This window comes from Pseudoliparis swirei, chromosome 17 (genome assembly GCF_029220125.1).
Source record: "Pseudoliparis swirei isolate HS2019 ecotype Mariana Trench chromosome 17, NWPU_hadal_v1, whole genome shotgun sequence".
NCBI classification, from domain to species: Eukaryota; Metazoa; Chordata; class Actinopteri; order Perciformes; family Liparidae; genus Pseudoliparis; species Pseudoliparis swirei.
The window spans coordinates 9,675,259-9,819,024 of record NC_079404.1 but is presented as its reverse complement, the minus strand read 5'-3'; the positions used below and the strand labels follow the sequence as shown (position 1 = coordinate 9,819,024).

At 43.3% G+C, this 143,766-nt stretch overlaps 6 protein-coding genes across 13 annotated transcripts; 2 read left to right on the top strand and 4 right to left on the bottom strand.

The window, feature by feature from the left end:
• The first annotated feature begins 36,561 nt into the window (after positions 1-36,561).
• On the top strand, positions 36,562-48,061 carry lhcgr (luteinizing hormone/choriogonadotropin receptor). Its single transcript, XM_056435314.1, has 11 exons — positions 36,562-36,728; positions 36,920-36,991; positions 39,156-39,230; positions 39,615-39,689; positions 40,850-40,924; positions 41,217-41,294; positions 41,433-41,501; positions 41,826-41,900; positions 45,827-46,015; positions 46,104-46,157; positions 46,878-48,061. The coding sequence occupies exons 1-11, from the start codon at positions 36,562-36,564 to the stop codon at positions 47,974-47,976; spliced, it is 2,028 nt and encodes a 675-aa protein (XP_056291289.1). The 3' UTR covers positions 47,977-48,061.
• Positions 48,062-49,787: 1,726 nt separating this feature from the next.
• LOC130207566 (stonin-1) lies at positions 49,788-66,173 on the bottom strand. The gene is made up of 12 exons (XM_056436213.1): positions 66,012-66,173; positions 62,768-62,911; positions 61,412-61,480; positions 59,376-61,297; positions 59,021-59,223; positions 54,800-54,949; positions 52,650-52,751; positions 52,428-52,551; positions 50,837-51,402; positions 50,205-50,450; positions 49,996-50,085; positions 49,788-49,895 (listed from the first exon to the last, which is right to left on the bottom strand). The coding sequence occupies exons 4-12, from the start codon at positions 61,216-61,218 to the stop codon at positions 49,788-49,790; spliced, it is 3,432 nt and encodes a 1,143-aa protein (XP_056292188.1). The 5' UTR covers positions 61,219-61,297; positions 61,412-61,480; positions 62,768-62,911; positions 66,012-66,173.
• Positions 66,174-68,765: 2,592 nt separating this feature from the next.
• ppp1r21 (protein phosphatase 1, regulatory subunit 21) lies at positions 68,766-81,090 on the bottom strand. Its single transcript, XM_056435779.1, has 22 exons — positions 80,424-81,090; positions 79,193-79,261; positions 78,670-78,816; positions 78,366-78,467; positions 78,090-78,254; positions 77,939-77,997; positions 77,563-77,657; positions 77,289-77,341; positions 75,766-75,915; positions 75,513-75,614; positions 75,327-75,415; positions 75,120-75,256; positions 74,876-74,968; positions 74,239-74,366; positions 73,486-73,635; positions 72,728-72,820; positions 72,032-72,286; positions 71,651-71,686; positions 71,413-71,529; positions 70,669-70,767; positions 70,433-70,561; positions 68,766-69,819 (listed from the first exon to the last, which is right to left on the bottom strand). The coding sequence occupies exons 1-22, from the start codon at positions 80,481-80,483 to the stop codon at positions 69,790-69,792; spliced, it is 2,358 nt and encodes a 785-aa protein (XP_056291754.1). The 5' UTR covers positions 80,484-81,090; the 3' UTR covers positions 68,766-69,789.
• Positions 81,091-82,613: 1,523 nt separating this feature from the next.
• foxn2a (forkhead box N2a) lies at positions 82,614-100,532 on the bottom strand. 3 transcript variants are annotated; one of them, XM_056435527.1, is made up of 7 exons: positions 100,373-100,532; positions 99,683-99,746; positions 89,987-90,585; positions 88,059-88,183; positions 87,743-87,792; positions 87,062-87,130; positions 82,614-86,099 (listed from the first exon to the last, which is right to left on the bottom strand). In XM_056435527.1, exons 3-7 carry the CDS (start codon positions 90,569-90,571, stop codon positions 85,675-85,677), a joined length of 1,254 nt encoding a protein of 417 aa, XP_056291502.1. In that variant the 5' UTR covers positions 90,572-90,585; positions 99,683-99,746; positions 100,373-100,532; the 3' UTR covers positions 82,614-85,674. The 3 variants fall into 3 exon arrangements, with proteins under 3 accessions (XP_056291502.1, XP_056291501.1, XP_056291503.1); XM_056435526.1 differs by lacking the exon at positions 99,683-99,746; XM_056435528.1 differs by lacking the exons at positions 99,683-99,746; positions 100,373-100,532 and adding an exon at positions 95,492-96,696.
• Positions 100,533-111,587: 11,055 nt separating this feature from the next.
• Positions 111,588-125,513, top strand: fbxo11a (F-box protein 11a). 5 transcript variants are annotated; one of them, XR_008834206.1, is made up of 22 exons: positions 111,588-111,858; positions 113,798-113,922; positions 114,023-114,104; positions 115,554-115,698; positions 116,963-117,092; positions 117,829-117,912; positions 117,991-118,123; positions 118,200-118,306; positions 119,224-119,335; positions 119,587-119,693; positions 119,916-120,053; positions 121,195-121,412; positions 121,493-121,673; positions 121,782-121,904; positions 122,116-122,201; positions 122,299-122,375; positions 122,467-122,610; positions 122,979-123,089; positions 123,234-123,341; positions 123,444-123,494; positions 123,647-123,745; positions 123,920-124,009. XR_008834206.1 is itself a non-coding variant. In XM_056435106.1 (22 exons), the coding sequence occupies exons 1-22, from the start codon at positions 111,765-111,767 to the stop codon at positions 124,047-124,049; spliced, it is 2,640 nt and encodes an 879-aa protein (XP_056291081.1). In that variant the 5' UTR covers positions 111,589-111,764; the 3' UTR covers positions 124,050-125,513. The 5 variants fall into 5 exon arrangements, 4 of the variants coding, with proteins under 4 accessions (XP_056291081.1, XP_056291083.1, XP_056291082.1 ...); XM_056435106.1 differs by having other exon boundaries at positions 111,589-111,858; positions 115,557-115,698; positions 123,444-123,552; positions 123,920-125,513; XM_056435107.1 differs by having other exon boundaries at positions 111,590-111,805; positions 123,444-123,552; positions 123,920-125,513.
• msh6 (mutS homolog 6 (E. coli)) lies at positions 125,444-133,059 on the bottom strand. Of its 2 annotated transcripts, none has more exons than XM_056435103.1 (10): positions 132,677-133,059; positions 131,649-131,854; positions 131,241-131,419; positions 128,567-131,126; positions 127,483-127,766; positions 126,789-126,906; positions 126,607-126,696; positions 126,346-126,500; positions 125,801-126,000; positions 125,444-125,660 (listed from the first exon to the last, which is right to left on the bottom strand). In XM_056435103.1, exons 1-10 carry the CDS (start codon positions 132,940-132,942, stop codon positions 125,579-125,581), a joined length of 4,140 nt encoding a protein of 1,379 aa, XP_056291078.1. In that variant the 5' UTR covers positions 132,943-133,059; the 3' UTR covers positions 125,444-125,578. The 2 variants fall into 2 exon arrangements, with proteins under 2 accessions (XP_056291078.1, XP_056291079.1); XM_056435104.1 differs by having other exon boundaries at positions 131,649-131,851.
• Positions 133,060-143,766: the final 10,707 nt, after the last annotated feature.

Sequence of the window (143,766 nt, the reverse complement as noted above, 5' to 3'; positions counted from 1 at the left end):
GTTACCAACAGCTTATATTTAAATGTAAAATGCCAAACCTCCAAAGTAGAATGACAGAAAAAATATGTAAATAGCTGTGGCACACTATCTTGAAATGCCGTAAACTAATGTTGGTGTGATGTTCATGTTGGTGGGGAATAAAGTGCTCAATGCACAAGTAGATGTTTTCATTTTCTTCAATAAAATACATCTTCAGGTACCAAGTAAAATAAAAAGTATGCAACAATAATAATAATAATAATGAAGAAGCTATTCATACTAGAACAATGCACTAACCTCTAAATAAAATGATGCTATCAAACTCCACTTGGACTGTGAAAATCTCAACCTGATGTTATCTCAGAGAGCTTCATTTTCTTAAGTATCTTTGGGGAAAGGGAAAAGATAGCAAACATGCATTTGTCTTCTAAACCTCCATCAGAAGATGAATTATAACCTTTACGTTTAGCTTTCAAACACAAACATGGCTTTTACTCATGTGCTGCTGCCGTGCCTGCTGTGACACAACGTTGTGGGATTTGAACTGACCTGTTAACATTGTTTGCAGTGCATTAACACGACTTGAAAGAAAGCTTCCTTCAGCAAAACAACAAGTAGGCTGGATTTAACAGAGACTGTCATTTAACCCTCCTGTTACCTTAGGGTCAATTTGACCCCATTCAATGTTTAACCCTCCTGTTACCTTTATATTTACTGACATATTTTACCCTTGGGGTCAATTTGACCCCAGCAATTAAAACCTCCAGAAAATTATTAGAATTAATATTGTTTTCCAAGTTTAAGTGTGAGGTACTTTATGTTTGTTTGTTGACTACCTAAATAGCCCTTTAAATATATAAAAAAGTTGATATTTCTCATATGTTTGACACAGTGAAAAACAGCCTGGGGTCAAATTGACCCGAAAGAACACCGACGTTAAACATTGAATGGGGTCAAATTGACCCTAAGGTAACAGGAGGGTTAAAAAACATGAATACCTTTTTATAAGAGTCGACACAGAAAGACCAGACAGACTGCCAGGGAAATCTAGTGATGTGCTGGTGCACAACATGTTGGACAAAGCTTGTCTGGCTTCAACACGCTTCTGATTACGGAGAGAAATAAAGTCTTTACAGGATGGACATAAGAAATTAATTAGATTTTATTTGACTGCCAGAAACAAGGTCAGGTAATTTCAACATATTATATAATAAATGACAAATAGTAAAATTGGAAAATAGAAGCTAAAAAAGGATATCTGCTATCACTGAAAAAATAGAAGCAATTCGCGGAGGAGCCAGCAAAATTATCATTAGTTAATTATAACTAGTCTCTTTATCATTCTGATCAACAAATTGGCGAAAGACAGTCTACATAAGAGGCAGGCTAACAATCCTTATAACATCATTTGTGTACATAATTTAATTCTGTTACATATCACATAGCCTCAGACACATGTCTGGATCTGAATAGCAGAAAATATGGAGGTAAATTGGACATGGTAACTTCCTACAGCTCCATTGGCGTGGGTCGTCACTTGACTGAAATACAGGCAGACACAGATGAGACATAAGCAGTTTATCTCTTCAACATTACAGCCATGTTGGAGGTTGTAATGATCCAGAAATAGACCAATTCAGCGGAGTTGTAGCTATTACAAATAATAATGCCTGTCAGGATTCTTTTCATGGTAACGTGTAAGTGACCCTCACATAGCTGTCGCCCAAAACAATTTGGTTACTCGTCTGGTGAGCTGTAATAGAAGCTTGTATACATATTTCCAATGAAATGTAAGCAATTCTGCATAGCCACTTAAAATTAGGGCTGTGAAACGATAAAAAATTTTAATCAGGTTAATCACAGGTTTCTGTGGATTAATCATGATTAATCACATATTACCGATATTCTCGGTATATTTTTGTGAGAACATAAAGATTTATGACAAAAGACGGATATATACATTTATACACAGGGATGCACATAACTTGCTCACCAGTGTGCGCGCACACGCCGGATCGGAGCTCTGCGGCGCGCGAGACGGAGATCGGAGTCGTGTTAACGCGACACAGAGACAAAATGACACGCTGCTGGTTAGAGACGACCAACAACAGACGTATTGGAAGCTCATTCTGCGCATGCGTTAAATGCGTTAAAAAAATTAACTAATTAATCCTGTAATTTAATCATAACGCGTTAACGCGTTATTTTTCACAGCACTACTTAAAATGTATTGTTGCCTGTTGTTATTGTGTTTTACTGGACACATTCCAGCTCTATTTGGTGTCTTCCTTCAGCACCGTATTTAGATCAGCTTTAAGATAGCTGCCAATTCTTTCTGAAAGGATACTCTATATACTGTAGATCTGTGCTTCTCCAGAAACCGCGTGTACTTTTGCTTTTCACTGTTATATTTAGTCAAAGAGCATTGTGAGTCATGGCCATTGTTTAGTTTCCCTGTGCTGCTAATCTGGCCACTTGCTAAATCTCTGCGATTGTCCTGCTGCAGTGAGTCAGTCAGTTTCCAGGTATAGATTTCTAATGTTTTGTTCTGCTCATGGTAATCTTATCTACCCTCCTTCTTTGTCCTTTTTCCTGCTCGTCTCCTTCACTCTGCACCAACCTCACAAAATGTAGGAGCATTAATCAAAAGGACAGTCTCGCCATTACCTCCTAATAAGTAGAGAGTGAATGCATGGCTGCCTCCATCACAAATAGCAATGAGACCTTAGACTCCATTACCACGGGTTTGTTAATTCATGAAGAGGGTTTATTCTTGCCCCCTCCTCTCAGAGGTCTCAGGCTTTCACATGCACTTTTTCTTATTCTCCTTGATATGTTTTGTACACTCCCACTGCTCTCATTTCATTGTCATATTTGAGGCGGAAGTACATTGTTTAGATTGAGAGTGCTGCCAGTCCAAACCAAGTCCCACTTTATAATTCATCAGCGTACAAGTCACAAGTTATTTCTGGACATGCAGGCAGAACCGAGAAGTAATCACGACATACACATTAGCAGCCTTATACCTAATGGATTTATCTAAATGGCATGAGGAGGAAGACTAACAATATTTAACAACATTTAGTTTTTGAACTCTTCTCAAGAAACTACACTTTACTAAAAGTACACTCAGTGCTCTCTTTTAAAGCTCCTGCATTTCTTTTAAATTAATTTAACCGGTTTTCTCCATTGTCAAATAAGAAAATACTTTTCAGAGTAATTATACAGAGGAGAATAAATTTTTTTAAACTTAAAAAGCAGAGCTTTAAGATGTATACAAAGAAAGAGCCCCTGTCGTCGTTTTAGGCTTGCTTATATATGTTATACTGTGTGTGTGCTCTAACATTAGAGCATCATCTCCTTTTGTGAATCTAAACAAGAAATTGCTTGACATTTTTGGAAATATGCGGTTGTGCCGCAGATATAAAACTACTGCCAGCAGCTGATTAGCTTCGCTGAGCATGACGATCGCAAACAAATGGAAAGCTAGCCGGGCTCTATTCAAAGGTAATAAAATATGCCTACAGGCACTGCTAATGCTCATCAGTTAACAAATAATCTCTCGTTTGTTTGATTTGTGCAAAAAATGTAAGTATAAAATCAACACATTGCTGTATTGTGAGGAGATGTGTGCTGCACTATTTCTTGGCCAGGCGCAGGGACTTCCTGGCGTTAGCTTGGCTGGTAGGCGGCGTTAATTAGCTTTGGGTGGGCTATTTGTTTTTTCCCGTTTCCAGACTTTGACACAAGATAAGCTATGCTAGGCGGCAACTTCATATTTAGTGTACAAATATGACAATGCGTTCTCTCCCAAGATGTCAAATAATGCCGCTTGTTGAGTGCTCCATGGTGTGTGACGCGTATGCAACACACTCTGATGCAGCATCCTGGGCAGAGTAGCCTGCGTTGTATAAAGAGCAAGATATTCCACATAGGGCATGTGGATTGGTCAAACAAACAAAGGACTTTTATCCAGTAGACGGCTTTTTTTGTATCCCGAGCAAAACTCGATAGTCCCGTGAGTGCCTAGTCAGTCAAGTTGACATTTCCCTTAAAAGCATATTTCAAGATTGGTAGCCCGGTGGTATCTAATAACGGTTAAATAACTTCTAAATGTAAGATGATTCATTCTTCTGATCACAGGCAAATTATCGGCACTGCAATTGCAAGAGAAGGAGAGAGGTTCATTCAACTCGCAGGTTGAAGTGGGAGTCACAGAAAAAAACAGTCTTTTTTACACAAGCTAGCCTATCATACATTTAACTTTCATAATGTCATCTGACTCCATTCAGATTACGCAATCTAATTGGACCTAGCTGGCATGAGGGAGGGCAACCGCATCCTCACATGCCTTGACAAACAGAAACGTGCAACGTTCTGTCTGATCTCAAAGAAGATCACATTCAAACAATGGTGTGTGTGTTGTATTTCTGGGCATGCATCTAGCTGAAATGCAGGTGCCTCTTGTTGTTACAAAACTTATCTCTGTCTACCCTAGATAAGTCAGCCGTCTGACCGTCAGTTATTATGGGAAACTGAACTCAGTTCCTTTTTTATAATCATGAGTCTACTGCATGCCAAATTTATGAGAGCTTTAGCAAATGGAAGTTGACAAATAAAGAATATAAGAACACGTACAAAAATATAATATATAACACCCTAAACCTAACAAAGTGGTTTTGTTGCCTAAATGTAAGTTCCTGTGAAGAGAGAAGTTTATTTTTAAATTCAAATATCACAAAGTTGTCCAAACTGACACTCGAGGGACCTGCTGAGCGTCATAGGTTGAAGCATAGTGCCACAGAGCAAGCTGCGTTTTTGAGTGAGTGAGAATGCATTTGATATGAAAGTGTTTTTCTTATCTATATGTCAAACTATGCCTTTAAAAGGCAGAGTTAAAGGTTTTAACTCACCCTTTACCTTGGACCCTGAAACAATGTATTCTTTTTTACGATTAAACATATAAACTAGAACGGGCACTCGGTAGAGCGCATACTTTCGCATATCACAAGATTGGGCATTGAATTATGAACATTTTGGCATTAGTTGCATGCCAATTGGATATAAATTGACCGCGCTATGGTAAAAAGAAGATGTTGACCTTTTCATGACCTTTACCTTTGACCCGATCGATCCCAAAATCTAATCAAATGGTCCCCGGATAATAACTAATCATCCCACCAAATTTCATGCGATTCAAGAAGATTTTGACCTTTTTCATGACCTTGACCTTTGACCCGATCGATCCCACAATCTAATCAAATGGTCTCCGGATAATAACCAATCATCCCACCAAATTCATGCGATTCGGTTTAATACTTTTTTACTTATGCGAATAACACGCACGCACACAAATACACGGCGATCAAAACATAACCTTCCGCATTTTCAATGCAAAGGTAAATATATATTTGGTTTTGCAATGATAGAGAGTGCAGATTAAGGTTGTTAAATTGTCTCTACCTGCAGCCTGTGGCCATCGTGCCTGAGCCTTCCTGCTGCCACTGACATAGATTGAGGGCCCAGGTAATATTTGCAGAGCTCATTTGCACTGTGTGGCACATGAAATTGCCATTGACTGCAATCTTGCAAGCTCTCAATGGCCTCACATCGACAGTGCTTGTTAAAACCATACCACGAATAAGTCCTGGGATAGGGACACACGCCTCAGGGGAGTCCGAAATGGCTAACAAGCATATTAGGTATGGCAAATTTAGTGCACATTGTTTTCACCCACACTCGAGGCACACATGCACATGGACACACACTCACACAATCACATAGGCCTGAAAACTGAAATGTTCAATGGAAGTAAAGAGGGAGTGCCGATGGGAGTGAGTAAAATTAGCTTAGTGGGCTAAATACTTAATGCAGGTTGCAAGTTAAGGATCACACAGCGCAAGTGCTTACAAAAGATCAGGTAGTCAGGATAATGACTGTAAAGTGGTTTTGAAGTGGCAATTAGCTGTCAGTCGTCGAAATAAGTGCCGTTTGTCTTGTCAGAGACTTTTTAGCAATCTTGTTCATACCGTTTCCTTTCTCCACTTCTATTCCTCCTCTGCACTCTGGTGCATTGCCAGAAAATCTGATTTCTCACATGAGCAACTTTTCTCCTTCTGAGAGATTATTTCAATAAAAAATAAACAGTCTTCCCCCGCAAGGCATAATCACAGGCCAAATGATCCACTCTAAGAACGTAGCTTTTAGAATGAATAATGCATATGTTCACAGTTTAATTGTATCTAGCTCAAAAGAAAAGGGAAATAAATATCTGTCCTGCTCTGCCAATCTAAAAAGTGTTAAACCGCCATGAAATGTAATATTGCACATTATTTCAATTGTGCTGTAAAAAGCTAAATATAAAGTTAAACCAAAATTACACAACAGTTTAAAAAAGTATTTTTCAAGGTAACTGCAGATTGTGTGAACTGCATGGTGCTCGCTTCTGTTCAAGCTCTTTGGTTAAAAAAATCAATACATTTAATCAAAAAGTCTATAAAGAGAGACATATTTATGTTTAATATAGTTTTAGGGGGTAAGTGTGTGTTGATAATTTCTATATGTAACATCAGTCCAGCCTTCATGAAGAATAATAGGTGCATTAGATAAGAAACATAATCTTAAATGTGATCAAAGTGTACCCTCTGAGAAGCTATTAATGGACACGAGAGCAACAAAGCAGCCAAAAATATTAGAAGATTATTTGTTATCATCGACTCCCAGATCTTGATGTTTCTTTAATGACTGCCTGCGCTCAAAGATAATGTACTTTCAACTCCAGTCCTCCCTGTAGGAAATGCATTCATCAACGTCTGCCCTGACTCCAGCATTAATTAAATACACTCTTAAATTATCAACAAGCCAGTGGTGGTATCTCGCAATCAAACCCCAGGAGATGGTGTCGTTTTTTACTCGAAACACTTCTACAATTTCCTTACAGTATTCAAATTATTATTTTATAATGCAGCTTTTTCTCCTAAACCTACAGAGTTAGTGCAGGTCGAACTATAAAGATGAGTTTGTTTATCAACCAAGTTACCATGCTTCCATAACATATGCAGGATGCATTTAAAATATTGCCTATAGGGTAATCGGACTCAAACATCTTGGGTACCAGCCCAGCGAGTCTATTTGGCTGGCACCCTGCTCTATTTTCATTAATCCCCATTGAAATGTTGGCAGGTGAGGATAATGTGGCAGTCACAGTCTGACTGGTTACAAGAAGGAGAAAGCAGGGGAGGAAATGATTGTCACATGGACTCGGGACTGGGATCAGAACATTTGAGTGGCATGTATAAAAGAACCTGATATGGCTAATATGATGCTGCGAGTTCAGTCCAGTTATTATTCACCAGTGTAATTCCGTCATCTGAAGTGTAATTCCTTCATCTGAATACTCCGAATGCAAATAGGCTAACAGAGTTGGACCACAACATGTTGTCGTAATATGATTTTCCAATAACAAGCACGAGGAATTACAATTTGGATTTCAGAAATATACGAATATTTGAGCTAAAACGAGTCCAATCAAGTAATCGTAGAGTAAGCTGAGAGACAGAAAATAAATCAAATATTGTGATGATTGAGAAATCTTTAAAAGTAATCTTCGAGCAACAATGAGATTTGCTGGGTTTATTTTCATATTATTGAAACTGAATATATATTATGTTTTAGACTGCTGGCCGGATAAAACATGTTAAGTAGTTTTAGTTTCAGTCTGAGACTTTACATTAAAACCTTCTATAACACATTCCCATTTGACTGAACTGCATTCTGAGTTACGTTTCAAGGGAAAAAAAACTTCCTCCCGTTTTACCATAAGAGTATTAAACACATGATTCATTTGGTAAATTAAAAAATATTTAAGTTGTGGACATTAATCAAAGTAAGATATCGTTGAGTTTTAGTTTAAACAGCGGCCCGCTGACTGATTAGAAACATAGTTAACAAAACAAATATATTCCCTATCTTTCAAAATGCAATTGACAATGCTGTTTTGATGTATGGGAACGTAATTTTTAGGTTACAAAGCTTATAATTGTTTTAGACATTTCATAGACCGATAAGATTAGTCCAGAAAAATAATCAGCGGATTATGTGATAGTAAAAGTTTGTAGCAGCCCAACATTTCAGGGGTGAGCTTGTTTATTATTATCACCAAATTTGGTTTGCATGCATTGACACAACTCACAGGCAGACACTGATGGGGCCGACTGTGGCTCAGTGGTGAGCAGGGTCGTCCTTCAATCGGTGGTTCGAGCCCAGGCTACGCTAGCCCAGGTTACGCTAGCCCAGGCTACGCTAGCCCAGGCTACGCTAGCCTATGTCGATTTGTCCTTGGGCAAGACACTTAACCCCAAAATTGCTTCCATAGCTGTGTGTGAATGTTAGTTAGTCCTGATGGGCAGGTGGCTCCTCCTATCAGTGTATGAATGGGTGAATGATTTCATGTCGTGAGAGGGACATTATGTCTAGATACCTGCTGCCAGTTTTAAAGGGCAGGGGGGATCCGCCAAACCGCCTGCCAAAGCAGCCCATTAGCAACTCATGCACCAATCAAACCCACATCATCATGTTCTCAACCAGCCTCTTCATGTCTCATGCACAGCCATGCGAATCGTCATTCACATCTCCCATCTTTCACTCATCTTTATTCAGCTGATCTGATTATAAGTTTGCCTTTTCAATTAATGCTACAACTCAGAGCGAGGGGGTGGGGGGAGCGGAGGAGCAGCTGATTTTCAGATTGAGCTTGAGATGTGGACTGATTGTAAATGAAGTGAACAAAAGTTGGATGCATGGAAAAATGCCAGAGATGCTGCGCTCCACAGCTCTGGAGGAGCACATCTGGAGCCCCTCCAAGTGCCCAGGGGCATCGCGAAGACAGAGAGAGAGAGAGAGAGAGAGATGGCAGGCCCTGATTTGTACTGTTGAGCAGCTGTTTCTTGCAGAGCTTCCTGTTTTATCAACCATCAACGAGATACTTTGTCTTACACAACACGGCTCACAGACATTCTGTATCCTTATACAGTGTTTCTTTCACCCTTCTCCAAAATACTAAATCTATGTTGTTGAATTGATGAATCTGAAATGATAAGGATGCGGTGAATGGCAACATCCCCAATGTGGACCTCCTATGCTCATGTGTTGAAGAGGAGACACTGGGAGGACAGTGGGTCTGAGGTTCATGGCTGGGAGCAGGCAGAAATAGCATCGGGCTCCGGGCACGCAGGACGTTGTTATGTGCAAGAGGTGATGCGGTAAAGAGGTCTTTTCGGATGCACAGAAGACAATGTCTTATTTGGATGCAGTGAATTAGAAAGGTTGATTGATTTAAGGGCACTTGCGGGGCGGCACAGTGAAGTGCAGCGGTCTGTGAAGGAGTCCACGCTCACGGTCGATATTTAGGCCTTCTGGGGAAGCTTTAATAACACAGAATTAAAGGCTCTATGAAGGAGCGCTCTTTCCTTTCAGTGTTTGTCTTCCAGGACACACGTGACGACACAAATCCTTCACTGAAAATAAATGCTGTTTGCTCTCCACCGTGACTGTGCTCCACATATCTGGGGAAACACTGTTTAGTTTATAGTGTGCTGTTGTAGCATTGATTTTTTTTATTTGAGAGCCATTGTTATGAAATGCTGTTCATGACACACAGTTGTTCAAGAGGATATAAAGCTCTTCTGATGATGATACACCTTACGCCACATCTGTTTATCACTGTGGGACTAGCTTGTGTATTAAAGCCAGACTCCTGTTGAGGCTATACATTACTTTCTTTACTCTGCATCAATTTATGCTTCTTTTCGGGTCTGAAACCATCTCTGAATCTGCCTCTTTCTGATCACGAATCTTTTCAAATCTGTGACGTGTATATTTAAATAAATAGACAAAGAAATACAGTAAATATTCCCCACATCACTGCTTTAGATTAGTTTGTTTCTTGAAGTTCAGCTAAAGTTGGATTTTAAAAATAAATTTGATGTTAAGAGAAGTTTAAATGTTGCGTTTAAAAATTATTTATCCCAATACAAGGGCTAGTCTACTCATCCAAATCCAATATAGCTGCAGGCAACACTATAAGAGCGGTACAACGTCATGCATGTATTTTGAAATGATGTCACTGTAACAACTTTCTCTGTTGGCCCGTGAGTATCAGACTGAAAATGGAGGCAGCAACACGGATTGTTACGTTCCAACAACATCTTGTATTACACATATCACACTGGCCATCGGATGAGACCTCTCGCCCAAGCTTTTTCTCCTACTGCTCTTCATATGGAAGAGATACACACACACACACACACACACAGATTAATTACAGCTGGGGCTGATTGATCATCAGCCCCAGCTGATGCTGATTAGACCTCCTCCCGGCACCGTTCCCTGAACCACACCCCCGCTCCATCCACTCTGCAGCTGCGCTCAACCACACCCCACTGCCACAGTCACAAAGACCAAATACTGGACACAAAGATATCGGACATATGAAGATACGGGGACTGAATGCACCGGAAAATGAAGAAGTAAAATCAATCTCCACAAAAAAGGGAATTGGAGAAAGTGTAAGTGTGGTTCACGCACTCTTATTGACTTTTCAGAAAAAGAGTAGTGAGGAGGAAACACACTTAGGTATACTTTCTTTTCTGTATTTCAAACGGCTCTGTGATTTTTGTTTTTTGCTCAGTTTTTGTTTATTGTTTTTTGATTATTTTCCTCAACACTTTTCAGGCGTTTTACAGGAATGTTTATTCATACGCACTCTTACTGAGAAAGGAAGGGAAATAAAGAACATATAATAAAGAAGAAGAAGAAGAACATTATGTGTGAGAACACAACATTAATTGTCATCAACCTAAAATAATGTATTTTTAACAATTTTGATTCGTCAACATTTCAGAGGTGAATTATTTGTATTATACACAGGCAAAATGAAATATTATTCATGACACTAAAGAAAGACGGATCGGCAAAAACTGGTAGAGATATTTTCAAGCTCATGCACACACACACACACATATGCATAGTGTATATACACACACAAGCAATAAAAGTCAATCATTTTCTTCTGACATCTAAATTAAAACTAAGCGACCCCCAGAGGATTATATTACCCGAGTGGTGCGGGCTTATGACAGCTTCATCACTGTGGTATGAAATGCAGACCAGGCCAGAGGGACACTGTTGTTTACCCCCAAACCATTACCAACTATTCTCTCTAAATCATTCCTTGCATTCTCTCAGCCTGCTTTTTTCTTTTTTTAAAATCTGTGTCTGGTGGTTTATTAATTCTTGCACCCTTCATGCTCGGCTGAACAAGAAGAGACCCACACTTCTGGCATCCTCCATGCACCTTGTCATGTGGAATTGATCTTGCTTTGTTGCTTTTGGGCATCTACTGTCTGATGATGTCCTAAAACTATTGTCAATATGTACACACAGTATACTGTGTTGCTTATGTAACAGAGCCCGGTCTGTCTTTGATGGTGCTGCCTTCATGCTCCACATAGTCAATAAAACACATCTGTGAAACTGTCTGTCACTGGTTTTATGAACAAATCTTTACATATATATATATATATAATTATTATTATTATTGTTTTACAAGGTTTTATGTATTTATTTATTTATTTTTATTTCTGCAACTTTTAAATGTGCTAAATTGCATAATGAATTTATTCTCCTGCACACAATTCTGTTTTAGTCCCAATTTGTTTCGGTATTCGAATTTTTGGTTACCTGAATCTGATGAATAACTATTCATCATGTATTCATTTGTATTGCAACATGCAATTTTTTATTTATTTTTATGGCACAAGCAGCAAATAAATCTTAGCATTCTGATGAACTGCAGGACAGAGCTTCAGTTTTCTGCCATGTGGGATCAGAGAAGGATTCTGAGATCGATAAAAGAGACTTTGCAATAACGAGCTGCTCTTTGATCAAGAGATGGAAGTTTCTTCGGATCTCTAAACCACTGAATCATGACCTTATGAATCAATATCAGCGATCAATACTGACTTCAGTGTCACATCCTGGTTCCACTTCAAGGATTCTGAACTGCACAATACAGAATTCAAATTTTTATGTGAGATTATTCTCTGAGAGAACAGAGAGCCGAGGGCTGGAGTAGTTTCTGCTGCTGCTGAAAGCACCGACTCATACTTCTCATGATTTATTCATTCATTCATATATAATGCGTTGGAAAACACATTCTCAGACTCAATGGCAGTATCTCACATGTCACGTCCCTCCCTTGAGACAACAATTGTGGATTGGCTCCGTGGTGACTTTGAAAACCAATAATTTAGTCGTGTGGTTGCAGTTCGTTATATTGCTCAACAAACTATAGCTGCGGCTCTAAAGCCTTCCCATTTTAGTTGATTGGTTCGTTTTCTTTCTAAAAAAGCTTTGTTTTGCTCGAGTTAGTCAAGGAAGCGAGAGCTAATATCAGCATGATGACCGTCTCAAAGAACTGATGAGATATTGGCATTCATGTTGAGCGGCTTCTTATTCTCAATGCCGCCTGTGACCTTTGGAGTCAATCGGCGAAGAATATGGGGGAGGCCCTACATGATGCTTTGGGATGTATTGACTGTTTTCAGCAGATGGTAAGAGCCATTTCAAATCCCAATGGAGGCTGGAAGGCCCTGCACCACCCTTTGTTCCCACACACACTCGCACAAACGCACTTCAGGGTTGACGCGATCAAATCAATCTTGCCGTGACAGTGCTTCCCCCCGCAGCTAAGGGCCTACATGTATCGGTCTAAATTAGGATCTGACCCAACACCTTTCTCTCAGAGGAGAAGGGAAAAAGTAGAATTTGGAAAGCAAATGAAAGCCACAAACATCGGACACGATAATGTCGGTTTCCCAATGGATTCGAACCATATACTGTATGTTGCCAACTAATGTAGGAACGTTGCTCTTGAAGCCTTCAATACAACATTAGCAGTTCAATTAAATTCAATTCGATTTATTTTGTATAGCCTATTCTCACAAATTACAAATTTACCTCAGAGGGCTTTACAATCTGTATATATAGACATCCCTGTCCCAGAACCTCACATCGGATCAGGAACAACTCCCAAACAACCCTTTCACAGGGAAAAAATGGAAAAAACCTTCAGGAGAGCAACAGAGGAGGATCCCTCTCCAGGATGGACAGGTGCAATAGATGCCATGCGTACAGAAGGAATCATTACAGAGTTACAACACATTCAATGAATATGACAGTGTATGAATAATGGTTTATGTCCTGCAGTTACCCTGAACTTCATATTGGTTTGGTTTAAACTGGCAGATATTAATACACTTTGTCTTGTGTTTAATGTAAATGACATGGTGCAACATACTGTATTATTGAACATTAATGGCGGCCAACAGCAGAAGGAAAAGTTAAATCTCTAACCAGTGTCATAATACAGTAATCCCCAAACAGGGAAACTTCAGAAATAGTGAGCTAAAAGTATAGTATATAAATGGTTGACATCAACTATTGCATAACATAGTTAGCTAAAGGATGAATAGGTAAAATAGTTAGTTAAAAAAATATAACAATGGATAAACAGTTGAAATATCTTTAGTTTACTAAAGTTTGGATAAATGGTTGAAACATAACATAACATAATAGCTTGTGTACAAATCTAAATTTGACTAAAGCAACCGGAGCATACACTTTTAATTGTATTAAAACAGTATTACAACAATTTCAGCTTTGTTATATGTTAAAATTATACCCAGCAATGTGATACGACAGATGTTTCTATTGGAAGATGATTGAATGGGTTCTAAATATCTACTTCAGTCTTAAAAGGTTGGGAATAGTCTGTCCACTATGATACGACCATGTGACAAATGATACAGATTTAGTGTGTTTTGCTTTATTTTTTCCACAATTATACGGCCCTAGTTTCCTGAATGCAATCAAGCCATAACAGAAAACTTTTAATGGAAGAACTTAGCAGGTTGCGTTTCTGTGCCTCCTTAAATTCTACCAGTTGTTTGCTGTTATCAATGTGCTTAATGAGCTGGAAAATAACCTGCATTCAAGAGGCAAGAGTTGGTGTTCAGCTTTTCCACAGTGGTAGTGAAAAGTTATTCACAATTGTTCAACTCCAAAGGAGGGTTGCAATCAAGAGTAAATCTGCGGTCCTCATTGCAGACAACAAGCTGTCATATCCATCAGAAGAAGCTTCAGAGACGATACGCCGTCTTTCAGGGAGCATCTGGTTCCAGCACAGCCTGTGTGACAGCATATCCTGGACAACAGATTTACAGAGGCCCAAATCAAATATTTAGTTGCTTTTCAAGGTCAAAAATACTTTCCCTGCATCATCCACGCTATTGTTGTGGATCATTCTGCTGCTCCCGTGGGAGAAGATACATATTACTTTGCCCTTTAGAAGTGAAATTAAAGATATTCGTGATAGACTTTATCAGAGAACTACAGAATATGATTCATCTTTGAAGCACTGGCCTGGTCTGCCTCTTGGTCAGTGTCCCAGTTGCAGTTATTTAGCTCTTCTTTAAATGGTCCCAGAATCTTCTTGTGTTTGGGATATTAAAAACGTTAATACCTATATGTGTTGCAGGATGTTAATTTGTGTTTACAATTTAATTTTAAGTTCAAAGTAAAGAGACAGAGGTATTGAAACTGTGATAACAAATAGCTTTAAATATATTTTACTCTAGAGTGATTGTTTCACATCATTAGTCAACATTACAATGGTACTATTACAAAGGTGCACGCAGTCTGTTGATCATTCCTTCACCCACATAATATGCCTTTCATCACGCTGACCTCCTTTATACAGGAGTTAATGTGTCCACAACACACTGATATACCTGCATGTCTCATTGCATTCATGTGATACCTTATTGATACCTGTGGGGAAGCTTGTCTGTTTCCTTCTTTTTATCATAAAGTCAGGGTCAACTTTAATGTCCTGTGTAAACTTTATAAATTTGTAAAAATCTGTATTTAATGGGTTGAAAATGGCTCATCAAGCCATCTGTTTTAAATCAGCCCTGAACCTTGCAAGGCCAACGCTGACAATGAGCCGGCCGGTTGGGACTCATCTACGACTTTAAATGATAGTTACCATCCAGAGACCGCCAACGCTCTCTGACACTTGCCCTTTTTTTATTATGCGATGGGAAGGGGGGGGGGGGGGAGGGGTTTAGGTTTAGACCTGGGGGTGAAATTAAACTTTAAATTCAGAATAAAGTCTCTTGCAGCTTGAGATGTCCTCATCTGAAGGCTCATCACCTCTTCTAACATTTAAGTCTCACATACGTTATGATCTGAATGGTATCAGTTAAATAATTTAGTTCTAAAGTGTAAATTATAGCAGGGTAGATATTGCATTACATCTGTTTATCCCTAGTTTAATGTAAGCTGTAGTATGATTATCTATTTAACAAACTGTGGGGCCAAAAAACTTGCATTTTACAGTTTACATGAAAAGTATTTTTTGCATTCAATTATTTGTACTAAATATTATGATATATTTTGAAATGTTTGTTCGCTTACATTTATTTCCACATGATCTTTATTGAAAATGTTGATTAAGAGTGCAACAATTTTATTTTATATATTTTATATTATTTGTCAAAAATGAAGGCTCGATAAACTCCTCTCTCCATTAAAAAAAAAGAATAAATAATATTCATAATAATGATGATAGTGATGTTAAATACATTTAACAATAAGGGGTAGATGCATTCTTTTTTTTGTATGTATATACATTGGCAAAATGTCACTGAAGATACATTGACATACTGCATGTACAATCTTAAGTAAAGAAAAAAAAGAATCCTTCTCTCTCCTTCTCGACCCCCTCTCTTCCCGTGGTTGCTCCTCCATATTGCTGTTAGCTTCAGGCCCAAGGCCAACACGGGTAGGCATCCAAATACTCCTTTTCTTTTCCCATTGAAAACCTGATGCTCCATTAATTTTACAAAAAGAATAACAATATTCCCTCGTGCCTTTCTTACAAGGAAGGCTGGAGCTCTGTGAACCCGAGCAGCAGATGTCCTTATAACACTCTGCTTTTCAGCTGCATATATGCGTGACTGGCCTCCTCCTACCTGAGCATTAGTATCATCACTCTGGCAAATCATGCAATCTGGACTCCCTGTAGAGCTAATTAAGCCAATAATTCCAAAGCTCCTCCGTTGTTGTTCTTCTTCATTCAGCTGTAGGCTGCAGTCAGGCTTTTTTTTTAATATATAGCTTTGCAGCAGCTCCAGTTTGAGAGGTGGAGTAAAATAGAGAAAAGAGGAAGGTAAAACCCTCCGGGCCAGATATAGACGGGCTCAGACACTCATTAGGATACATGTCAGTGATCTCAAATACCCAGTCCCGCCCGGTGCAGACTCGGCAGGGTGCTAAAGGAGGTGAACCCTGCCTGTTGGATACTCCTCCTCTGTCTCACAGGTGTCCAGTGCAGCGTAAGCTGAAGCCCAACAGGAGCGCTGACATTAAGAGTGGCGTTAGACACTTCCCTCCACCGTACAGCGTGACTGTCACTGCCCTTGACTTCTGAAACATTGCATTGGATAACAAATATGTATCAGCACTTATTGGTAAGACGACCACTCTGCCTCTCCCTGTTTCGATTTCTTAGTTTTCCTTTGCAGGAAATCTCATATCACGTCACATTGACATTTCAAGGGAGGAAGTGTGATAGCATGAATGGTATCCACTGTCAACAGCATCTCTGGTTGGATCCCAATCCATCAGGCCATGAAATATTCATCCATAACCCCAAAATGTTTGTCATGAATAGGCTAATGTACAACACGGGCCCCTCCTGCATCCTGCAGCACAATTAAAATGGAGCCTGGATTTGTAGATGCGTTTTACGCTGTTTAGGATGCAGTTCAGTAATAGCACAGCAGATTGTAAGAATAGAGCCAGTGAGTCTCAGTATCTTGTTTCCCGTTAAGGAACAAGCTGCCACCGCCACATACTGTGTGCAGCAACATGTTTCTGTTGCGCTCTGGAGTCGAGCCGAATCCCTCGACTGCCTGCCATCGGCCATGGTCCAGTTACCACAGGCCGTAGATATCCGCTTCCTTAGCACCCATTAGCAAGCAGTCAAGGATTTATCACTAATGTCAGGAAGGCATGAGCAGACCTAATGAAATTTCACGTTGTTCTTCAAGCAATATTATCCCTGTGACCCTGCTCTTTTCACTCAAGCAAGGTTTAACTGCTGAATGTCAAACAGCTGGCTAAGCCTGTGGCATTAAGCTTAGTTAGGTTTTCTTTTCTTTCCTTTTTCTTTTATCTGTACTCATTTGGATTTCTGTTCCTCACAGAATAATGGAAAATAATGGCAACCCCCGAGCCCCTTTCAGTCAGAGGTGGGCTGCAAGGTAATAACAGTGAGCCATGTTGTGCTTGGCTGCATCCCCAGACATAATTATGGTCTGATTGTGACAGAAATCATCCACACTTCCCTCTGTAGCTGCTGCTGTCGTGTGCTAGGGATCCAACCATAACTGGCCTGAAATGAGTAATTAAGACTTCATCGAAAAGGTGCCGCCTGGAAATGTATTGCCAGACCAAACATTCTCATTCTGCATGGGATCCAGTGAGAGAAGATGTACAGTAGAGCTGTGATAGTGTGCTCATTGTATTTGCATAATACCAATGTGTGTGGCAGCATGAAGGAGGAGAGAACCCTGTTAACAGGGGCATTAATTATATAGACTATAACTATTATTTGCTTTGTTATACCTTCCAATAAAACACAATGATTCATTATTTTCATGTCATTAGTTGACGTTGTCTGGGAGGTTTTCAAAGAAACATTTTCAATGCCGGACGCAGCGGAGTCCAGATTCGACTGGACAGAGATGGATAAAGTTAATTCCGTCGGCTCTTCCAAAACAAAAAGCATTTTGAGAATAGACTTCCTCTGAGGCCATCAGCACAAGCAGCAAACAAACCCAATTGAAAAGGTTTTGCTGGCTCTGTACAGCTTCTGATAGATGCTGCTCTCCTGGTACAACGATCACTGTGCTTCTTTTACAATTTCTGAAAAAACAGGAGTTACCAAATCCCTGGAATAGAGAAATGATGCCATACAATTTATATATGGATGTATACATTTAAAAATATATCAATATCAAAATATATGTTTATTCAGAATATTCAATAATGAATTTACCAGTTCATCTTTTCCATTTTCTCAGTTGTTTCGCCTCTTACATTGAGCGTGGAGCTGCCATTGCATAACACTGGTAACTTGTGTGCAGTGAGAAGATACATGGAGGACTTGGAAAACTGTAAAACCAGGACACGCAGGCCTCTCCTCCTCCCTTCTGCCAGACCTCTCATGGGACTTACCTCCAAGTTCAGGTGGTTGGTTGTCATGGTAACTGCTGAGAGTGAGGGCTATTTGAATTGTTTCTGCTTTCATCTCTAAAGCCATATCACTTTCCATACAGTGCAGGTACTCTTGTTTATTTACATGCTTCAGCCCACCTGATTGTCGGTCTATTTGTCCATCCGTCTGCTCTTCTATCTCCTGTGTCAAAGTCTGCCTTCTTTCCTTCCATCCTTCCTTTACAACTTTTCTCTGCCATTTGTGTCAATCTGTGCACTGTTCCTCCAACAACGATTACTTTAACACATCGGACTCTTTATCTGCGTCACAGCTAGAGTATTATCTATATATGGACCTACTTTATTCTGCACCCATTCTCTATTAATTGCGAAAGTAACACCACACACGCACACACACAAAGAAAGAGAGAATTAAAACCTCCCATTTAAATGTGTTATTTACACACTTGACAATAGCCAACCGATGTGCTGTATCTGTATTTTGTGCCTGAACATTCATATCACATGTGAAATGTGAAAAGAAACCAGCTTGATAACAATAACGTTATCTCGGTGCTTAGAGGAAAGACCCAGGTTCTGAGGAACACTTCTGACACCTGCTGGTCATAATGTGAACATCACAGAATATTAGAGAAGGTAAGAGAAAAGGAACAAAGCGTGATACTGACAGGTAGAAACAGAAACAGCTAATGTGGTGGACTTACTCACTAATTAAACATGTGCAGAAAAGAGTCAACGACAATATATCTTCATAAAATATACACATATTATAACACAGGTACTATATGTCATATAATGTGTTATTTAAACATCAATTCCAACTGTGCAATTATGCTTTGAGGCAACTTACATCTGCCCCAAAAAAGAGCAATAACTCAAATGCGTGAATATAAAGAAGGAGACTGTGTATGCACAATATGCAATCCTTTGATAACTTCTGCTTGAGCAAAGCACATGGTGATGATGCTGCACATCTGAATACTGTTTGCCGTGAGATATCCTTCTTGTAAAAACATAATCCTCCACAAACTCGCAGCTGCACTAATTGGGTGATTTATAAGCTTTTAAAATAATACAAAAAATTTTTTATTTTTTATTACTGTGTTACTTCCACATGTAAAGGAAACTTTTGGTTTGACTGGTTTCCACATTACAGTTCAGTTATTAGACGTGCACACACCTGTCAGGAGGACTCAACCCGGAGCAAACATCTCTGACTTAATGTGTTATCACACACATATTATTAGAAATTAAGGCCGGAGAGACTCGTGTTTCAATACCGTTTTATTTGAGCAAGATACAAATGAGAATACACAGAGGACTGTGACAAGGCTCTGGAGTCTACAGTATTCTATTGCGAGTCTGGATTCATGCCAGTATTTCATCAAAGCGAGAGCAGCTGTTTGCGGAATTCATATATCCATATCCAACTGCTCTGTGTTGTCTCCACCAATTCCCACCTCTCCGCAGCATGGTTTATTTCAGAATATTGGTGCTTTGTAATGTCAGCGCAAGTGGAAAAAGCCAATTAAACCTGTAAATGTTTCATTTTAAAGTGTTACAAAAATCGGGCCTAAACAATAGTCAGCGAGACAGGCTCTAAAATAGAAATGACAAGCTACTGTGTTTGAGGGAGATGTTGTGTAGTGGCACTCAACAACAGAGGAGTGAATTTAAGAAGTTATAAAGCAGCAAAAGCAGATTTTTCTAAAGAAGAAATATTTGGCAGTGCAAAGCATTATTTTAACTTCGACTCAGCACATTTTTACAAACCAATATATGGCTTCACTAAACTCTCAAATAAAATAAACACAACTCATTTCTCAAATAGGCTGATTTGATGGCCAATTGGGGGCATCCAAGAACGCTGTTAACACAACTCTGACATTATGTTAGGATTTCTGTGGCTAACATGTGCAACAGGTACGAATCAACCGACAATATTCACCCTCCCGTTAGCTTTGTTTTGACTCCACCAACTCTCGAGGGAGTCTTCAGCTGCTAAATGCTTCACTGAGCTACCGAGTCGCTAACTCTGCCTGATGTTTGGTGCTGGGCAGGTAGCAGGTGGGTTTGTCAGAGCTTTTATTACCAGACATAGCTGCCTGCTGCAAGAACGTGACAGCCGAGCAGCGAGTCTGTGTTTTTAGCTTGCAGCAGATATTAGCTAGCTGTGGGCCGTAAAAAAACGTGAAGCTAAAACATGATGTGGAGCTGAGGCCATCATTTGTAACAACCTCACTCCCATTAGGCTTGTACAATATGGATTAGTGCAGCTTTAAATATTATTTTGTGACGTAACGAGAAAAGGACGATTCTACAGTGGAAACTAGAACGGACACTCGGTAGAGCGCATACCTTCGCATATCACACGATTGGGCATTGAATTATGAACATTTTGGCATTAGTTGCATGCCAATTGGATACAAATTGACCGTGCTATGGTAAAAAGAAGATGTTGACCTTTTCATGACCTTGACCGTTGACCCGATCGAAACATAACCTTCCGCATTGTCAATGCGAAGGTAATTATGATTATTTAGGAAAATCTAATTACTGTACAAGGACAATAAAGTTTACATGGGCTAAATGAACAAGCTACACAAAGGGAGTTGCTGCTTGGTTATTTTATATCTATCCTCCCACTGAAATGTCTCAGATTCCCCTTATAGACTTCCTTCCATGAGCAGTTCATGCCACAGGGGCAGTGGACCCGCAAAGAAAACTCCTAGAGCGAACGCTGCAGACAGGATGTGATGATGGGAAGTGGAGAAACTTGTGCTGGCACTGAGAGCTTCATCCGTCTTATCCATGACAGGTCTGTGTCTCCGTGGGACGCCTGCGATCGATGACACTTGACCCCCTTAAATATCAGAAGTGCCGACATCCATCTCGTCTCCAAGTCTGGCCCAATCAGGATTGATTGCACCACTTCCACACTCTTGCATGGACAAGTGACTGCCGTTAGTGCCCCATCTTCGATAATGATGATGCTCAACGTGTTGCTATGCTGCATATTGATTCAAGAACAGCTTTCTGTTGTGCCGATAAGTATCGTGAAAAAGACCTCGAGTTAAGTCAATCTTGTTTACACACAGGCTCTGTCACTTAAGAGTTTAATTGTCCGCGTTTCTTCACATCTGTCAAAGGCTGAGAGCATTCTGACCATTCAGAACCACCGTACATGCAAACGTCTTCATCCAAAATGGAAAAATTGAAAATCAGATTGTGCAGCTGATCGCAAAACATCTTGGAATCGGAGATGATGGGTACTATATCGCAAAAGGCAAAGGATGATTAGACAGTAGCAATTGTGCTCTTAGCAGCTCAACAATTCAATTCAATTATACAGCCCAATATCACAAATTTGCCTCAGAGGGCTTTACAGTCTGTACACATTCGACATCCCTGTCCCAGAACCTCACATCGGATCAGGAAAAACTCCCAAGAAATAGAAAGAACCCGTACAATAGCTTCTTGCTAACGTCACTCATTGACTAGCCCTGTTTGAGACTAGCGCTACCCATTGTACCGACATAATTCATTCTGTTTCGTCTCATATTTACAGTTTTTGCAACAAATAGAACCATGAAATGCATCCGATTCAACGTGCAACTTTTCTGAGCATAACCGTTTTTTTCAGATGATGGATTAAGAAAGCACGCGCGAATAGTACATACTTGATGTGCAAAAGCCTTCAATATTGTATCTCATTACACTGTGATCTCTCATTTCACACCAAGTGTCTCGCTGCATATGGATGCAAGCCAGTTTATAGGAATTCAAAATAAAAGAATTTGAATAACAGAAACACATAGGAAAGTAGAGTTAGACTTTACTTACTCAAATATTCTATAATGCCATCTACAAATGACTGTAAAGTTCATCATCTTTGACCTGATTCGCTGCAAGGTGTCACCCGTTCAGTGTCCTCACAGGGCCTCCTAACAATGCCATTGACCTTTTCTGTGACACCGACGGTATTTCTGTTCGCAGAACGCTCAAACAGCCAAAGCGTGAGCTCTGGATTTGCTGCTCGCGACCCGTGATTAACGCTCCTCTCTCCCAATCTCTGACAAGCACAAGGGCCACTCTGCCCGTGTGATACACTTCTTCCCAAATTGAATCCTCTCCTCTTTTTCTCTTCTTGTTTGCGATGTAATCACACTTGGTACCGCCACTTCTCACAGGACACCTATCCTCTTTTAATTTCCAGCAATAAAGTATAATGTGTGTGCTGACTTCAGCTGCAGCTCCCAAAACGCATTTGGTGCTTTTGAGGTCAACACGGGGATTCATCAGCGCTGTTCCCCCGCTGAGGATGTAATGATCAAAGTTTGTGTGCCACAGGCAGAGCAGAATTTACAGCACCCACAAGCGCCCTTGCCCATCACTCTGCGTGGCGCTCGGCTTATCATTGTTCAGACCAATTATATGACCCGTTGAGAAGAATACGATTGCCGTTCTGTACCAGTGGCTTGCCAAATAAATAAGTGTTTAATGACCCTCTCACTCCCCCTTTTCAACTTAATTAGGGGAGGAACAGATTTGCTGGATGGATGACTCTACAGCAACAGACTGTGAATTTGAAGCAGGGGACTGCCAGCCCTTCATTTGTTGTGTGTGTTGGTTTGTTCTGCAGCTGCTTGATTGCTGCCCAGGCCACTTAACTGTAGCTGACCACCAGCAGGCCCAGCTGTGTGGCTGCAGCCACTGGAGCACCCTGCTGCAGCACGTCTGAGAGACCTGGGCAAGGCGATAATGTAACCATATCTGTGTGTCTTTGGGTCTGTGTGGGTGGGTGTGTGTGTGTGTGTGTGTGTGTGTGTTTCATTGATGGATTACAATCAAGCATTTTGTTGATGACGTTTATGAGAATAACAAGGAGACCGAAAGAGATGAGTCACTGCAGGCCAGTAATCCTGCATGTGGCTTATGACACATCAGTGTGGCGCCCTTCAATACAAACAACAAAGCAAAAACACAATTCATGGTTGATCAAAGTTGTTTGTTAATGTTTGTTTTTCACATTGCTATCATGAAACATGAGACATGGAACAAATATGGAATATTCAATAACTCACATGCCTAGACTTTCATGAAATAAATGATTACAAAAACTACCAAACACATGAAATGAATATGGTGAGATTCAAAGCAGGCAGTAAATAGTTGGTATTAATCATCAGCTAGCTTTAATCTCCTGCTGTGCATTATAATTATTAAAGCCACTCACTTTGCCTTTCATCACTTAAGATCTTTGAAAATGAATCTGCAAAATAACCTCTACTTCTCAAACATCTGCACAATCCATGTAAGTATAATGCTCAACTCAGGAGAAGCCACATTTCAATAGCATCAGAGAATAAATAGAACACGAATATGGTGCTTAAAGTGAAGGTGCCTTCCTCTCTTTCTTTGTGCCAGCCAATTACACTTTTATTCAGTAACAGCTGGTTGGGTGGATCTCTTTGTGTTAAAGCTGCTTTATGAATGAGAGCGGTGTGCGGCTTGTATTCAAGCAAATGCTGTGTATCTTGACACTTGTACCTTTATTCATCGTTGTTCTTTGAGTCAAGGTCGGACTTTGCAGTCATTGTTTGGAAAATATGTTTTACTGTATCATCTTTACAATCAGGTACAATATGGTTCAATAAGGCATATACATTGCCGATATCTCATATTACTTGACTGCCATGGTGTGTTAGTGACGGAGTGATTGGTAATCTGCATACCTACCATAATGTTGGTTTGCCTATTCAGCCAGGCTTCGGATGAGAAGATCAAGATCATATCAATATTCTCTGTGCAGTCAGTAGGTAGAGAGGTCGGGGAAGTGATGGTGCAAATACTGGAAGTGAACATTGAGAGCATGGGCCTCTGTCACAGCCGACATTTTGTGACTTAAAAAGCCCAGGTGTGCTAGTAACATTAACGATGTCTCAGGACTCTTCAAGCGTCCCATTAAAACACAGTTGTGTCTCTGGTATGATGCAATTTGTCACATATCAACAGCTTTATGCGTTCCCCTTCAGTGAATATGTGTGACAATAAATCATATCTTTGAAGGAACTGCGATTTCGTTGAACTAGATAACCAAGTGATTTCTAATGAACATATTCATACATGCCTGTAAGATGGTTCATGTTAGAGACCTGACTATTGGCACAATAATAAAACAAAAGTACCCTTATTACTCAAGACTTATGACCTAATCAGCCCCACTGTGGTGCTTTGAGTAATTAAAGGGTTTTCTATAGAGGCCATGCACTCTGTTTTGGAAACTGACCAATCTCACCACAGTTTCACTTGTGTATTAATTGTGCTACAATTAGTTTTATGACATTCCTCAAGAGTTGAATATAACTAAACTTAGGCCTGCACAAGCCATGTGGAGCATTAAAAGGATGAGCTCTCACAAACAATATTAATGAGCCTGAGCATCTACACAGGGCTTATTCAGGCTGATTAGACCTGCAGGTTCACATCGGGCAGAAATATCCGGGGTTCAATACATACAATTTCATAATTAGAATAATGAAGATCGGACCATGAAGGGCCTTTGTTGTCGTCACTCCCAATCTCTCGATCTCTCTCATCAGTCACACATAAATGCATCAATAAAAATATGAAAATGAATAGGAGAGAGGTCGCTATCAGATACAACAAAACAGCTCGAAGAGTGAAAGTGAGTCAATCATGGTCGATCCATCACCAAACAGTTCTGAGAAGGGGCTAATCGGATGAGCAGGTAGACCATGAAAATCTAGTTTGTCTGGAAAAAAGAAAGGCATGAGTCAAGAATAAATTATCTGCCAATGAAAAGTAGTTTGTAGCCACATTTAGGGTTATTAAGCAGACCGCTAGATACCAGAGTCTATTAGCTTCTGACGTACCATACTGATTGTCATGTCTCGTCGGTTATGTTAAGTTTTAGGTTTTAGTCCTGTTTTCCATGTCCGCTTTTATTTTGTAGTAACTGTCCTCTCTCGTTTCAGAAACTTTATTTCCTGCCCCGGTGTTTCCTCGTTAGTGTGATTGCCTGCTCCAGCCCTGATTGTGTCCACCTGTTCCCCATTTCCTCATGTATTTTAAGCCTGTGTCTACCTGTGTGTTGTGTCAGATCGTCTCGTCTCAAGTCTCGTCCTGATCCGTCTAGTCTAAGTAATTGTTGTTCATGTTAGTGTAGTCTTTTGTCCTGGTTTGCAGTTTCCAGTGTAGTTGTGATTTTCTGTTTTTTCTAAACCCGATCTTAGTTTCCTGCTCAGCAGCAACTTTAAGTTGCACTTTGTTTTTTTGGGGACTTCCTATGTTTAAATAAACCCTTTTGATTGCCCTGAACTTTGGAGTCGTGCTCTTGGGTCCTGTTTTTGAGTCGTGACACTGATCCTTTTTTGTTGATTCATACTTTCTCGTTATTGACCTATAACGAGTGTTCTCGCTGATTACTCAGTTGCATCGATGAGGCTGATGATGTCCTTCACTGTTTTGAGATCCACATCGAAACATATCCAGCCTTTTTGACTGGTCCTTCTGACACGTTGCAGGAGGGGGAAGCACAGGCGCAAATCAAACAACTCGTGATGGCTGCATTCCACTGAGCTGCTTCTGTTTCAGGGTGCTGGTGTTGAGCATGCTGGGTAATGAAGCGCCACAAAGAAATCCTTCTGAACACAACCAAAGGGCTTCAGCCAACAAATTATAATGCACTGTTGATTCTCAACCAGCTTGAAACTGATCACTTGTGCTCTGTCCAAATTGTGATTTGGTGAATCAATGTTTTCCCTGGGATTAATAAATGTCTTATAATGATTCACATCTCATTGAAATTGTAGCATTTCATATTTTCTCATTGTAATTAGCATATTTGGTTGCCACCAGGAGTCCCCGCTGTATCTTGATGGGCGACACAAGCTGTCCACTGAAAACTGCACATGATGCTGTTTTACACACAGACTGAAGGTGCAGCAGAGTCCTGCTGTCGGGGGTTTCAGCTTTAAATAGCACTCAAATGGTTTATGTAGCGGACAAAGAAAGCATCATATCCAAGACAATCAATGGAACAGATGCAGCTGTTATCTCCATTCAACCATTTGTCTGTCTCATCACCTTTCTATCAGAAATAATTGCTTATTCTATGTTTGGTATGTAGAAATATGGAGTAGACTGCAATGCATGAATGTTAGTTAAAAGCAGAGCATTGCTTTCAGCCAATAAACCCAAGGTGCTAAACGTCCAGGCCAGACGCGCCCACAGAGCTCAGATCGGGCCCCGCGGGTACAGAGAGTGCCGTCCTCAGACATCCTATAGAACAATTAGTGGTGGGGAGCTTTTCAGAGACTCAATGGGATCGGCCTGCAGAGCTTCCCAGCAGCAGACATGTCTTTCCCTCTGTGAGCACTGTCCTCAGAAGACAACTACACCTCTTCATCTGCATGAAAGTCACAGCATACAGAACACAATATGTATGAAGATGTTTCTAGCAACACAAATATGCCAATGGCAGGGCCTTAGTCCAAGTCTCCCACTCTCTAACACACACACACACGCACACACACACAGCCAATCCCTACCAACATCAAAGCATCGCTTTCAGTGCCAGCTGAACTGCAACAGCAGTGGAATTGCATAAAGGGTTGTAAGTTGTGAGTGGTTGTGCCTGAAGTAAACATAGTTTAGCTACTGTGATGGGGATAATGTTGAGACATTTAAGAACAAGAACATTTATGTTTCTTACGATCTTTTGTGTGTGTGTATATGTGTGTGTGTCCACTTGACTAGGCACATGGTGTATTACTGACTGTTACCTATTTAAATGGTAGCCAACATGTATTCAACAATTAAGTGTACTGTAATGTTCAGTTATTGCTAATTGGGGGCAATTGTCGCATTAAAAGCGATTGTGTACCATTTATGGAAGTCTCAAAAGACTGCACATGAGAAGTGGACTGAGTCCCATTGGTGACTGTGGTTATGAAGCCTTGAATTTGACATCTGGGCCATGGCCATCTGGCTTTTTTGCAAACCGAAGTTACATGATAGGAGTAGGTAAGTAACGATGAACTAGACAACGATCTTCCAATTAACTTCCATGAACTGAAAACTGAACGGATTAAATATAGGTGTAAAACAAAAACATAGACAATTCCCAGATCAGACCATGGCGTGGTAGCCACTTTTCAATCACAGGTCGCACCGCCCTAAAGCATAACCTGCTTTATGGTCTATTAAACTCTCAAAGGGACCTTCATGTACGAAATGAACATCGGTCTGCATTGAAGAAGACTTGAAACAAGTGAGCAGCTGAGATCAGAAAATCATGTTTACAACGTTTGCGGAGAAATCAAGAGAGAAGTTTATCTACTTCGTTTTGCAATCAGAGGAGCCCTCACCTGCTGGCCGCTGTTGAATTAGACAAAAGCAATATGTAAATTAGGATTTACTGATATACCATAACTCCATGCATGTTGTTATAGAATGTGTGTTATTGTTTAATAATTTACAATATTGTTTGGTAAATGTCTGTGGATTATTATTTAATGGATTACTGTAACACACTGGTAAAGATGAATCTCTTTGTGTGCCAAGAAACAGATCAGTGGCAGCAAGGGATCCCCTTCCCCCGGTATGGAGAGAGGACCCCTGGAGGAGACCCCATTTCATGCAGTGGGCCGCATGTCAGAGGGCAAATGGTGGCCGGAGTGATGACATCATGTGGATATGCAAATCTACCAACAGCCAGACGGCTCAGCCAATGAGTGGATTAGGACTAATGTTTTACCTAGATAGGTTAACCAATGAGAAGTGAATATCTCCCCTGGGGACCGGGACGCCCGGGAGGTATAAAAACAGATGTTGACCAGAGAGACAAGGCTTTTGACCTTTGGATGACGGCAGAGATGCACTGCATGCAGGTTAGCTGCATGTAGGCCGTTGATCCTGTGAGAAGCCCTCAGTTGAGGATTAGATTTAGTGAGCTTGACTCACTGTTAGACAGTTAACTGCTTTGGCGGTCTGTGGACGCAGTGATTCATGCTCCCTCAGCTGAGTTATACTCTGTATCTGAACAGTTATTAGTTATTATCAACGATTGGTAATACTTTTTATTAAATACATTTTATTATAACTTTTCGACTCCGGACATTTTCTTCGGTTCAGCACCAGGGGATTTCTGAATACATAACACCGCTTGAAATAATTCAAGTTTGAGGTACTTTTGCATTGGCTTCACATTTTAAAATGGAATGTTTCCACCTGGTTGTGAGAAGTGGGGCAACGGGAAATGTTGCTCACTTTAAACAAGACTGCACTTTAAAATAACCAAATATTTTATGTGAATCGCAACCAAAAAATATCATACTTAACAAACCAAACCTAAAAAAACTCACGATTTGAGCTCACGGGCTTACACAGAGGCTGTAAGCAGGCCTGTGTCCCATATTCACAGCACTGATTATTCTTTAGCTCTAGATCAGAATGATTCAGTGATTAAAGACCAGATGGCTTTTCACAGTGGGATTCCTGAGCTCAATCCCAGATATGAAAGTGCTTTCTGACATCTGTTGATCAAACTGAAACGCTACAGCCACTTCTAACAAGAGCTATTCATAGACTAAATGCTTCTAACAGTGGAGTTCCTGATAAAAAACATGGTTGAGAAGATGATATGTCAGCATGAGAGCTTTCTAATACATGCTTTTGGGTCCTGCAGTGGTGGAGGACCCCGCTCACATACTGACTATACAGAGCACACGATTCATGGCTTGTCTGGTTGTGACAGGGTTAACTCTCTGAATGGGATATCGCTGTGGAGCATTTCAGATGCCCAAGGACCAGTGAATTCCTGCCCTGATAAGCTGCCAGGAGCATTGCAGTGTGTGTGTGTGTGGGGGGGGGGGGGGGTTGTGTTTGTGTGTGTGTGTAATTGGGAATTTAAGGAGCGGACAAGCCTCAAGGTTATATGCTATTTAATAGATTGCATAAATTCTGCCTAATAATTCATAATAATGACTCTCATGTTTGTTGGTTGCTTGTTTATACCACATTCATTAACATGCCAGCCTCATGGTTCACATTTTGCCAAAAGTCTTGTGAGTGGGAGTCCGGGAGAATGATTAGAGGGCATATGGAAATGCTGTTAACCTGCTGAAGTGGCAGTATAATAGATCCACACATATAAAACCCCCTTATGACCAGCATGGATTAAGTGAGTAAATTAGTAAAAGTGTACGTGTGTGCAATGGTGTGCTGTGCGTATGCTTTGTGCGTTGGTGTGCGTGGGTGTGGGTCTGTGCGTGTGTGTGCATTGGTAGTGCCTGTGTGTGTGCTGTGTGTGATGTGTGTGTGTGTTTGTGTGTGCGCATCTGTGTCGCTATCTCTGCTTCGTCATGTTGAACTCTCTTGGCTCCCTTTCAGTCTCCTTGGCCGTGACTTCCTAGATGGTGATAGGAGACTACTGCGGTGCCCTTGAGTGTACTGCATCCTTGATTTTGGAAGTTTTAGAAACCAAAGACAATCATTCTGGTCCTCTTAGTTCTTCCTAAACACCACTCTACTCTTAAATATGATTAAAAACAAATAATAAACAAATGCCAGATTGGACCGTAGGAAAATCAGCACCTGGTGTCATGAGTCAGCAGCGATATATATTTTCCAAGTTACATTATGTTTTACAATTCTAATTTAAATTTAAAGATTCTATGTGATTATCAAAGTGGGGTCTGTGGCACCGTGTCAGAGGGTCTACAAAAATTGCTATAAATTATGAAATGATGATGTATCATTAAAAACAACACATCTCAAGATGGGGATCATTTGCGCCAATTAAACAAGCATAATGTGTCCATTAGCTGTCGACCAATGGAAACAGATATGACCAAAGCAGCCAAAATATCAGAGCAAAGCAAAGTAGTTTTAACATGATCCAAATTGTGTGTTTCTGTTTATCACGATCAAATCATATTTGGGTTGAAAAGCTTTAAAATACAAAATAATTCCAATGGCATCGAAGAGTAAAAAAGGTAGTAGCCTAAGCATATGTTTAATGAGTGTTACTATTATGAGGGGGTACTTGGGAAAAGATTGTCATTCCTCCCTCTGTGTTACTATCCCAACTTCTTCCTGCTGTATTAGCCCCTCCGGCTGTCGTTGTGCATGTTACTGCATGTTAGTGCACGTGAGCGTGCCCGACTGGTTAGCTCACAGCTGCTGCTCCGCACTGCGCTCATACTGCGTTACAGATGATCGTCCTTTCGGCGCGACACCATAGAAATGCTCTGAATTTCGCATTTAGCACCTTTCGTCATGAGCTTATTCATTTGACTTTGAGAAGGGTTTTCCACTCAGAGACACTTCAAGGAGTTGACATTGGCCAATGTTATCGGTGGAAAGGGCTCTGCTCTTTGCGGGAGCTCTCAAAGTATCAAAGCAACAGCGAGGACTCAGCTGAGAGAACTAATCCACCACTAAATAACGTACGGGAACGCAGATAAACATCTGGAAATGAGCAAAAAGTTCATCACATGAGGAGTTTTCGTTGGTGGAGGGAGCTGCAACGGCAAATGGTGTCAGCACGAGTGTGTGTGTGTGTGTGTGAGGTTTTCACGAGGCCTTGAAATGCCGCGTTACCTAGAAGTGGTTTAATTTGACCGAGAGTGGAAACGGGGGGATTCGTTTGATGTTTGAATTCTATTCGCTTTTAGAAACTGTTCAGTTTGACAGTGACAGAAATAAGTCGATCTTCGCTGTGGCTACAGTGAAGAGTAAAACAAAGAGACCCTGAGAACACACTCAGTGCCCGTTGCCAATTACCTCAAATGCCACACTGACGTGTGTTCGTTCTTGAACTCGCTCCATGGAAATGTCACTTTCTGTGGCAATAGCAAGTAAACAGCGTTTGACACCAATTGCTACTTCCACCACTTTCAGTAATTCAATTCAATTCAATTCAGTTTATTTGTATAGCCCAATTTCACAAATTACAAATTTGTCTCGGAGTGCTTTACAATCTGTACACATAGACATCCCTGCCCCAAAACCTCACATCGGACCAGGAAAAACTCCCAAATAACCCTTCAGGGGGAAAAAAAGGGAAGAAACCTGGAGGAGAGCAACAGAGGAGGATCCCTCTCCTATGACTGCCGGCTGCCGTTCGTCCTCAGGATGTGTTTCACTGATGTCGGGGCTCCTTCTGTCTGCCCCGCTCGTGTGTGTGTGGTTTTGTATTGTGCTCTATTGGTATATGCTGGATTGCATGAAGCCGCTTTCCATTGCGTGGTGTCTCAGTGTGCCACGTCATGCTGTGCTGTGCTCCTCACTGACCGTGTTTACATGCATTCGAATAACTGGCTTAGTCGGACTGAAATCGAATTATCCGTTTCATGTAAACACCTTTGTTCGACTGTGCGGTCCGACTACGATCCGATTAACACCCCTGGATAACTCGATCCGATCCGGTTGATAATTCGACTATCGCGGCATGTAACGGTGAATTGGATTAGGAACTGGACTTTGCGTCTTTGCGCATGCTTGAGATCCCGCCGCCCTCCTCCCTCCCATGTCGTGACCCGGAAGTCGAAAGAGATGATAAGTTGTCACTGCCGGGAGCCTGGCCGGCAGAAAACAAACAACGCTCTGGAGAACACAAGAGCCACCACACATTTCTGGACCGAAGAGCAGACAGAATTTATGCTTAATGTATTGAAGGAGTTGAACATACTAAAGTTCATGGTTCTTTCTCGAAATGTTGATGTTGTTGGTTGTTGTTGGTAGTGGTGAAGAGGTCAAGCGGAAATGACTGTATCACCACGAGTTGTAATGAAAACAGCGCCACCTATCGTATCGGATATGACATGCTTTCGGCCAATGATTCGAATTACTCACTGCCATGTATATTGGGATAATAGCAGATCCCCCAAAAGATAGCATAGTCCGACTGGAGTTATTCTACCAGTCGGTTGTTGCCAGTGTGCTGCACTTTGCCATTGTCTGCTGGGGGAGCAGCATCGGAGCCGGTGACACCAGCCGTCTTAACAAACTGGTTAGGAAGGCTGGCTCCATCATCGGCTGCCAGCTGGAGCACCTGGAACAGGTGGTGGAGAGGAGGTCGTTGAAGAAACTGGTGTCCATATTGGACAACCCGGACCACCCTCCTCCTCACGCTCCGCTGCCACAAGGAGAGATACAGGAGAACATTCCTGCCGACGGCTATGAGGCTCTACAACAGTTCACCTCTTGCCAGATCACCCTAACCCTTCTTATATTTTGTGTTTTGTTTTTTTTATTCTTGTGTGTTGCTGCTACTGACTCGACAAATTTCCCCTTGGGGATTAATAAAGTATATATCTATCTATCTATCTATCTATCTAAAGCAAGATTCGAATTATACCACCATGTAAACGCACTGACTCTCTCCTCGTGTGCCCTGATTAGCAGCAGGACGCTGACAGGTCGACCGCCTTCCACCCAGAGGCAAGACAAAGCTTGTCTCTAAAAAAAGGAACCTCTACATACAGCAACAAGGTGACGGTGACACGGTGGGGTGCGATCACACCCACAGGCTGCTGTGCCACGTCCACACAGGTCTGAATGACACTGCTCTCATCTGCCCCCGTGGTACTCTTTACAAAATCAGGAGTGGTCCATCTTCCTCGAATGTGGATTCACAAGTGATTACTGTTTGGATGTCAACGGTTTACATCCTTATCAGCATTTGCAGATGTTTTTTTCTTCGATTGCTTTTCACATAAAAGCTCAAAACAAAAAACGAGGACGTAAGTGAAGGGGGAGAAGGGCTTTTTAAAGTTGGACATGCGGGTCCTGTGAGTAGATCGTCTGAACATGACCTCCATCCTCTTCAACAGAGGTGGAAAGAGTACCAGAAAGGTATAATGTTATTTTAAAAATGTACTCGACTAAATGTAATTAAGTAAGAATGTACTAAAGTGCAAGTTAAAAGTAAGTAAGTATAAGTTACTGTGGAGCAACATCAGCAACTAGACTCCTGATGAGCACACAAACAGAGCTTCAGTCAGTTGTCTGTGCATTCAACTGATTATCAATTATATAAATGAACTGTACCACTGGCATCCTCAGTGTAGCCCCACACGAATATATCAGAAAAGAGAATTAAACACAAATGATCGACAATAAATGAAACCGGCTCTGGACCCCACGGCGCCGCAGACTTATTTTAGAATCAACATTAGAATAAAAATATCCCCAAAGCAGACAGCGTGGACATGGACACAATCTATAGTGCACGGCGGCTGCAGCCACTGACACTAATGATAGAGCAAAAGACCGCACGGTTTCTACAGACTGCGTAGCGCATACTCAACTACGTTGCTAGGCAACAAAGTGGTTGACGACGATCTGCTCGTGGTTCATTAGTTTATTCACAATGTACAATATCTACTAACCGGTGGTCCCAATATAACCAGTCCACTCTCTGGACCCAGTAGGACCAGTCCACTCTCTGGACCCAGTAGGACCAGTCCACTCTTTGGACCCAGTAGGGCCAGTCCACTCTCTGGACCCAGTAGGACCAGTCCACTCTCTGGACCCAATATAACCAGTAGCCGAGAACTAGTCGACTCACTGGACCCACTGCACTTAACATTCAAAACATTGACTGAGGCTCTCGCTTCATTTGAGGGGTAAAAACCGACTTAACAGCAGGGGGTCCTCACACACCGGACTCCGGTTTCACGTTACTCTCTTCGCACATATGATATACAAATAAACAAGAGAAATAGTTTGACTCTGCCATGGTTCAGTTATGCAGGAAACTGCACTCAAATGAGCACTTTGATATGTACAAAGGAGACGGGCGTGTGTACCTGTAACTATAGTGTCCTTAGATATGCACAGAACCAGAGCTTTAAATATTGAGTTATTACTTTACAAGTGTGCCCCATTCAAAAGTCTCCAAAGCCACCCCACCAATAACAGAGAGTTAAAGAGAAGTTTTAGCATTCTGTGAAGCAATTCTGAAAATGTAATGTGGTGTAATTTTTTTATTGTGTCCGTATGCTTTTTCTTGAAAGTCGCTCCCTGCTGTGCGTGACCTCCGAGCCGTGATGTGGTGCACAGTGTGCTGTGTAGTGTGAGGGCGCGGGCTGACTCACACAAGTCCACTTGCATAAATTGGTCCCACTCTCTCCCCGTCGGTGTTTTTTTAAATCTTGTATTATTCTACAGAGTTAAACATACAGGAACTCAACCCTGTGCTCCGCTGAGAGGGAGAGGCTGGCAGGGAATGTGAGAGTCTTGGTCAACGGGACTAAGCGCACGCGTGTGTGTGTGTGTGTGTGTGTGAGCGTGTGTGTGTAGCAGCAGTGGGAAGAAGGTGCTGCTGCTCGGTTGTGGGTCACAGTGGCAGTGTGGCGGAGCAGGATGAGAGAGCTTTAGACGGGCTCAGGGTCCCTGACTGAAGATGGATGTCATGGCAGTGATGACACAAAGCTTTTCCTTAGACAAACTGGTGTAAACGGGACCTCGCTGTCATATGTGGCTTTGTATTGTTGCCCTATTAAAGTGTTTTTTTGTACTCTCTTTCTCCAGGTTGCCATGTCCACAAAATGTTTTCATCCCGCCTGAGCTTCGTCTTCATCCACGGAGGCGCCTGTTCCCCGCTGCATACAGACGGGCTTGGTTGTACCATAGAGCACATTGTTATTAACTACCTGGGTTAGTTTGAAATGTGTCAACCAGCTTTCAGTTGGACTGTGTGTCTGTTTCTTTGAAGTCAGTCTGTGCACAGACACGAGCGACACTGGGCAGCTGTGTAAAACCATGCAGGGAAGGAGGGAACGTTATTCATGAAAGTCAGTTTTCAGTGTGCATTAGTATTTAGATTTTAATGAGTCAACATAAAAACACATTTTGCTGCAGAGGGGGTCAGGCCATAAAAAATACAGCTGCAATGCTTTTGTCTTTTCTAACTTTGATTTCTGGCATTTTAAAAAGGTACAACATGGAGGCTTTGAGACTGGCTTTTTAAAATGGCTGTGTGGGTCTTTAACATGCATTGGAAAAAGAAAATGATGATAATTATTTTAGGCTATTTACAGACTCTATAGGGAAGTGAGATATGCCGCCTTCAAGTGCACATGCGCATACCGTATGTGATCCTATTTCCAAGTCTGTTTCCTTCCTTTGAATTGTTGGTGCATTTGAGTTCTTTATTTGGCTTGATACCAGAGTGAACATAATTAATGTATTTGTGTTGCCTTCTCTTCCAGCAGAGCACGAACAGGAAAAGGAGATTATGTATATTTGACAACAGAAAGTGTTGCCATTACAAGACAAGTTCTGCATTCAAAATTGTACCAAATTAGAAGTAAATATAGGTCTACAGGATATTGAAAGGTCTGTAAGATTATTTTTTTATGATTTAGCTCCCAAACTCATATCGTACTTTTCAACTCACAAAATGTGCTCTGTTTAACTAATTGAAATATACACTTTCTCTCGGCATCCACTGGTTTCCATTAATAAAAATGTATTTGCAGACAATAATGGCTTGCTTAAATTGTGTAATCAATGCAGTGAAAAACAAGTTTCCATACATTGTTGTCAACCTTATTGTTGTGAGTTGATGCCGTGCAGACCCTTCAAATCAATTGGCTCTTAAACTATAGCTGTCCAAACACTTGGATACCTTCAATCACAAAGGGGCACATTTAATATCATTGAAGATGCAAAGTCAGCTATGAAATACGTTTGGAGAACAGCATACGTTCCCCTCAAAACTATTAAGATAGGATGAAATAGATAAAAGAGTGTTATTAATAACAAATGGCCTATTAACTCAACTGTAAATGCAACTTGTCCTCCTTGAAAGTGGCTTTTTAACAAACAAACCGAGTGACGGCTTGACTTCATGACGTTGACACCGGTGTGTGACTGAGCTTGTCTGGTCTCTGCCCACTAAACGTCAATTCGCTGCAGCTCAGCTGTCAGAGAATTCCGAATTTGAGTTTCACTTTGTTAGATCTCCTAGACTTGGAAGCATCGTCAAAATTACGACAGCACCTGAAGGCAGCAGTGGACCCCGTTTAGCGCACGTAACACGATTTAGCCCTTTGCCTTTGGTCTGGCATGTAGGACTTTTTATTTATTTTTATCTTCAACTTAGAGCAGATTCGGCAGAGTTTTTTTTTCTTCTTTTCTTTCTTTTCTTTTTGAGAGCCCGTCGTGAGTAGCCCGGTGTCACGCATGGCTCCCCAGGCGGTCTGGCTCCTGGTCGCTCTGTGCGGTGTCCTGAATGCGCGCTCGTGCCGCGCGTACACCTGTCCGGCCATCTGTCGCTGCCGCGCCGACACGTTTCAGTGCAGCGGAGACACCCAGCTGGCCTCTCGGGCACGAGCAACAAGTGACCGACTGTGAGTAACCCAACTCACCCGAGAGCCAGTGTTGACGGTCGGGGGTAACACCTCTGTCCTCAGATGTGCTCACTTTGTCATATGTTCTATTTCACTTACTGGCAATGATTTTTTATTCTACTTATTTTGGGATTAATGTAATGTTTTTTAAGGACAGCATGAATAGTTAACTTGACTTGTGAATCTCACAGATGGCTCATGCATCTGCCCTTGAAAGAAGTCCCCACTCATGCCTTCAAGGAGCTCATCGACATTAGAGTAATGTAAGTCACTTTATTTCTTTTTTTATATGCTTTTGTTGGATGAAGAAAAATGCTAAGTAAATTAAAGTTGGATTTTACTCTTCAAATGAGATAAATTATGCATTTTACAGTAAAAGTTGCCAGAGTTGAAGTATGACATTAAATTAAACCTACGAAACATTTGACTGCCCTTCGATAAACAATATATAATAATATTGTTAATATCACGCGCTTTCCACTGAGGAAATGTAATGAACTGGAGAAAAGAACAAAAATAAATAGGCCTTTCGCGAGACCTTGGCAAATTAACTATATCAAATACAGTTCAAATGTACTGGAGCGTCGCCTACTGGTCTGTGTTCAGAGCATTCACGATCTGTTCACTTTGGATTAGAGAGCAAACCCAAACTACTAAAGCGTTTCATCTGATATGTTATCCAACTGTGCAGGAGCATATAGTAGCACCATTTAGACACAGAGAAGGAGTATGACCATCACACAGCCGCCTGCCTCTGAATTCAAAACTGAAGTTTCATAAAACATTGTGGTACTATACATGTATTACATGCGTATGATGTGTGTATATATTTTTGCACTGAGAGTGCTCTTCAAAATCCATGGCAGTGAGTTTTGTTCCACGGCTCGATTTTATTTTTTGTGATTTTATGTTCTTTAAAACAACTTAAATATTGTAGTATGCTATGTTACATTTTTTTAAATATTATTGAGTTGGTTTTTACTAAATACGTATATTTCACGTATATTTTTCCGTTACGACCCAATGAACTCTGACTTATAAATAATATACTATCACATCAGATATTTGCTGGATGCCTGTGCAGGATTAACAACAGTGGAAGAGGTGAACATTTGTTTACGACTATTTATTATTCCCGAACATAATTGCATTTCACTGCTCTGGGGTTTTCTTCCCTCAGTAATTCAATAATGAGAGACAGATGGTGAAAGTGAAAGACCCGTATCCAGGAATCAGATGGAAATTATTTATAAACATGATTTTTTTTAAAGAAGGAAGCTGTAAAACATATCCCACAGCAGGAAGATAAATCTTACCCTAAAAAATGACAGTTAAGTGAAAACATTACGTCTTTTCATCTTTATAGCTGATCTCATCTTTATCATGTTTAGAGCTATACTAAATACCGAGTCCTAAAGCCCGCACCTTATCTTGAATGGGTTTCAACATTTAATTAACATATCACTTCCAGTTCGATGAGCAGATAGCGTGTGCTCGCCCGTGGTGAAATCTTTTTGAGGGAGGTTTGTGTCGAGTGTGTTTGACTTTGCTCCGCTCCTCAGGGACAAACCCGTCTTATCAGTCTCGGATACTTACAGCACTGACATAGTGTGTTCATTACGTCCGAATCTCGCCTCTACTCGCAAAATAGCTTTATAGCGATACAAGACATTCAGGTTTAAATGAGCCGACGGTCCTAAAATCAGCCATAACTCCTGTGTCGAGGTGGGATGACACGAGGTGTGTGAGGTCGGTCCATGGTGACGCAAAAGAAATCACTGCACAGCTTCATCTCGATGTAAAAAAAGATGAAGCTTTTAATGAGCTGTAAGTGGTAATTATTATACGAGACATAATGCAATCAAAAGAAGGCAAGAAGGAAACACCATTCAAGCAGATCAGATGGAGCCATCTAATTGTTTCAGGTCGTTGTTTGCGATGGAAGCTGGGGGACGTCAACCTATGAAAAGTGTGTGCTGATTACAGTAGAGTGGGAGAACGCGGCTCGGTGAGGGACAGTCCGCCGAGCCTCACATCAGAAAACAAAGTGTTCAAGGTCGAATGGAGGAGTCTTGTTGACTTTGTTTATCTCTGAACGTCTTTGTTTAGTCCTCCTTTTTAAACATCTCCACTTCGTTTCCCTGGCCCAGATGCATCCCTGATGTATGTTTGGAGCTTCTCCATCATGAGGTGGGCCATGTGCGTGTCGTGGCCTAGAAGTTTTTTAATATTCCCCTCAAGGTTTGTATCCCAATATCAATATTCTCATTTCCCAAGCGCATTAAAAGTAGGTATGGAACACAATCCATAACGTGTGTCGCTAAAGCTCCATGTTTGTTAGCTTGAGCTGAGACATTTCAGGGGTCATTTGTTTGCAGGCTCTTAATAATCTGTTGACTGATGCGGAGCCACGTCTTTGTGCCACAGAGAGATCTCCCAGAGCAACCACATCACACGGATAAATAGACACGCCTTCCTCTCCCTCCACAGCCTGGCCCAAATGTAAGTGACACTTTACCTTCCACATCAAATTCGAGCCGCACGACGAAAACAATGTCATTTGAACAGTCGGTTGGTGTTTTGCGGTCGCATTACAATTTCACAGGGTTTAGAATAGAATATTTTTAGAATATAATTAGTTCTCTGCATTTAACCCATCCTTAGTTATTAAGGAGCAGTGGGCTGCTGCAACTAATGGGATCGAACCCACAACCCTGCGGTTGCAGGACGGCCCTCTTACCCCACTGAGCTAAAGTCCCTCAATCACAAAGCGGAGCGTTTAATCCTTCACTTCCAGAGCGACTGACGTACAAATAGGCTTTTCCGTGTTGATTTGTTGGCAATATTGTAATTACTGATGCCGTTCTCTCATTTTGATCACCGCAGTTGTTTGCAGAACATCAACAGTCTGAGGGTTATTGAAAAAGGTGCCTTCACTGACCTCCCCAAGCTGAAATATTTGTAAGTAATTCTGTTTTACATTCATCTTTACATCTTTACTCTATCCAATCTATCTAAACCCCACTGACCTGCGGGTGGGTCAGTGATGATATTAGATTATATCTGCAGCCATGCGTTGTTCAAACAACTCACACAGCTTGACTTTAAATGTAGTGGACCGTTTAACCTTAATCCGACCAACTGGTCCCCAGGGGGTTGTTTTTTGTCATATCTCACATGTGCTTTATTTTGAACACAACTTTGTCAATCAGCTTGATGATAATGACCTCACAGCATTGCTTGCTGTTTTAGTTCAAGACTTTTAATGATACCAATGTGTTGGAGTCCTGGGAGACCGTTTTAATAGATGAACAACGTATTGAGTTCATGTTTGCCATGTATGCTAATTCAAAGTATCAATCACTGTCAGTATTAGGGGCACTTAGATGTAGCACACATTTAACCATGTGCTCTGTCTATTTTCATTTCACACAATATGCAAATGAACTAACTTTCCTCAAATAATACTCATCCGTTTTCTTTGCAGATGCCATTATTTGCTTTACTAGAACTGTTTTGAGAAGAAATCATTTCTTAAAGTAGTTTGTTGTCCTGTTATGTTAAATATATATTGGTAGGATGAAAGTTAAACTATCTTATATAGGCTAAACATGCTCTGCTATGTACTTAAGCATCAAAAAGTAGTAATGAAAAAAAAGCAATACAGAATAAATAATGACAGATGAATGAGATATTGCACAAATGGGGAAATTAAATGTGGAAAAGTGGATGTTCAGGGCTTAAATCGGCACCCACGCCAATGATAATGTCATCAGGGTTATCTGACTTCAAATATCTGATAAAAACCGGGGTTATGGAGTTTGAAACATGACAGGCAGAGAAAAATGCATTCTGGGATATGTAGACTCCAGCATTTTGAATTTTTCAACCTGGAGATATGTGTGGATTCGTGAAGCATTCATCGCTGCAAATTAAATGAGAAGAATCGAGTTAAAGGTCAAGAGCAGACTGTGAAATGACGTGATAAATAAGATTTAACCTGAACTGGAAACATCTCTTACCAACTCTGACAACCTGCAACCCTGTGACATTGTGTGGGCTCTTTAAAGATGTGTTCTTATCTGCTCCCGATCATCTGTCTCTGCTGCTCGTCTTCACAGGAGCATCTCCAACACGGGGCTAATACACTTCCCAGACTTCACTACAATCTCTTCCCTGGTGCCATATCTTATCCTGTAAGTAATCATATTTAGGAAATAGCGTGTTTCTAAATTGGATTAGTGTCTCCCTGCATGTCGCCAAACTGCATTTTCTTTATGTCCTAATGAGGCAAGTGGAGCCCAAGTTGTTTACACTGAGCCGGTTATACTTTTATCTGTCAGTGTCACGGTGCCGCCGACTCCGCCGCAAACTCTGCGACTGGGTCACAGTTCACAAAGTGCGACTTTTTGTGTGAACATGCATCATTTTGTCTAACTGATAATCAAGCCGAGCAGCCCGGGTGAATGTTATCTCCTCTGTGTACAGAGAAATGTCCGACAACATGAGCATCGACATCATTCCTGCCAATTCTTTCCAAGGTATCACGGAGGAGTACGTTGTCATGTGAGGACAAGAGACAAATTATTTTTTGCCACATTATAAACAATTATGAAAATGTGTTGATGCGTTTAGATATGGTTATGTAATTGTATGTTCTCTGACCTTGGTGACAGCAAATGGATAACATTGTGTCCTTCACAGGAAACTGTTCAGAAACAGCTTCAAGACAATCAAATCTCACGCATTCAATGGAACCAAGCTCGACACACTGTAAGCATTTTCTTTGCCTAATCATAAAAGAGTGTACCGGTAAACAAACGTTACGTAAGACCAAACAAAGATTGTGTTCTCGCTCTGCCCCGTACTGCTCAATGTGGGATGGGGACAAGATATGTGCAGACACCCTGCAGTCTAAAAATAATGCTCATCTTCCTCAGTGTCACGCTGAGAAAACAAGAACAATGCTTTTAGGGGCATTGTTTCCCATTAATGTGCCATCTTACATGTTCCTTCATATTGCACGTTCACTGCCAGACTGCTGTTTGAACTGGAGGTCACTCGTTTCACAGAGGTTTTGTCTTGTGCGTCTTGTAGGATTTTGAGCGACAACTTGTATCTCAGTGAGATCGAAGAAGACGCTTTTGAAGGAGCCACAGGTCCGAGTTCTCTGTGAGTGGCAATAACGCAAGTTGATAAAAACCAACAAATCGAAAGAAAATGTCCCAACAACTTGGTGGGAGAAGTATTCAGATATTTGTATTTAAAACTGCAACATTCGGCTCATTGTTTTGTTTGTTATGACCCACGACTTTGCTGTTTGGGTTCACTCTGTGTCGATATCGGCCAGAGCAGATGCTGTTTGAACCGACAACAATCAACATGGTGGAGCATTTAGTAGCCCAAGGGACCAATGTCAGCTGGGGTCAGCTGCAGCGCCCCTGCGACCCTCTGGATAATGGAATGACAAGAAATGTGTAATTTTGTAATTTTTATATTGTAGTTTATCAGCTCAGAGCAAATTTGAAGTACAATATATTGTATACTGTTGGGCAGGAATATGTAAAATATACATCATATTTTAGAAACTGAAAATATGATTGAATATAAAACATCTCTCAAATAAATGTAGTGGAGTAGAAGGTTAAGATGTTCCGTGACACGTTGTAGCGTAGGATCTCATTTACCCAGTATTTTAAGTTTACTAACTCAACAATAAGGGCCCAGCTGGCTAGCCCGTTCCTTCCTTCATTACAAAAAACACACAGAACACAAAGCAGAACACAACAAACACAACCCGGAATACAGTTCATTCAGTGTCTTTCAAGTTTTATATAGTTCTTCGGGTCAAAAGAAACGAACACTGTCCTTTAACGGAAAACCCGACTCAAAAGGAGTCTGCAGATAACTGAAATATTTCTCTTATCACGTTAATTAAATAACATATCATTTCCAAAACCACAATGAAATAAGTGTGTGGGGCAGTGGGATGTGTGCAATGGCAGGAGGGTGGAAATGTCCTGTAGAGTCCAGTTCAGAAGATGGGGAAGGTGTGTGTGTGTGTGCGTGAGAGAGTGTTTGTGTGTGTGTGGGATTGTTGGTAGAAACCGAGAGGTCGGGCCAGGAGAGGAGGGTGTTCAGGACTTATCTGTAGGGCATTTCTGTAGGGAAGGAGATTCTCGGGCATCCGATCAGGATCTGGTCTGGAGGGGCTCCTGACAGCCTGCTACCTGGATCATCTGCTTCTCAAGTCTTGCTTTTCCGGTTTCACCCACTCTCGCTCCTCGCTCTGGTCACCATGTTGGTTTTTCCTCCAAATGTTTGTTGGTTCTCCCTTCTTTTCCTGCTCACAGGTGCTCTAATTTATCAACTTTTAGGTTCCACCCACTTTTCCTGTGGGGGGAGGGATAAGGCTGTCCTTCGCTTCACTCTTCCCCCCTTGACAAGGGTCACTTTAAGATTGATTAAATTCATATCAGAAGACTATCAGTCTTAGAATCCAAGGAAATCCTCTTCGTCTGAGCTTTCCTGTAGGATGTCGAGTATTTTTTTCCGTTCCATTTGTTCTAAGTCTTCTGCACTAGGGTAGAAGGCTTTAAGGTTACACACATGCACAGTTCGTATATCCTGACCTGTGTCTTCCAAAACTACCTGGTAGTTGAGGGGTCCAAGTTGTCGAACTACACGGTAGGGACTTTTGCACTTTTTGGCCAGCTTGGCTGTGAATTTGACCTTTGCACTTGACTGAGGGGCATTTCTAACCCACACCCTTTGTTTGGGTTTGAAGGCAAGGATACGTCGGTTTTTGTTGTAATTCCTCTGTTGTCGTAGTTTGGCTTTCCTTATGTTTTCATCAACATCTGCTTTGAGTTGTTTCAAGTGTTGAACACATCATATGTAGGGGAATCGGGGGAAAAAAATCTTCCCTTTCAGAATCTTGAACATCGGACTCGTCAGCTTTCTACCAATCTGCAACTCTGCTGGGGTTACCCCTGTAGTCTCTTGCACTGCGGAGTTTATGGCAAACCTGAACTCAGGAAGGTATTGATCCCATTTTCCATGATTTGTATCCACATATGAGGCTATCATACGTTTTAAAGTACGATTTACTCTTTCCGTCATGTTGGTTTGTAGATGATAAGCAGTCGTGAGCTTGGGAGTCACAGTCCATTTTTCACAGAGTTCGCGGAACAGTGAAGACACAATCTGTGAGCCTCTATCCGACAAGATGTAATCCGGTACACCCCATCTTGTGAAGATGTCTTTCTTCAGAAATCGGGCTATGGCGGGTGCTGTGGCAGCGCGCAAGGGGGAAAACTCTACCCAGCGGGTATAGTAGTCCACCACAACCAACAGGTACTCATTTCTTTCGGGACTTCTAGGTAGGGGACCCATAATGTCAATCCCTAACATCTTGTTCGGACCTTTGACCGTGGTTTGTTGAATCATCCCAGCCGGTTTCTGGTTATCTGCTTTCAGACTCTGACAAACAATACAGCGCTTGAGGAAGTTTTTCACATCTGTCCACATTCCAGGCCAATAGGCTACTTCATAGAGCCGTTTGTACGTTTTGAAAATGCCAGGATGTCCACTTAGAGGGTTGTCATGATAAACTTGAAGTATCTCTGGAACAACACTAGGAGGAATGTAAAGGCGATAGTGGAATTGGTTTTCCGACATTTGTTTTTTCCGATAGACTTTATCTTCGAAGGTAATAAAATCCTGTTCAATCTTTTTGTCTCCTTCAGCTAGCTGAATCAGGATTTTCTCCACTTTAGGATCTTTGTGCTGTTCTTCACAAATTCTCTCCAGCGATATAGGGATAGTTGTCTCGGCTTTATTTGAGTAGAGACAGCAGCTGTGAGGAGTGGAAATCCTGGAAAGAGCATCTGGAGCACAATTTAGTCTTCCTTTCCTGTATTCCACAATAAAATCAAACCTTTGCAACCATAGTGGCCATCTGATCAGCCGACTTGTAGTCTTTGTTGAAGAAAGAACCCATTTCAAGGCAGAGCGATCTGTGATGACAGTAAAGAGCTTGGTTTTGAGATAATGTTGCCATTTTTCTAGAGCCCATATGATGGCTAGACATTCCTTCTCCGTTACAACGTAGAGAAGTTTAAAAACGAAACGCTTGTGTAAAGTACTCGTCGTCCCTGAGAATTGCACTTGTGTAGACTACACCACTCTTGAAAATGAAGCAGTCCCAAAGTTAAAGATAAGGGGTTGAAATAAAAAAAGAGCAGGTCATTTCTGAGTGTGGCAAAGTTTAAATATGAGAGAGGACAAACATACATTTGCTATCTTTTGTTGTTAAAATCAACAGTATGAAGGCGTCCATATTTGAACTGGGCAAGAGAAGTGTGATAAATATTCATAACAATGTTTATCATTTTATAGTGTACACATTAGGCAGTGACAACCTGTCTGTGTAAACAACCAACAAGGAAGTCTGAATACTGATGAGTGAGCCAATGGAGCTGCAGCTCACGAGGTCTGTGATTGCAGAAAGCTCTTTGTGAAATCTTCTCTTCTGAACTACAGAAGTATTTGTGGTGTTATTCACTGACCGCAGGAAGGAACGCTCTTCCTTTAGCATGAGCGTGGTCCAGAGTGGTACTTCTGGGTTACATGTAATGCAATGAAATGAGCGGGCGAAGGGGATCCTGAATGTTGTTTATTCAGTCCTTCAGTCAGTATTTATAACCTCCATGCTGTGATGAAGTATTTTGGTTGTGAATGAGCGTCTCTTTCGACACACCTTGAAGAATAAGAAAATGTATAATGTGCGCTTGGCTGCCACAGTCACGATAACTTAATGAGCTCCTCTGAGAGATTCAACAGATTGGCCAGAAACAGCATTTCGTATCGCCATCAACAAAACACCTGATGCGAGGAAAAGACTGACTTTGTATCCCTCCAACGGATTGATTTACATGTGAAGTCCCAGACAAGCTGGACCAAAGCTGCTCTGGTGGCTAGCGTTTCAATAAGGCATTGGACTACCCAATGCCTTATTGAAACGCTGTATTTTATTGATAGGTTTTTCACTCTCTTCACTGAAATATATGCCTGTGTTCTCTGTGTGTGTGAATCAGGGATGTTTCCTCCACTGCTCTGAGCTCGCTCCCCACTACCGGATTGAGGGGGGTGAAGTTTCTGAAAGCCAGGTTTGCCTTTGCTCTGAAGACCCTCCCTCCACTGGAGAGCCTAGCTGAGCTGCAGGAGGCCAAACTTGAGTACCCCAGCCACTGCTGTGCTTTCAAGACATGGGGCCAGAAACAAATGTAACGTATAGCCTGAGATGTAACACAACCATTCATACCTGCATAAAGATGTGTGAGCTCTAAATGTTTCCCTTTTTTTTATTTAAAGGGAAAGTGCCTTAAAGAACATCACCGAGTTGTGTAATCTCAGCAAGACTGAATTGTAAGTCACTTTACAGTCCACTTTAAAAAAAACAAAATGTCGGGCATTGTGTTGTAGATATGGAATACACTTTAACACCGAGATCTCTTCATGGGTTGTTCTGTTCATCCTGATAAACACATAGAAAACACAACCTCCATATCTATAGTCCGCTCCGGCACAAATAAAATGAATGAAATATACAAGTTAGGTTAGTTTACTGTGACTTTAAGCAAGCTGCACACACTCTGGAAACTGCTGTTCTTTATTTGCCATTTTAGTGAAATCCGATATCGACAGGTTGAGGGAGACAGTATACAATTCTAGGAAACAAAAATGTTTTTAAAAAGTAAGAGAAATAATGGGATGAATTGAGATAATAATGTGTCAAAAGAAATGACACCCACATGAAAGTTGTACAAAAGGGGAGAGGGGACGAGCAAAGTGGATTCATAGTAGCCTAGGGACCACAGACAAAGAAATAAAGGCTCTGAACACTTCTAAAGTAAAGCTCTAACACAGACAGACAAAATCAATATTTTTTATGTCAATAATTCATCTTTTTTAATACAATCAAACTCTGGGATTGGTCCAATCACACTCCAAAAAACTTATAAAATGCAAAATCCCTTATTCTGACTCCTCTCCTTCCTACTGTTCCTTATGCAGATCATTTCCCTTGATCAATTGCAATCGCTTTGCGTTATTTAATAGTAATATTAATGTCTGTGTATTCTTCAGAGAGCTCACTGCAGATGGCGAGGAGGACCTTACCGATTACAACAACATAGAGTACTCTGACCTGAAATCGGATTGTCCTCAAATCCCCTTGGTGAAGTGCACGCCAACGCCAGATGAATTCAACCCCTGTGAGGACCTGCTGGGCTTTCCCTTCCTGCGCTGGCTCACCTGGATAATCACCGTGTTCGCTGTGATCGGTAACCTGGCTGTTCTGGCGATGCTGCTAATGAGCCACCACAAACTAACCATTTCCAGGTTCCTCATGTGTAACCTGGCCTTCGCTGACCTGTGCATGGGTCTCTACCTGATGCTCATTGCCTTCATGGACTACCTCGCCGGTGACGAGTACTACAACCACGCCACGGATTGGCAGACGGGGCCCGGGTGTGGCATCGCGGGGTTCTTGACAGTGTTCGCCAGCGAGCTGTCGTTGTACACGCTGACTGTAATCAGCCTCGAGCGCTGGCACACCATCACCAACGCCATGCATGTCAACAAGAGGCTGCAGATGCACCACATGGCGGTCATCATGGGGGCAGGCTGGGCCTTCTCTCTGCTGGTCGCCCTGCTCCCTCTGGTGGGGGTCAGCAGCTACAGCAAAGTGAGCATCTGTCTGCCCATGGACATCGACGCGCTGCGCTCTCAGGTGTACGTGGTGGCTGTGCTCATCCTCAACGTCGTCGCTTTCCTGGTGGTCTGCTCCTGTTACATCGGCATATATCTGATTGTTCACAACCCAGATCACTCCACCCGTCATGGCGACACCAAGATTGCCAAGCGCATGGCCGTGCTCATTTTCACGGACTTTGTGTGCATGGCCCCGATCTCCTTCTTCGCCATCTCCGCAGCCCTCTGTGTGCCCCTCATCACTGTGTCTCACTCGAAGATCCTGCTCATCGTGTTTTATCCCATCAACTCCCTCTGCAACCCTTTCTTGTACACCCTCTTCACGCGGGCTTTCAGGAAGGACGTGTGCCAGCTGCTGAGTCGCTGCGGCTGCTGCCATGCCAACACAGACTTCTACCGGTCACAGACTCTGGCTGGATTCACACCTCAACTCGACACAAACGACTCCCGACAGAAAACATCAGTCTCTTAGCATCTCTGCGGATCACGTTAAGAGGAAGGATTTCTTTCTGAATAATTATCAGGAACTTAAAGGAAGCATCTGCTGCTGAAGATGTAGCATTTCTTTAGAACGTAGGTAGGCCTACATCCTCAGTCTTGTACATGGCAGGTGTCAGATCAGATTTTATCTAGATTGGTTTACAAAGTGAGAAATTCATCAGTTCGGACCAAGACGCCTCAAATTGAAGACATGGGGTGCTGCAGCCTGCATTTCTGCACAATAATATGGCACAAAGAAGCAGAATGATGGAGCAGGAAGACATTAAAAACAGGCTAGTTTATTTGAAAATCCACCTCGAAGTACTGATGGTCACTTATGTTATCAAGTTTAGAAATATGTACTCGTAAGACGTTACAGGAAGAGACATTTAGTTGTATTAAGGATCAATCAGTAGAATACAATGAGTTAAATGTGATCAAACAGAAGTCTTTGTTTCCGCTCAGAGGCGAGTTCAAGTGCCATGTAAGTGGTCGTTGTCCTCGGGAGACTTAAAGACTAAAGACATGCCAGAGCAGCCACAGAAAGTTACATTTCAAAGGAAATTCAATCTTAGTTCAAGTTTAATAGCACTGCGGTTCAAAATGGGATGTTCACAAGACATTGTATGAAAAGGTTTATTTGTGTTTTACTGCTGCTAACCATCTTTTTCAATTTCCTTGCCCTTTTAGCATTTCCTCAGCACCATGTTCCCATCTTCACTGCTGACTCCTAGAGACATGTCTGTCTACAATGTTGAACTTTAATGTAATATTTCTGACATCTGACAACAGAAATAACTGGTTGATCGTGTGGCCATGCTCACCGTATTGATCACTGTGGCATCGAGTGTATAGCACCTGGTAAACACATCACATTTAGGTGGTGCCACAAATTCTCCCTCTGTGGCAGTGACTTTTCATATTTTCCCCGCTGCTATAAAGCACAGTAGAGTGTGCACACTACATTATTATGGATGTCATATTTAAAGCTGTTATACATCAAATGAACTTTAAATTTAATAGGGAAACACCACAAGGCTTGTGACAATACCTACAATGTCAAAAACATTTTCTACGTTTTCTTTTTACTGATTTGTGAGTTGCTGCTGCCTCGCCTCCCTCGTGTTCTCTTTCCCGCTGCGAGTAGCTGCTCCAGTGTCTATTCAAAACAGTCAAACATTAAATCGATTTTAGAGTACATGCTGGCATTCGGAAATTCATTTTGTCATGTTTCAGTGAATTTGTACGTAGTAGTTTGGTTTAAATAGTGCCCTCATTAGAACAATAATATGAAAACGACAGGCTACAGGCTTGCACAGGGGGGAAAGAGTTTATTGAACGCAGCACCACAGAGCAGTTCAGTGTATTTGGAGCATGATTAAAGGAAAGACATTACAACTTTTGAAAATCAAACAGCACATTAGGTACCCTCAAAGCAACATGATCGTGACAAGAAGAAAACACATTCCAGATCAAATTATGTTTCGCTCCACTAATTAAGAAAACTGTTTTCAGCTAAATATTACACAAAACAAATTCATGCTGTTTCTCAGACTGGATTCATGAGAAACGCCGTTAGTAATTGGTTCCAACATCGTAAACGGCTTGCAGTATTGTTCAGATAATAATAATGACAAATTAAATAAAGTATGGAAGTAAAAGTAGTGTTTTAAAGCAAACGGCACATGTTTGAAGCAAAATCGCACCACCAAGAGATCTAAATGCCCTCATTATCCTCCCCTTTTAAATAGTTTCCCCCCTTTAAACACAAATATCCGATGTGTTCCTGGGAACTAAAGCTCATCACCACTCGGCTTCCCCAACAGCTTTAGAGAACACGTAGTCCCTGCCTCCGTAACACATCACTCCATCCTTCAAATGAAACTTCCAGCGGTTCTTACTGCGGTGAATCTGCAACAGAAAGAACATTTTCATACAATATTAATATCTCGTGCTCAGCTCTTGTTGAGAGGCAAGAAAAGTGACCAACGTAGAGTCAACATGTTCTTACTTTGTCATACTGGCAAACAATGACGTTGTCCGTCTCAAAGAGATCTGGGATGTCCTGCTCAAGCACATCGTCACTGGAGTTCAAAGGATCCTGATGGAGAGAACGGGGTTGTTGAATCATGCGACGGTCAGAGACGTGATGCAAAGTAGGACGCGGATCAGGTGGAGGTTTCCCGTAAACAGATGCGTCTCCAACTCACTCGCTCTCACCTCTTCCTCGACTTTATCGAGTCCATCGGCTCCGTCGCCATCGCTGCTGCTGCTGGAGGAGATGCTGTTGCTGTCGCTGCTTCCCTCTTCTCCCTGCAGGGCCTTTATGGCCTCTGCGTTGATTATACCCAGGAAGTCGTTGTCTTCCAGGGAAACTGGCTCTTCCTCTTCCATGTCAGAGTCTCCTGCAGGACCGTCCAGCTGTACGATGTCCATCAGCTCGCTGTAGTTGAAGTCCAGGTCCAGCTTCGCAGGAATGGAGAAGAAATTTAACAATTAAGTCATTCAGAAATTATGGAATATACTTTGCTAAAATGTCTTCTTTAAATTGACCACCTGAATTGGCTTAAGTTGAAAGCACAGCAGCCAGTTGGACAGCATTAGGATCTTCTGGACAAAATCTTTAATGTGAGAATGTGTGCTAAGATAAACAGGCTAACAGATATTCTAGATTAATTAAATTATCTTGACCTTTAGATTTTTGGTGTGCGTCCAAAAATTGTGGATCCTACACTTCCCACAATAAAAACTTTTGAACACTATTAACGATGGACATCTGGACCTCATCGGCCTTTTGAGCCAATGTGTGTTCTTGCCATTTGCTGAAGGAGAATATATTATTTTCGAATTACCCCGAGAACACCCTCAGACTGGTTGTCAGTCTTTGCGGGCGCCAGATTCCTGGCCATTTCTGCCTTCTTTTTCTCCTCCTCAATCACTTCTTTCAGGATGTCATCGATGTCTCTGCTCTTTAACGGTCCCGTCTGTGTCAAAGCCTCCTCGGTGCTGATCTGGAAGTCTAATAACTGACTGTAGGGTGAGGCGCCCATACTGAGGTTCACAGGTTTGGGTTGTGGTGTTGGCTCATTTTCATCCAGCGGGACCTCTAGCTCTGGCGAGCCAGAGGGCTGAGGCTGCGAGGGCTCAGCAGGACGAACTAGCAACGGCTGGGGGAGGCTGCTCTGCTGCCCGGGGAGGAAATTGGCCTTTGGCTGTGGCGGCTGCTCGCCGCCGGTCGCTGGGAGAGAGGGCGGCTGCGCCTCCTGAGGAGGACACAAGGCATTTGGTGGGGCTGCAGCTGACTGAGGGGCAGGAGCTTCTCTCCGCCCACCGACGTTCTGCGCGAGTCGGGATAGAGGTGGCTGACCTGCTGGGGCCTGAGTCACCAAGACAGGAACATTGACCTTGTAAAGTTGACCTCGGTGAGACAAAGGGGAAGAGTGACATGTTAATTCAAACCATCAGTGCATGCTGCAGACTAAAGCAAATGTGGGCTACGCGACACAAGTCATATTGTACCAGAAGCTGTTTGTAGAGTGACTCCAGCTGGTATCTGCACAGGGTACGATAGCCCAGCAGGGAGAGAGAAAGTAGGAAGCATCTCTGAATTGTTCTGCAATCAAGGAAAATATAATCAACCAGTACATCATTATTAATAAATATATCAAACATTGCATCATTACAAAATGTTGAGTTTATGAATAAAACTTTGCAGTTTATTGTTTGGCCTCATCAACGCAGTCACATCACTGCATTCAACAGGTCGGTCTCACTGGTGTCATTTAAGCGCTAGTGTCAGAAAAACTAAGTGAATGTTACTCATAATAGCCCTTTATAGCCATTAAGAATTATACTAGGACAGCAATCGAACAGAATATGTGGTTTAAATTACCCATTACATTATTTTGAAACACACACAATATATTTTGAAAAGTAATTTTTTTAGAGCTCACAAACTCAGATGTAAAGTTGTGTGTGTGTGTGTGTGTGTGTGTGTATATATATATATTGAAGCTGATCAAACTAAATTGTTGGACATCCAATCTAAATATTCGTAAACAAAAGTCCCTGCCCAAAATGCAATTGTTTTTTTAACTTACAGGCTGTCAAATCAAAATGTTGATATAGTTGAGCTTTATAGCTATAAATTCAACAGTGTTTACATTTCAACATTGTGTTCAGTGATTTAATTGAGCGATAAGAAATCCAGTAGCTTTCAAGATTTTAATTAATTAATTCAGTAAAGAGCCATACGAGGTCAGGGAGAAGATGAACTGCACATCTTGATGGAACTTGCCTTCATGGGGAAACTGTGGAAATTCTGACTTGCTGGGATCACAACTGAGGCTGAGAGCAAAAAAAAATCAAATGTATCAAGAGCAGAGGATCAAACAAAAATCCCCCCAAGCATGAAGCAGTTCATTTCAAGCAGATCTGCGTCACCTGTGAGTGCCTGATTGATCCGACTGTAGTTGGTGGGGAGCTGCAGTACAAAGTTGGCCGAGTTGATATTATTTTTCCTGAAGTCTTCCATTGCTTTTGACTGCATCATCTTTGACTCCCAAAGCTGCACAGCAAGAAGAAACAGCGTATATCCTCACTAGAAGGTCTAACTTGTGCATTACATGTATTATTTTTTAAATGAAGCAGGACTATGTAACTCACATGTTTTAAATCGTCCAGGACACGGTCTTCAAGCCCTTCATCCAAGAAGAGCTCCCTCATACTCTCAATGACATCATCAATTATGGACAAGTAGAGTTTGGCCTGCAGTTGTTGACACACACTGAAAGTCAGAAGCTTTGGAGCTGCTTGGGAGTGTGTATGATTGTATAAGCAACATATTCAACACCATTCAAATATGTGACTGTTTCCATGTTGCCAGCGGTTTGGAAATGGCATATGCAACATTAACTGGATGTTTTCTACACATATCAAAGTCACTCTTCATTCTGGGTCACGTGTCAGTAGCCTACAGTCGTATTTTTCTCGTTAGATTTTCTTTTTCAGAATAGATTAAAGATTCAAATTTCAATTTAATTTATATAGCACAAAATCTAAATTTGCTTAAGAGAGCAATCTTTCCACATACTGAGCCCAATACTGTTCATTGTGCATTTAAGTCAATATAAAAAAACAGAATTTAGAGTTAAATTGGTAATAAATTAAAAAAATGTTTCATGCTTTTTAAAGGTGTCAAAACCATCGTCGATTGCAAAATATATAACGTCATATAACCTTTTTTGTGAGGACATTTGGCTCGACAACATGATTGATTAAAACTGCAGTTATTCTGAAAAAATAGCTTGAGGCTCAGAACAAATATATATCCTGTATGATAATAGAAAGGGTGCGTTCAGGAGCGCATGTATGGTTCTCCAGTTTAAGGAGTCGTCCGCATGCAGCGCCCATAACGCTAGTTAGACGCAGCTTTGCTTACCACGGGGCCCGTGTTGGTCAGCATGCTTCAAGGCAAACGGAACTTCTGCCGTCCGGTGATGGCCTCGGGGAACGTAGCACCGTGGATGTCTTGAAAACACCGACACCTGAAGGCGGTGAAGTCGGATTGTGTGGACCGCACCAACCGGAGAGTGAACACACAGGTGATCCTAATTAGGCTCCACAGAGACGTGATTGGAGCTGAGACCTCTCGGGAAGTTGGAGATAAGTCTTCTTCTTCTTTTTTTGTAGTTCTTTGTTTCTGGATAATGTAACATTTAACATACGTTTGACAATGTAGTATGATTGTAATGAATTAATTAATGTTGAGCATTGTGCATCTCATATGTTACACTTCTGTGACTACGTTTGCATTTCCATGGCGGTTGACCAAACAGTTGAGGGACATCTTATGAGGTGGTGGTTTATTCTGCATTGGAGAGGCTTATGTGTAAAGCCAAGGTTGGATAGTGTCCCCGCAGGCCGCCTTACATCCGCGCTTCCGCAGGGACTTGGTCGCGCTTTCAGAGACTCAAATACCTCTGTCCAACACAGCTCTAGTGTTATGGCTACTTTCAACAGGGAGGTTGTTGCACGTGTGCCACAGTGCTGGGCACCGGGTTCCTGTCGGACCGGCCCCTCAATACACGGCGCATTGCCCACTGCACGTATCGACCAGTCAGTGGCCTACTTGGAAAAATATCCATACACTTTTTTTTTTATAACAATTGGATCCACCAAGTTGCCTGGATGGACAGATGGAATACAAATATAACGGTTATTGGAACACTTCGGTAGGTCTAATTTGCTAGATGAATATGCTTTAACTCCGGGCTAGTGTCAAATGGTTATAACTACAGAGCCTTAAGGAATGAATGTCAGCAGAGGAAGACCACACAATAAAGCAACTGGAATCAGAGGGCAGTGCGAACTGTCGTGGATGAATTAACAGAGCAGAACATACGACGTGGAGTAAACATCAGTGGCATAGTGTGGGGGGGCAAGCAAACACTTGCTCAACTCTCCGAGTGCTGCCTCTGAGAAACCTTTGCCTGACAATGTTACCTGGCTGAAGTCATTCCGGGTCCAGGAGTGACAGATCAGTAGACAAAGTGCCACTCTTGAGGAAACGCTGGTGCACGCTTCCTGCCACTGTGTCCATGATTTTGATTGTGGACCTCAATCTCGTGTGCGGTTTCGGCATCAGTCACTCACAGCCGCATCTCGGGACATCTCTCCAGGCATGGATCTCTTCCTTCTTCCCCGTTACTGTGGCAGAGTGTTCTCCACCTCCAGCTCAGTCCCCTCACGCTGCTTCTCAAGTTTATGTTGGCCCACTGGACCAAGGTATCGGCCGCTGTCTTGACCCTCCGTACATTTCTGGTCATATCCTCCTGCTCTGCTTCTGCAGCCGCAACCATTTGATGAGCTGCCAGGATGTCCATTCCACCTGCCTGAAGGTATTTAGAGGATGGTGGCCCTGGCATCCCCAATGGCCAGCCCACCCCTGGTGCTGGGGGCTCAGTCTGAGCACAATAATACACAATGTCAGGAGTAAAAAAGGACAAAACACCTTATTTTTCTTGGTGTTCAATGCACTGTACATATGTAGCAGCAGGGACTGTGATCATTACTTGCTCCCAACATCTGTTTGGTAATGTTGGCACACATCCAACACTGTAGGTTGACTCCTCTGATGAGGAAGATGAGAAGAACGCTCGAGCTCAACAGCAGCAATGTGAGCAGCCAGTGACACCTGTCAGCTGTCAATGTAAGAAAGTCACTCAGAGGAGTCTCCTTAGTCTATATTCCCATGACTAATGTTAAATAGTGTTCTTTTTACTCATCCACACTTACTTCATAGATAGATAATATTAGGTCATTTAAAATAATTAATGTAATGGAAGTAACCATTACATTACATTTCCACCACGGTGAGTTTAATGTGACACACACTGCCCCCTATCGTGATCAACAGAACTAAACACTAGATATCATTTTGAGAACTATTCCAACTTCATTTGTAAAACAATTTTGATCAATGAAGTACAACATTTATCATTTGATTTAAACTTTGCACTCACTTTTAGGGTTGCATTTTTTTGTGTTGAAGAGAGACGGCCTAAAGCAGACATGGGCAAACTACGGCCCGCGGGCCACATCCGGCCGTTAGGCTTTTTAATCCGGCCCGCCGAACTTGTCCAAATCGAGACTTTGTTTACTTCCGGTGTGCATTGGCGCGGAAAGTACTCGTCACACAAAACCCTTCACCATGATTTGTCAATCCGTTTGTCTGTCAACATTTTGCGAAAAAAACAACCAATGAACACTCAGTAAATCACAAGGGACCCGTCCACCACACAGGTGAAGCTCATTTAGAAACAGCCGCAGTGATTTTGGCGAGCAGCGCGGAGCCTGGAGGGGCTGCAGAGCCACGAGGAGGAACACGCAGCCAGAAGAGGTCCACTTGGACCGGGTAAGAGTCTTTACTACACGTTACGTGTCACGGTGTCCGTCCGGTGTCCGGTACATGTGCGGTGCTGACTAGTCTTGTATTTTACAGAGAGGATTCACCAGCGCCTGCAGCTCCACCTGCAGCTCCACCTGCCCGGCCAGCAGAGAGGTCTCGTGACACGATGACATGATGTTATTATAGTGAAGCTATATTGTAAATAGTCTGTCAATAGTTGTGTTCTGTTTTCTATTTCACAACATGTATATAATGTAGAATTTTTTTTTTATGTACAATACATATTTATATAAAAAATAAAATGTAATGGTCATTTTTTATTTGCACACACACCCCATGAAACTTTATCTGCAATATGAAGTCATTTCTCAGTCCCATCTTTATCATTTTGGTGAATGTGTGACAGACCACATCATTTTTACTAAAAAAACGTTAATACAAAATTTGGTTTTCCTCATTTATTCAATTCAGTTTATTTGTAGAGCCCAATTTCACAAATTACAAATTTGTCTCGAGTGCTTTACAATCTGTGCATATAGACATCCCTGACCTTTGACCTCACATCGGATCAGGAACAACAGAGGAGGATCCCTCTCCAGGATGGACAGGTGCAATTACATGTATTCAGATATTTCACTGCTTTTGTGAACCTATGACCTTTGGTAAACCAATTTCAAACACCAAAACAGTTCTTCCACATGAGTAAAGGTGTGTTTTCAGAAGAGATATGAATAATTTTTAAAAATCGAACTTCAATTGTCAGCTTTAGGGCCATATTTTCTCGAGTAAAGCGCTGTCAGTCTGTTTGTGATGGTTCTTACACATGCTGACCAGATAACGCTGCACATCGCCCTCAATTTAAAGACCCCTTTCTAGTTTCTGCTGCAGGCAGGATATTTAATATAGTCTATCTCTCAAGACAATCCGTCCATTATTTTGCGGGGTTTAAAACAATTAGAAATTATTGAGCTTGAGTATTTCTTTGGGTAATAATTTGTTTTGAATGTTGAAAGTGATTCCATTGATCTCTTTCCAGTAAATGTTGATTACTTTAACTTTGCACCTTAAATTGAAATGTATAAAAAACAGACGCAATCTCCAGGTTTAATAAATTACATTGCGTGTCCACATTTTTGAACCGAATGTGGCCCGCAGGTCAAAAAGTTTGCCCACCCCTGGCCTAAAGTATAAACACCCAAAGGCCATGAACAATACAATGAATAATAAGACACCAGCTAGTGAAGAGCAGGGACTAAAAGCTGCCAGGCTAGAGTCTTGCATTATTTTTATATTTTATTCAACTCGTATGCACTTATAAACTATCAGTTAATCAAATAAAACAAATAACACAGCAGCTCAAAATAGTTTCCTACTAATCCCGTGTCATCTATTAAGCAGCAGCAGCAGCAGCAGCCTGTCATTCCTCACTGCTGGATGTCTCGACACCTCTGAGATGAGGGCCAACACAGACTGAAGTTGTGCTGTTTTGACACTCAGTTGTTTGTTTTGCTCCTTTTTTAATAACCAATGCATAATATTGTGGTGTTTTATCCATGTCCAGCTCTCCGGTAGCTATTCACTGACCACGCAGTTAGTTTCTTGTATACTTGGAAGAAGTCTGAGGAACATCTGTGAAGAAGTACCATGAGACAACGTTTTAATTAAAATCTTTACTCTTGAAGTACATCATATCCAGCTTAAGCCAGGTACCTTACACGTTAAAGTCATCACCGAAGGCCTTGCTGTTCACTATGAAGCCTCACCCGTCTTTTTTAAAAGTATTTTATCAAACCTATTCACAACCCAGAGGCAGAACAATCATGTAATAAAGATTTTGTTTAAATATAATTACAGTCCTCCAGAACACAGCCATAGTATAAAGTCAATTTGAGGTAAGCAACACAAGTAATGAGTTGTATTGCATAATAATACAAATAATAATAGTACCCTCACGTTGCACAGTACATTTCGGACATGACACGTTTGAGAATACCTGCTACTACAACACAGCCTTTAGAAGAAACGCTCAAAAGGTTCCAAACGGCAACTACTGTCTCATTTAGAAAATGCACTTAATTGTTTGGCAAAGCCTTCAAATAGGACATTTTTGCAGCCTTTTGGGTCAAAGACATCGTGAGAAATGATCTAATCCTGGGTTTCTCTCATGTTGCTTTGAGCCTTGTGATCAGCTGTCTGACTGCTGAGTGGCTTTGAGTCGGTTCAACCCAAATTATTGTGATTAGGGACACTTCAGACAAATACTGAGGGCTCAGCAGGAAGTGACCCGCCTTGGAAACAATGTATTTGTAACTATAATCGCATAACTTATAAAATCCACTTATTTTTCATATTTGTTGTGATGCTTATTGATACAAGGGGGACGGCAACATATTGCCATGCCAATGTCACATAGAATTTAGTACAAAGGTTGAGGATTATAATAAAACGAATACGTGTGAAAATCTGTGAACTCTAAACTTTGCCGGGCAACAACAGGGCCTGACCCTGAACATCTGCAGATGAAAAAAGATTCTCAAACACTTTGAATATCGCTCATTACTCACGCTGTTTATCTCACGCGTACATTTATTGAGGCTGACAATCATTCTGGAGTGCAGTGCAGATGACGCAAATGCAAGCTTATATACAGTACTCTTAAAAAACTGTCGGCACACAGTAAATAAATCTATTCAATGTAAAGTGCTAGGCAAAAGAACCACATTTTTGTAATTTGGTCGAGACTAATTCAGTCTAAGTTAAAGGATACAAAATCAGGGAAGCTCCATGAGAAGTCCTGCCAGACTATAAGTCATTACATGAATTTGATACCAGATATAAGCAGAAAGTCCCTCATCACCCTTGTTTTTGTTCATTTCTTTAGTCATTCCCTTTCACCGTCAACAAGATTTTAGCAAATGTCTTGGACCAAAGGGACACCGTCCTCGTCAGAGCTTCTTGGACCGTCACTGCGTCATGCAGCCCGATTGCTTCTGTGACTCCGTTTCAATCCATTTCTTTTCCACCTCCACCTGGAAATAAAACCAATGTTTTTTTTCCTTGTGAAAAAAAAGAGGTGTTTTTCTTGTGATTTGACCAAGACCGTAATCCCACTGGTGAGCCTTCTTACCTGACAATGATAGCGCGTCCAACTGGTGACGTGTTTCTGCGGCTGGATGTCGTTCTCGGTGCCCAGCGACTTCACCCTGGTCTGTGACACGACTGCGCCCATAATCTCACATTCCATGGTGACAAACGGGTACCAGTCACTTGGGATCTCCTGGTCGGATCCCAGCTCCAGCTTGCAGGAAAACGAATGAGGATGATCCACCGCTGCAGAGGAGAAAACAAAGTGCACTAGTCGTTAGCGTGTCATCGCCCCCCTGAGCGGCAGACGTACCGACAAGAAGCCACGGTGCCAACGAGAAGAGGATTTGTTAAGCTGCAGCGCCGGGCTGGATTTTAATCTCTGCAAAATGCGTTACCCGTATTCTTGGCGGGCAGTCTGTCGATCCTCCACACCACGGCCGAGTACACATTCTCATACTTGACGGTGCCGATGGTCACCTGCATGACGGGCTGTGAATCGGCAGCGCCGACAGCGCCCAGGCAGGCGGTTCTGTTCATCCGGGCCTTCAGTGACCTCTGCCGCAGCAAGGCAGCGGTCTGCGTCACTCGGACCCAGTTGCCTGGCACCGGCACGCGGATCACCACGTTCTCACACAGCGGGTACGTTTCACACACCCCCAGTGTGGACGGGAAGGTGGCCGACATGTTGAGAAAGACCTGCAGCTCCACGTAGGCGCCTTGAACTGTGACCACAGCTTTAACCGAGAAGGGGATTTCTGTGCAGCCCAAAACCTCCGTCTTGTAGCGCATCAGTTCCACCCTGCAGGACTCGGGGGGCGAGAACTTTACCAGCCGGGACCTCTGGAACTCGGACTCGTTCACAGACTTGTGAAAACGGCAGTCGGCGATCTCCATCCAGAGTTCCCCGTCCTCCTCGGTCCCGTAGCCGGAGTCGAAGCGCATCAGCCCGAGATCGTTGAGGGCGAGGAAACAATCTCCCAGTCCGTTCAGGAAGGCCAGACAGTGAATCTGGGTGAAGGCTGTCCGCTCCATGACGTCTCCAAGCGTATCCAGCTGAATCCAGATGTGATCGGTGATCTGCAGGGACAGCTCCTGCTCCTCGTAGTGCCGCCTCTGCTGGCGGGGAAAACACAGCTTGAAGATTTCCTCTTCCATGGAGACGACCAGGTCCTCCATGTCGGCGTGCGCCGTGGAGCCGAACTTGAGCAGCTCCTCGGCCTCGGCCTCGTGGCTGACCTCCAGCTTCGGGTGGTAGCGCTTCTTCTCCGCGTACGAGAAATGTTCCACCTTGACCGAGAGGACTTTGCGGGGCTCGCCGTAGCTTTCCAGTTTAAGATCCGAGAGCCGGTACTGGGGGAGAAGCTGCAGCTCCTTGAACGGCTTCTCCAGCCCCTTCTCGTAGTACATCTGCAGCACGCCTCCCGGCAGCAGGCGCAGGTAGATCGGCCCCCACTGTCGTGAGGACATGCGGTTCTTCTTCTCAGGAATCCTGAGCAAGACAGGCCAGCCGTCTCTCTTCTGGCTCCGGAACAGACCCCGAGGAACGAACTGCGACGCGCCCTCGCCGAGCACCTCGCCGAGCACCTCGCTTTTGCAGCTCGGCCGCCTCTCCCCATCTTTTCCCGTCTCCGTCCCGCGGTCCGGTCCCGCCCGGAGGCCTTCCAGCTGGTGGCAAACGTAGGAGAAGGAGTTCTGGAGGTGGTCACGCGGAGGCTCACTGCCGTCTTTGGTCCGTATGAAGAAACGCGGGAGGCTTTTTTCAGCTTCCGAGTCCGAGGAGGAGCTGTCCACATCGGCACTGTGTCCAGATCCATCCCAGAAGGGGTTGTAGTGTCCTGAGCTGCCCTGGAAAGAAGGGAAAGGGCGTGGGCCCTCCTCTGGAGCAGGCGAGGGAACCGAGGTGGTGCTGGAGAAACTCCGGAAGAAGTCGTTCTTTTCCCCCGTGTTGAAGTGAAATGGGGACGCAGTGCCAGGAACGCCACTCACAGGGGTGCAAGAGGGTGTGTTGCATGGTACACAGGAACTTCCACTAAGGCTGGCGTGGCTTTGAGGCGACTCCAGAGAACTGTTGAAGCTCCAGGAGGTGTCTCTGATTGGGGGAGGGACTAATTTCAGACCATTGGGACGTGGTACCGAGGCTTTGATAAGGCCTGGTGACTGGAGGGGCTTTTGAGGTGACGAGAAAGGTGTACTGTCATCTTCAAATGTGACCCAGTTTGAGTGATTTGTGGAACACATGGCTGGAGAGGGCGGATAGCCAGTTCAAATCAGCAATTCCTCCTTTGCTGGGTCAACTGGCCCCCTGAAGCGTTCTCATCTGCAACAAAACAAATAGGCACCATTAGAAAATCCAAAACAAAGTTTCATCTTCGGTCTTTTTGAAATTATTTTTAAATGGGTAACATTTGGAGACGTTCCAGAGGTAACACACATGCTCTTGAATGGATCAGTTCCCTGGAAAGCTGAGCGAGTCCATTTATCAAAGAGGGAGAAACAGCTCCTGGGGATATAAATAAAACATATTTCCTTAAGGTACTCCATTAAAACATAAAGAGAGAGTGACCTTGAAAACCTGGAACAACATAATCATGTTAAGACCACAATTAACTCCGGCTCGTTTGACGGTAGCGCTGAGGCGAGCACTCTGCGCCGTCACACGGCAGCAGATTCTCCCGGTGACACCGGATTAGAGCTTTTCTTTAATGCTTCATGCAAACATTTACGAACTGAACTGTCCAGCGGGAACACAATCAGAAGAGAGCCAGCAGTCTTATTGACCAGCTTCATGCACGAGGGACAAGTTCACCAAATGCCTGCCGATACATATCTCCCTCATTTCCGTAAGGATGCAGATACAGCGCTGTGGCCTTTATGCTTATAGTTATAGCAATAGTTTGTAGCGTAGCTTTGGAGCGAAGTATCGGTCTTGGTACACCGATACATGGGCGAGCAAATGAAGCAGTGTTGTCATTCTAAATAATGAATAGTCACCCGTTGATTTCTTATCAAATATCTGCAAAAACAAATGGCCTTCCCATCAGCCTCAGCCTTACTTTGTGTTTAGTGCTAATTAGCAAATATTAACATGTTAAACAAACATGTTGAAACGTTACGTCCGGTACCATGTAAACATAGCATGCTGACATTGGCATTTATATGCAGCTGTGCAGCCTTTATTCTTCACTGCTACTCCGATGGGTGTATCTTCATACATGGGTAAAGCCAGTACAACACCTGTGTGGTTATAATTCTTAACAATAAGTTGACATATGCACAACAATATTTTCTTCCATTCAAACCTAGGAAAACAAAGATTAGAGAATAAATGTTCTCTACTGGGGAAACTCTTTGGCATCCAGACATTCTGACACTGGGTTTCTCGAAGGACTGCGATACATAAAGGTTTCTAGAAGCTCCCTCTGGAACAGAGGAGGAAATGCTTAGAGTAAAAGGGACTATTCCTGTTTTTCAAAAGGGAGGAGTTCTTCTGTTCAACGGTTCAGTATTTGAAATAAGCAGAGTCTAAATATTTGATTGCAAGCCTGCTCTAAAATGCGTGCGAGACAGGTTAGCTACGGTGGCAAAGATCCTGCCTCATCAACCAGCACGAAGTGAGAAGCAGGTGGAAGGCGGCAAAGCAGCTTCAGGGAGGAGCCGAGCTGGTTAGACGTTTCCTCGTCTTTCAGTATCGGTCTGAAACATTGGAGAGGGTTCTGATAATGCGGAACAATGGCATTCCGCCTAATCAGCAAATAGTCAGAGTGAACACGCTGCAGTATTTACACACCTGTTTGTTAATTACCCCGCCAGTCCAGCACAGTGTGTTTCTTGATGCGTCGGCAGCTCTACTCTCACCAACGTCAGGCTCACTCGGCCATGGAGAAGAAGCTGCTTTTCAAAATTGTTGAAGCCTCATCTCCCCCAGAACAATCTGGAAGAAAATAATTGAAAGCCGAAAGCCTCAATTACAGCCGTCCTCCTCCCTTCGAGATCACAGACTTTGAACACGGAAGACATCCAGTGGGACCGGGTTCTGGTTCCGGGTGGTGCATTGACGAGTCTTCAGTCAAACATCTTTCTAATGAGGGTTTGCAATGACGCCGACAGACAGCGGGTTCGTCCTGCCTCGGCGACTCACAGAATCCCTCAGCTTTGGTTCAAAATTGTCGGGCACCGAGAAGATTGAGTCCTCCGCGGGGGGTCACCGGCGGGCTGCCATCTCTTTCTGGGTTCTCTCGCTGCTAAATCTACAGAGGACAAGAAATGACATTCCACACATTCCTCTGGGACGAGCAGCTTTGCACACAGGAAATGCGCCAGCCTGCTCCGTCCGTGTGAACTGACAACAAATAGTATCTTAATGTCCATTTTTATCAAATCACCGCCCCCTCAAAAAAATTTACAAGATATTCACAAGTTCAGGGTTGTCTGGTTGTTTATCACGATCAAATGGAACAAAACGGAAACGAAGAAGGAGCCTGGGGATGAAGATGGGCCCATTAGGTATTTAGTAAACATATAAAACAAGTCGGAGGAATTACTTTCACAAGTTTCACCTTTTTCACGGTTATCATGTCGAGACTTGGGAGGTAAAGAAATCCAACACCTATAACTTGATGACAATAATAATCATTTACACAACACTGTTCCCAGTTAAAAAGCAGCGCTAATCCCATTAGGCCTGTTCTGTTTATCATTACTATACTTACAGAAATCACTACCCTCGCTCGCCTGGTGTCGGCAACATTGTGTTGACTATCACGCACGATAACTTAAAGTCTGCAGCCACTTAGATATAATTATTGGGTCTTAATATGGAGCCAAATAGATGCATTCATCAGCTTTAAAAAAAGAGGCCAGTCAGCGCTTTGATATGAACGCTAATTCTCCAAAAAGAACCATTTACAGGTCCAACTGTCCAAACTGATGAATGATCATGCGTCTGGAATAACGTGACAACTTCTCACAAACTCCCAGAAACCTCCGTCCACAAAAGAGGAACAGCAGCCAGGGGCCGACGCCAACCATCAGGCACGACAGAACACATCCTGGGTGCCACTTCTTGATACTCAACTGATTATGTAGAATATCTTCATTGCAACGATAATTTAAGTCACGGTTAAAGTCCATTCCCATGAGGAGCTCTAGTTATTTTGCCTTTACTGCAATCCCTGACGACTGTGACAGAGGACAATGATGACAGGAAGCAGGAACAGTCGCCTGACAAATGATGACTGGGAGGAAACTATTGTGGTTTAGGAATAAAACTGCTGGGTAAAACAAACACTTTTAAACTTTAACTTAGCAGCCAGATGCTTCCTGATTAAACGAGACAATGTCCTGTGTATTCACACGATAGAGTGGATCAGTTCCCTTTGGAAAAGTATATAAACAGAGCTAAAATAAGACGCCCTTTTTCATTTGACGGGAGGGTACTACGGTTGTGACCACAATGACTGTAATAATCTATAGTGCACAGCTGGAAATGGAATGACCCATTTCCAGTGTTGCCACTGGAAATGGGTCATTCCATCACAACACTGGTGCTGTTCTGCAAAGTGAGCTCTGTTCTCCCATCAACACCAAGCAGAAGAGAAAGTGTGGGTGCCGCTGCTCTTGTCTCCTCACGCCTTAAACAAACAGAGTAAATAAAATGCTGCGTCGGCTGTATTATGTGCAATAATTCCAGGGCATTCATTTGAGGTTTTCTTTTCACAGTTCAGAAAAGCATGACTGGAATAAGAAATAAGCTGGAATGAATGGGATAATCTTTTGTCAGCTGAAGCACACAAAAAGTGTGTATATATATATATATATATATGTAGATCCAAGATGGCGCCGCGGATGGCTGCCTCGGTGGTGTGCTCTCGTGTTTTTTTATGTTTTTGTTTATTTGCACGGTTTTCAGCACTCCCTCTCTAAAACTTCTTAGACCGTTGCACTGTTTGTTCTGTACTGCACTGTTTGTTTTGTTTGTTCTGTATTGTATTGTGTTGAAATGTATATTTTGTGTAAGCACTGAGACACTTTACCTAGTCAAATTCCTTGTTTGTGCAAACTTACTTGGCCAACAAAACTGATTCTGATTCTGATATAAAACAATACTACACTTCTACACTGCATTTAGTTTACTCAAGCAGGAGTTATTCATGTTGATCCCAGACACTTCAGGATAACTAATAATAAACTCATGGAAAATGTGCATTTCCCTTTTTTATTTTGGAGCACACTAAAAGCAAGACTGTGTCACTGTTGACAGAAACAAAAACAGTCTGTCCTCCTGCAAAGGATGAGCAAAACACGTATCCACAGCTGCTGAAGCCAAGGTGGCGATAGTGTTGCGCTACGTCACGTGCTCTGGCAGCTTTTGGTTGACAATTGGGAGCAAACTTTAGCCGATGGTCATTAGTAGCACAGAGTCCGGCTTCGGAGAACAAACCATCGTGTTGGTGTTGTTTCCGAGCAGTAGATGGCACACACAACGGCCACTGCAAATACACTGGATCGTTTAGTCTTTGAAACATATCTTGAAACTTTGTTGCCACAGAGCATTCCTGCAGCGTGGGCTCGGTAAATGCCAGACATTTGTGTGTGTGTGTGTGTGTAGGTGTGTGGCGTGTGTGTGTAACTGTGTGTGTGTGTGTGTGTGTGTGTGTGTGTGTGTGTGTGTGTGTAACTGTGTGTGTGTGTGTGTGTGTGTGTCCCGTAACAACTCGGGCTGGAGAAAGAAAACAGTACCAGCGTGTTGTCATCCCCAACAGAGCCGGGCCCGCGTCCCGGAACACAGGGGCCCACTTCTGGGCTCGCTTCTGCGGCTTTGTGCTCACAAGAAGTCCGAGAGAAGTTGTCACTCAACTCTCCTCGGCGGTGTGAGCGACGCACTCGCCTTCCGCTGCTCCGAGCGCCGGCGCCGAGTCGACCGAGCGGACCGACGCGGCGTTAAGTCGCTTCTGACGGACACGAACCAGCTCAGCTCGCGCCACAACAACACGAAACACAGCTGCGCGCGAGCAGAAGAGAGGCATACTCACAGATTCACAGGGCGCGTTCACTAACTCGGGTCATGACTTCTGTTTCAGGGACGCGTCCGCACTCTCGCTGTCGGCCGGTTTTCCTCAAAATGGCAGAGTGTAAATCCTGGAGTTTGAACAGCGCTTCCCCTCCCGAGTTCACCAGACTGTCCTGAAGCGGGACACTTTGGGGAATGAACAGCGCCGTGCTGCGTTCGTGACTGTAGGAAATGTCGCCATCGGGAGATGGGAGCGTATATCACAGCAAGTAGACAGGAAGATATTCAGCTCAAGTAATAATTAAGATAATAGGTCGACTGGGTATATCTCTGTGTTGGGAAATAAACAACGAACATAGCCTTTCATTAAATAAACCCATGTTCTGCTAAACATATGATCTATTTAATCCGTGTTATTATTTATTGCTGTGTGAGTTCCCTAGAAACATTATATTAGTCATGGATGCAGCGAGGCCCATGTGTAACATATATCTACAACGATGGCCAGATGCAGTGTGGCAATTTTACAGATTCTGCAAAAGATGGATTTGAATACAAGTTTGAATCCAGTAGCTAGAAGATGGTTTCCAATAAAACATACAAGTATGTTCACAAGGAATAAAGAAAGCTGTGCAACAATCACCCATTTGTGTTCATTTCGTTGACTTACGGTATTTGTGTTTCTCTTTCACACTTCAAATTATGCCCCGTTATCCCTTTGCCTACATTTAGAAGTATATATATATATATATATTGTATATATATATTGTATGTATATACATATATATATATATAGTCTCAAAAAAGTGTATATTTTATTACATTGTTTTATATATATATATTGCCATGATGTATATTCTATTACATTGTTTTATATATATATATTTCTTTTTTTTGTGTGTGGATATTGTGTGTATTATTTATTTTAGGGGTCCTAGGTCCGTCGGAGAGGAGGAACCTATTATTATTGAAAGGATTATTATTATCGTTCCGAAGAAAACGTCGACTGTCCGCACCCTGTACGCCCCAGCAGACGTTCGTACTCACGTTTTTTTCGCTAATGACGGATTGAATTGAGATTTGGTCAGAGGGTCAGAATTGACCTGCTACAAAAGCCTCTCAGACCCCTAAGCTCCGCCTACTTAGATTTAAAAACACTTTTGTTTAACCAAAGGGGTGTATATGTAATATGTAGTAATAACTACTTCCAAATCCACTTGTCTCTTCAATTGGTATATGGTAGCCTATCCGACACACCCTACACCTTGATTTTTTTTTTTTTTTCATAATATTTGGGGGGGGCCAATCAATCAATCAATCCTATGCCTTTTTTTTTTTTTTTTTTTTTTTTTTTAGTTAAAAACGTTAAACTCTCCTAGTGCTTAAACCCGATTCATGATTTCAAAATAAACTTTATGTGCGCCCGGACCGGCAAAAGAAACGCATTCGCATATGAAATTGACGTTGTTTAATTTTTTCTGAAAAAAAACGCCATTCGCATGAAAATTGCCGTTGTTGTAACCCATATGGTAATTTTTTCGGAAAGAAAGAAAGCCCGCCATGAAAAAAAACGTTGTTGTACTCAGCCATACATAATGGAATCTGCTCCATATTTCTAATTTTTTGAAAAAAACGCATTCGCCATGAAAATTGACGTTGTTGTAACTCATAATTTTTTTCGGAAAAGAAACGCCATTCGCCATGAAAACACTGCTCCTCGCAGATTATTGTGGAGCTGGTAGACACGCTGAATCACATTCACATGTAATTGTCACAGTGTCCTCCCTGCTGGCAACCCTGGACTCGCTCAAACTCCAAACTTCTCATGCTTCGTAAGAATTCAAGGCCTGGATATCACAACAATTTTTTTTCACGAGTCAAAGCGCCACCGACTAGCAAAGGTGCGTCTCGGCCGAGGGGGGCGGCGTCCGCCAGCACCCCGACGTGCGAGCAGGGAAGAGGACCCGTAATTTATATTTTTTTTTAGTACTACTGCTGTGTCGTTTTGCACATAAGAATTTAGAAGTATATATTTCAGTTGACCACTTTTCCATAATTCTGTGGAACTGTTATTACAATATTTCTGCTGCCTCTGTGCTTTTTGAATTGGCAAAAACGTAAACCTTCAAATGTGCATCACCGTCGTCGTCATTGTCCGAAAGCTCTTGAACGCACACATAAGTGGTGGTTATTAGGACGTTGACCTCGGAAGTCGTGTACCGAGAGTTCATGAAAGCATCACGAATTCCTACTAAAAAGACACTATCAATTTCCTTCCACGTAAAGTGACGGCATCAAACAATCTTTCAGTTCTAACATGTCTCGTTCAACAGTACGACCTCATTTCCCAGTGGTTAGGGTGTGTTCGCGGCTGCTCCGTTTTTTAAATTACAGGCAATTGAAAACCGTCTCCACCAACTCTCAGAAACGGATCTTTGTTAACCAGGTGAACTGAACACATGGAGCATTTAAATGTTGAACACGCTTTTTATTTAGTTTCACATATTTATATGTGCTTTTGAAGAGGTTAGATTGTGAGAAGTGTTCTAAAAAATGTGCCAAAGAAGTTGACCTCTTCTGTAAACGTTAACTGTTATCCTAAACCAGTTGCATTATGGGCCAATCCAACCCGACCAGTTGCTACCACACAGGAGAAGAACTAACTGAAGACTGTTTTCACAATTTCTTGGAAAATAAACTTTTGTAACCTCTAAATAATTGCTTTTTTGTGTATGTAGGAATATATAGATTTTCTTTTCTTTGAAATGATACACAATTAAATCATGATTTTTATTGTGTATTTTCACATTAACCCTTTTTGTGCATACATATTACAACATGAATTTGTGCCACACCAGGCATCCGAGTGCAGATCCACTTACTTTGGTGATAAAAACGACTTGTTACAACTTCACAGACAGACTGACACATTTAACGAGCTCAGACGTGTCCATCCGACCCTCCTGGTCGAGGTAAACAGTTAATCAGCGCTTCAAGGCAGACATTTCTTCCTGCCTATTCTCCACTCCTCACATGACTGGACCTTTTCCAAAATGAGGAATGAATTCAACTTAGTCTTTGTTAGGTGTTCATTCCGGTTTTAAAGCCCTTCTTGACAGAAGCTTCTGATGCATCAGTTTGTTTTGAAGGGGTTTTATGCTGCATGGAGACATACAGGCCCCTGGAACCACGAGCGCAAAATAATCCCAAGTGTTATTTTAAAATTATAACAATGTCAACGTGTAAATCAATACTTGCATGTTGTGAAGCCCGGTTCACGTCACACGATGAGACGACACTCTGCACACACACAGCCACACCAACATCGACTCTGCTCGCCTGCTCCCACAGATAAGCAGTCAGGGCGCAGTTTAATTTTCTGTTACACGCACGTTTAAAGCAGGAAAAGCACATCGACAGGGTTTGGTCTTCAAGTCCCGACTTCAGTGAGCATTGCCAACGTCCACTGATCCCACCATTTATTGTCCTCCGCCCCTTTCAGGGGGGGGGGGGGAAGCCTTTTCTCTCCAAAAAAGGTGAAGCAGCAGCTTCTTGTAGAGTTTTTAATGCAAATCGTGGTTAAAACAGAGCTGTGACAAGGAAAGGGGGGTGGGGGGGGGCTGCTTCTTCAGTCAAAGACTTTCACGCCTCCAAACGAGTTTGTATTGCCACTGCTGGACAGTGGAGGGATCTGAGGCTCATGTAGCCGTCCTGTGGTTTGGGCCCGGTGCTGGAGGCCAGCCCTCCTCTCAAGGGGCCCTTTGTGGGGCCACAATGGAGCCAGAGTTTAGACGACAGCTCTAGCGACTTTTGTTCTTTTTTGCACTTCCCTAAAAAAACAAAACAGAAAATACAAACTCAGTTCGGGAAAAGAAACGATTGAGTTATTTTCTGATTCGGTACACCACGTTAAAGAGCCGTGTTGCATTCGAGTGCAGCAAGTTGAGATTTGTTTTTACATTCTTTTTCAAAAATCCCCCAAAAAAACCAACAAAAAAACATGCTGAGGCTGGCTTCTCTCACCTTCAAGAGAAAATCACAACCTTTGACTCACTGACATGTTCTGTCCTGCAACTTCCCAACACGCAGACATCTGTGTGCGTGCATGTTCCTGCTTGCGCGCTCCAAACGGGCCTCTTTCTGCTGACTTAACGACTTCTTCAGATGCTCAAGCAGGTGCTTTTCCCATCAGGCCCCGGCGGCGACCACCAAACTTTACCATGTCACATTTCCCAGACGAACCCGACGTGATCCCTCACACCGCCTGAAGCCACTGGGGATTTGTTTTCACCACTCTTCAATAACGGCGCCTTTAAGATTTATTTATACGCAGCATGCAACAGAGCTACATTTTGTATCGTTTCCTTTCAAATTCAAACATTCCAAAAACACTTTATTTTAAAAGAATAAAAAGCAGCCACATGACAGGACGGTGTGCTGTACCTTGCTGCCCAGTTTGAGCGTGTCGATTTCTTCTCTCTGCTTGCTCAGAGTCTCGTTCATGCTACACAGGTGGTCGCTCATCATGCTGAGCTGGTCTTCGTAGCTCCTCTTCGTTGTAGTCAGCTCGTCCTGTACGAGACACCACAGATACAATGGCAATGTTTTCTTCTGTGTTGGGAGGCGGTTTCTGTCGATACTCCGACGGGAAGCTTTTCGGTAATGGGTCTGCCTTTTACCTGCAAGCGTGTGACCTTCTGATTAGCCTGTCTGACCTCCTCGCTCAGAGTCTCCCGGGACTTCTCTGCAATGGCTAATCTCTTGGCCAAAGCTCGACACTGGGAGGGGGAAAAGGAAAGTTAACAACGGCATGTCTGGCACACTTTACAGATGCATTTCAAAATCTAGAATAAAGGGAAATATTGCATTGGATAATGTTGATATTTATGAACAGCGCCAATTGTTTTGAAATAAATGACAGTTTAATTCCAGAGGGTGTGACTCATGATCAGGTGCATTCCTTCTACGAGACTAAATGTTGATGACGGACATACCGGTGAATCACAATGCGACCGAATGTCGCTTAGAGAAGTCTCTACACTCAGATCAAGACTCAGTGCAATGGTAAAAATATAGTGTCAGTTTCTCGGTAAAAAAATAAGGGGGAAAAAAAAGGAAACACTTGCTGATAAAGGACCTCAAAAAAAATGTCCAGAGCACAAAGAGGAAAGGAAAGAGAAACAAGGTTAACTCCTGGTTCAGTTTATTTGCCCTCTGTTGTCAAATTAAAGAAGCAGACAGCAATAGGACACATGAGGGAGCAGGGGCACGTGACTGTTCTGCACGGAATGTATTCGGGCATTTCGTGGTGGATGTTGTCAGAGTTTCCATATCCCTCCCCAGGTGACATGCAATGTTAGAGCAGCTGTGTGCGTGGAACGGTCACTTCTTTGCTATGACAAGGAGTGCAGATCGGGCTCCACCTCAGAGTGAAAATGCACAGCTTTGCTGTCTGCAATCTGGAGCTGGGTGGTGAGCTCTCCCACTCTGGCCATGTAGTGAGTCTTTATCAGCTGCTCCCGGGACTCCTCGTCTCCCACCTGCCAAACAGACACGACATCCCACCAGATATGACTCGTTTCCTTCTGGAAAGCATCAGGATTTCAAAAAGTTTTTCCTTCTGAATTTAAATATGTCAATTGGTGAAGTCTGACCACTCACATGGTCAACGGTCGGTGTCGTGCACAGCATGCCGACCTGCCAACAAGACCAAAGAGAGAAACGCGTCAGGAACCGGACGTTATAAAACCCAGCCGTGCAAGAGACCATAACAATAAACGAGGAAACACAAATAGTTCAGCGACTAGTGAGTTAAACCGCCCTGGATTGTGACTGCAACGTGAACTCAAACAGTGTTATTCTGTTCTGCAGCAGCTGCACATTGGACGTTTTAGGAGGCAAAACCGTGCTTAGAGAGGGAGCTACGAGAAAAGAACGATAGTACTCCCTTTGTTGTAGCAAACCAGACACCAGTGCCGTGGGCAGAAAGTGTCCAGTGCAAGCGAAAACTACCAAGTACAGCAACCACCACAGCGACTGTACCAGGCTGGTGCACGGCGTCGTCTCTCTCCCCGCAGCGTGCCGCTCTCTCTCGGCTTCCTCGTGGCTTTCTGAGAGCACGCTGGCTGCGGCTGGCCGGGAGTTTGGACTTCCCCCTGAAGCTGCTGCGAGCTGCGATTCCATGTCCGCAATGCGCTGGTTCTCCTTTTCCAACCGCACCTTCCCCAGCTGGGCCTCCAGGAGCCAGTGCTCCTTCTCCTGCTCCAGCCGAGCGATCTTGTCCTGGCTCTGCTGCACCTACAGGGCGGAGAAGAGAGGACAGTGAGCTGATGGGATGAGGGATGAGACGAGCAAAGGGCAGCAGTATTAGGCAGGTAAAGACATTTCTAAAATACGTTGGCTTTTTTCATATCATCGTTTTTCAGACTGAGATTTCTGCCCTTTTATAAACCCCTCTTCCATGCCCCCGTCTTTCCCAGAAACTATTGATGGTGCTGTTCTGCAGTCACAACCAACATAATTGCGTGTGGAACCATTTGGGGCTTAACCTCCATGTTATTATATCACTGTCTCCAAGGCAACCACACCTGGTTGGCACAATGATTCATACGGGTCACATTGTCCAGATACCACTGGGTGTCTCTTTGAAAGATTATTCTGAAATTTTTTTTCAAAATGCACGAGCATTAAACCAACAAAAAGGGTTTCCAGAAATAAATTCTGAGGCGAGTGTCATACCTGCTGGGTGAGACCTTCTCGGCTCTCAGTGGAGCTGGTGAGGATGCGGCGGTTCGACAGGGCGTCTCTGTATGGAACCGACGGCGTCCTGCCCTGGAAAAACAAACAAGAAGCAGTCGAAAACTGTTTATTTACAAATAAATAAAAACACGCATTGTACACGCACTACAAGGAACAATTTGTCTTAGTTGGTTTTGGCGGCCTCTGTGGACACAAGTGGAAGTGCTTCTTATCAACGGAGTCCCTTCAGAAAACCTCTCCTTTCCCTGCAGCAGAGTCCGACAGTCTGCCGCACTAAGTCCTGGTTCTGGTTCTCCTGTGCCTCCCTTCCCTTGAGCAGGACCAGCAGTTGGGCCCGGGCCTTCAGCAGCCCGTCTGGTTTCATGCAGACCCGGTGGCATTAATAATAACTATATAGAAATAGCGAAATTTCTCGCTGATGATCTTCATGTAGGTTATAGAGAGGAATCAGTATTTAACTGAGACTATTGCATAACCAGTTACAAGTTCCTCATCGTAACTTTAACAAAGTGCTTTCAAATGGAAAATAATAACAAAAAAAGAAGGAAAATAAATAGAAAGCAGAGGAAACGTTTGAAATATTCACAAAGCCGATTTACAAGACGTTACAGATGACGACTTTGTGCAAATGTGCACAATATTCCAACGTTTGGGGGCTTTAACTGCAACGGCTCGGTCACACTGTCACACACGAGCAAAGACCTGGAAATAATCATCAGACGTGGGCATATGCTGACCTGTTTGATGGCCTGTATGTAGGCAGCCGCTTTCTTTTTGTTGGCCAACATCGTCTCTGCTTGCAAGGGGTTGAGTGCTACTGTGCTGCCTCTTGGACTGTAGCCGGATGATGTGAAGAAGTCCAAGTTGTTGCTAAAGAAAGTAGCAATCTGCAATAAAACAGTGACATAACGTCTTATATCATTACAATCAAAAGGGATGCTTGCAGCCGCCTGAGTTAAAGAAACACTCATGACGCCCGCACGTCTCAATGCCGACGCTCAGCGTTCTGTTGAGCCTCAAATTAACCAGTGTGTTTACGAGAGAGATTATCACACCGCCAAGTGTCCAGGATGAGAGATGGCTGAGCAATTAAGCTTTTGCCTGCTGAGATGATTACTCTCAAAATGCGGCTCACTACACACATCTTGTGCCAGCGTGATATTCGGCGCCGCAGCCCGCTGGACCGGGCCCTCCCGTCGGCAGACACGCCTCAGCCACTTCATTTACAGAGATAAATGGTTTTTCCCCTTTCCTCGGACCGGGGAGCAGCTGTCCAAACCGAGCTGGACAGTATCTCTGAACATTAAACGGCTGCCCACCTGAGTCCTGTCGTTCTGTGGTGGCAACATTACCAATTCCAGTTGCAGTGAAATCTCTCTGCGACTCGCAATTCAGCTTTCGTGCTTCACACCATCGACAGATATTTGATATTTGAACAGATGCTACAGGGACAATCAACGTGGCTGCAGCCTGCCCCCTGTTGGCCACACCTTGCCGGTGCAGCTGGTCAGAGAGCCCAGAGACCCCAGCAGGCACTCGGTTGTGGTGCAGAGCTTCTGGGTGATGGTGGGCAGCTCCTGCTCCAAGCTGGCCTTCTGGTTATAGTGCTTGGACATCTCTGGACACAGAGGGGGGGGGGACAGAAGGAGGAGCATTTACAGCATCTGTGGGCTTTGAGTTCCTTCTTCAGCTTCAACAGCTACATATTACATTTCTATCATCTTTTGAAATGAAAAACGCAGCCGTTTTCTGATGCTCCGTTCACTGATTGATGTATAAATGATGCAATTGTATTTCATATAGTAAAACCGCATGTCTTTAAAAGTATATTTGACCACAATCACTGGCCCCACAAGTACCAAGACAAGGGCCCTTAAATAAACACAAACACTAATGTGTCATGTGAACACAAGAGACTGTTCTGCCAGAGAGCACTACATGATACATCCATTTCAAATCGCAGTGTGGTAGACGCTGGATAGTTGCACTTCAAAACATGGGCTGGTGGGTATCGTCATGAAAACAGAAATTGAGTCCGACTGAAGAGCGGCGACAGCAGCGCGGTGGATACGTGAGGGAGTCATCGTGCTGCGTCACAGGTGAACAACGGCTCGTGGCGCTGCTCACCTTTAATGGCGTCATGAAGACTGTGAAGGCAGGCAGCCAGCTGGGTGAAGACAGCTGAGGTGCTGCTCTGTGGAACGGCATCCTGCCGCGCACCTGAGACACACATTTGTAAAACAAGCATATCGGATCGCTTCACGGCAGCAGCTGCCACGACAAGCAAAAACCACAGAAACAAACAACATGTCTCTCGCAGCTGGATGAACTCATGTCTCGCATCTGGTACGCATGTTCAAAGTTAACCTACTGGGTAAGGCCAACAGCTTAATGTAGCTCTGCAGCTTCTCAAACACAGACGTCACTTTCTTCATGTCACTCTGTAACTCGTGGTTTTTTGCAATAAGTGCCGCCGTACAAGGAGGCGCGTTGCACTCTTCTTCTAGGCTGAAAAGAGAGGAGACGATCAATACAGCCATACTCGCACATGTTCACACACGCACACACACACACTGACCTTTTCAGCTGGTAGGGAAGAATCTTTTGCAGAAAGTGGGTGTATGAGGAGAAATTATCAGCAAAGCTCTTCAGCTTAACGACAGTCTCCTTTAAATGAAGAAAACAAACGGACACAGTTGGCGGTTGGCGGGACGCGAGCATCACGAACCGGCCCACACAACGACCCGGTCCAAAAACCACTCACCAGCACTGTGACCGTGTCCTCTGTGATGCTTTGGTGCAACTGTAGAAAGCCGTCCTCCAGGGGGCGCACATAGGCTGCATTCTCATGGAGATGCTGAGAAAACTGGGTGGACAGAGGAATCGTGCATTCAGGCGTGTACGTGGGTTACGATTCATTCTCGACGCAAAACAACAGCTACTGTCTTTTGTTGTTGACGTCAATGTCCATCTGTTGTATGAGAAGCAGTCTGCGTTTCTCATGTCGGTTGCCTCACCTTCTGGTTTAGCGGGGAGATGGGTTCAATGGAGGAGTCCACGGGGTAGATGTGCACTCTCTGTTCTGTGTACGAGTGGAGGTTCAACAGAGCAGCCACCAGGTCCTGAATGAAGCTCAGGGCCTGAGCTGCCACGTCCCGGGCTTTAAGCTGGAGCAACACAAAGAACACACACTCTGTTTTATTCCTGTCTGAACAAAAGTGTGACAAATGGGGTCTGATTAATTGATTAGTCAATTAAAATTAAATAAGATTGTAGAATGCCAGAATTGAGTAATAAAATAACAAAAGTAACAAAATAATCCGCAGTTGCAGCACAATCTACCACAATTACTAAAGTTTAAGAATTGCGCAATATCAGAATTCTTAGTTATTGATTAATAAACAAAAAACAACATTTTAGAAAAAGATTTCAAATAAAAAAACTGGAGCTTTGAGACACTGCAAAATGTATTATGCAAACAAAACAAAATGAATATCTAATAATTGTAATTTTAGATAATAGTAAGTAAGCTACAAGTAGGAAACAATTGAATGCATGTGTACTACAAACTAGGGATGCACCGATCTGATCGGCGCCGATCCATATCGGCCGATATTCCCATTATCGGTTTTGATCGGTGTTCTCAAAACGGCCGATCAGATGACGTAACATCTGCGAGAAAAACGATCAGAGACGTTTCAATCGCAGCGCATCGCAACGGAGACGATGCGCCCGGCGAGGGCCGCAGAGTGAGAGGTCCAGGAGGGGATCCTCACGCACCGAGCGGCGTCCCCGTCCCCCGAGTTGAATCTCTGGGTCAACTCAGCCGACTCTCACATGTCTGCCCCTAGAGACTGATGCTCACGGTAAACGCATTCGATCGGGAGCGCGCGAGGGTTTTGATAAAGTTAGCGGAAAGATTTAAGTGACACAACATCCGGTTTTGCAAAGTTAGCAGAAAGAACCACGTGAAACAACATCCGTTTATCAAAATAAGATGTCGACAAATCATACAGACATACACTAACAAATACAAGTAAACAATGAACTGATTTTGTATCTTTATAGATCGTTTCTGAGATTTAGCTTAAATTATGCTAACATTAAAACATGTTTACTGTACCAAGGAAGAGTTTATAGAAATAAGTCAGACTTTTGTATGTTAAAAAAAGTCCTGTAAATAGATTTCCCCAAGAGTTCCAGGAAATGAATAATGCAGACGTGTTCCATACATATCTGAAATCCCCTACAATAGCAATCAAACAATTTTAATGTATCAATTAGGACATTTTTCAAAGTAAAAGTCCTAAATGTTTAAAGAAATCGGTAATTTCTTTAATGTTTGAGATGCTTTATATATGTATTTCCTCATAGTCCTAGGCAATAATGCTACACAATAAATAGAATGCTTCAATCGACACCGTGATCGGTATTATTGGATCGGCAGATACTGATTTCAGTGATCGGTGATCGGCACCAAAAAACCTGATCGGTGCATCTCTACTACAAACCAAGACAAACATTGCCTTTATTTTCTCACCTGGTGCCTTCGATTGTGTGGTGGCACATTCAGGCTGTTGTAGTCACCAAATTCTGCCGGATAAAAGAGAAGGGCAGTCAAACCAGAGCAGGTCCTCAGTCTCTGCACTGCTTTGTATTGACTCAACAAATATAGCTTAAATGGTTTAGCCTCCTGCCTCCTTGTGTGCAATATTACAGTTTGGTGCATTTCCTCCTGGGCAGAGCGGTGTTATGGTGACAGAGACAGGAATGTCCTCAAATAGAAGTCGGCTCTAGAGCTCAGAGATACTCACTGGTGTCATTGAAGGGCACTTTTTCCTGGATAACAGTGCTGCTTTGTTTCACCTGTCTGTTCAGCTCGGACTGGCACCGCCTCACCTGCTGCTGACTACAGGAAAAAAACAAGTTGAATGGATTAAATTATGCATTCTATTACAACTAGACATGTATATTCCCAAGGTTGAACATAACAGTTGTATAGTTCATTTCAACACGAATGTAGTGATTTATTTGCATGCATCTACTCCTGGGGTATATCTAAACTATCCCGTAATTACATAAAAAGTGTACACAGTATGCACTTTTGATATGCAAATCTCCCATCTGGTTTTCTGACACCACATTGGCGGTTAAATCATTCCCAAACCATGAATAAAAAGGATGATGTACCACTCTTCTGTTCGCATTCTGCACTCTTTTGCTTCCCTCTCCATAGTTTGAGCTTTCACCTGTCAGAAGACAATGCACACATTCACTTCATTAACTTCTTTAAAACGTACAATGACATAATGTACTTCATCTTCGTCCTCCTCATCCTCACCTCTAAACGAGCCTTGTCACTCTGCAGACGCCCAATTGTTTCCATGTACTTCGTGGTGAGTCCGCCCACAACAGCCAGGTGCTGCTCAGAGTCTTTCTCCAGCTCCTGCAGTCGTGTGGTCAGCTCAGCCTCCTGCTTCCTGTGCTGCTCATCCGCATCGTAGAACTAATGCATAGACAGCAGCGAACAGGCCCATCACATGCATGGCCCCACCAGTACATGAAGTGTGTATACAGAACAAGGAAAGACCAATCGAAACATCACGTGGCTGCTTACTTGGATATGAAGTCGCTCATTTTCTTCTATCTTTTTCTGCAGGTCCTCATCAAAAACAATCTGAGTCTCGAGACCATGCTGTGACGGAGAGTCTGCTTTGCTCTGCAGAAGATACGATAGGGACTGTTAATCGGTATCTTGTGCTTCTAAAACATTAGGGTTCATTGATGAGCATTATTGAGTTTGCAAATTTCATAATCGCACATGTTGTTTGCGAGCATATTAATTTTTAATGTATATAGGAATACATCTTGTTCCCCGAACCCAACTGTGTAGCCTCTTCCTTAATTTCCCTCATGATCACCTTCCCCTTCTTGCCCTTGGCTTCACTGACAGAGAGTTCCTCCTGAAGCAGCTCCACCCTTTTGGCCAGCTGTTGGTTCCTGAAGCTGAGACTGTCCATCTCCTGCTCCTGCTTCCTGAGGCTCTGGTCCCTCAGCTTAAGCTGCTCCTGATGAAGACAATGACAAACACATGTTGCTTATCAACTTGCTGTACATGTCTTCTCGCCAACCAGCACATTGAGCAAATTAGGAGAGCGAAGAAAGGGCTCAGACATTTGACTAACTTCATTTTCACAATGCTATTCTATGCAGAGCTGATATATTTTTTCTAAATGTAAAAGGGTTCCTTTCAAATAAGGCAGAGCTGACATTGGGCAACTCTAGCAATACTATCAACATTGCAATAAGTATTAGTAAGATTAGGTGACCATCTGGAATTATTTAGCAAATTTGAAAATGCTGTTATCTCCAAGACTTCTCATTGGCAGTCAAATTTGACATTACAGCTGTGGATCATAATTTGTTGTTGTTTTCTAAATTCACCTTGAATGAGGCAGAGTTGGCCTGTTCATCCACAACTGCCTTCTTCAGCACCTGGTTCTGGGCCCGGAGCTGTGAGAAAAAACAGAGAAATAGAAACAAATTCAACTTAAAACTTTATTATTGGTCGCCATCGAGAATAAAAGAAGGTTTTAAAATAAATAATAATTAGTATGTAGCATCTTTAACTGAAAACATATTTATCTTTACACAGAAAATATCATGTAACTTGCATGTTTGATTGTTGTTGTTTGTTCATCCTCGTCTGCATAACATGAAGTGAAGAGTCACCAGAATAAATTAAACTCAGTGTCGTTTTCTTAACGTTTAGTGGTCTTAAAAAACACAAACTTAATTCAGCACATCAGCAGAATGTGTGACAGCTACATCGTCAGCACTTCCTGAGCAGGATATGGTGTTGGCTAAGGGGGAGATCAGCTGTCAGCTGACACGGCCACAAAGGGGCAAACAGCCATGAGCACAGCAGCCTCACAGGCTTTACTGTCACTTGTTAACACATAAACCAAAGGTTTATAAGCGGAACCCAGTGGGATCTTTAGCTGCTTTGTTCGTCAAATTCAAGCTGAAACACGCCACCATAACCATAATCCTGAAACACCCGTTTCACCTATTATAATCTCAAATCAGTGAACACTCAGCTGCCCACACGTGTAATGCTCTACCTTCACATCAGTCTTGGGTTGTGTCAATTCATACGTTTGGTGCATTTTGTAGTTTACGGGTGTTGAATTATATTTTATTATACTTGTAGGAGTTTCTCATTAAAAAAAGTCTCAGAAAATCAAATTCAACTGCACCACAAATTAGTAGTCAAATCCACAGGTTATTAAAAAACAATACAACCTTCATGGAGATAGGCTTTGTTGCAAGAGTATTGTATTACCCAGAGTTTATTGGCTAGGTTCAAATAGGTGTAACCGAACTCAGTGTTGAGTGCATCTCTGCACTGACCAGAGCTCTGCATGTGGAGCTTCAACTACAGATTGCACTCCAGTAAAGTGTCGTGTGTGAGTAAATATGTGCAGGTGGCATTGATTCCAGGAGCATATTGATAACAGTATTAGCAGGTGGCTAATGCTAATGCTTCTGAGTTCCAGCATTGTCAGCTAACGTTAAGTTAGTTAACGCTAACCATTTCGCGGTGTATTTAACAATGACAACTACATTAACGTCAATAACATTAAATGGACGAACAGAATGCCCCGTGTTTTACCTTGGAGTACTCCTGCGCCAGCTTGCTGTACTTCGTTTGGAGATCTGTGACGTTAGCCATTGTCGTTGGACGCGTTCACGGTGTGACCAGCGAAAACCGAGACGCTATAAACGCGGTGTCCTTGGGGGTGGACGGCCCGGTGCTCGCGGAGCGTTGACGGCTCACGCCGGTGAGCTTCGAGCCGGGCAGCTCGGGGCGGCTCGCTCACAGGTATCGCTTAACGTCAGTGCTTCCGGGCGGCTTGTTCCGTTACTTTGGAAAACTAAACTCGAAAACATAGTCGCAGAGGGAAAGAAGCGGCTAGCGGTCGGCTGATTAACGCTAATGGTGTCAAGCCGGATGTTAATCCAATTTGAGAGCGACGGCTTTTCTTTTTTCCTTAAATTAGCACTATCAGCCGCAACAGCGCTCGCTATCTAAATAGCTTAGCTGACTAATTTAGCCGACGGCTAACTAGCTTGTAGCAAAACAAATCCCGACACCGAGGAGCACATGCAGGTCCTGACACGTGACAGCGGCCGCGCAGCGCGCTGCGTCCGCACAGCTGCGACAGGGGGCGGGAGGCTGCTGCTGCTGCCGAGCCCATCAGACAGCCGTGGCAGCCGTCTGAAGCAACACATTCATTTTCTGAGAAGCAAAAGCTTCCTCAACCGAGGCCGACCAAACACAAGCGCAGAGGTCAAAGGTCAGGACAGAAAAGCGGTGCGCTGGTGTAAACAGGGCGCCGTCTAGCGTTGGGTGGAAGGATAGATGGTAAATAAAATAACTGAAAGGGACAGTTCTTCAAAGTTACTACTTTGAATGTTTTGTTTTTATACTTGATAATGTATGACTGGTAATAAAGTATGTCAACACCCTGGCATTACTAAATATGATATTAATTAGTGTAACATGACATAGAGATACTATACCATATTAACATCCTTTCCTCTCCCTGTAAACTACAACTACGGCCATTTACAATTAGATGCACTGATGTCACTGCTAAATTATTTACTGCTGAGTTTGAGTGTGGTATGGGTTGCATTAACAAAAACAAGGTCAGAAATCACAGGCGGGTTGCAGTTTTGTGAAAGACAGTCTGTGTGATTTTCCTTTAAAACGCACATGACCTCATTTCGACTCAAAGTGAAATGACATGTTGCTAATGCAGCCATCACAGCTCAAATCCTACAAGATTAATTTCAACTAATCCATAATAATCTATATATTTTCACCACAAACTATAACCATTTATTCTAATTTCTGAAGAAGTTATAACAGCTGGGTTATTTATATTTTATCGGCCGTTAAAATGTGCGACATGAAATTATTAATAAAGGGCTTTGCTCTAATGTTTTGAACCAAAGAAAGACATTTCCTCTGCTGCTATTTCACTACTCCTGATCTTGAATGCACACAAGCAAAACACAAACTGACACACACACACACCACAGCCAGTGGCTCCAGCATTGTCTGGTTGCCTGGCAACTGCCGGCGTGGCGTGGTTGCTAGGGCCATGTGGGAGGGGGGGGAGGTGATGCTGCTCTGATTTCCAGCTGAATTGAGGCAGTCAGTAGGGAGAAGCCCCCCCTCTTCCACTCGACACACAGGACTCTATTGAACAATAGAGCTGTGCCAATGGGCCTGAGGCTCGTCAGACAAGCCCTTGTTCAGGGTCACTGTGTTCATCCCACAGTCCTCCATGACTAATTAACTTACAGCGGAGAGTGTCGTTAGGACATCTGATGATGCATCCATCACTGGCACAGCCCTGGAATTTACATTAATGTGAGGTGCATTTCTGGCAGCCTGCCATGTTGGTGCAATCAAAGACTCGCAGAAGAAAAAGAGAAAGTGTGGTGACGCCGCCACACAGCGTGTGCAGTCTAAACAGACCTGAACTGATGGTCTTGGGAAATATTTGCCAGCGCTAACATGGTTATGGGAAAATTGAGAAAGCAGCCACATGGAGAAGGTAGCTATTGTAAAGAATAGACTATTATTAACAAGAACTTTAATCTTGTGGCCTTCACAGCAGGTGGCAATGTTGATCAAAAGATGTAGCTCGTGTCGGCTCCTAATGTAAAGTGATGGCATTCATGTATGTGGAGGAGAGTTTGGAGGGCAAAGAAAATGTGTCACGTCTTATTTTCAGTGATGAAATGCTGAAACTGAGCTGCTGCTCTGACTAGAATGAAAAAGCCAGTGAAAACAAGAACAGGTTTTTATTAATATTTTGTAATACCATATATAATGCAATTGCATATCTTTGGCGAAAATAAATCTTATAAACATTTTATCAACAGAGGTTAGCATACAAAAACCAAAAAGGTGTGTCAGTCCAATAGACATGGCAGACAACTGACACAAACTGATACTGGGTTGGCAACTTTGTCAAATGCAACAACAATGTTCATCATACCCTCAAGAACTGCGACAGAAATTTTGAGAATCGCATAATCAATAATCAACAGCTGTCAAGCGATGAAGGAACAGGGTTTTGAGTTGGACGCCTAAATGTTTCATGTCATGAGACTCTGGTCTAGTTTTCACTGACGTTCTGAACATTTCAACATCCCATAACAATAACTGGAAGCATCGAGTTATGAGTGGCAGTTTTTTTTTTTTTTTTAAGGCTCCAATCTGTGATGAGAGCCAAAATTAAATTTGTGACTTCTTAGTCACAATATCTAAACATTAACATGAGACAAATGTAGAAAAAAAAGAAAATGATTCAATCTTCGTCAATGAACTTCTGCGAAAATGGGGAATGTGTCCATCCTAAATTTTAAACCACAGCTGTGCATCAATTTTGGCAACAAAAGGTTTCAGGATCAATGTTAATAAACTATCCAGCCTAACAAAAAAGCAAAACAAAACATCAAGAAAACCTGGCAGTCATGGTTAGATTGAACAAAACAAAACAAAAAAACACCCGCTCTAAAAACAATAGACATTGGCAAAATACTTACATCTTTATAACATAGTGAAAAAAAGTTGTATTGCTGTAAAATAAGACAAGGAGAAAACAAAATACTTATTAAGCGGAGTTTACAAAAGGGAGAACAATAAATGTGCCTAGTCACTCGTTTCAAATGACCAGTGTTTGATAGACTTTGCATTCAATAATCCCATAAATTAACGTCATAAATAAGGTGATGATTAATGAACAATAATGTGTTCTTTTTTTCACAGCTAAACAAGACCAGTGTATGCAAGTATTACTGCTGAGAACAGCAGCTTACTCTGCTAAGAGCAGTTCCCACTCTAAAAGCTACGAAAATAACCCAAGAGGCTGGTGAGGTCACGACTGACCAGCGTCCTCTCCCGTTTCCTGTGCGGATGATTCAGAAAACGAGGGCATTGTTACTCTCGCAACTGCATTGTGGCAGCAGGGGAATGAAGTTACCACTGCTCTTTGTACTTTGACATCAGTGGCACACGGAGATGTTTGGCACTGACCATGCATGCTGTCCTCAGCCACTGTGACAGCGTGGTCGAGACTGCGGGAACATTACGATGTTCTGTCTGTTGCCCCTCGGAGCTTCCAGGCTACCTGGTGTTGTACGCTGCCCGGAGTCAGCCTTTTTAAAAAGCTCAAATGACAATTGTGGACTTTTACCCAAGCAGCTCGCAACTTCCCCTCAGTGAACTGCATGCAATCAACTGACGGTAAACACTCCATTTCACAGCTTGAGAAGAGAGCGTGCACTTCCTTATTTTGTCGGAGGGAGGAAGAGCAAGGACGAAACATTCAAAGCCAGACACAACTTCGGGCACAACATCAGAGCTTCAAGCTCTCTGGCCACAGACGTCCTTTACTCTGGAACATGCACCGTGATCTGCACCATGACTCACCCTCCCTTCAAGTCGTGAATTAGCTTTGCCACAGGGTCAACAGAAACTTAGCTGTATACTTTTGCGATTTTCTAAAGTACATGGTTAAAAAACAAACAAACAAAAAACGGGAGAACTGAAAACCCAAATATTGGAGGGAGAAGCTGCGTTAATTTCCCGTCCGCTCCTTTTCTGATTATTAACCAGCTTTGCATTGACAAAGGACCAGAAGCCAGCAGAGGGCCGAGCAGCCCCACGATACAGCCGGAGCAAGGAGGTCGGTCATCACACCAATCACATTTACTGTGTCAGTGATTTTAAACTTTACATTTTAAACTCTTTCGGTGAAGACGGTCATATCTCAGGTTTAGGCTGAAGTGGACATGCACTATGATACACGCACACGCGCAAAATAAAATCTATGGAGGATAGCCGATGAACATCTGGCAGCAAGTGGCAGATGTTCACTTTGCATAGGCTGTCACCAAACATGTGAATATATGTCTGCACAATAAATGTCAAAAACACACGGATGAATGAAGGGGATCGACAGGAGGAGCAATTGATTTGCGAAAAGAAAAAGAAAACAGCTTTCATTTGTATAGCACTGTGATGGCCGCACAAAGTGGAGCGAAGTCGTAGAGCTAACTTTGCAACTAAATTTGGCAGTGGCAGAGTAATACTATTTCCACATCTTGCTCATCCTGAAATAGAGCCAGAGCTTGTGTGTAATAACTTTATCGCATAACAAGATAATAGTACTACCGCATTCATTTTCTCAATTGTAAAGTTTAACTAGCGTACTCGACTCTTAAAAATGCCACCATGAAATGAAGTCAAAGAAAGTTAAGGTTGTGGATAATTATTGCATCTCTCTTGCAAGAGGATTCGTGGAGCAGGAGTTCCTTTCAAAACAGTGGCATTTTGTTTTCTTTAGCACAAACAGGAGAGAATGATAACACCAGGAGGTTAGGTTTTGTCTGTTACAAACATGCACTCATTCGCTTCATAAATAGATTCACTTGGAAGAGGATACAGGTTTGAGGAGGAAGCATGCAACGCTTTGAGTTATAAAACCTTCAGCTTTTCCCATTTTGTCTTTTTTGAGGAAAAAAATCTTGAATCACAATCTTCTAATCCAACAGAAGCAGGCAGGTCATTTTGGATAGGTTTCTTGATGTTTTCTCCACAGCCCAAACAACCACCCCCAGCAGTCACCCCCGAGGTACAAAAGTCTATATGGCTTTGTTCTCCTGTGTGAACGATACTATTGCCATTTGTTTTGTTGGACAGGGATATTCCCAAACAAAAAAAGGCTCAAAATGGCCAATGAACGATCAGATAAGGAGAAGGAGGCACACTCGGGCACACGGTCAGGGGTCAGAGGTTAGGGTTCACAGGGTCCGGAGTCTGACGGCGGCAAACGTCATCATTATTTCCTGTTAAGTTTTGTGCTCTTGACAGTGCGTTTGGAGCCCTCCGTGCAGCTGCGTATACCAGCGAGGTGCAGCAAGGACCCGGCGGCTTCCTTCAGCTCCTCATCCAGCTCCGGCTTGGCCTCACGCCGCGCCCTCTTGCCGGCGGGCCACTTGATGGCAGGCGGACGGCGAGAAGTCTGGTGGACGCCCCTCTCGTCCCAGAGGTCGGAGTCCTCGTCGCTGTGGAAGCCCTCGCTGCCGGCGCGGTGGGACTGCCTGCGGTCGCAGCCTCCTTCGTCCAGGGAGGAAAGAGACGAGGAGGAGGAGCGGGAGGAGCAGCGCTGCAGGGCTACGCTGCTGTAGTTGTGGTCCTGCTTTGGATCACTGCTCACCAGGACAGAGTCGGGCCGGGAGAGGTCAAGTGGGCTGTCAGAATTGCCTGAGGGGAGATTAGGATTAAGAAAGTAATAGGTACACATTGAACTGCAAAAGCGTTTAAGATTTGTCGATGCTCTAATTATTGCATGTCATGTAAAACTTGATTAAAAGTTTCACGCTTTAGTTGGCTTAAAATAAATTGACAGATAGAAAGAAAATCCTGCACTATGCACACTCTTATGTAACTTGATTTAACGATATATTTTTGGATTTATTTCTTTTTCTGAATAAGAAAGAGGCAGAGACAGTGAACCATATCCACATATGCTGTAGCATTGGCTCGCTTTGTTTACAAATATAAAGCAGAAGTGACACTTGGCACCGAGAACACGGGATTTAAAAATATCTTCACGTTAAAGTTTAAATAAATATAAATATTAGCAAAGCACAATCACATCAAAATAATCCTTATGAGGGCTCAAGCTGTCACTAAATCCGGTTTAATTAAGTAAAGGTGCAATAAGATTATGATATAATGTAAAATATAAGCAACAACAGCGAGTATAAAGAAAAAGAAAAAGAATTTTCTAAAAAACTGACTTTAGTTTGCATAATATCCCTCACAAACATTTGCGAATCAATCATATGTCAAATGTTTAGTTCAACTCTCTTTTCTTGTGTTAATTAGTCACATTAGGTGTGATGGTAGGTGGATTGTTATCATCTTTGGACAGAGCCAGGCAATCCAACTTTTGTGCTAAGCTAACTGGCTGCTGGGTCTCGCATGTCCCAAATGTTGAAGTATCCCTTCTCGAGGGAGAATGTCTGCAGAAAATAAAGTGTATGCGAGCAGGTACGAGTAATGTTCCGGAAACCTCTCATGTTGCTCGTGAGAACAGGGGACATACACGCAAATGAAAGCACACACAATCAAAGATGACAGAAGCGATGACAGGGTGGCATGCCGGGGGTAGGACACAGAGTTGAAATGGTGAGAGAATGGCAGCTTGTGGATTCTCTTACATGGGTCAACGTGGTGCCCGGGGGCAGAGTTTAAGAGCATCATGGCAGTGGCAGCATCAATGTCAGACTCTGGAAGAGGAGAGAACATGCATGATGGTCAGTCCTGAGGTGTGAAAGCATGCTAGCATGGCATCTCTACTCGGACTGGCCTCCTTCAATCATTTTAAACCAGGGACCGAGTGACCCGATCGATGCTCACCGAATGGATTGGATGTGCAGAAGGTTCACTGAAACAAACCAGGGGATGAATTGAAGCCACTGATATTGCATCCGATCTTTTCAGACCTGACAAAGTGTCTAAAAGCCTCATAGCTCACTTCTGGGCCTGTAAATTATTAATGACTACAGTGAGACTGAGTGCTCAACACAGCACCAGCAGAACCTCTGCCTGTCGTCAAGGTTACAAATCCAAGAGGCAGAGGGGGGGAGAAGAGAAGGCTGAGGCATCGACTGGGAGCGCTCGACATTATGGTCTACGAGAGGCATCAATGACTGGAACGCAACAAATCAAACCAGGAGTTGAGAATACAAGCACAGTGATGCTGAATGTTCTGGGACTGAAATGTGAACAGGCAACAGAATCAAAATACCACACAGACACGCGCTGAAAGAACCGGCAGTGACCTGCTCTTAATGTGCGTGTGGAGAGTGAAAGGCAGCGCCGCTTTGCTTCCGTCTCACCTTTGAATGAGCAGCCTTGGAGAAAGAGATGGCGAGGGGGTGAGGAGGCACTGCAGAATGCAAACACAAAAACACAAAAGGTCAGATCTGGAGTTTGTAAAGGAGATGTAGAGAAAAGTCAAATGTGACCCCTTTCAGTTATTTAAAAGGTGTCAAATGTCAAATAGAAATACAGACCTCCAAAGTAAAAGAAAAAAAACCTGTCGTGATATGCCTCGCTTACAATGCCAGGGCCATTAAATAAATGGAATCTGGTATGACTGATAAGATTATATAACGCACAACAGCCAGAGAGTGATGCATGATGACAGTTTACCTGGGTGGGGAAGCGGGCGGTGTGCAGAAGGCATGTGCGGCAGGGAAGTGCTGCTTCTTAAGGGCTTGGATCAGATTGGGGCGGTACTCGGGGTCAACACACCAGAGAGAACCTTTTCCATTGGCCTGTAGAAAAGAGCAGGGACAGTCAAACCTCCAACCCCGGGAAAGCAAGAACAACTTATTGCAACAAACTGTGAGAAGAACATTGATTTCGTAAATCAATGATGTTCTCGTATTAGGGAAAGGCAAATCACGATTCCTGAGCATTACATAACTGTTTCAGACATGCTGTAAGTTTGTCTTGAATTTATTCTGATGATTATCTTTGAAACAACTGTACCCTGTGGATTGTCTCTTGAATTTTGAATGCATGGCCTTCCTCACAATACATTTAAAAAGCAGGATTTATTATTTGAAATCATGCACTCTTTATGGTCTTTTTCACTGCCCTCGAGAACGTATTGTTGATACCCTTCTTTGCCCACTGCCAACTGTCGGTGAGTACACATATGGAACTTGATTCCGACCCGTTTCTATGCTTCAGAGTTATTCGTCAATCGGCTTCCATTCACTACATTCCTGAAAATCCTCAGCTGACAATATCAATGAGCACTGCATACAGCAGCATAGCGATGTAATAAAGGTCTCCCTTTTTCACAAATGGCTAAAGAAATTCAGGCAACGGCTCCTCGAGGAGCACGACATAATTAACAAAGCGTCGGAAATAGCAAACGCACAAGTAAGAATTCCTTAACACCCGAGACAAAAGGAGGAAATAACTGCTCATCTGCACTGTGTGAGGAGCCGACGTGTCCGTTAGTGATGTGTGTGTGTGTGTGTGTGTATGTGCGCGCGAGTGTGTTAAGTGTCACTTTATCTGATAGCGGCGCATTGCCCAGTCTGGGAGGAAAATAGAGGGAGGGAGGGAGGAGAATAACCTTGACTCAGATTACCAACCAGCCCTGATGCAGGAAGAAGGAAATGTCTCCATGGCAACGGAAACCACCAGCCAGTGTCATGTGAAACTGGTCTTTCAGCAGACGAAGGGCTCACGCTGTGCACCTGCATGCTGAGCGGCCTGCACCGCACCATGTTGCTACTTGCTGAGCGATAACCGCCATCGCCTCCCATGGTGGGAAGATACGAGGCCCGAGACCGGCGCAGCCTCGGCGCCACGGGCGCAAGTCCTAACTCACACTGCGGCTCAATATGGCTGCCGCCGAGTCGCTCGCCGGATCGGTACAGTAACATGCAAATGGGGCTGCGTCTGACACGGGACTTATTCTGAGAAGAGGCGGGTTTTCAAACAAAAGCCGCCTCCCTTGTTCCTCAACACAAAAGATTGAAACCAATAGGAAGTAAATTAACAATTTCACAACTAACGTTTCACACAAGTGTCATTCAGTTGACACAAACGTTTGCAGCAGGTTGATCCTTCTGTCACGAGTGTGTGCATATGAGAAGGTCAACTTCTCTCTCCCCCCCCCCCCCTTCCTATACAGGAACACAAACACAAATGAGTCACAAAGCAAACCGGCCGACAAAAGATTCCTCCAACAAACTCATCGGGTCACGCTGGCTTCCTCTTCGCCGAGCGACGCCGAGGTTTCGACATGCGGGACGCTCCTCTCCCCGGTTTGAACCGTTGCGCTCCGTCGTCGTGCTTCGGGAGAGAAAGCCCGATCTGCGCGCGCTGTGTTTGCGTTTGCTCAGGAGGAGGATCTGTAACCTTGACTGTGTTCCACCGTTATCGCAGCAGAGCCAGAGGTCCGTGGCTGAGTTACAGTCCCCGGACGCCGTCACATGAGCCACAATGCAGCGCCGTGCTGAAATGCACTGTCGGCCAATGGCGCCGTGCTTCACGTTTGGCCCCTGGAAATATTAATATCACATCATCGATCAATGTAAAAAAAAAAAATGACGTACCTTTCCCAAACTCCTCTCGACCTTGCGGAAGCATTTATTCAGGGACAAGTTGTGACGAACTGAGTTCTTCCAGCCGGTGGGAGCGTTGGAGAAATAAGGGAAGTGCTCGAGAATCCAGCCGTAGATTTCTTTTACGGGCAAAGATTTGCTGGGCGACTGCTCGATGGCCATGTAGATGAGGAGCGAAAACGAGAACGGGGGCTTGGACTTCAACGAGTCCCGCTCCCTGCCTCTGCTGTGTGACGAGGAGGAGGAGGAGGAGGAGGAGGAGGACGACGACGACGACGGGCCCTGGTTGGGCCCGTAGTCTCCCTCGATGTCGAAGAGCGGGCTGCCGCTGGGTTGAGCTTCCGGACCTCCCAGAGTGAAGTTCTGGAGCAGGTTCTCGTGCAGCCAGTTGAGGTTGGTGAGCTCCTCATCCTCAGTACCGCCAGTACGATCCACGCTGGTCGCCAGCGGACTTGACGCACACTCCGCCTCCGGGAGCGTTCCCACATCACAGACGCCTCGGAGCCCCGTCCGCTCCTCTTGCATACCCGGAATTTCCGTTTTCTTATCTGGTGACATCCCAATGATCGGACCCATTAAACCAAAGAGGTCTGGAGAGAGAGAGGAGAGAAGAGGTTGATCATGTTAGACAGCATGGAGACACTAAATAGTTTGGGATGGTGAACTGACTTTACAATAAAATTGGCGGTATGAAATAACTGGATGCGACACGGTGGAATGATGTGCTCTCCCGAGCGTTGACCTGGTTTTCCCAGGTCTTCCCTGGGGGCAGACACCCTGTGGCGGAGCGTGGCGGCCTCCATCGCACCGGCTGGCCCTCTGACCGCTCACCGTCTCATGAGCGGCGAGGCTCTCGGCTCTCCCTCCTCTCGACTCCAGCCGAGGACCTTCGAGGAGGTCCTCTCGAGCGAGACAACCGACGTCGGGCTCCACTCCTCGACGCCCACCTCGTCTCAGACGAGAGCCAGACGCTCATTATGTGTAAATGAGCGTGAAACCATCCGACGGCGAGAATGAGTGGACGGCCTCCGTCTTCAGGAGTGGATGGCTCTTGTGGACTGATCTGCATTCAGCCAGGATCAAGTCTCAATTTGTCACATGCCAGATTAAGTAGTGTAAAGAGGCTACAGGCACTAGGAAATTCAATATTGCCAGAAGCCCTGTATCATTAACTAAATCCACCCAAGGACCATTATTAAAAAGACAATGATACCGTTTTCTTTTACATAAGCACAGAGGAAGGATTACTGGCATGTCATCAGCAATGATCTTGTCATGGTGTTACAATTGAATCGCTGAGCTCTGGTTTTACCCTCTAAAATAAGTAAATATTTAAAAATAAATAGTGTCCGATCAATCTGAATAACTGTAAACCCATAAAATGCAATCCATGGTCGTGCACACTGGTTGGGGAAGCTAAGAGCACAAAGAGATCACTCTTTGGCTCCGCTCACAACCAGCTTTATGTCCTGGGTGTCACCATGACAACCATGCCATCCCTTCAATAAGAGCAGAAATCCCTACAAACAAGATCCATAGATACAATAAGAAAATAATAGGCCAATGCCGGCTGGCTCTACCCCAGACAAAGCCCCTGCTGCACCCAGTGGGTGACACCAGATGCCCTGGTCAGAGGTGGTCTGGGATCTCCGGGATGCGGACAGAGATGGGAGCGCAGATACGTAAAGGCACGTGGAGAGCGATGGTGGACGGTGATATCTTTTCATTTATATGACAAGAGAAGAATTGGGTCAAACTCGCAAGTGTTTGCACAGTGGGTGAGACAGGAGAGGGAGAGTACACACAGGCACACGCACACATCAGTTTGTCAAAGCCAGTGAGGACATGAGTGGTGAAGGAGGAGGCATTAGTGACCACTCAACCCTCAATGAGGGGACGGACAGAGAGCAGCCTGATCCTATTGGGGTTTGGATTGACTTCTAAAAACTAGGGTTGTGATTAATTTAGACTTTAAAAGTATGTTTTACATTTCTGTCAGAATTGCACATCCTGTCCGCTCGAGAAGTGACGTCACGCCAGCTACGTTTGGTCCCGAGTTCGGACAGTCAATCCTCCGTTGTCCGCGCTTCAATTCGTCAGCCCCGTTGAAATGTACTTGTGAGGCGCAGATACTTGCGGAGAAGAAGGAAGTACGGCGAAGAGCTTTCCAGGCCAAAGGCCAAAGGGACATGCAAAGTATACAGAGGAAGGGACTGAACAATAGAGACATCCTTTTTTGGAAGGACAGAGGATGACAGAGACCAGGAGACTCAGAGGCAATGGGAGTTCTCCTCAGGATGAATCACAGCTCTAAGCAAATCAGAGCAAGCAGAGTCGTCAGGAAGCGAGAGAACTGCCCATTTGTGTTAAAGGGAAATCTTTGCTCAAGAGACCAAAACATAGAAAGATATCTCTGGTCATGACAGGTTTCTACTCGGAATGAATAAGAAGATTGAAAGGGGGACTGTGCAGAGAGACGAGCCTGCAGTTTAAAATATATATATTTTATGAATTTATTTCTTAATTAGGCTAGCTGTGTGCACGCACCAATTATCCAATACGTTTCAAATTAAATGTGTATGTGTAAAATTAGAGCAGATTTTTGACTTTTTGGTTATTTGTGATGCTGCTCAAGAGAGGAGGAGATGACAAAAGAAGGATTGAGGATGCCATTCGACAAGGATCCCAGGCGTTTCTATCAGGATCGATGACTGTTGCCAGATAAATGCTGATTTCACCGTAACGCTCCCCACGGTCGTCCTTTCTTCCTCAACAGGCCGAGAATTGACTGCCTGTAAACTTCATTGTGTTGAGTGGCGGGGAGATGAGAAGAAGTCACTGCCTGGCTGAAGTGTCAGACCACGGATTAACCGTAAAGCACAAAAGAGCTTCCCCTCATTCCATCTCCGCAGCCATGACCCCTCAGCTGGGCCCTCGGGTGCCAGAGAGCGCTTATCCTCCTTTGAGTGTCTCCTCCAGAAGACCATCATTTGAATATCAACGGAGGCCGGGTGCACGCTGGCGAAAGCTGCCTTGCATCCAGCCAAACACAGGAAGTGTTTTCACATAAATGCAGCTGGTCAATTGCCACGGTTGCGATGATCGCCGTCGTCGTTGCTCGTATGAAACGGCATCAAAGAGAGGCGGCTGGGACTGCGATGAATAGTGTGCAGAGGGGAGAGGGAGCTAATAAGCCAGACTGGCCTGTTGACTGCAGCATCCTCGAAAATACACCAAAGCTGCAATGGCACTGACCTGGTGGCTCATCTGCAAGTTAAAGTAGCCCCGCGCCCCGCCGGCCTCATCATATTCATGCGCAAACAGGCAGACGCCAACAGCAGGTGCCGTGGCACATTCTCCCCCTTTTCAAACTGCTCTTTTATCCTGTTAAGCACTTAGCCCATTCAGAAATACACAAAGACGGATGCAGAGAGCTTGAAGTGGCAAATCCAGCCGTCGATGTGGCAAATAGGTACGGGGGAATGTGAAGGGAGAGGACAGCAGCATCTAGATTGAAGAGGTGCTGGTTTGAGATGTTCTCCGGGAGTGAATCTCACAATCTGGACTCAGTTGCCACGGCAGCCGAAGTTGTGGGGGAAGCAATTGTGCTCATGTCTGTGCATGAAGGGGGAGCTAATGTGGGGAGATCAATACAGGCGGAAAATGCTGAAGCCAGCAGTCTGCTGCTGCTCCTCACAAACCTGTCTGACAAAGAGCAGTGGGAAAGGCCACGGCCAGCCCGGGTGTCACGGCACCAGCGACGAAGAGCCATTAAGGCGGACCTCACGATACCCGGTCCGTGCGCCAAAAAGCCCTTCAGTTCGGTCAAAATGAACAAACAACTTATCGTTTTAACGCAAGTAACAGATTTCAGAACAAAAACCAGAGAGATTACGTATTCAACTGCCGCACATTCGTGCACAAACGCATTCACGCCACACCCACTCTGCAAGAAATAAACCAGTTGACACAATCCAGTTACACCTCTGTCATACATACACAAAGGTGTGTCACAAAGCCCCGTGGCGAGGGCTGTTATTTGAAACCGTAACTGATGTTTAGGTGACGACCCAGTCTGGCTGGAGTTCTACAAATGTGAATGAGACAAAGGGGGGTTGAGTTAGAGTGGGAGAGCCGGGGGAAGAGAGAGAGAGAGAGAGAGAGAGAGAGAGAGAGAGGCTGTTCCAGAGCGCCAAGTGGCAGTCTTTTTTTTTACTGGGAGGGTCAAATTGTGTCATAACAAATAAAGCCTCCGATATTGTGCAGGCTAATCAGGCGACTGTTAAAGCACGTAGAAATGATCCATTTTCTCATCAAACTCCTCGATGGATGAGCGCGATCTCCTCGGAGCCCGAGGTGAGAGCGATTGCAAGAAGCCCGGACAACGCGCCACACTGGGCTCTCACAAAGGAGCAGTTGTTTTTGCTCTCGTCATGTTTCAGAAGTGCTCAGTATTCACCTCACAGTTTCAAACAGTGGACCGGCAGGGAAGGAAACACCTCCTGCCTGTTGAGGAAGTTCATTCTCAGATAAACAAATTCAGACTTCACACAGAGACCGGCCGGCCCACGCTCCACCAGAACCGTGGACCCGAGCAGCGAGAGGCCGCGGCGCCGCGCTCAGTCAAGCGGCGCTGTTTACTCTGGCAATCTATGAATTCCACGCAGCCGATACACGGCTGACAAACAACCACGCCGAAGCCAACGGATCGACTGATGCGATCACTTTACTGGTCAGGGAAAACAAGCAAACCAAACAATGGATCATTATTGTGGTGTTCATCGAAGACTTTACCTTCACACAGTGACTTCAAACGCAAACACAGGACTGCACTTTGACTGTCAACAGAGGCGAGGCCTTCAGGAGCACACGCCAGCCCCCCAGCCAACACCGAAACCTTATCTCCGAGGTCATGTGGCTTTAAGTTCAGTGTGCAAGCACCAACCACCGATCAGCTACGCAGCAAACTCTCACACTTTCGAATAGCAAAAGCAGCATTGATTGCCGGTTTATTTGCTGTTAAACTTCAAACTATCTTTGAAGGCACAATGTCCCTTTAAAAGTTCAGTTGAAGTTTCAACATAAGCCCTTCCAGCAATGTGTTCTTTCTCAGATTACTTTCCAAGTAAATACGACACGTTTTTGCAAATGAAATGATGTTGAAACACAGAAAACACCAATAAGACTTTGCAGGAAAGCCAAATGACAAAAGCCTTCGATGCTGAATGATATAGACTCTCGTGGACTACTTCATAGGTATACATGTGGAACACAGATGGCTTTACCAAGGACAGAAAGAGACCAGCATGAACACTGAAAGTACCGTGCTCTCAAAGAACACAGATATTTACTAGAGCTTGTGGGATGCGTAAAGCAGCTAAAGTGCAGACACATCAAGAGCTAAACATGCGTTAAGGAGCAGAACATGAGGATAGGCAACACGTTTTCTTCTTCTGGCAGCACTACATCATTGTTTTACAAAACGCTTTGAATTACTTTAAATGTGGGTTAAGGAGGATCTCCTCAAAACAAGCAGCCATTTCATCATCATCATCATCATCTTCTTCTTCTTCTTGGCAGACCAGTCCGTGGTGCTTTCAGGACCAACTGGACTGGAGTGTGGAACGAGATGTGTGCAGTCCGCATGGTCACAGGTGGAGGGCTGCGTGCGAACATCCACATCCAATCTGAACGGCCCGGACCCTCGCGGACGAGGGTGAGCGGCCACAGTTGCATCACGCGGAGAAAAGCGGCATGTATTAATTTGCATCTGCATAACAACCTTTTAAATGTGTCATGTTATGTTGATTCAACATCAGCAGCTCCTACAAATAAATAATGATTGTAGAACAAGGCGCAACAAAAAATAAACAATCATTTTAAATCTTTCTCAATGGGCTTATAAAGTACCTTTGTTTTTGCCGTCTAACTCGCAAGAACATTTCTCATAAGCCCATTTGTAACAATTCTCAGTAAGTCTTAGTGGGGGAAAAATGGAGATTTTAAGTACCCAAGCATAAGTTTCACCGTACACGACTCGACAGACCGGAGAGAGAATTAGTTGGAACTTCACACATTTTTTGGTGTTCTCCTTTACATTTTCTGCTCAAATGAGGTTGACTTTAAATCCACCCTAAAATGTTGTTTCCAACACATCACCATGGTAAGACTTTTAAAAATAGCAACGCTCTAGACATGCTCTGGTAAACTGAGCTGCGTGCGTATTCCTGGATTGAGCTGCTTCAAGTCCGGAGTCGTGTACAAAACATGCACCCGCACCGTGTGATACATCACTTAAACTTACATTACACTTTGGCCAAACGGTTAACCAGCCCTCTACCGGGGCGGTTCAATGACAGCACGTTGCTGTGCTCTCGTTACAAAATGTTGGTGAACTGACCAAACAATCTGACAGATGTGTCGTTGTTGTCGTCCTGCCATCAATTAAACAAGTCCCTGTTAATTTAAACCAGGGGTGACGGGACAAAGACCCATTGTGACACAGGACACAGACTTGCCTCGCTCTTCCTTTCTCTCCACACGGAGACGGTGGCATCAGTGTTGCTTTCATGGAGGCTGGCCCTAATGGGCTGCGTCTTGAGTTCAGCCCGTGAGAAATTAGACGGGCGCCGCCAGAGAGGGGCGGGGAAGAGGAGGAGGGGGCTGCCCACGGGAGAGTCAGAGCATAACCACTGGGACCAATCAAGAGACGTGAAACAATAACAGCAGCAGAGCATTGCCCATACACAACTTATGCAAACAAGTGTAAGAAGTAAGAAGTTAGGGCCAAACTCAAAGCATTCGCATTCAAATGATGTATTTTTTTATTATTTGTTCAAGTCTCAGGCCGCTCTGCCATTTTGTTGATGTCATGACATTACCTTCAGTATTTGACCACAGTTTGTAGCAACAGCTGTTAAGTGGGAGGGGATAACCGAAGCAGCCATTTAGCTGTACCCATATCTCTAAATGATGGGAAACATCACAGGGAGAGAAAAAAAAACAGCCATGTTGAGAACCAGGACAGGAAAACAAAAGGGCAGCCGCACATGTTTCCACAGAAGTTTACGTTTGCGTCTCAAATTCAGAGCGAGCGCCTCCGTTTGAGGAGCAGAATGTCACAGACCCCAGACGACACACTCGATATCCCTCCTTCAAAACAGGGGGTGTGAGCAGGTGATGAAACACACATGTGCAGCTTTAATTATTCAAGCCAACGACCACAAAACTGCAGAAGCAGTAAACTCCACAAGACAGACCAACGTCAGCAGTTAGAGCTGGAGCTCACCGATTGTTGACTTATCTCAGATAGATATGTGGTTGTTCAATTTCACCCCCTAACTCCTCATAATGGGAGGGAGAAGGTGATCAACATGTTCTTTATAAAAATAAAAGCCTTTTAAGACTTTATTTGGCTTATAATACAAAAATACACTGCCTAAACATCAGCAGCAGAGACGTGTAGAGGAGCATCGACTAAACGTCAACATGCTGTTCATTTATTTTAAATCATTTTCCAGTTTCAATGTGTGAAAACATTGCAATATGCACACAACATCCTAATTAAGGAAATACAGAAATACAAATGAACAATGACGGCCAACTCCTGTATCCTGCCAATCATCTAATTATTCAAACTCTACCATGAGAATGATTTTAAATAGCCAGTAAAAATCAAAGTCACTCACAAATGACTTGGTAATTACAGGGTGTTAAGAGAACCGTCGGTTATGACACGTCAGGCGTTTCTGTTTTGCCAATCGAAAGGAAAAACCAGGTTTAGACTGCGGTGAGCAACCCCAGACATTTCTGCCACACGGGTCAGCTTTCGTCATGAATTTAAAACCAGTCACTCTAATGGCCACAAGAACATGGTGGATTTTGGAGGACGCAACTTTTCATTGACTCTAGGTCAGAGTGCGCAACTCTGTGATAAGACTGATTACATGGCAACACCACCATTTTGAAGTGCAGATTTCTTGCCACGGTGGAACGGTAACAGCTATAATGGAGTACCAAGCCACTTCCTTATTAAGACGTTTCACATTATAATCCAGCATGTTGTAATGACTGAACAGGACAACGGAGCGCCACTGGATCTCGTGTACGTTGCACACTGGACATTCTCTTGATGAAGATGTTGTGCTGGTCTCTCCTGCCACGTTGCCTCAGTGTGATCGTGCGTCCCCTGAGGAACATCTTACTGTTTTGTCGCCAGTACAGTAAAATGGGGCAACTTTTTCAGAAAAATGACACCTATGTGTTTACTAAGTTTTAAAAATTAATTTGATGATTCATGGGAGTTCTCGTAGGAGCTTAAGATATATTTGATACCACTGTGTCTGTTGGTATTAAACATGGACTTGGAGCAATATGGTAAGCATTAAGTGTGTGACTGTCAGGGCATTACTGTTTTATAACCCAATTATACAATAACAATTAAGCTTATATGATGAAAATGACACCATGACTCGCATAAGCAATTGTCAAATTCACTAATTGTCCATTTCAAGCTATCATTAGTAAACGCATCAGATTATCTCAGGTCTGCCAGTAACATTTTCAAACATTATGCACTGTGGAGCTGACCCATAAAAAAAAAGATAATGCTATTAAAAAAAAAATTACAGCATGCTTTTTAGTTAAATAATAAATAATAATAACCTTCAATCTTATATAGCGCTTCTCTAAGTACCCGAAGTCGCTCACCTGTATTTCACCTCTTTCTGAGGATGAAAGGAACTGCAAACCATGAAATAATGCCATATGGTAACTACAATGTCTTATTCTTATTCCAACAATTCAAATAACCTTATCGTGATGCACAACTAAATAAAATCCAACAGCACTACGATGCTTTCAATCCCTGTATTTATTAAAGCAGTTTCACATCAGCAATAGCAACATCACTGGGTTACGACAATTCTTATTTATAGCAATGAATGTCAGTAAAGTTAGAAGACCCAGGTCTATTCTGAGAGGCACAAGTCCTTCCCCTTCAGAGGCTTCTGTACATACAAACATGTACAGGAGTGGATACTTGCTAGAACTACAAACAACAGCAAAGACAACAGATGGTTTGACCTACAGCATGACCATGGAGAGTCTGGCAATAAAAATAATGGCAGATTGACAACATGTGTTTCTTTTTGTTTGGCCTTTTTCTGTCCCTTAAGCTGTTCCCTTTGTCTTCTATTTATCACTCGAGCTTTAACAAACTGTCAAGCAGGAAGAAAGGATCGCCAGCCTACATTAATGTCAGAACCTAACGAAATGTATTTCCCCCCTAACTATCAGAGCACACCATGAATTTTAGATACGGTTTGTCCAGTCCAGTAAATAAAACCCCAACAGGCAGCAGGTACAGAGCGACAACACCAGACACGTGGAATAACATAAAGAACACGGGGACATGTTCAACAGCGAACCTATAAACTGTGTGCCACTGGATTAAAAAGAGATATGTCTCCTTTACTCTGACAATGTTTGCAGAGCACTCTGTATCTGGGACAATCTTGTGATAATCCATTACATCATGTGCTCAGCTAGCCAGTGTAGCCTCCCAACCTCTGGTACCGTCGATACACACCATGAAATATTAAACAATTCATAAATATGAGGAGAAGACGTGCGTCTTGAACTAAAAACCAACAGATATTGAGTCATTACCGCAGTCTGCTAACTTACCGCTGGAGAACTACGCGACATCCAAAGGCATTTCATGGCACGGAGTCGATGCCGGGTGGAAAACCTGAACGTAAAGTGCTGTTAGCTCAGGAAACTAACCAGCGTTGTAGCTAACGCCGTGTGGACGGCGGCGTTACTCCCCGCGGAGCCAAACCCAACACTCACAGCCGCCGCAGCGAGGAACACAAAGTTACACGGAACGGACAGTGGACTTTTGCAGAGCACTTCCTGATACCCGGGGCTCGTTACAAAGTAACGTACCCTCCGGTTTGGGTGCGTTTAATTCCGCTTTCGTTTAAGTCGGTGTACCGGGGGGAGCTGAAACACAACCGACGTTAGCTCAACCGTGAGGCAAAAGTAGCACTAGCGGTAGCGGCTCGGAGGGTCAGGGAATCTGCTGCTAGCGTTAGCATAACACGCCAACTGAAGAATACCATCATCGGGATTCAGTTTCCATAAACATCAACACATAACTATTCTGTGGCGCTGTGAGTAGGAGCCGAAGAGAAGAGAGGAGTGACGTTGACGCTAGCTAGCTGGCCACATGCTGTCGCTTGTTCTGCCATGCTGGCTGCTCTAAGCAAAGTCACTTGACCACATTTACTTTTCGCTTGTTCGAAACACACAACCCGTATCCACCCGAACACTATTTCATAAGAGCTGCTTTTTTTTAAAGGTTAAAATACTTACAATCATGCACGGCGTGCCTTGGTGAGGTGTGTTTACGGACGCGACTGTGCGCAGTTTATTCAGATGTCTGTCTCGCACAATGTCAGAGATCAGATCAGCAGCTGCTTCCTCCATGCACGCAGCGCGCGGATCACACAGCGCACGGCAACGCTACCAAACCCCTAGCCGTCGTCATAGCAACAAGCCCACTTCAGCCAATCAAAACCCCTCCCCTCCTATCTCCCCTGGCAACTGCCGCAGCGCCGGAGATGCCGTGCACGCGCACGCCATCCTATTTTGCATCGCGCAATGTGCTTTCGCTTTTATCGCCAGCTGCTTGTAACGTAACACAGGGGAGGGAAATATGTTTTGTGAAAAGCATTTTATGAATGATAGGGAATAAGTTGAAGTTGTGATTGGGGTTTATTATAATTTTATAAAGTGTGTGTGTGAGGGGGATCGAGCCCGACGCGTCCCCGCACAACAATCCCGCGTTATTTAGGCTACACAAACACCTCGGGGCGGAGAGAAAGGATGTGTCACCACACCCAGCCTCGTGACGATAGTGAACCTTGAACAGGGCCCCTCCCAGAGTAAACGGCGAGACAACGAGCTACCGTGACGTGTACACACAACAGACACATGCTGGTTGATGCCTGACCATTTAGACAAAGCAGAGGCACACACAAAAAGAAATGGGAAGAAAAAGAAAAGCACACTTATGGAGCCTAAGTTGCGGACAAAACTTATTCTCTGTGAATGTGTGGAAAATCAAAAAAGCTTGTGAGGTTTATTCACATGCCTTTACAGATGTGCTTGTAGAGCTGCAGGAAACCCAGGCTGTCTGTTGAGTGCAGCTTTGCTGGCCAACTGACTTCACACCAAACTGTAACTTTCCCATAGCAGTGGTACCTTACTCATTTCAGCCACTCCATTTCATAAGCGTATAGCTCTTAGTGGACTGATCTAATAGCCTCTCTGTTTGCTTTTACTGTGTCTAATCAAATACCGGCCATGCAGCAGGGCTGTTCTGTGCTGGTGTGGATGCACACCCTTGTTTTTCCCCTTCTTCTAACTGGACAAACAGGCTTTGCAGTGGCGCAATGGCGGCTTTGTGTCAGAGTGAATACCTGAGTGATACTCTGGAAAGTATTGTGTTGATCTTTGGATTGGTACTTATCATTAACAGACTGCTTCATGGGTCGGTTTGTTCAGGTAGGCCTACATTACATTGAAACACTCATGTATTTTTCATGCCAGAATGATATTAAATGTTGCAATATTCATTTGTTTAACAAAGAAGCACATAAAGTGATTTATCAGTGGCGGTGAAGCACTCTGGATACCATTTTATTCATTCATTCATGATTTTGAGCCTTCACTCAGGTTTCTGTGGCATGATTTTCCTGCACACTGAGCTATTCTTAGGACCGGTGAGATGCGTAGACTCTGCCCCATTTTTTCCTTCCAGCATCACTCCGAGGGATGATGAAGTTGCAAAGCTAGCGAAAGAGAGAGAGGAGAACAAGGTGCTTCAATAACACAGGGAAACAGTTGATTGTGGATGCTTTAAAAAGACAGACCCATTAGTCTGTGTGCCTGCAATGGCGCTAATCTGATTGTAAAAGCTGTTAGGCTAAAACAACACGCCCCACTGACCACCATCAGGGATATTCTTAACAGTACTGGAACATGTCCTGGTACATATAACATGTTGTCCTGATGAATACTGACTCGAGGAATGATACTTTTTTGTGACATGGAAGGATAACAAAAAAGTCTTTGTGAGAACTGTGTTAACTTAACAATGGGGGAGAATAATTACAGTAAACAGCTCCAATTGTATCAAAAGGAGTGAGGTGAAGAATAGTAGGATCACACACTATGAGAGAGGTTCATGTAAGGCAGTAAAAGTGGTCCTGATGGAAGGGATGAACAATGAGGAAGCTAGCCTGTGATGGAGAGTAGTGGCCGAGCGTGAATGAGGGTGCAGTGTGTCTTAGCAGCCAGCCTATGGTGGCACAGCGGTCAGGAGGCCTGCTGCTTTAATGGTCAATAAATCTGTGTGGACTGGCTGGTCTGATGCCGCCCCAGTGAGACCCTCTCATGCGGAAAATGAATCAGACCTTTTTTTTACGGAGCGCAAGTGTGGAAGCTCTCACTCTCCCCTTACTGCCAACGAGCCGATAAGAGCTGCTGCACACGCACGGCACTCCATTTCAGCAGGTCTGGAGCTCATAAAACTCTCTATTAGTGACACCCCTGTTCGCATGCTGCTCTTCATTGAATGTGTCCTCTTGCCTTTGTTGTTCTCTCTCCCTTTTCTTTTTTGTTTTTTGTCATTTCAGCCCGCTTTGGTTCCTGGAGTGGGAACACAGATGTTGATACTTTGGTACACAGCCAGCAAAGAGGTGAAAACTGTAAAGATAAAGCACATTCCAGAAGAAATTCTCTGTAGATTTAACACAATGTTTTTTCTGGGTCACACACACACACACACACACATACACACACACACACCTACACTCACACACACGTACACTGACTAATACATTCTGAATATTCATGATAAATATGCCAGGTATGTCTACCTCTCTCCTGCTGAAGCTCTCACACATCTAGAACAATAGATAGTTGGGTAATGACGTGCATTCAGGGACTATGATGTTGCACAAAATAATTTGAAATATGCATAATTTGCCATGCAGACTGTATCAAGTTTGTCCACCTCAGACGGCGGTGTACTAAATCGCTGTCCTGGTTTTACATGTTGTACCAATCACCGGCAGTTGTTAAGGGACTGAGACCAACGGCACTCTGAGCTAATTAGTTTGAACCTCCTTTGAAATACGAAGTGGAAGAGTCATCCAGAGAATTGTGACGTAGATTAAAGAGTGCTCACACACATTCCCGCATACACAGATATGCACGAAGGCTCTGTGGCTTGACATTTTCCCAGATACGTATGGTCAGTGGGGCTACTGGTTAAACAGGTAGTATTTGCATTCTCTCCATGACGAGAAGCCAATACCTCAATTGTGAGTGAAGCTGTTGTTTGAGGAGAGCGCACAGAAAAAGCTCGACAGACATCTTGTTTGATTTCTGTTTGAAGTATTCCTGAAGGCTGTACATTATTGTCTTTGCAGTCAAAGCAGCTTACATGTTAATTGCACACACCTCTGACTGTCAGCGGAGCAACCAGGCGTGGTCAACTTCTTTCAAATGCAACACTTTCTTTGTTCTCCAGGTTTGTTTTCCCTGGAGGTTCTCCCAGCTTCTGCCTGCAATTATCCTCAACTGAAGAGCATGTTTGCCGACAGAAGCCTTTGTTTGTTAATCCTTTCTGCTCACCGGGTCTTATGAATTGTGTCAGCAGTGCTGATTGCCGGTTATCTGTCAGTTGATAAGTGCTTTCTTTAATGCACATGCAATAAAATACTGAAACATGTAGGGCAGAGAAAGGATCCTTTCGTCCGTCAAACAAATATCCCGTAATTCTGTATTGATTCAATATATTTGTTCAGGTTGGATTGGGCATACGCTTGTATAAACAGGCCCAAGTGTCAATTTGTCCCAGCGGAGGGTTAAGCATGCCAGCATGAACCAAGGACAGTAAGTTCAATTCCACTGCATGGGGCTAAATGACAATTAACTGTTTAATGAGACAGGACTGTGTAACTAGCTGCTTAGTACAGAGATTTTGACCTATTTTGACATCATCATTTTTAGCAAGCAGTGCTCAGTAAACAAAGAGGTTAACAGTTATGTGCTTGTAATGAAGACAAGACTCCTTCCTATTCAACACAGACATAATCAAAAGTACTAGTTCCCCCCGAGCAAGATGTGAAACCGCCTCATCCACAAAACTCGCTGAACAGACATTATAAATAGGCTGGGGCGAAATGAATTACCCCCAATGTATAGCTGCAGTAATCAGGCATAAAAGAATGATGGTCACACGGTTTATCTCTAGAAAGGTCAGATAAAGCCCCAAACTCCCCACATGGTATAAAGAGTCATTATGAACCTATTTTGTTTTTTTTTCTCATCCTGAAGAGCTGGTTTGAACAAAATAGTCCGTCACGTTGTCAGTGAAGTCTAAAGTTGTAATATTTCAATCTGAAATAAACAATACATTCTTCTGTTTGAGTTACCCATCACACTGTGTTACTGATTATAGTTTTACGCTGACGTGCAGTCATTTTTTAATAAGTCTGTATATATGCAATGACAGCACTTCACCAAACTTGACTGTATCAAGTGGAGAAAGGACTTCCCTTTCAACCGTCCGTATTTACCTGACTAGTTGCCACCAAACAAAGCACTGAACTTTAGTCTTTTTTATGTTCTTCCCTTCTGTGCTGTGCTTTTCTCTCTTTATTGACCAATTTCCATGCTATCTCTTTGCACTTTTAAGCACACTAAAACTGCATGACTCCCCTATAAAGGACCTTCAAATGGCCCTGCTCTACAAAACACCACATGCAGAGGCAATTTCATTAACCCATTGATCCCTGGCTGTTCTATTGCGAAGCTACATTTTGTTATTCAACCTTAATGACTGTTCCTTGCAGGCAAATGAACGCTTGTAGTCAATTAACTGTGAAGCAGGAGGCGGATCCAAGAGAGACAACCCTCTCCGACATGCACCTATAGAGTTGAAAATCAGCGGCGGGGAGTCGTGACGTAGTAACGTTCAACCGATGACTTCGTCACTGTAAACAACCACACAACACCGAAGGCTTTGTTCTTTAACGCTCGCTTATCTTTTCACAGCATCCGCTCCTCCCCGCATTGCCTCGGCCACAAACGCACTTTATCTTGTGGGACAATAGTGTTGTTGTGCCCAGCAGTGTTGTCTGGCACTACCATCTCCGTGGTGGGTCGTGACGCGTAGGCCTATGAGGGATGGCTGATACTCTTCAAGCAGTTTAAATAAGCGCGTGTTGTGTTTCCACACGTATATACACTGCAGTAATCAGTCCGCCCGCTGTTTTGTAATATTGTACACAGATAAACAATTACATGAACTGCTACCTGCAGTTTCAAAGGATAATCTGGCAGTACAGCTGTGAACTTCCACAAAACCACATTTATGTTTTTAGGTATCACTGATTCCCATCGCAGCTCCTACTTCAGTTGCCACAAGGGCCCGGAGGCAGATTTGGGATTTTGGAACTCAACCTCAACATTGACAGCAAGAAAAAAGTAATGTAACATCCACTATTATGTCCACTTTGACGTGAGTCTGACAACAACAACAAAAGAAGGTTTGCGTATGATACCAGTGCAGACCTCCCAATGTTGCCTCTGCACTAGCTGTATATGAAATGAGTGTGACCCGATGCCTGAGGGGCAGTTTATACAGGGCCGGGGTCTACGGGGAGTCTGGCTGTGCGGCTGCGAGCCGGCACACGGCTGTAGCGTGGAGAAAGTGGTGCAGTGCCTCTCTCTGCCTGGCTGAGCACAGTGTAATGAAGCGTGGCAGAGGAGAGAGGAAAGGAGTGTGTCTGCAGGGTAGGCATGGCCCTCGTGTTCCTATGCAACCAGGGCGGATGGCTAGGTGATGCAGGACCGCCTCTATTCTGCTTACTTGTCATGCTGCTGGCACGCTTTCTTTTGCTCGTTCTGGTGAGTTGTCCTTTTCTCCCTCTTCTCCCATCCCTCTTCCCTGCCAACACATACATGTGCATGATTCTGTCAAACAGCCTGCTCCTTTCCCCAAGGACAATATGCAAAATGTCTTAAACCTAATCTACCAACATTAATTGTCACGGCAAATGATGAGGAATGAAGCAGATTTGTGTGCGTAATCTCAAATTAAACTATGGTAAAACAACCATTCAATATTACATTTTTATTTATTTACTTATATGAGACTTCCTTTTTTTCTCAATTGATTTCTTCCCCTTCCTGTCCGTGAGACAGTTGGTTGCTCTCGCCCTTTCAACCAGAGGTCTAGTGAGCGCAGACGTGCTATTGTTTCAGAGGTGGCGTCTTGACTGACACACTTTCATAGTGCCTCACCTCACCTACTCTCCCTTATTTCGTTGCACTTTTTATTTTTTCATATGAATAGACACATTTAACAAACATTATTAAAAGCAAAGGCAGTGACTCGAATGGGGATGCTCAGATAAGCAAACACGAGGGAGATTAAAAATAACAGCGGTATGGCTGGAAAAAAAACACTCCACTTACGTCAGAGCCATGTTGGGATATTGTGTGTGTGTGTGTGTGTGTTTGTGTGGGTGTGTATCATTTTAGAACTTCCTATGCAAGGATGGAGCAAATTGTTTCCATTCATTGTTTTGGAAGTAAAAAGCAGCAGCCGAAAAGCAAGATGCAACCCCTGATTATCCTTAGAGAATGGCTGTCATCCTGGGGAGAGGATTACGCTACTATAAGACAAACTCTTGCCGTATTATCGTCTATTGTGCGGCCACACATTTCCTGTGGGCAACAAGTGTGGATCTATTCTTAGCCCATGGCCTGGGCTTCAGCACTTTCTGCCCCGGCTCCTCATAGGTTGGACAGGATGAGGTGTGATTCAGTCCTGCCAGGTCTGACTGTGTCACTGTAGCCTGTGTCCAGCTGTAGAGACGGTGGGGCCCATCGACCATCTGTCCACAACCAACAGATTCAAAGCTCGGTCCCCAGAGCGGGGAACAGGGGGGTGGGAGCGAGATGAGGTCGGATGGGGGAATCAGCTTTGTGTTGCCATAAAGCTGTCTTTCCTCTCTCCTAGCAACGGCCTCCCATTTCCTTGGTTTTGGACTGTATGGTCCTGTTGGTCGGTGTGCCCTCTCTCTCTCTCTCTCTGTCCTATTTATGGTAATGAGCCATCTGCCCTCTCTGTAACAGCCGCCCGAATAGAGGAGAGGTTGGGAGGGGGGTGCTTCTGACAGACAGGAGTCTCTGAGACAAAGACGCTTGTCCTGTTGTGTCTGCCTCTGCCCCAGTGGATGCCTTCAGATGTGGATAGAACTCAATGACGGCGAAGAACGGAGATGATCCTGATGCATGTTTTCATTTTCATTAGTGAGGATTATGTAAAGTGGAGATTTTATTTGAAATGAGGACTTAAACATAAACTATGTGACAGAGAGACAGATACAGTAACAGGAACAGAGTGGGCTGCAGGCTGCAGGTCAGTCGGCTTACATTAAATGGTGGAGCACAAAGAGCATTTGTAATATCACTGCTTGGATGACCCCTCCCTAATCACAAGCAGACACACAATATTGACCTGAGCTGAATATTACACAACCCCACTATTATTCAGAGCTGCTTCATGGATGTGCCTCTGCCACTTGGTGACACGGGAGAGTGGTGGGTACACCAGCCAATACAGAGCCACCCAGCATTCAATAGACCTCTGTTGCCACTGGATACTAAATTGGTTACCAAGCCAACACATGTGCCTCACTGTCATATCTCCAACGGATTAGTGTCGAAAACAACGGATATCTTGACAGTTAAGCTCCCCATGCTTCAGGGTGAGGGAATCTATTATTTATTTAGTATATTATACTTATAAAGAGGACTAGTGATTAAGTCTGAAAAATAGAAGTAAGAAGACTTACCTCAATAAAGATTACATAAGACAGGGAGGAAAGATGTTCCTTCTGGACATGGCCACATTGAGTCTAAACATTTTATCATCAGAGCACAACAGCTTGTGCATTACATACACGGAGGCTGGTGGTCTGTCATTCACATTTACCGCTGACAAAACACGACCATTTAGAAAAAAAGGGATCAACTTGATTAGATATTTCATAACCACATAACTTCAGATTTAACATTAAAAGACACACAAGACTAAAACCAAACAAGAACTCCTTCAGCTGCTGGTAAAACAGGAGCCAATGTTGGCGAGAGGTATGAAGGGTTTTGTTCAATTTAATGTCTTACACAAGACTCTCAGCTGACTCCTTTCATGAGGTCAATCACCATTAACTTCATTAGGCCGACAGACAGACAAAGTCACAAATGGGTCAATGACCACAGCGCAACCCATTACAGATGGTCCTGCTGATGGAGTTGATTGCAGGCATAAAACAAACTAATATGACAGTAAACAGATGCATAAACAGTTATTTTTAAAACTACCAATGGGTATGGATTTTGCATCAGTTGTGATGATGCTGCCACCTAAAGGCAGTTGCAGGGCAGTTTTGGCAACTAATTTACTGTAGGAGTTAATTAGACGGTGGAACAGTATTCATTTACATCAGCCAAAAACAATGCTAATTGATTACCATGTTGTCATCACAGGCACATATTGGTATCCTACAAGCAAATATTTACACAATCACAATGTTCAGCAGTGTAAACAGATTGAGGTTCATCAGAGGGGAGATTATTCTTCAGTGCATTTGTCAGTTTGATACTTTTAAGTATGACAAACAAAATTGTTGTCAGGGCAGCATTCTCGGGCTTGTGGAAAGAAAGGATAGTGACTGCTCAGGATGTATGTAAAGAAAATGTAATATTTTAGCATAAAAACATGAGAAAGGTGACGCATCATTTGGATAGCAGAGACAAAAAGATAGACCATAGAGGCAAAGTATCATGGGACGCTCATCTCAAGACAGCACCAAGTGAATGCTACGAGGTAGAGATGAGGAGACATCTAGTGGTCAACTAGATGTGCAATAGATGTACACTCTGCAAGAGTATGATCATTCCATGTGAACGGAGGAGCCCGACAATAAATCCAAATGTATGATTGAAAATAGAAAGTTGACAAAAAAGTAATTCGACATAACCGTCATATTTTCTCTTTTTCCCCCCCATGTCAACCATTTAAGGAGAGTACAGAAAAGGTATGTCACAGCAGGATATTTTTCGCAGGAAAAGCACAGGTATAAATAATGACAATGATGACAACAATGCCACCAATTTGATGCCAAGGGGTCTGAGAAGACATCAGCATGTGATGAGTTGAAATGAGAATGTGTTGGTGAGGCCCTTTCTAGTGAGTCTGTTCCATGATTCTGTTCCATGATTCTGTTCCATGAGTATGTTCCATGAGTCTGTTCCATGAGTCTGTTCCATAATTCTGTTCCATGAGTCTGTTCCATGATTCTGTTCCATGAGTCTGTTCCATGAGTCTGTTCCATAATTCTGTTCCATGAGTCTGTTCCATGATTCTGTTCCATGAGTATGTTCCATGATTCTGTTTCATGAGTCTGTTCCATAATTCTGTTCCATGAGTCTGTTCCATCCTCCACCTGGTTGTCACGATCCTAAAATTATAACTTCTATACGATACCTGCCATAAATATCATGATACCCGATACCATAATTCAATACCATAAATACAATATACCATAAATGTCATAATTGTTCTTTATTTAATGTTTGTTCATTGTTGCGATCTTTGTTCTGTTTATTTGAAAGAAATTCAGTCTTGCAGGGCAAAATAGCGTTTGAAAGTTGCAATTCCGTTTTCGTGCAAAATCGTTTTTGGGGGGGGGGGGGCCACGAGTGAAGCTCGCCTAGAGTGCCAGATGTGCTTGGGCCGCCCCTGCCAGTACCTGTAACCTTTACAATAAATATGATACTGGTATAGTTATCAACAGAAGTAATAAAATAAATAAAACAATTTTAAAGCCGAAGATGATCTCAAAACCTGCACAAGGAGTTCTTTCAAAATAAAAAGGTTTCTTTTAATGTAGCACTGAGCAGAACCAAAGTCTGGCAACATGAGACAAACAAAAATCATCCAACAACATCAAGAGGCAACACTACAGTTTAAATAGGAAGAGTCCTAATTGATGATCAGTCCCAGCTGCTCCGGCAATCACCGCCCAGGGGAGGGCGGAGACAGCCACACCTACTTAGTGAACACTAGACAAACAGGAAACAGGAAACACAGGGGAAACTCTGGATTGTTCTGATGACAACATGACACTGTGCCTATAGGGCACCAAGTCCTGAGGGGGAACCAAAAAATAGGCAACTAAAAGAATCATCATAGTTATAATAATTATAATGCCGATATTATTTCAGTATAGAAATATTAGGCACCTTTTAGGCATGTATATCACAAAACAGGCAGAACAAGAGGAATATTGAATTGCTCAAAAAAAGTTACGATGGTGAATTGTTGCACCAACTCATCATAGATGTTCTTACTGTGAAGGCATTGTGGATCAATACTATGGTGACCTCAAAATACTGAGTTTCTCATTTTGGCCAATCTCACTATCTGAGACACCATGCTATTTGAGATTATGTGATTGAGAGTGTTGCTTTCTCACTAAGAACACGTCTTATCACTTCATACAAAGTATGCATGAAAATAATCAAGAGACACTTTATTGATCCCAGTGGAGCACTTATCTTCTTTTCTGCCTCTTCTCTCAGCTCAAGGATCTTTTAGTTGCATTGTACAGTTTTCTAAGGCACAAGAACAGCTTTCTTATCATTGAGGGACCAAACTGTTATCACAGATCAATCTTATTGTATTGTCAGTCAATGTATTTGAGCAGATTATGCTGAATTCATACTGGAATGTGCTCCCCTCATATGTGACTCTAACAAGAAATACATGTGATTTCAAAAGGAAATTTAAGGCAGCAATAATCAGAAAGGAAATTATAGTAGATTAGGTTATTATTTTAGGTATTTAAGGTATTTGGGTATTATTATTTTACTTTAATGTAAATGTTGTTTTCAAAGTTTAAGTGTTTTTGTGATAATTGATCATGCTGTACTGCATTGTATGTATTTGTATTGTATTGTAATGTTTTTTTGCCTGGACCCCAGGAAGAATAGTCTCCACTACGGTGTAGACTAATGGGGATCCTTAATGAACTAAACTAAACAAAACTAAATTCATTATTGATCTAATGTTAATGTCGGTCCCAGATCGAGCAACACATACATTGTACACATAGGCCTACACAGGACACTGCCAATGTGTCCTTCAGCAAGACACTTTGCCTCCCCCACGAGGATTTTTATCATGATTGGTCTCCTCAAACATGTAGGCCTAAGTGTGAAGTAGAGTGCTGCTTTGACAGACAGCTGATTCTCTCACTATGGACGCTTGAGTGGTTCAGATCCTGCTGAGCTCCCAAAGTAAACACAATCACTGTTGAACAGACCGCCGTGAACGACTTGACGGCGAGAGGTCCTCCCATGTGATGTGACTGAGAGGCCTGACGGACTGTGCCTGTCTGATATGGCTCCTCCTGCTCCAGTAGAACGGGGCCAGACGTAACACCAGTGCAGAGGGACGGGAATAACACACATCGATACGGGGTGTTTTCTTCAAAGGTGGCACGGTGAAAAATGGCAGATCGTGCAATGCTGAAGAAAAACACATAGATGACGCGCTCAGAGTCGCCTCTTCTGCTGTGAAGGCTTCGACGTTTCTTTAGGATTAACGACACCGCAAATGAACTCCGTCAGAGCAAGTCACGTTAGCAGAAGACCCAGGCGAGTCTCGAGGCCGCGCCCGGTACAGCCGGAGAGGAACCACCAGGAAAGAGGTAGCGTTAGCCTCGTTCAGCTGGCGTTAGCGTCACGGGACCGCTTGCCAAACTGCTAGCTTTAGGGTGGAACTGTGTTGCATGCATGAACTGTTGTAAGTAACGTCATTGTGTGTGTGTGCTCGTGTGTAGTGTTTCACACACTACACACGAGCACACAAGACAACGTTAATTGGGGTAATAAAACACCTTGGAGCTAAGGTGAACAGCCGTCTTAATGGGTCTCTTTGCAGTCAGGAAACGTCGAGGCTTTATTGTTTCTCCCTAGCAATGAGGCCGCGCTTTGTTTTACCCCAAGACGGCCTTTCTATTTCTGGACCGACCTCGTGTCTTTGGTGGGTTTTGTTTTTGGCAGCTAATGTTTCATTGCTGGTGAAAATGACACGCTGTAGACCACGGTTAGCCCGGTTCACGGGTGTCATGCGCAAAGAAAAGTGGTTTCGCCAGTTGTCGTAGCATGCTAGCTAAAGCTAGCATTGGCTAACTTAGCTGTTATTATTAGGGTGTTTAGCTAGCTGTCTGCGCTCTGGCGTGTTTCTAAAAAAGCACCAGCCATCAACGTTGTGTTTGGCAACGTTGCAGTGGAAATGCGTGGATATCATGCTGGTTATTAATGTAACAACGTCTCTGTTAAGATTCAATCACATTATGTTTTCCCTTCTGCACCGCTGTGTGACAGAAGACGGCGCAATGAGAGCGAACATTGACGGCAATCTCTCAAAGTAAACACTCGCTCAGGGGGCTCTGCAATCATAGTTGCTATCTCAAAATGGGAAGCAATAATAGGAGATGTTGGATCTTACAGTTTGGATGGTAACTGGCAGCAGAGGGTTAACTCTTATTGCTTCTCACAAAGTAATTGTAAACATAAAAAAACAACTCGGGTAATAATTTGATTATTTTGCTAAAACAATATATTGGTGAACGACCTGCCATGCTCGTCTAAATATTGATGTATCTGTTGGATTTTGGTGCTTCTCCTTGCCTCAATTCATTTATCAGCCATGGCCCATGGGACCTTTCCCTCTGCCCAGATGTCCACAGTATAGCTGAGTTGTCATTTAAAGGTGACACTACATACATAAAGGATGGTGTGCTTGGTAACAGTATCTTTGTCTATTTCTTATCATACAGTCAGTGTATATTTGCTGAGACTTTGATATACACCTATGATCTTACATGTGTTTGTTTTAGTGAAACAAAGAGGGGAAACCTATTCAGTTTACAGCTACAGAGACATGTGTTTGTAGTGGTTACTGGCCGTTGTCGCCGAGGAGTCTTTTTTGAAACCAGAGCAACAAGAAGACAGAGTTTGCATCTCCCATCTGGGGTAGCGATAAACTCAGTATGCCGTGGCGAATAGCCTGGTAAATATGTCTTCTTCAGCTCAGGATCTGCGCCATGGTTGTTGTTCTGTTGAATCCCCTCTTGATGGGATCTGTAATCAATGTGTAGCAGACAGAGCAGGTAATTAAGAAATCTGCTTTTTGTGAATCACTATTTTGTGAATTACTTTTGGTAATGTGTAGTTTGTTTGGTTCAATACTTACAATTTTGTCTTTGTTACCCGTACATTGGATCATAATGTACGTCTTTTGACAATCAAAGGGCTGAAACATGCACACAAGTAAACATCCACTATTGCAAATCAAGCTATGTATTATTGTCTACACAGCAGTTATGATAGGACACAGGAAGTGAGTACGCACTGTTTATTCAGACATGGTGCTTTCTCGTGTTAGCTTAGGTATATCCAGTTGCTGCTTCACTTTTTGAACAAGCATATTTGAAATGCTCTGTCATGGAGAAGTGGTTGGCAACATGTCAAAAACATGTTTCTCTTGTATTTTCCACTGCTGACTATCATACCGTATTTCAGATTGATTTTATTCATAGGTTTAAAAGTAATGTTTCTTTTACCATGTTACGCCATTTTCAGATGAGGACGTTCCTGCAGATATGGTCGCAGAAGAATCCGGTCCAGGAGCTCAGAATAGTCCCTACCAACTTAGAAGAAAGTCTCTACCCAAGAGAACAGTGTGTTCGACAAAGACTAACATGGAGGTACGTTTACCAGGAATCCTTAAAAGATAGTGTAAAGGCCTAAAGATAATGATTTATAGTTAATGTGTAAATGTCTCTACCGACTTTCTTTTATCTACAGGGTGCTTCCACTTCAACCACAGAAAACTTTGGACACCGACCTAAGCGCCCAAGAGTTTCAGGAAAGTGTCAAGACATACCAGGTAATTAGGAACCCTTATTTGAGAGGTCAACGGCTTTGTATCTATCTCAAAGGTGAATTCATTGTGGTTTTCCAGACTGTAAAGTTGTACGTTTCACTTTCATTTTCACAATGAGATAGATGTGTATTGCATAAACTCCATTTATGTAATGTGATTTGTATTTATGTTCACACCGTGCTTCCACAACATGGCCCTTTTGGGTCTCCATTCTCTCACTAGTCCAGGCTTTTATCAATGACAATGTATGGGATACCTAGGAACAGTAGATTTGTAATGGTATCAACCTCTCAAGAGTTGAGCTCTTCTCTTTAAAAGCCTTGTTGACATGAAGTAGCACCACACGTTTAACAAAATGGAAATTATAGACTGTTATTTGTGGCGTTTGGAGTCTCATACAGTACAGCTTTTGCCAAAGAATCCTAAATAGATGTTTGTCTAGATCTCATTTGGTTCTGGCTCTCCTCTCTCATCATACATGGCTTTGTGGTGTCCAAGTAAATGGCCACACTGCCTCTTATTGTGCGCTCAGTAGTTCAATGCGATCTGTTAAAAAACCAAAACATATTTCGAAAAGCAAATAAGACTTTCTTCTACGCATGACATATTTTTGTTTCATCTTGTTCCCTTATTTTTATAGTTAAATACAAACATCAACAGAAATAGCAGCTTTTTGTTTAGTGTGTGTGTGTGTGAGATAAACAAATCGTTCCACTTCATCAATCTGATTGATAAGTGACCATTCAGGCAGAGCTTTCATTGAAATGTGATTGGATTTCAATCAGGGCCACACAAGTAAAGGCCTCCTCCATCCAGTCGTTTGTGAGGTCGTCGTGTATTTGTTCACGAATGGAAACAAGCAGCTTGAAAGAGAAATTATAATTATATGTAATACTGTAATATGTAATAATTATTGCTTTATAATTTTATAGAGGTCAAATAAAAATAAAATTTGAAAGTGTAACTTATTAAAATGTTTCTCATCATAGAATACGGTGTTCACTGTTTAATAACACACCTCTAACGTGACCAGGATGCAAGGCTTGCTGTTGATCCACTTTTAGATCGGAGGGCTGTTAAAACAATGCTCACTCTGGTGGACATCAGAATTAAGCTGTGACTGAGAGTCAAGCTACTCAAGGGTTGGCTTTTAGCTTTTAGGTCTTTTGATGGTGTTCACGTCAATATTGAATACATATTATTGGGATTGTACTTGTAGCCTTGTTAATTATATGATCGCCGAAAAGCTTTGAACAGCGCATTAGGACAAGGCTCAGGCAAGTCAGATTTGTTTATGTGTATTTGTGTTGCTTTTATGACTTGAGGGTTTAGTTTTGGTTCCTCACATCGCCGTGCTAAAAATATGCTCCTGTGGTTGCAGTTGTCTAACCGCACCAAAAAAACTTGTTATTCCATTGAAAATATTGTCTTCTAATTCTGTCCTCCTCCCAGCAGCGCCAGCAGAGCAGTATTTGCAGGAAAAGCTTCCGGACGAGGTGGTGCTAAAGATCTTCTCGTACCTGTTGGAGCAGGATTTGTGCCGTGCAGCTTGTGTGTGCAAGCGCTTCAGTGAGCTGGCCAACGACCCCATCCTCTGGTGAGTCTCGTTTCCGCTTGGTTCCATTTGAACCGGTGCGGTCTTTTTTGCCGTGCCGCTTTGTGTGCGTTTGATAAGTAGTTTAACAGCGGCTTTATGGTTTATATTTTAAATATTAAAATCATTTCACTTAGTTTGAATGTTCTGAGGACACAATAACAGCCCCATAATTGGAACTAATTTTTTATTTGATTGTGCCTTTCAAATTCAGTTCAGTTCAGTTTATTTGTATAGCCCAATTTCACAAATTACAAATTTGTCTCGGGGTGCTTTACAATCTGTACACATAGACATCCCTGCCCCAAAACCTCACATCGGACCAGGAAAAACTCCCAAATAACCCTTCAGGGGGAAAAAAAGGGAAGCAACCTTCAGGAGAGCAACAGAGGAGGATCCCTCTCCAGGATGGACAGATGCAAGAGATGTAATGTGTACAGAAGGACAGATTTAGAGTTTAAATACATTCAATGAATATGACAGAGTGTATGAATAGTTCATAGTAGGCATATTCCACGATGGAGACCTCCACGATCCATCAGGCAGATGGCGGTGGGGAAGGAGGAGTGGGCGGAGTCTCAACAGTGGGCGGAGTCTCAACAGGACAGTGGCGCAGTCAGGAGCAGGAATTCCACGACCCAGACCTCGATGATCCATCAGGCAGATAGGATCTATGCCGTCTCATAGGGTCCGATGACCCCATGAGACGTGAAGTCAAAAGGACTCCGGGGAGAAAGCAGAGTTAGTAACGTGTGATTGAGAGATGAAAATTCATCCTTAAGGAGAGAAAAGAGGAGATAGGTACTCAGTGCATCCTAAACGTCCCCCGGCAGCTATAAGCCTATAGCAGCATATCAAGGGGCTGGACCAGGTGAACCTGATTCAGCCCTAACTATAAGCTCTATCAAAGAGGAAAGTCTTAAGTCGACTCTTAAATGAGGTGACTGTGTCTGCCTCCCGGACTGAAGGTGGAAGCTGGTTCCATAAAAGAGGAGCTTGATAACTAAAGGCTCTGGCTCCCATTCTACTTTTTAAGACTCTAGGAACTACAAGTAGTCCCGCATTTAGTGAGCGTAGCTCTCTAGTGGGGCAATATGGTACTACAAGCTCCTTAAGATATGATGGTGCATCACCAATCAAGGCTTTGTAGGTTAAGAGAAGAATTTTAAAATTAGGTTTCTTAATTTGGTTTTCTCTGAGTGTAGACTGAGACAGAAATAAGAGGAGGTTGGTGTTGATTGTTGTTTTTCACCTTTTTATATTTCAGGAAGAGGCTGTACATGGAAGTGTTTGAATACACACGCCCCATGATGCACCCCGAGGCGGGGAAGTTCTACCAGATAAACCCAGAAGAGTATGAGCAGCCAAACCCGTGGAAGGAAAGCTTCCAGCAGCTGGTATGGATCCTCCTGTGGGATTACTGATCCACTGAAAGTTTGAAGGCGTGCCTGTTGTATCTTTAACAAACACATATTTCCTCTGATCCAGCTGATGTCACATTTTATTATAAAGCAGACGAGATACTTGCCGCACATTACTCTTAGAGGCAAATGCAGCCCTGAATTAAGGATTCTATGAAACTAATATCATAACTTGTAATTCATTGAAACTGACAAATAACTTTTACTAAAACCTTTTTAAAGTGCTTTGAAACCTAGTGATGTGAAAAATAAGAGATTTAAATATGTAAACTGGGAACATTAAGCGCAAGTTGCGTCTACATACAGCAAATTTGAGAATTTATCAACTTTAAAGGGCGGGGTTTAGGAGACAAGATCCACTCTGCTTTCATTTAATCTTTACATACATTTTTTTTGAGTTGCCTCCAGTGTAACTTTAAATTCCTCCTGTGTTCAGAGAGCTAATGTCATGTGAAAGGGCAACACCACAGGCCATAACGATGACATTCAGTCTGCAGAGGGATCGAGGAGAACGATGTTTTAAAGTTGTATTACATTGAGATATATTGACCTTTAGTGTTGTTTTCCGTGGACACCCTTGTGCATTTTTCTCGTGATTATTTCCCCATCTTGTCCAAAATTCAATGTCAGTGCAATTGTCTTGTTTTTCTCTCTGAATTGGTAAATCGTGAATGGTTTGGTTAGTGACTACGCATGTGAATATTGTTTACAGTATAAAGGAGCACATGTGAAGCCGGGCTTTGCAGAACACTTCTACAGTAATCCTGCCAGATACAAAGGGAGAGACAATATGTTTGTAAGTAATCTCTTTCCAGCAGTTATTTGGCTCTTGTAATGCTTCAGTCACTGACCTCAGTTTTGATGTTTTCTCCAGTACTATGACACCATCGAGGATGCTCTGGGAGGAGGTCAGGAGCCTCACTTTGATGGCTTGATATTCGTCCACTCTGGTATTTACACAGACGAGTGGATCTACATCGAGTCGCCGATCACAATGATTGGAGCCGGTATGTACATATAATAAATAAGATCCTTTTTGCATTGGTTTTGTCTCTAATCTAACCTTTTCTGATTATTTTGCAGCTCCTGGTAAAGTAGCAGAGAAAGTGATCATTGAGAATACCAGAGACTCTACATTTGTATTCATGGAAGGCTCAGAAGATGCTTACGTTGGATACATGACCATCAGGGTGAGAGGCCTTGTTCTCTTTCTTTTTTTGGGGGGGGGGGTTATATATGCTACATGTACAGTAATTTTTGTTTTATTGACGACTGTTACAGTTGTTGAGACCTTTTGTGAAATTCAGAAAAATGGGTCTGAAAGAGGTGTAAGCCACTTTCAAAGCAATATGAATCAACTTTATTATTATTATTATTATTATATAAAAACAAACTTGCCAGGAGACTGTGCGCACCTTTACGGAAACTCTGAATATAGTGACACAGATGGTGAGGTGTGAATAACATTTCACTTTATATCACATGTTACTTTTCATTTATATATTCTCTTTTTTTATAAGCTGTCAAACTAGCAGCAGTAAGCACATTTTAATTATAAAATTCAACTCTAACCAAAAATAAAAATGTTCCTGAATATTTGATCAGATTGTATTTGTCTGCAGAGGAGACACCGAACTACTGACACTCGTGGTCGTCTGGAGCAGCTGTAAAATAATCTCAAAATGGCTTTAAACTTCAGAACAGAGCAACAATCTTCTAATTTTGTGCAAAAACGCCAATTACGATTTTAGTTTTCATAAAGTGTGATGAGAATCGTTGCAGTGAACAGGATGTTATTTATTAATTCATGGTTTATTTCATAAATACTACAGTGACACTCGCGTTATGTTGCACAATTGATATTCTGTCACTGTTAGGACTGCGTAAACCGAATAAAGTACATTCCATTGACCATTTATGGTTGAATGTGAGGCTGAACCAGCTGAGCACATTTACCGGTTTATTTGGGGTTCATTAAAGTAAATTGAGCACTGGCAGCGCAAGCAAGGTTTCATATATCAGAATATTTGTTTGCCATGCGTGCAACAATTAGTGTGTATTCAGGCACTGTTTTGAAATTGAGACCCCCGGTTTGTTTCTCCTGCAGTTCAACCCTGATGATAAATCCGCCCAGCACCACAATGCACACCACTGCTTGGAGATTACAGTCAACTGCAGTCCCATCATCGACCATTGCATTATACGCAGCACGTGCACAGGTAAATGTGAGGGGTTGTGAGATGAGATCGATAAGAAGAAGAACAAATAGTGTTGCTCAGGCATTTATGCAACTCAAAAAACGGTTAGGAATCACTGCTCTACTCAATGTTTGTAAACCTCGAATCCACTACTTCTAAACACTGAATATGTTTGAGCTAACACTACGTTTGTAAATGATAGAGAAAATATAATGTTTAAAAAAATGTTTTTATATTGGTGCACTAATCCATCTCTGTCTGGCTTCTTTCAGTGGGGTCAGCTGTCTGTGTCAGTGGCCAGGGGGCTTGTCCAACAATCAAGCACTGCAACATTAGTGACTGTGAAAATGTTGGTCTCTACATCACTGACCATGCACAGGTAATGCGCACACGACCCAAGTGTTGCCACGTGTTACACCGCGACATGAAAGCATCCGTGTTGTTGTCCACTCGATAAGTGACCAGCAGCAGCGCTTATCATTCTTAATTCTCATACTTCAGCCGTTTATATGTGCGGTTAAAATCATAGCATGATAAAATAAAACACTTTGTTAAAATAACTGAAGCGTCAAAGCCTTCATCAACATTGTGTTTTGTTCAGGGGATATATGAAGACAATGAGATCTCGAACAACGCCCTGGCTGGAATCTGGGTTAAAAACCATGGCAACCCAATCATCAGACGGAATCACATCCACCATGGCCGAGACGTCGGAGTTTTTACATTCGACCACGGCATGGTAGGATCCAAAATACTGTGTTCGTGTTTGGCTTCAAAAACAGTCTGACTGCCACTGAAATGCCAGAGTTGTATGATGCTCCCATGTGTTCATATTATTTAGGTCTGATTGTACATTGGGATGCACCGATCTGATCGGCGCCGATCTATATCGGCTGATATTCCCATTATCGGTTTTGATCGGCGTTCTCAAAACGGCCGATCAAAACGGCCGATCAGGTGACGTAACATGTGCGAGAAAAACTATCAGAGACGTTTCAATCGCGGCGCACCGAAACGGAGACGATGCGCCCGGCGAGGGCCGCAGAGTGAGAGGTCCACGAGGGGATCCTCACGCACCGAGCGGCGTCCCCGTCCCCCGAGTTGAATCTCTGGGTCAACTCAGCCGACTCTCACATGTCTGCCCCTAGAGACTGATGTTGACGGTAAACGCATTCGATCGGGAGCGCGCGAGGGTTTTGATAATGTTAGCGGAAGGATTTAAGTGACAACATCCGGTTTTGCAAAGTTAGCGGAAAGAACCACGTGAAACAACATCCGTTTATCAAAATAAGATGTCGACAAATCATACACGACCATATAAAAGTAAACAATGAACTGATTTTGTATCTTTATAGATCTGAGATTTAGCTTAAATTATGCTAACATTAAAACATGTTTACTGTACCAAGGAAGAGTTTATAAAAATAAGTCAGACTTTTGTATGTTAAGAAAAGTCCTGTATATAGATTTCCCCAAGAGTTCAAGGAAATGAATGATGCAGATGTGTTCCATACATATCTGAAATCCCCTACAATAGCAATCAAACAATTTTAATGTATCAATTAGGACATTTTTCAAAGTAAAAGTCATAAATGTTTAAAGAAATCTGTAATTTCTTTAATGTTTGAGGTGCTTTATATATGTATTTCCTCATATTCCTAGGCAATAATGCTACACAATAAATAGAATGCTTCAATCGACACCGTGATCGGTGATCGGCAGATACTGATTTCAGTGATCGGTGATCGGCACCAAAAACCTGATCGGTGCATCTCTAATTGTACAGGATCAAGCTTATGTTCTTTCTTTTTGTTGCTGCTAATGCAATGAAAAGTATTAAGACAAATACCATCAAGTTGTCCTTCTCTGTTCACTTCCAGGGTTACTTTGAGAGCTGCAACATCCATAGGAACCGTATCGCCGGCTTTGAGGTGAAGGCGTACGCCAATCCAACAGTGGTTCGCTGTGAGATCCATCATGGCCAGACGGGCGGCATCTACGTGCACGAAAAGGGCCGCGGGCAGTTCATCGAAAACAAGATCTATGCAAATAACTTTGCTGGGGTGTGGATCACGTCCAACAGTGACCCTACGATAAGGTCAGTGTGGCCTGGCGGTCAAATACTAAATTGTCCATTCACAGTTTTATAGCTAAATGAGTTGCTTTGTCCGACTATAGGGGCAATGCCATTTTTAATGGCAACCAAGGTGGCGTTTATATTTTCGGTGATGGCCGAGGCCTCATTGAAGGAAATGACATCTACGGTAACGCCCTGGCGGGTATCCAGATCCGGACGAACAGCTGCCCTATTGTCCGACACAACAAGATCCACGATGGCCAGCACGGCGGCATATATGTGGTAAATATCAACCCACGGGGTCCCAATGCTTGTTTGGGACTGTTTTCACTTCCTCGTGCTACAGTTGGGAAACACAGCAGCGATGTCGGGGTGTTTTGTGTCCCACAGCACGAAAAAGGACAAGGCGTCATCGAGGAGAACGAGGTGTACAGCAACACGCTGGCCGGCGTGTGGGTGACGACGGGCAGCACGCCCGTACTGAGGAGGAACCGGATACACAGCGGGAAGCAGGTACGACTACAGGCTCGTTAACTGATGAGACGGGAATGTAACGGGACAAACTGCCACACACCGCCAGGACCAGATTACTTTTCTATCATTTTAAAGAATCGGTTGTGATCTGATGCTGGTAGCTCCGTCATGTTGAAACAAAATCATAACATTCATTAGTAGACCATGAATGAATGAGAGCTAATTCATATTTTCACTGTTATTTCAACAGGTCGGGGTCTACTTCTATGACAATGGCCATGGCGTGCTGGAAGACAATGATATCTACAATCACATGTATTCTGGAGTTCAAATTAGGTTTGTGAAGACTGAAGTTTGGATAAAATCATAATAATAAATGTTGTTGGTTTGGTTTAGTGGGGGATCAACTGTCCCTTGTGTGCTCTTGTGACAGGACCGGCAGCAATCCCAAGATCAGGCGGAACAAGATCTGGGGCGGCCAGAATGGAGGCATCTTGGTTTACAACTCTGGTGAGAAAGTCTTTTCTGTTAGTTATTTTTCCCACAACTGTTATTCCCTGTTGCCCCAATAATGAAACCTGAATTTTTTGTTTTTTTTAAGGTTTGGGCTTCATTGAGGACAATGAGATCTTTGACAATGCGATGGCCGGAGTGTGGATCAAGACGGACAGCAACCCCACCCTACGGAGGAACAAGATCCATGACGGGCGAGACGGTGGGATTTGTATATTCAACGGAGGACGAGGTAACTCAATTTATTTTATGAATATGAGGGGGTACTCATCAGTCTGCCGTCTTCTTGCCAACATAAAAAAACATAACATTTGGTGTTTCTCTGGGAAACGATTTGTGTGACGAACTAAATTTACACTCGCTCTTAGACAGGCGGCCCTTTCAGCTCGAGAACTTTAAATGAAAGAAGCTTTCCGGAGTTCAGTTGGCAAGAGAGTCAATGAATGTGTTTAATCGACTGAAATTAAGCCTTGAAGTGTGCAATAGATTTTCAGAATAATTGCAAACCATGTCAGTCCCGCACTTGGCATCTCAAAGACATGCCCGGTTACATTTTCTCATCGGGGGTCTGTGGCTCTGACGGCCCTGTTTCGTTTTCAGGCTTGTTGGAGGAAAACGACATCTTCAGAAACGCCCAAGCAGGAGTCCTAATTAGCACCAACAGCCACCCCGTCCTGCGCAAAAACAGGATATTTGACGGCTTCGCAGCAGGTGAGACACACCTGCACTCAGTGTGACATCCGTCATCGCGTAAACGTCCTTGACGAGCCGTTGTTAATGAGGTACAGTGAGCCTCGCTAACAGGAACTAGGAGCTCTGTACGATGACCTGCGTTTTTCTTCTTCTCCCTTCTAGGTATTGAGATCACCAATCATGCCACTGCGACCCTGGAGGGCAATCAGATCTTCAACAATCGCTTTGGCGGATTGTTTCTTGCATCTGGGGTCAATGTTACGATGAAAGGTATCTGTGTCACACAGACTGTGACACGCTTTCTTGACCAACGCTTAATTGGATTTAAAAAGACCAACCTGTACCAATTCCTGTCTGCTTTCTTTCTTCCAGATAATAAAATAATGAACAATCAGGATGCTATTGAAAAGGCTGTGAGCAGAGGTCAGTGCCTGTACAAGATTTCAAGTTACACCAGCTACCCAATGCACGATTTTTACAGGTAATTTATGTTCATACTCGCAATCAAGGTGACTCCTGGTCAACTGTTTGCCTGGTTTGTGATCGTTAACAAACGCGACCTGGGTTCCCCACAGGTGTCACACCTGTAACACAACAGACCGCAACGCCATCTGTGTGAACTGCATCAAGAAGTGTCACCAAGGACACGACGTGGAGTTCATCAGGCACGATAGGTCAGTCTCATTGAGCCACATGACCAATAAGCAATGTTCGGACCAACTAAGTGACCAACACACTCCCATTCACACCTGCATGTGTGTGTTAAGGGAATGTTAGACATATATCAAGCTTGTAAACAAATCAATCTTAATAGAGTTTAACTAACATGATCGTTTCTCCTCTCGCAGATTCTTCTGTGACTGTGGTGCGGGGACGCTTTCAAATCCCTGCACGTTAGCTGGAGAGCCGACCCACGACACAGACACACTGTACGACTCCGCTCCTCCGATCGAGTCCAATACGCTGCAGCACAACTGAGCTCGAGAGCCGAGCTCCTCTTCCTCAGTGGACACGAGACACTTTCAGTTGTGCAGCGGGGGGGGGGGGGAGAGATCCAAACGAACACTCGGAGCATATTCATTGACTTAGGAAAAAAAGACTTGGACATGAATCTGCTTTACGGAGACATTTAAGAAGAAGAAAAGAAAGTCTCTATTATGGATGCCCTGCTTTTTCTTCAATTATTTGACTTGGAAAAACAAAACAAAAGATGACATCGTTGGAGAGCAGCTGACTGGGTTTGTGGGTGTGGACAAAACGCCACAGAGGCTCGCCTGCTTTTAGGAAGCAGAAGAACACAAGACTGCAGTCGTGTACAGACACACCTTTTCTCCCAAGGAGGCGAAACGGCTCCGAATACAACAATGCTTCCATCACTGGGCAACCGACGTGCTCGTATGAAATGTACGGGAAAAATGACCTAGCACTTCAGCTTTTTGTTTTCCTCAAGACTGTTGAGATTTGATTTTTAATGCTTTTTGTGTCGTTATGTCTTTTCATGCAAACATCTTATTGTACTTGAATGTTTTTATTTTATTGTGTTCATTTTTTGGGGGCTTACTTACCCCTAGAATAGCTGTAATTATACATGTCGCAGTATCTCGCTTCTTTCTGTGAAAGAGGAAAACACTAAACGTTTTCTCCAGCATTGTTGACTATTTACTTTTGCAATACCGAACAATAGATGCTGTGTGCTTTCACCAGACTTGTATATATTCTTTGGTTTGGAGTAGCAACATTAATGTTTGTCTCTGTATGGGAGGGGACTTGTTTCCTGTACTTTTACATAATCTATGCATATTCTATGTTTATTCTGTTTGTATTGGCGTGTCACAAAACGACTAACAGGAAGAGATGTGGGCCGAAGCGAAGCAGCTTTAGGCAGATGACCTCATAGTATTTTTATTAAGATAGCCTTTTTTCTCTGCAAATAAGGAATTATAATGCATCCGTTAACACTTGGATGGTTGTAACGTCTGTGGTACATTGCCTCACTGGTATCGATTTCAATCAAGTAGATTATAAAATCTATATACACCGTAACCCGTGTGGTTTTATTTTCCTTAATAAAAGGCACAAATGCTGCTTCTTGGTCTGTTAAGATACAATTTATTTTTCCGATGTAATTTCAATTATGCCCGAGAAACGGAGACAAGTCTTGTGAAAGCACAGCTAATTGATGTTTTCCCATGTTTGCCAATGTTGCTGGAGAATATAAACTGAGGCAAGTATGAGGTTTCATGCCCCCCCCTCCCCCATTCATGTGTACTGGTGATTGTGGGTTCTCATACAGACTGAAATGTATGCATGTATCATAACATCTAGACTTAATATATTGTGAAGTATTCAATAACCGTTATGTAGGCGCTAGCGTGAATTAAAAGGGTTTAATTTCCTAGATGAAACGTTGTCTTTTTTAAAAATAAACTTTTATTAGATCATTACAGTAGTGTTTTTTCAAGGGGTGAGAAAACAAACATTGAGCTAGAACAAAGCCGGTTGTGGAACTACATGGCATTGAGCATGTGAGCGAGTGGAGAGAAGCGCCCGTCTCCCAGTGCGGCGTCCTCGGCGAACTGGCACAGCTTCCTGCGAGACGAGGAGGAAGAGGTCAGAACCAAGCGTCGGCATTTATCAGGACCCAGTCCAGATCCTTGCTGTGGGACAGTATGCAGTAACACGAGGTGCAGTAGCGACGGGATACTTTGACCCCAAATACCAACACGTACTTGAAGAGCCTGAGGCTGACGGTGCTCTTCTCAAACTCTTTGGCCTTCCTGTGTCCCGATTGGATGACCACCTCTGGCAGGCTGGCGAGTCGAGCGGCGTTGAACCCGTAACTCTTTGGACACGCACCGGTGATGAACTTGTAGAGGAATGTGATGGTCTCCTGACTCGGATCCTCACATTCGTTCTCCACCATGCACGCCTGGAAGAGAAAGGACACGGCTCAGACTCCACACTGTGATCTTTGAGACACTGATGATAACGGAGGAGTTATTTCAGTTTGAACCAACAACTTATTTGTATGACATAATATACCTAATTTAGGCTTTAGGCTGTATAATTATATTCCAAAGGTTTAACAATCAAAAAATAGATAATGTACATAACTGAATATCGACGGAGGGACATAACCGCTAAGAATGCTTCCAACAACAATGTGGGCCCAGGATGCATTGTTCAAATACAATTCTGAAATTATTTATAAATGATTATTTTATAACAAACGCTATTTTCATTTGGCCTGTGCGCCGCATGGTGCGAGTCTCACCATGTGGCCCAACCGCACGGCGGGGTTGTCGGCGTACTCCTCCACCAGCGAGTGGTAGTGTGTGGAGAAGAGGGTGCGGCAGCAGATCTTCTCGGCGAGCTCCATCACGACCGCGCTGGCTATCGCCGTGCCGTCGTACGTGGCCGTGCCCCTCCCTAAGAACAGTTCACAGCTGAATGGTTGCGCTGCGGGAAAAAACCACACGCAACGGGAACCGAGGAGACGGCCCAGAACCGCCCCGTTATTACGAAGAAGACAAACCCAATTCATCCAGGAGCACAAGCGAGTGTTTGGTGGCGTGGTGCAGGATGCTGGCGGTCTCGCTCAGCTCCACAAAGAAGGTACTCTCTCCTAAAGAAGACAGGGATGATGCCCGTTTAGAGGTGACCGCTGTCGTCGCCGCCGCTCTAACTGAGTTGCGTCACAGCGGTTGACGATGTTACCGGCCATGATGCGGTCGGAGGCTCCCAGCCGAGTGAAGACCCGGTCCACCGGAGTGAAGCGCAGCCTCTCGGCGGGAACGTAGCAGCCCAGCTGGGCGAGGATGATGACGAGTCCACACTGAGCAGAAGGAGCAGCACAGTATCTTAGTGTGGGCCGGAAGGACATTTCAGATTCTACCACTTCCACCCGTTACGGTTTGGAGTTCCACACACAACTAAATAATATTCGTCATATCGGTTAGTACAGGGGTCAGGAACCTTTTTGACTGGGTGAGCCATAAAAGCCAAATATATTTCATTGAGAGCCATATCGTATTTTTAACGTATAATTTTAATGCGACTTCTGGTGCTGCATGATGCTAGGGGGGGGGGGGGGGGGGTGCAGGTGACTTTCTTTGTTCCGCCCCGATGCGCGCGCACACGCCGGCATCCGAGAGACGGAGAGCCGAGAAGTGTTAACGCGACACGTAGAGACAGTGACATGCTGTAGAGACGATCAATAACAGACGTTTAGTTTAATAGAAGAACAAAGACGTGCTCTTTAAGAAAAGGGACCTGACATTACTTCTGCTGTAATCTGGCGCGATAGATATATATATTTTTTTCTCAACTCAAAATTGTCTGGGAGCCATATGCCGTCACCGGAGCAGCCATAGGTTCCCGACCGCTGGGTTAGGACATGCGTCTGCTTTACTTGTCTCATGAGAGTGGACTTCCCGCCCATGTTTGGCCCCGTGACGAGGACACAGGAGGCGCGCTCTTTTCCCTCAGCGGTTTCACCGCCGCCGGGGCAGCCGATGGAGATGTCGTTGGGGATGAAGTCGTCGCCGAAAAAGGTCTTGGTGACACAGGGGTGGCGGGATCCAGCGAGGTCGAGGAAGGTCAATGCCTCGCCGTCACCCTCGGGGAGCACCACCTGGGGCCTGGCCATCGGCCCGTCTCCACCCTGACTGTAGCGCGACAAGGCCAGCAGCACATCTGCAAACAATTGACAATTCATTAGTAAGAGAAGGAGGAGGAGGCGTCAAGTGCTGAAGCATCATGACACGGATCAGCTCTGCTCATAAAACTATGGAAATGAAACCAAACAGAACCCGTGGCTAAGCAACGGTTCAGTGGGAGGAAACAAACATTATATTAGCACGATATCTCACAGCCCCAGAGATCAGCAATAAGCTATGCAATCATCTCCCCGTCTGACCAGAAGGGCGAAGAACAAACTAATTGGTGCTGAATTTGCCAAATTAAATAATGGAGTCGTTACTCAACGATTGCAAGATTTCTAACGAGCACTCAGGACCGGCGCAACATTAGCAGTTTAGCACACATTATGGAGGCTCGTCGGGAACATCGCCAGGAAACTTATTCAGAGCAGACTCCTGCTCTGCAAACTCGTTTCCAAAACCCCCAGACATATATATATATACACACAGTATATATATATATATATACACATATATACAGTATTATATATATATACACATATATATACATACAGTATTATATATATATATATATACACAGTATTATATATATATACACAGTATTAAATATATATATATATATATACACACACAGTATTATATATATATATATACACACAGTATTATATATATATATATATTTTTTTTCTTTCCCCTGAGAAACATATTGTTTGGGACAAGACAAATAATACTTTGTGTTTTTTACTGCTGTAATTTAAATGCATCACTTGAAACATTTGATTTATCCATGCAAAGAAAGTTGATTAACAATAATACAAAAGACAATGTAGTCACCGATCACGGCCATGCACTCCACGGCGGTCTTCCAGTCTTTATAGTTCTTGTCAAAGTTGTAGAAGAGCGTCCTCATGCAGTCCTTCAGGGCGGCGTCCCTCGTCTCCTCGTAGCCCTGCAGCTCGGAGAACAGCCGCTCCGTCTCCTTGGTGACGTAGCGCCTGTAGCCTTTCTTTGTCGACTTCACCTCGTACTCCTCGGGAATGTTCCTCTCCGAGATGCCGTTGGGCACCTCCATCTGGTAGCGGTTCCGCCCAGTTCCCCAATACGACATGGTTTTACAGCCGAGTCTCTTCTTCTGTCTGTCCAGGTAATCCCGCAGCTGCCGGTCACAGTCCTCGACTGAGGCCAGGGCCTGGTCGAAGTCCGGGTCAAAGCCACCTTTAGGGGTGATGACCCCAGTGGCGCGGGCTTTCTGGTGGTCGAAGGCCGTATCCCACCGGCGGAGTTCAGCGGAGAGGTCGGGAAAGAGGCCGTCCTCTTCGCTTCTCAGACCGCCGACTTGACGGAGCAGCGCGGAACGAGACTCGCCCGACACCGGCGCGAGGGCCGCGACGATCTCCTGCATTGTTTTGAAACCTTCCAGAGTGGAGAGGAAGTCGGCGATCTTGCGCTTGCTGTAGGTGACCTCCTCGTAAAGCACCGCTCGGCTGTCGGGGTGGTCCTGGCCCTTCAGAGGGGTGCCGATGCTGTGGATTTTACTCAGGAGACGCTCCAGGTCCGGGAGCTTCTTCAGCAGGTCGGAGACCTCGGCCGCCTGAGCCGGAGCGCCGATCAGCTCTTCCACGGCGTCCAGCCTGTCCTCGACGGAGGTGGGGTTACACAGAGGAGCACAGAGCCACTGCTTCAGGAGCCTCTTGCCAAACGGGGTCGAGCAGGTGTCCAAGCGCTCCAGCAGCGTCCCTTCCGTTCCTCCCGTCGCGTTCTGAAAGATTTCCAAGTTGGCCAGAGTCACGCCGTCGAGCACCATCCGCTGACGAGTCCGGGCAAAGAAGCCGGCGGCTCCAGAAGCGTTCTCCAGCTCCACATCCACGGGGACGTAGTCCTCGAAGTTGGCCAAAGAGAGCAGCTCTTGGTCCACCAGACATTTCTTCAGGTAGGAAATGCACCCCCCCAGTGCCGACAGTCCCAGCTCACAGCCCTCTCTCGGGCTGAGGCCCAGGGAGTCGCTCTCAGAGGTCATCGCTTTCAGAAGAGCAGGAAGAAAGTGGGTCCCCGCCTCCTGGTCCGGGCCGGCAGCCTCCCGAAAGTAATCTTCTTCTGAAAGGGTTTTTAGGGTCTTCTGGGCATCCCAGAACTGGGTGCCCGCACTAAGTCCTTCCTGCAGAGCAGAGGACAGAGAAGACTTGAGTATTTTGCGCGTTTCAACGGACGGGTTCCCCTTCTCAAAGAGCACCTCGGCCGGGGCAAAGTGTGCGATCAGGGTGCGCAGGCGCGAGCCGTGGCGGTCATCGGGGAACTGGCCGACGTGAAAACAGCCCACAGAGGTGTCGACGAAGCAGACTCCGTAGCTGCGGCAACACCCCGAGCTCTCCTCTTCAGCCTTCTCCTTTAAACTCAGCAGGAACTTGCTCTGGCTCTCGGCCGGAGCCCCGTCCAACACGCTGTAGGTCTGGGTGCCGCGAGTGATGATGCGGCACACTTCTCTTCTCACCACGCGGTCAAACTTGGTGGGCCTGGCCATGCTCTTACAGCGGGCCTCCATCATCTCGGGCGTCTCCGTCTGCTCCACGCGAGCCACCTTGTAGCCTTTCTGCACCAGGCCGTCCGAGAAGCGGCCGAAGCCGATCTCTGGGAAGCCCGAGTGGGCCCAGCTCCCCTTCATGAAGGTCAGCCCCAGCTCGTTGACGCCGACCACGGCGTCCATGTGGTAGAGTTCATAAAACTTCCCCACCTTGTAGAAAATGACGGTGTCAAACATCTGAGATTTGAGCTGCCACCACCGGCGCATACCGGGACTGCTTCGGTTGAGGAAGTCCTCTGGCACGTACAGGGTGGCGGCGTCGTAGTCGGCCTCCGTCTGGCGCCGCCTGTGGCCGTCCTTTCTCCTCGCACCCTGCAACCACTCCAGCTTCTCGTGGTCCCAGACTGTGACGCCTCCGCCGGTGCCGGACCCGTTTGCCTGGCTCTCGAAGTTGTCGGGGGCAGAGAAGGCCGACAGGCGCGACTTTGTGTCGCCCGCGAGAAGCGCCGGAGCTCGCCTTGGGGCGCCGGGCGCCGTCGGTTTCGCAGAGGCGGGCTTCTCTGCCGGACGTTTGCGCTTCACGGGCTTGACGGGGCTTTCTGCTTCCGACTCACGTGTGCTCTCTTCATCAGTGCTCATTGCTACTGGTGCTGCCTCCTCCTCTTCCTCACTGCTGTACGCAGCCTGTCCCGGGTTGAATTCCTTATCTGATCCATCGCTGTCGGAAGCGACAATTATGCGGCGGCGCTTGGCCTCATTTCCCTTTTCTGTTGAAGCGCGCGATGAACGCAGGCTGACTTTGGACGACTTCACTTTCTCCTGTTTCTGTTCTTCCTCATCACTATCCTCTTCATCAGTAACTGTTGACTTGTCAAGCTAAAACAAACAAAAAGGAGGTTAAATTAAATGCATTACACTGACGTATTACACGTAGTAAATACACTTTTATGTCCATACGACTGACATAAACATCAATTATCACAAAGTCACCTCCATGTCTTCCTCCTCCTCATCATCATCATCATCAGACGGCTCCATGCAGACAGGCATCTTTAATCTTTTTTCAGGACTGTCAAACATAACTCCATCAGCAAGCGCCATAGCACGACGGACTGCAGGTTTGCCGCTGAAGAACACCCCTCCTGTTTTAGCGTCACTGCTGTCAGAGCCTGCAAAACCGTATATATACAGTATACATTTATACACACACACACTATATATATACACATACACACACACAGAGATACACACATGTGTGTATATATACAGACACATGTGTATGTATATACACACATACACATATATATATATAGTTAATACTGTCAGGTGAGGAGAAAGCCCATCTTAGTTAATGTTAAGATTATAATTATAATGAATTAGGGATTCATTGAAGCAAACCTTGGTAGTCTCTGATGTATTTGGTGCTGACCCATCCTCTCGTAGGGGGTTCATCAAAGAAATGGACATGAATGCGCTGTTTCCGATCATTGCCCCTCATCTGCTGTCCAGTCAGAGGTTGGGGTACTACCAGGCACGGCCACCAGGGGTGTCCCTCCAGTTTTGCCCACACAGGGGCACCAGCAGTGAATGGGCATGTGCTGCTGCTGAAAGAAGGAAAAGTTATTCAAATATATTGGTTGAGACCAATATGGGCACATCACATCCAACCAAACGAGTCAACCCACGTGTAGATTTAACAGCTCTTATTAATTAATCGATTGCTCGATTACGGTACAATCGAGCTCTAAGGGAAGTATGTGTCAAACTGTCGGAACATTGCAGCTGTGTTCAACAACCGCCCATACAACTGCTCATCATATTCACTTCTACCAGAAAATGTTAGCTACTGCCCTTTGAATATGTTGATTTATAACTAAAAAAAGGGGAGACTATGCAAGGGAATTTATGTAGGAATAAGTGATAAACTACATAAATGTAAACTCCACAATTGAACTTAAAAGGTAACACATACATAAATATCTGTACGTGTATATGGGAACCCTCAAAGAGCAGGTAGGCTTGACCTCAAAGTTATTATGTGTGTGCAGTCCTTTACCCTAAACCAGTGACCACCCCCATGATCTCGCGTGACTTCAGACCGTCCACACGAGAGATGCTGATTGGTTCGTTTCATCTCTGTGTGCTACGCCGTGAAACTGGAGACACTCGCACAGGTGTAACCCCCTCGTGGGAGCAGTCTGTAGGACTTCGAAATAAAGTGTAAACTTCACATATCATTGAGGACATGACCAAATGAAAATGATACGAGGTTAAAGCCGACTCTATCAACCAAACGCATCTTTCGGGGGCCATGCAGGGGGTGGACACTCCTTATCGGAGAGAGGGGGGGGGGGGGGGCACAGTGAACAACGTGTCTCCAGTAATTAGACCGCTCCACATCGTTGTTATCCTCACGGCTAACTCACCGTTGCTCGGCTGCCGGGGCCTTGTCGCCAAACAATGTGCTGAATCCCCCCTTTGAAGACTTCCCGTTACTTGTCGGCTTCCCCTTGCTGGTCTTGGCTGGTTTTTGCGGTGTCCGTTTCGCCTCCTCTTTCGGAGAGGAGCTGGACTTCCTCACGGAGGAAGGCAGGTCCGCCTCCGCCGGCGAGGGACTCGGCTTCGGCTTTGACTTGGAGACTGGGGGCGGAGATTTGGTGAAAAAATTGAAAATGGAGCTTTGTTTCGACATTTTGTGCGAGTTTACCACCGGTTGTCGCTGTATTGACGAGTATACAACCCGAACGGCTCCTCCATGCGTCACCTAGCGAGACAGCAGCGAGTGTGTCCAGTTCGCGGGAAAAGATACACGGGTGTTGTGGGCGTGGACACGAGTCTCCACCAATGACAAGCGAGTACGGTGTAAGATGGAAGTGGTGTTGACAGCACGTGACTTCCGGCTTGGCGTTCAGGGCGGGGGACTTTTTTCATCCTCTCCCCCAAAACTTTATTTTCAATACATACACACAACATGCAGGTTATAACTTGTGCGTCTTTACACGCAATTGTTACATTTTCATAAACTCGTCTCTTTTGCTTCACACTCAATCTATCTGGATGTTCTTTTTACTCGTAATGAATATACACAATTTGACCTGGGTTATCAGTCGCTCTTAATTAAACTATTACAACCACATATGCAAAAGAAAACAAACCTTCATGATGTAGCCTACAAGCGAATGCATGGTGTAAATATATAACATAGAGGTGGGAGGGTTTGACACCCTTTTCAAACCACGTTGTTCGGCCACAAATGAAAGCCAAAGTCATGAATTAGGAATAAAACATGCATTCATGTTGGCAGAGGAAAATGCTGTATTAAAATGGAAACAGAAAACTTCCTTCGCCGCTCCACTTGTTTGTGTTTATTATGACTATCAGAGCCATAAATAGAGGAAGCAAAAACATATGCAAAACTACAGGAAGCCTATACATATCCATCACACGATAGAGAGCTCATTGAGAATGACCTCATGCTGACTTGACATTATTTATTGTGGGGGGGATTTTATATATATATATATATAAGCAACATTGGCTCTGTAATCTGTGCTGGTCTTTTACCACCAGCAGAGTGCAGCAGAATAGTGGAAGCTTCATGAGCTGTTATGTGCCACACATTTGAGCCACATGCGTTCACTCCAAACTATTTCCAATTATAATAGCTAATACATGTTGATTTGGCCATTTTGTTTAACATACTACTGGTACACAGTTTTATGAATAGGAATAAAAGGACCAGTAGGCAAGCATCAGAGCACGAGTCATCATTGAATATGCAGTGGTCTTGTTTCAGCTAAAACATGACAGCGCGCCTGGCAATGTTCTTCTCTGCTGAGTTGGACCAACAAAAATGTTACTGGAGTATATAAATCCTGTTATAAACACTGAAAAACGGTGTCCGTACATCTTTAAAACAACCAAACATCCACCTCCACAAAGTATGACTTTTGGCCCTATGGTGTGTGGGTGACAGAAAAGCATCTAATTAAGACAGCATTGTAAAACCGTACGAAGCATTTGTTATGAGGATCTTTTTATTTCAGTTATTCAGTCTACATTCAGCTTTACTAATAATCAACATGAACTAGGTTATCATGGCCTCATTAACTTCTAAATGGTACACATTTTGATGATAAATGCATGTATACATAAAATAAATATGTATGTACTATAAACAGAGTATCTCTGACGAGAATCATCCAGTTAGATATGTTTGAAGTACATATTAAATATATTTTACACTGGGGGAAATATAGGAATTCACCATCTCTTTAGTTCGTAACTTTCATTAGCTCTCGATGAGGCAGCAGTCTGCTGAAGAGCAGATAATTAAGGACGCCATAGCAAACAACCTAACAACTCATCCTGTCTTAACTACCAAGAAAATAACCCGGAAACCAGTGCAACACCTTAACAATCACGTAGCAACACCTCAGCTGTAACACTAAAGATGTTGGCAACCACTGTTAGCTCAGGCAGAAACGCGGATAAACAGCAGACTTTGTGACAGGTCATAGTGTGTAAAGCACTGAAGTATGTCATAACAGTGAGCCATGCTAGTGTGACAGCATGCATCATGGGCTCAATGGAAAACACTCAACCGCCTTAGAACAAGAACGGGACGATCCAAAGATGCTCTGGTCAGATGGGGCTACAAGACTGGCCCAACCACCTGTGAATTCAATTCAATTCAATTCAGTTTATTTGTATAGCCCAATTTCACAAATTACAAATTTGTCTCGGAGTGCTTTACAATCTGTACACATAGACATCCCTGCCCCAAAACCTCACATCGGACCAGGAAAAACTCCCAAATAACCCTTCAGGGGGAAAAAAAGGGAAGAAACCTGGAGGAGAGCAACAGAGGAGGATCCCTCTCCAGGATGGACAGATGCAATAGATGTAATGTGTACAGAAGGACAGATTTAGAGTTAAAATACATTCAATGAATATGACAGAGTGTATGAATAGTTCATAGTAGGCATATTCCACGATGGAGACCTCCACGATCCATCAGGCAGATGGCGGTGGGGAGGAGGAGTGGGCGGAGTCTCAACAGTGGGCGGAGTCTCAACAGGACAGTGGCGTAGTCATGAGCAGGAATTCCACGACCCAGACGATCCATCAGGCAGATAGGATCTATGCCGTCTCATAGGGTCCGATGACCCCATGAGACGTGAAGTCAAAAGGACTCCGGGGAGAAAGCAGAGTTAGTAAGGTGTGATTGAGAGATGAAAATTCATCCTTAAGGAGAGAAAAAAGAGGAGATAGGTACTCAGTGCATCCTAAAACGTCCCCCGGCAGCTATAAGCCTATAGCAGCATATCAAGGGGCTGGACCAGGTGAACCTGATTCAGCCCTAACTATAAGCTCTGTCAAAGAGGAAAGTCTTAAGTCTACTCTTAAACGAGGTGACTGTGTCTGCCTCCCGGACTGAAGGTGGAAGCTGGTTCCATAGAAGAGGAGCTTGATAACTAAAGGCTCTGGCTCCCATTCTACTTTTTAAGACTCTAGGAACTACAAGTAGTCCCGCATTTAGTGAGCGTAGCTCTCTAGTGGGGCAATATGGTACTACAAGCTCCTTAAGATATGATGGAGCATCACCAATCAAGGCTTTGTAGGTTAAGAGAAGAATTTTAAAAGTGATTCTTGATTTTACTGGGAGCCAGTGCAGAGCAGCTAGTGCAGGAGTGATGTGATCTCTTTTCTTAGTTTTAGTGAGAACACGAGCTGCAGCATTCTGGATCAACTGGAGGGACCTAAGAGATTTATTAGAGCAGCCTGATAATAAGGAGTTGCAGTAATCCAGTCTCGAAGTAACGAACGCGTGAACCAATTTTTCTGCATCTTTTTGAGACAAGATGTGCCTGATTTTTGAAATATTACGTATGAATGTGGACAAGCAGACCAAACAATGGAGCACTGCCTTGTCTGCCCTCTACTACCTAACCCTTGCAGCCCAAAAGACCTTGCAGTATTCAACAAAAACGCAAAGGACTGTGTAAAGAAATGGGAAACTGCCATATAACTATCACGCTTCAGTGAAACGAAAAGAAGAAGAAGCATGCATTTATTCTAAAATGTACACCGCTCCTTTGATATCACTTCATAAATACATTGACTTGGCACAAGGACAAAAAACAATAACAAAAGAAAATGCAATCCAAAAACATTTTCTTCACCAATTAAATTATTTCTGCCAACAATCGTCTGCATCCTTGCCCCCTTGTCTCTGCAGACTCCATTTTCCTTTTTTTCTTGCTTTGCATGTGAAACCTTCTTACTGTGGTCCACACAGTGGTGTTTCGCCCAGCAGGCGCACTAATAAGGCTGATGCAGCGTTGCAGGCATGATGTTCCCATAGTTAGTGTTAAACTGGGTATGGTATCAAGCCAGAGAGCGATAGATCATCAGACATGTAAAGTATTAATATTCCAAGGACATAATTACTCCTTCTGAATGACAGACATTTACACATATGCTTGTTTCATCTGTGTCAAGTGATTTATGAAATAGATATGTCCTTAGCCCACAAAATTAAACATTTCAACCTTTACTGATATGGCCACATGGTCTTAAAGCTGCTCCACGCAAGATTAATGTGGAAAAATATAACAACCTCAAACCTAAATCATGAAATAGGGCCACAACAGGGAAGATCCTTCCACCTCACGGAGAAGCTTCAGATTAAAAATCATGTGTGGGAATTTGTCACTTTGGAATGTATTTGTGAGCAGCAACAAATAGCTGTAAGAAAGCCGGGCTGTGCAATGGCAGATACACCTGCAAAAATTTTCATAATGGTCATGCATACGGATTAACAAGAGGAAGTTGAAATATCAAAGTTTTTACTGTCCATTAATACTGTTATCTGCAGCAGTCCATAGAGGGACACCAAATCACAAAGTTATGTCGTGCAGCTTTGAAAGATAAAAATGTATTTTTATTGTGGATTTCCTTCATCGCTCCTCTGCTATTTTCAAAGTGAGAGAAATCGGCTGATTAGCTCTCCTGCGAAGAGTTATAGGAGAAGGGAGTGGTTTCAATCGTATCTAAAGCTCTGCAGGAAAGCGTGTTTCTCAAAATGGAGAGTGTTTTCTGAAACAGAGTGCTGTTATTATGACATGTTATTACCAATATCTATAATCAGTTAGTTAACTATATCAATATTATAACTGGGGATGTAAAATGGAGTGCTGTTCTAGTCCTTCTGTTTTTATCATCAAAATGAAGGATCCAACATCAGCTCTTCAAAGTCTGATCGAGACTTCAGTGTGTCGTTTCTTAATTCTCACGTAATATACTTCCCATACATAGTGGCCGCTTTTAGTGAGCACCAGTTTACTGGAGAAATGAAGGATGGAGGGTATCCGTCAAAACCACAGTCACTGACAGTGTTTGAGGGGGATCCTGTGAGCCACTGAGTTAGCCTTTATTGCATTTCACCAATGCAGGAAAGGTTGGCAGCAATTCAGACACAGTAATGTTAATATTGTACTTCAATTGAACAACCTTCTCTCTGGACATCAATGGGGAACAGAGCAAAATCAGCTAAAGCTGATGAGAGAAAAAGACTGTCTTTACGTCGCTCTAGTTTTTGTTCCCAATTTCCTTCGAGGCACCACTAAACATTCACTGTAATTTCTTTCCCTAACTTTTTGGTTTCTCCTGGGTGTCTCCTACTCTGAAACCATTCCTGAAGCAGAGCTATTGGAAAGTAAGAACTGTGTGACTCCTCTTACCATAATGAGGAGTGCACATTAGGTGTGCAGGGCGATTCCCGAAGCAGTGCTGCGACTCTGTAGAGAGAGAGACAACATGAAAGCGTAGCCCTTCCTCTATTCCTTCCTTCCTTCCTTCATTTAATCTTTTCTGCCTCTGCAGCTCACTAATAGGGTGACCAATTCTCTCTTCGTTGGTACTTTATTTACACCATCATGAGACAGACTTTATGATCAGTTTCTTTTTTCCTTGTTTCTCTTCCTCATAGTACAGACTAATCAAAAGCCCTCGTGGAAATGTCTAAGGCCTTCTGCCAGTTCGCAGCTTTCCGTTCAGTGTGTCCCTCCACAGCTCTATTGTGCCTTAAAATACCAGAAACGTGTAATGTTCAGTCATAATAATTCAGCTGTTTCTGGGGGAGCTGAAGTGGGGGCAGTCGCTGATGGTGCAGTGAAAGAGCAGTCAGCTGATTTAACTCTATCTGTTTAGGAAAAGAGAGCATCTGTGTGCATGCGAATGGGAAAATGAGAGAGATGAGAGATTGAGAAAGATATTGCAATGCACAGTATTGTGTCCTCCCAATGGTGCAGTATGAACAATTCGGTCTATATTTAGATGCATTTAGTTGCTTAGTCTTTGCAAACAAGATTATTTTGGAGCGCCCACACAAATAAAACATGCAAAATGTGACCATAAAAGATCAAGAAGAAAATACCTGGTGCTATCTAGTTTTCCGTCATCTCTATAATTTCGTCTCTCCTTGGGATGCACCAAAGACGCACACGCTGATTTGCAATTCAAAAGCAATTTAACCACCCACTATTTAAAATCCAGCTGTTGTTTTTTCCACTACAGAGATTTAGAAATACTTTACTGCCTTTCAAAGTGAAGGAGAGTTTCTTCTTTTAATATATTAAATACAAAATTAAAAAACACAGTACATGAAGAGGAACTTTGTAATACATCCTTCCCAAACTGAAACTACAGTATGTTTTTTCTATCTATCAAGTCCATCATTTATTATCGTTCATTTGTATTTGCGATAAAGCTTCTTATATCTCTTGTTGTAATTGCTATATTTGCATGCGCAAATAAAGGATGGTTTGTAGTCATTTCCACGTAAATTCTTCAGCATAATTTTGATTAATTATTGTTGTTCAAATTACACTATTTAAGTCATGCATTGTTAGGTAATATGTGGGATCTGGCGTTTTCTTTATTGAAGAATATTAGGGCTGAATGCAACCTGCAATAACATTTCCTTTGGCCACATGCGCCATGCAGAAACCAGCTGTGAACACAACATTGATATATCATCACCTTTTAATTCCATATGGCAAAGATCCATCAGATATGGAATAACATTACCTTTCACTTGAAGTTGTGGATTTGGCCACCTGATAAATATACAGTAAGTCCAATATTCACTCCTCTTTTAGCTATGTTTTAGTCTCCACCATCTAGCTGAACTAAAACAATAGAGTTGAGCTGGAAAACCCCAAAACTGAGCTGAAAGAAACTAAAATGCTTCAGAGTGATATGTGTGGGTTTGAAACTTTCGCATTACACATTCAATCCATTCCAAAAATATCAATCGCAGCTGCTATCTTTGACTGTGTTCAGACAGAGCAGCAGGAAACAGAAAGGGAACTAAAGTAGAGTTTTTTCTAAAAGGAGCTGTGTGCAGTGCAGTGATACTGAAGGCTAATGTGTAAGAACAATCTCTGTGACTGTGGGAAATTGCATTTTGTATTTTTGACTTTAGAACAGACACTCACAGAGATATGACAGCAGCTTGAAAGTCAGCTCTGTCTTTTCTTTTTTGGGGTATCAGAATATGGTAAACTACACAAACTTCAAGTTTTTAAGGTTCTAAACATTTACTCTCGGGGTGATATATTTGTGTTGTTCTTTTACCACAGCAGTGGAGGGGGTGATCTTCTTCCGCTGGTCCACCTTGGGGACTGGGTGGGCTCCAGTGTAATCACTCAGAGGGGTCGCTGAGTGGTTTACAGGGTGCTCGGTGGTTTCTTATGACGGATATGTATGCATGCAAGCAAACACACACACACACACACGTGAATGTTTATTTAATGTGACTGTTTTGCTTGGATTGGATGGATTTAGTTTTTCAGGTTTGGGGTCATCTGTTGTTTTTTCTTCCTATTATACATTCAGGTTTATTATTTCCAGATTTTGGCCTGAGTTGCTGTTTTCCTGCCTGTTTCATTGGTCTCCAGCCTGGGAGCTATTTATCAATTAAACGATGTAGTTTCTGCTGCCTCCTCAGCTGCATTTGGGTCCATCCCCTGGCGCCATGCTCTGCAACCGTGACAACACATGAGGTGTTAGTTTAAATTAGTAGCAGTTTGTTTATTTGGTTTGATGTTTTAAATTCTAGAGCTTGTAATTGTGATTGGTTAGAGCCATTTGTGGTTGATGTTTTTGTACTGCATTTGCTACTTGTTCCCCCACCTATCGTATGTACGATAGAACACCTTGGTGTTTCAGTACCACTAGACAACAAGCCAATATCTTATTAAAAGTTCTCCCAAAAAATGAGGTTGCAGACTCCCCTCCTCCCAACCACAATAAAGATATATGTCACACGTTATATGTACCAGGCTCATTTTACTTTTTTTAACTATTTTGGGCCGTGTTTTACCTGGATGCCACTTGCTGTTTAGATAACAGCACTAAATCTCTTGGTGCACAGAAGGCGGTGGATCGCCATCAAATCTGCACCCATTTCTTTTCCATTAATGATAATAAAAGAGATGTTCAAAGCTGAACGGTTCTCTTATCACCTCCAGCTCGATTAGTATTTGTCTAACTTTATCTGCTGTGAATGATGTGCATCATTCTTGCATTTAAGCAAGCTGACACTGAAGAATATCTGAAATCATATTAAACATCATGAGCTGAAGCGGTGGGCTTCCCTTATCAATTAACCGTGCCCCTCTCGCTCTCCTCCCATGGTAATGTGAGGGCAGATGTTATAAGGTAATTGCCTCATCACTCAGGCTGCTCGGGCCCTCTACGTGTAAATGTTGCACTTGATGACTTTTGAACCTCACGCTCTGATTCTGATACGCTCCTGGTCTCTTCAGATACTATGAAGAGCACTGCAGGCTATTGCAGCACATTTCCTAATGCGCCTTCTGAATAGATTGATGAGCAGCGGCCACTCGACATGAAAGGCATGCATGAGAAGAGGTTGTTGGGTTGAAAGTGATTCTCAGTGTGACTAAACGTATTACATCTCCAGGTTAAGACATGAATAAGATAAGTGCTTGACGGTATTAAAGGCAACTAAAGCAATTAACTGCCAGTGGTTTTTCAAATGTCTACATTTATAATGAATGTGATGAATGACATTTTTATACTTACTGCTGAGTTCTCTGATATAATTGTTTCAAAAGTCCTTCGTTTATCATTCAGTTATTTCAAACATCTATAATTTTGGGGAGAGTAAATTAATTATGAGAACATCTGATACAGCCACAGCTTGATATTTATTTTGATCTACTAAGATCTGAATCTATATGTAAATTATGAGAAGTAATTTGAATGACTTAGTTCGAGCACCAACTAAAATGAAAAGAAAGCCCATTATTATTTATATGTGATTAAAGGACAATGCTGGTTATAATTTGTTATTGTCAACAAAATCTTGTGACCTCTCTACCCTAGCTGTAAGACCCAATTGCCCATTTATTCATGCTGATTAATTAAAAGATTACAACAATTGTTATTTGATACAGTTATTGGTGTAACACGTTGTGTCACTGATGTGTTTTATTAGTTTGTTTGGAAAACAATCGAGATCTTTCACCGAGGAATATGCTATGTGTTACATAATTACAAATAATAGTACATAGCTTGCTATGTACTATTATTTACCCTTTGTTCAAATGTCAGGCTACACAAACAAGGATTTGATAAAGAAAATATTGAATGTCAGACTTTATGGCAGTATTTGTTATTAACTCCAGTTACAGTATTTGCTTTCTCAAATCTTTTTTCTGTTGGAAAAGTTTTAAAATCGCGATGACTAAGATTTTAAACGATCCTTTTCAACAGATCTCACTTTGGCTGTATTCATACTCACTCTCAAGAATGATTGAATTATGTATTCCATTTGACAACATTTCAACGGGAGCATATTCTCAGCTGCTTGCCAACCACATCACTTGTGACAATCTTCAAATGAAGATAAATTACATTTCAACTGTCTGTGTGTTGGGATTTGGAGGAGTCAATTTGTCTCAATATCTTTCACCCAGTTTCCAGAAATAAATGTATCCGATTGCAGTTGCAAAAGGAGTGCTAATATTATGTTCAGTGAAGACTAAATGAAAAAAGGAGAGAGATGCTAAATGAGACAGTGAGAACAATCAGAGGTTTCTGTCGCTGTGAAATAATTGAGTCACGTGTCTCTGACCGGAGAAAACCTCCCGCCTGCTGCTTGAGGTTGAACTACAGTCCTCGCTCCCTGTGGGTTCAGCACGCTGTTCACATACGGGTGCGACAGAGAGGTTTATCTTGCATGGCACGGGGAACAAATAAATAATTTCCCCTCATAAATGACTAAATAAGGAAAACTCTTTAATGTGTCAAAGTGTTGCAATAAATATGTTATATACTGTTTACATTTTCTCTGCGCAACAGAGGCATTTCCATTTATTTGTTACAAGTCTGACAACACGCAGTTATTCCAGCAGAACTAAAGCTCTGGTGATCAAATGCAGGCTAGCAGAAGGAGAAGACAGACATTCAAGGTGGGTGTCAATTCCCCCAGCAACAATGTTGGACTGTTCAACGTCCCTAATGATCAGAAAGACAGCTTCTGAGAATTACTGACGAGCACAAAATTACTTGGTTTTGTCTGAGTTTAACATCAAGAAGTTGCAGGTCATCCATGTTTTATGTCTTTAAGACATGCTTGAATTTTACAGAGTTGGTTGCTCTCCTCTGGTTTTATCGATAAATATAGTTGAGTATCATCTGCATAACAATGAAAGTTTATGGAGTGTTTCCTGATAATATTGCCCAAAGGAAGCATGTATAAGGTAAATAAAATTGGTCCAAGCACAGAACCTTGTGGAACTCCGTGATTAACGTTGGTGGTTATCGAGGCGTCATCGTTTACAAATACAAACTGAGATCGATCTGATAAATAGGATTTAAACCAAATTAGTGCCGTGCCTGAAATGCCAATCGACTGCTCCAGTCTCTGTAACAGGATGTCATGGTCAATGGTGTCGAATGCAGCACTAAGGTCTAACAAGACCAGGACAGAGAGGAGTCCTTTATCTGCTGCCATTAAGAGGTCATTTGTAATTTTCAACACATGAGGTGTTAGTTTAAATTAGTAGCAGTTTGTTTATTTGGTTTGATGTTTTAAATTCTAGAGCTTGTAATTGTGATTGGTTAGAGCCATTTGTGGTTGATGTTTTTGTACTGCATTTGCTACTTGTTCCCCCACCTATCGTATGTATGATAGAACACCTTGGTGTTTCAGTACCACTAGACAACAAGCCAATATCTTATTAAAAGTTCTCCCAAAAAATGAGGTTGCAGACTCCCCTCCTCCCAACCACAATAAAGATATATGTCACACGTTATATGTACCAGGCTCATTTTACTTTTTTTTACTATTTTTGGGCCCGTGTTTTACCTGGATGCCACTTGCTGTTTAGATAACAGCACTAAATCTCTCTTGGTGCACAGAAGGCGGTGGATCGGCCATCAAATCTGCACCCATTTCTTTTCCATTAATGATAATAAA

Bases quoted from the DNA above. Each gene is read 5' to 3' on its own strand.
- fbxo11a (XM_056435105.1), top strand. From the start codon at position 111,765: ATGAACTCCGTCAGAGCAAGTCACGTTAGCAGAAGACCCAGGCGAGTC. The intron at 113,923-114,022 runs GTACGTTTACCA...TTTTATCTACAG, and splicing joins CGACAAAGACTAACATGGAG to GGTGCTTCCACTTCAACCAC. The intron at 119,336-119,586 runs GTAAATGTGAGG...GGCTTCTTTCAG, and splicing joins TATACGCAGCACGTGCACAG to TGGGGTCAGCTGTCTGTGTC.
- msh6 (XM_056435103.1), bottom strand. From the start codon at position 132,942: ATGTCGAAACAAAGCTCCATTTTCAATTTTTTCACCAAATCTCCGCCC. The intron at 131,127-131,240 runs GTGACTTTGTGA...TGTTTGTTTTAG, and splicing joins AGGAGGAGGAAGACATGGAG to CTTGACAAGTCAACAGTTAC. The intron at 127,767-128,566 runs GTGACTACATTG...AATTGTTTGCAG, and splicing joins GGAGTGCATGGCCGTGATCG to ATGTGCTGCTGGCCTTGTCG.
- lhcgr (XM_056435314.1), top strand. From the start codon at position 36,562: ATGGCTCCCCAGGCGGTCTGGCTCCTGGTCGCTCTGTGCGGTGTCCTG. The intron at 41,502-41,825 runs GTAAGCATTTTC...TGCGTCTTGTAG, and splicing joins GGAACCAAGCTCGACACACT to GATTTTGAGCGACAACTTGT. The intron at 46,158-46,877 runs GTAAGTCACTTT...TGTATTCTTCAG, and splicing joins AATCTCAGCAAGACTGAATT to AGAGCTCACTGCAGATGGCG.
- foxn2a (XM_056435527.1), bottom strand. From the start codon at position 90,571: ATGGGTCCGATCATTGGGATGTCACCAGATAAGAAAACGGAAATTCCG. The intron at 87,131-87,742 runs GTGAGACGGAAG...CTCCTCTTCCAG, and splicing joins CCAAGGCTGCTCATTCAAAG to AGTCTGACATTGATGCTGCC. The intron at 86,100-87,061 runs GTAAGAGAATCC...ATCTCCCCTCAG, and splicing joins CGGGCACCACGTTGACCCAT to GCAATTCTGACAGCCCACTT.
- LOC130207566 (XM_056436213.1), bottom strand. From the start codon at position 61,218: ATGTGTTCCACAAATCACTCAAACTGGGTCACATTTGAAGATGACAGT. The intron at 52,752-54,799 runs GTACGGAGGGTC...CAACAACTGCAG, and splicing joins AGGAGGATATGACCAGAAAT to GCCAAACTCTACTTGTCCAT. The intron at 50,451-50,836 runs GTAATTCGAAAA...ATTCCTGCGAAG, and splicing joins AGTCTGAGGGTGTTCTCGGG to CTGGACCTGGACTTCAACTA.
- ppp1r21 (XM_056435779.1), bottom strand. From the start codon at position 80,483: ATGGCTAACGTCACAGATCTCCAAACGAAGTACAGCAAGCTGGCGCAG. The intron at 78,468-78,669 runs GTGATCATGAGG...TATCTTCTGCAG, and splicing joins CCAAGGGCAAGAAGGGGAAG to AGCAAAGCAGACTCTCCGTC. The intron at 78,255-78,365 runs GTAAGCAGCCAC...TCTATGCATTAG, and splicing joins ATGAGCGACTTCATATCCAA to TTCTACGATGCGGATGAGCA.